The sequence below is a fragment of the Rhinolophus ferrumequinum genome, chromosome 15, assembly GCF_004115265.2.
Source record: "Rhinolophus ferrumequinum isolate MPI-CBG mRhiFer1 chromosome 15, mRhiFer1_v1.p, whole genome shotgun sequence".
In the NCBI taxonomy this organism is placed as follows: Eukaryota; Metazoa; Chordata; class Mammalia; order Chiroptera; family Rhinolophidae; genus Rhinolophus; species Rhinolophus ferrumequinum.
Window position 1 is genome coordinate 22,642,727 of NC_046298.1, and position 102,437 is coordinate 22,745,163.

Genomic DNA, 102,437 nt, shown 5'->3' on the forward strand with positions numbered 1-102,437 from the left:
AAATTAAGGACATTGGGTGATGTGTCAGTATACATTTGATGATAGCAAACGTTCCACTCTGGTAGGGGATGGTGATAGTGGAGGAGGCTATACCTGTGTGGGGGCCGATGATATACGGGAACTTTCTATACTTTCTCCTCAAATTTTGCTATGAACCTACAACTGCTCTAAAAATAAATAAATAAATAAAAATAAAGCTAGTTGCAGTACGTGATATCTTTAAGGCCAATTTTATTTGTTTAAAAATAAGAAAGGTGTGAACTTAACAGTTATTTTTGAAAAGTGAGATCATGGGTACTTGCTTTCTTTTATACATATATTCTATTACAAATACAAGTATCATAGATTACCTGTGCAATCTTTAAAAGGCAGTTTTTTGTATTGGGGGAGATAGTGGTTGTAACTCACAACCGGATCCCTCATAACCAAAGGATTATCTTGGTCAGAGCTCATCCAACCGTCTCAACAAGACGAAGACTTTCCCGAGAGTCCCTACGGCTCGGTGGCCCGGCCCCGTAAGCTTATGGGAAATGTAGTCCCGAAAACTAATGGACCACTCCTCGGAGGACCCTGGGACGGCGAGCAGTCCTTTTATCTGCGCATGTGCACGGCTGCCAGCGCGCTGGAGGCCGCCCTTCCCCCACCTCTAGCCGCGAGTGGGTGACCGGGCCCCGGTTTCCGCGCGTCTTCGCCTCCCCGCGTGCTGACCCAGCCTGGCACTGAGCCACGAGTGGCGACTGTGTCCTTCCAGGTATGAGGGGGGGCAGCCTGGCAGCTCTGGGGGGTTTGGGGGCCAAGGGGAAGTAGATGAGGGGTGGCTCGTGCCTGCGCGGGGTGGGAGCCCAAACTTCGGTGACTCGCTGACGGCGGTGACCCTCGGGATGGCGTCGGGGGACCGCCTGTCGCTCTCCTCAGCGTGGGGTTGACGGGGCTTGTCTGACCGGACGTGCGGGGGCGGGAACAGCGGAGGGGTAGGGCTGCTACGAGTATCGCCTTCCTCCCTTTGTCCGGAGAAGCGCCTCGGACCCGCGGCGAGGGTCGGGCCGGCCCGGAGAGAGTCCGGAAGTGCGGAGGAGCGCGCGCGTGACTAGGCCCCGCGAGTACTGGGCGAGGCCGGGGGCGGGGCCGGACACACCTTGCAGCGTCCGGATGCCGCGTGCTGTGCCCCCCGGCCTCACGGGGTGGAGGGAGACTTGAAAGCTCCAACAAGTTTCCTGATGCACACGATGACGTGCCGAATAAGATCTCTGACCTCTTTGCAAGAATCGTTTCAGTTAAGTATTCACCTAATCCACACACCCACCCTGGGACTTCACTAGTACCTATCTCAGTTTCAGCAGAAAAATGGAGGTTCAGAAAGGTGGAGTGCTTTGCCCAGGGTCACACAGCCAGCTGGTACTTGATGTTATATGAATGGTAAATCGTTTTTTATTTACCTTTTGACTTTGCATAGTGGTAGTTTTTGGCATGCAGGCGTTTTGAATTTTTCTAGTTTAATTTACTGCTCTTCCCTATTATGGCACCCAAAAGCCTTCACCACTTTGAGATTATACAAGTTTTCTTATGATTCCCACTTTAGAATCACATTTTTTAAAAACTTTCTTATACTTTTATTTTGATTCCATTAATGGTTACATTAAGTTAGGAGGAATATTAGGTCTTACTGTAGGTCTTCCCATTTGTTAAAGTCCTCTTGTTTTGCCCCCCCACAGTAGTATTTTATAATCTTTATAAAAGAATTGCATTTTCCTTATGTAACTTTATTCTTACGTAGTTTTTTATTGCTATTGAAGAAGGAATGTTTTTGCATTATATCATCTTTTTTCTCTTGTATTTGTTGATATTTCCCACTTTTAAAATTTTGTATATTTGAGATTTGACCTTTTTTCCTTAATGTAGCTAGTGGTTATCTATGTTTATTGTTAAAGAATAACTCTCTTTCATGTCTGTAGCATCTGTAGTAATGTCTCCTCGATCATTCTTGATATTTGTAATTTGTGTTCTCTTTTTTTCCCTTGGCCACTTTGGCTAGAGGTTTATCAATATTATTAATCTTTTCAAATAACTAGCTTTTGGTTTCATTGAATTTCTCTGTTTTTCTGTTTTCAGTTTCATTGATTTCTGCTCTTATCTTTATTATTTTCTTCCTTATGCTTGCTTTGGGTTTAATGTACTTTTTTTTTTTTAACAGCTGCTTAAGATGGAAGCTGAGGTCATTGAAACCTTTCTTCTTTTCTTATAGAAATTGTTTAATGCTGTAACTGTCCCTCTACTGTTGTAGCTAAATTCCTCAAATTTTTATATGTTCTGTTTTTATTCCCATTAAATCCTATGTTTTTTTTAAACTTCCCTCGTGACTTCCTTTTTTACCCATTGGTTATGTAGAAGTCTGTTTAATTTCCTTATATTTGGGGATTTTCTAGATCTCTTTCTGTTACTGATTTTTAGTTGAATTCTGTTTAATTTTGTTTTTTAAAGAATTTACTCTCAAATTTCAATTCTTTAAAACTTGTTGAGGTTTGTTTAATGGTCAATAATATGATTTATTATATGTACCTTAATAACTATTGTGCTGTTGGTGGTGGAGTCTTGTATAAATCGTAAATGGGTCATGGTAGTTGATAACTGTGGTTCACTTCTGTATCCTTGATGGTTTTCTATGTGTTTTGTCACTTGCTGAGAAAAAGGGTATTGAAGTCTCCGACTATAATTGTGGATTTATCTATTTTTTTCTTTTTCTATCAATCGTTGCTTCTTGTATTTTGAATTTCTTTTGTTAGGTGCCTGTACATCTAGGATTTTTAATGTCTTCTTGCTGATTTGACACATGCATTATTATGTACTACCACTATCCCCGGTAATCTTCCTTCTGAAGTCTACTTTTTCTGATATTAATATAATCACTCCAGCTTTCTTTTGATTAGTGTTTGCAAGGTATATCTTTTTCATCCTTTTACTTTTGACCTAGCTATGTTTTTATACGTAAAACAGATTGCTAATATAGAGCACATAGTTTGGTATTGCTTTTTTATTCAATTTGACAACCTCTATCATTTAATTGGTGTGTTTATACCAAGTGTTGATATGGCTGGATTAAAATCTATCATCTTGCTAGTTTTTTTTCTGCTTGTCCTATCTGGTCTTTGTTCCTATTTTCCTCTTTGGCTGACTACTTTTGGATTTTGTGGGTACGTTTTATGATTCCATTTTTTCCTTATTATTGGCTTGTCATTTATATTTCTTTTATTATCTTTTTAAATTTTTTAAGATAAATTTTATTGGGGACTATTGGAGGACAGTGTTTTTCTCCAGGGCCCATCAGCCCCAAGTAGTTGTTCTTCAACCTAGTTGTGGAGGGCGCAGCTCACTGGCCCATGTGGAAATCAAACCAGCAACCCTGTTGTTCAGAGCTGTGCTCTAACCAACTGAGCCATCTAGCCGCCCTATTTGTACTTCTTTTAAAAACATTTTTTTTCTGTGGTTTCTCTAGAGTTTATGATTAACATATTGAATTAATCACAGTGCACCTTTAAATAACATTATACTGTGTAAAGTAAGATCCTTAAAATAGTGTACTCCCAATTTCATCATCTCACTTTTTGTGCTATTGTTTATCTTCATTTTAATCATCCCAGAGATCTTTATTTCTTTGTGTATATCTAGGTTTCTATCTGGTATCATATGCCTTCTATCTGAAGAACTTCCATAAATATTTTTTACAGGTCTAAAGTAGTGAATTCTATTTTTGTTTAAATATTTGTAAAGGTTTTTATTTCACTTTCATTTTGAGAGATATATTTGCTGGGTATAGAATTCTGGGTTGATAGTTTCTTTTGCTTTTTTAAAGCACTTTAAACATGTCAGTACATTGTTTTCTGTCTTGCATATTTTCTGTTGAGAAATTGGCTGTGTTGTTTATCTTGGTTCCTCTGTATATAATGTGTCTGTTTTTACCTGGCTGCTTTCAAGACTTGAACTTTGATTTTCAGTGGTTTGAATATGATATATCCACGTGTGTCTTTGTTTTCTTTCATTTTGTTTTTTTGGTGTTTAGCCTGTTTGGATAAATTACCTGACCTTCTTGGATCTGTGGTTTGATGTCATTCATTATTTCTGGAAAATTCTTGGCCATTACGTCTTCAAATACTTCTGTCCCATCCTTTTTTTCTCCTTTTGGGATTCCATTGGCCTGTTTATTAGGTCATTTGATATTGTGCCACAGCCCCTGGATAGTTTGTCCTTTTTTTTTCTTTCTTTCACTTTCTCTTTGTATTACAATTTGGGTAATTTCTTTTATCTTCAGATTTCCTAAAACTTTCCTCAGCTCTGTTGAGTCTAATAATGAACCAGTTGAAAGTATTCTTTCAACTCAGTTACTGTGCTTTTCTTTCTTAGCATTTCTGGTTGATTTTTTCTTGCAATTTCGCTTTCTTTTGAAATTTCCTATTCATTCATGTTGTCCACTTTTTCCATTAAAACCTTTAAAATATAAATCATCGTTATTTTAAATTCTGTTAATTTGATCACTTGATTATTTTTTCTTTTGATAGTGGGTGGTCTTACTCCTGCCTTTTCAAATGTTTCATAATGTTTGATTAAAGGTGAGTGCTGCCAGGATGAACCTTTCTGCCCCTTGTGAAGAGGCAAAGTGACTACCCCAGGAGTTGGTGTTTTCCCAGGTGATGTAGAGGAATTTCTAAACAGGTCACTCCAGGAGTTCTGAGACAGGTCAGATCTTTAATAACAATATATTCCTTTTTGCTTTATTTCAGGTCTGCCTTCATAGTTCTGTGCCTTTACCCAAAAGCTGCAGAAAATGAACAACTCCCAGGTGAGTTGTTTGTTTATTCCCAATTTTGTTTTTCAGTACATATGAAGAAGTTTATAATGATCCAGAAAATGAAACAGAAAAGCACAGATGACTGAAACTCAAGGAAAACATAGTAAGAATAACTGGTCAATACTAGCAGCTGACAAGCAAATCAAGTTAATTAAGTGTCTTCATTGATTATGAGTACTATTTTCTTGATTCTCTAGCATTAGGTCTGAATTAATTTTATGGACCTTCATTTAGATGGTGGCTTTGACAGCATCTCCAGAAACAACCCAAATTTAAAGGGTTATCAATTTGTCTGTGGTTATTTCATATGGCATTCTTCAGTGCGGTTGCAGGATTTTATTATGTGTAGTTTGTTTTTCTAATCAGATTAGCATGATACCAGGGAACTCAGTAAATATCTGGGTGTGTATTTAAATTCTACCCTAACCTCCTCATTGTTACTACTTTCTTAAGTACCTTCCCAGAGTTTATTTGCACGTATTTACAAAGTACAAATATAAGATAGTATATTAATCATACTGTTCAGTTTAAATGTGTTTTGTTTTTACTTAATAGACTTTGTTCTTTAGAGCAGTTTGAGTTACAGAAAATTTGAGTGGAAATTACTGACAGTTCCCATATACTCCCTCTACACACACACTTTCTCCTATTATTAACATCTTACATTAATGTGATATACCTGTTACAATTGACGAGCCAATATTGACACTTTAATTAAAGTCCATAGATTACATTACAATTCACTCTTGGTTTTATACATCCTATGGGTTTTGACAAACATATAATGAATGTATTCACTATTATAATACCACACAGAATAGTTTCACTGCCCTAAAAGTTCCCTGTGCTCTATTCATTCATCATCCCTTCCTCTCCCTGAGCCCCTGGCATCCCCAGATCTTTTTACTGTCTCCATAGTTATGCTTTCCCAGAATGTCAGTCATATAGTTGGAATCATACAATATGTAATCTTTTCAGATTGATTTTTTTCACTGACAAATATGCATTTAAGGTTTCTCCGTGTCTTTTCATGCTTGATAACTCATTTCTTTAGTACTGAGTGATATTCCGTTATATGGATGTACCACCATTTATGCATTCACCTATTGAAGGGCATCTTGGTTGCTTCCAAGTTTTGGCAATTATGAATAAACTTTCATATAAACATCGTATGCAAGGTTTTATATGGCATAAAATTAGTTACTCATTTGGGTAAATACTAAGGCGTGTAATTGCTAGATCATCTGTCAAGAGTATGTTTAGTTCTATAAGAAACTGAAAAACTGTCTTCCAGAGTGGCTGTACCATTTTGCATTCCCATCATCAACGAGAGTTCCTGTTGCTCCACATCCTTGCCAGCATTTGATGTTGTCAGTGTTATGGATTTTGGCCATTCTAATAGGTGTGTAGCAGTATCTCGTTGTTGTAATTTACAATTCCCTGATGACATGATGTGGAGCATATTTTCATGTTTATTTGCTACCCGTATATTTTATTTGGTGAGGTGTCTTAAGATTTCTGGCCCATTTTTAAATCAGGGTCATTGTTTTTCTTATTCTTGAGTTTTAAGAGTTCTTTATATATGTGTGTGTGTGTGTGTGTATTTGTGTGTGTGTGTGTATAATAGTTCTTTATAAGCTATATGTTTTGCAAAGATTTTTTCCATCTGTGGTTTGTCTTTTTATTTTCTTGATTATGTATATTTTTATCACTCAATAACATATCTTTAAAGTCTTTCTATACCAGAGCATAGAGTTTCCTAATTTTTTGCTAATTTTTTATCGTGTAATGTAACACAAACAGTATTATAAAACTCATTATATATGTTACAACAGTGTATATAACACGTATACATTAAAGAATAATAATAAAATGTGCACCCATGTACTTAACCCAGGCTAAGAAATAGAACATTATTTGTTCTTTTACTTATTTATTTGGGTGTCTTTTTAAACATTTTTCAATTACAGTTGATACACAATATTAGTTTCAGTGTACAACAGAATGATTAGACATTTATATACCTCACAGAATGATACCCTGATAAGTCTAGTACCCATCTGAAACCATATGTAGTTACTATAGTATCATTGACTATAGTCCTTATGTTGTACTTTACATCTCTGTGACTATTTTTATAACTGGGAATTTGTACTTCTTAATCCCTTTCTCCTTTTCCACCCATTACCCCATCAATTTGTTCTCTGTATCTCTGAGTTTGTTTCTCTTTTGTTTGTTCGTTTCTTTTGTTTTATTTTGTTTTTTAGATTCCACATACAAGTGAGATCATATGGTATTTGTCTTTCTCTGTCTGACTTATTTCACGTAGGTCCGTCCATGTCGCAAATGATGCTATATCATTGTTTTTTATATCTGAGTAATATTTCATTGTGTATACATACCATGTCTTCTTTATCCATTCATCTGTGGATGGATACTTAGGTGGCTTCTATACCATGGCTATGGTAAATAATGCTGCAAAGAACATAGGCGTACATATATCTTTTTGAATTAATGTTTTGGATTTCTTTGGATAAATACCCAGAAGTGGAATTACTGGGTTATATGTTAGTTTTATTTTTACTTTTTTTGAGGAACCTCCATACTATTTACATACTGGTTGCACCAATTTACTGTCCCACCGTCACTGCGTGAGGGTTCCCTTTTCCCCACATCCTCACCAACACTTGTTGTTTGTTGTTTTTTTGGTAATAGTCATTCTGACAGGTTTGAAATGATATCTCACTGTGGTTTTAATTTGCATTTCTGTGATGATTAGTGATGTTGAGCACCTTTTCATATGTCTATTGGCCATCTGTATGTCCTCTTTGGAAAAATGTCTATTCAGGTCCTCTGCCCATTTTTCAATTGGATTGTTTGGGGTTTTTTGGTGTTAACTTGTATGAGTTCCTTATATATTTTGGATACTGACCCCTCATCAGATATATCATTGGCGATTATCTTCCCCCTTCCACTAGGTTTTTTCATTTTGTTGATGGTTTCCTTCGTTGTGCAAAACTTTTTAGTTTGATATTGTCCCATTTGTTTATTTTTTCTTTTGTTTCCCTTGCCCAGGGAGATATATCCAAATAATTATTGCTAAGAGTGTTATCAGAGTTTACTGCCGATGTTTTCTTCTAGTATTTTTGTGGTTTCAAGTCTTACGTTTATTTAAGTCTTTAATCCATTTTGAGTTTACTTTTGTATATGGTGTAAGAAAGTGGTCTAGTTTCTTTCTTTCTTTCTTTCTTTTCTTTTCTTTTCTTTTTTTTCTTTTTTCTTTTCTTTTTTTTGTATCCAGTTTTCCCACACCATTTATCGGCGAGACTTTAATTACCCCATTGTATATTCTTGATTCCTTTGTCATAGGTTAGTTGACCATATAGGCATTGGTTTATTTCTAGGCTCTCTGTTCTGTTGATGTATGTGTCTGTTTTTATGCTAGTACCATGCTGTTTTGATTACTATAGCCTTGAAGTATATTTTGATACCATGTAACGTGATAACCTCCAACTTTGTTCTTTCTCAGTGTTGCTTGAGTTATTTGGGGTCTTTTGTGGTTCCATATAAATTTTAGGATTATTTGTTCCAGTTCTGTGAAAAATGCCTTTGGTATTTTGATTAGGTATTGCATTAAATCTATAAATTGCTTTGGGAAGTATGAACATTTTAATGGTATTAATTGTTCCTATTCATGAACAAGGTATATAGCCTTTCATTTATTTGTATCTTCTTCAGTTTCTTTCTTCAATGTCTTAACAGTTTTCCAAGTACAAGTCTTTTACCTCCTGGGTTAAATTTATTCCTAGGTATTTTATTCTTTTTTATGCAGTTATAAATGGGATTGTTTTTTAAATTTGTCTTTCTTGTAGTTCATTATTGGTGTATAAAAATGCAACCTATTTCTGAATATTAATTTTGTATCCTGCTACTTTACTGAATTCATTTATTCTAGTAGTTGTTTGGTGGAATCTTTATATAAGATTTTCTAAATGTAGTATCATGTCATCTGCAAATAATAACAATTTTACTTGTCCTTTTCCAATTTGGATTCCTTTTTATTTCTTTTTATTTCTCTGATTGCTTGGCCAGGACCTCCAATACTATGTTGACTAAAAGTGGTGAAAGTGGACATTCTTGTCTTATTCCTCATCATAAAGGAAAAACTTTCAGCTTTTCACCATTGAATGTGATGTTAGCTGGGGGTTTGTCATGTGTGGCCTTTATTACATTGAGGAATGTCTCCCACTTTACTGAGAATTTTTATAAGTGGATGCTGGATTTTGTCAAATGCTTTTTCTGTATGTATTGATATGATTGTAGGATTTTTATCCTTCATTTTGTTTATGTGGTGTATCACGTTAATTCATTTGCGGATATTGGATCAACCTTTCATCACAGGAATAAATCTCACTTGATAATGGTGTATCATCTTTTTAATGTATTACTGAATTTAGTTTGCTAATATTTTGTTGAGGATTTTTGCATCTGTCTTCATCAGAGGATATTAGCCTATAATTCTCTTTTTGTAGTGTCTTTGTCTGGTTTTGGTCTCAGAATAATGCTGGCCTCATAAAATGAGTTTGGGAGCCTTCCATCTTCTTCAATTTTTGAATTACTGATTCAATTTTGTTAGTAAGAATTGATTTGTTCAGATTTTTTGTTTCTTCCTGATTCATTCTTGGATGTTTGTGTTTCTAGGAATTTATCCATTTCTTCCAGATTTTCCAGTTTGTTGGCATATAACTGTAGTATTTTCTTATAATCCTATATATTTCTCTGGTGTTGGTTGTCACTTCTCATTTCTGATTCTGTTTATTTGGGCCCTCTTTTTTCTCGATGAGTCTGGTTAAAGGGTTATCAATTTTGTTTACCTTTTCAAAGAACCAGCTCTTGGTTTCTGCTATCTTTTCTTTTTCTTTTTTTTTTTTTCAGACTCTGTTTCACTAATTTCTGCTCTAATATTTATTATTTCCTTCCTTTTACCCACTTTGGGCTTTGTTTTGTCATCTTTTTCTAGTTCTTTTAGGTGTAAAGTTAGATTATTTGAGGTTTTTCTTGTTTTTTGAAGTAGTCCCCTGTTACTGTGAATTTCCCTCTTTGAATTACTTTGGCTGTGTCCCCGATTTTGGATCATTGTGTTTTATTTATTTATTTATTTTTTTAGGGGGGGTGCAGCTCACAGTCACCCATGCGGGGATCGAACCGGCAACCTTAGTGCCACCAGCACCATGCTCACCGGCCACCCCAAGGGTCATTGTGTTTTCATTTTCATTTATGTCAAGATATCTTGATTTCTTCCTTGATCTCATTGTTAACCCATTTGTTGTTTAGTAGCATGATATTTAACCTCCACCTGTTTGTGTTTTTTAGTTTTCTTCTTGAACTTTATTTCTAATTTATACCAGTGTGATCAGAGAAGATGCCTGATATACTTCAGTCTTCTTAAATTTATTGAGATTTGTTTTGTCGCCTATCATGTGGTTCATCCTGGAAAATGTCCCAGGTGCATTTGAAAAGAATGTATATTCTACTGCTTTTGGGTGAAATGTCCTAAAAATATCAGTTAAGTCCATCTGTTCTGATGAGTCATTTAAGACCACTGTTTTCTTGTTGATTTTCTGTCTGGATGATTTATCCATTGTTGTCAATGGAGTGTTAAAGCACTCTACTACTATTACTGTTTTATCATCAGTATTTCGCTTCATGTCTGTCAATATTTGCTTTATATACTTAGTTGCTCCTATGTTGGATGTGGAAATTTTTCAAGAGTTATAATCTTTTGTTAGATTGATCCCTGTATCATTGTGAAATGTCATTCTTTGTGTTTTGTTACAGATTTTTTTTTAAGTCTATTTTGTCTGATACAAGTATTGCTACCCCAACTTTTTTTTTGCATGAAATATCTTTTTCCATTCTTCTTCAATCTGTGTGTGTCTTTGTATCTAAAGTGGGTCTCTTATAGGCAGCATATGTACAGCTCTTGCATTTTTGTTGTTTTTTTTAATCCATTCAGGTACTCTGTGTCTTTTGATTGGAACATTTGGTCCATTTACATTTAAAGTAATTATTAATAAGTATGTAGTTATTTATTTATGTATTTATTGTTTGTTTTCTGATTGTATTTGTAGTTCTTTGTTCATTTCTTATTCTCTTGCTCTGTCGTATGTTGATTTTCTGTAGTGTTATGTTTGGGTTTCTTTTTATTTCTTGTATATCTCTTCTAGATTTTTGGTTTGTGGTTATCGTGTACTTCATATATACCAAGTTATGTTTTTATCAGTTTATTTTAAGTTGATGGTCGTGCAAATTCAAACACATTCTAAAATCACTACAATTTTTACTCACCTTTTGTTTTGTCATTATTTTTCTCCTCTTTTTTTTTTGTGTGTGTATGATTGTGTGTATTCCTTAATTTATTATTGTAATTACAGATGATTTTCCTAAGTTGCTTTTTAAAAGTTGTACCGGCTTTATAGTTGGTTGATCCACTGCTTTTACTAAGTATTTGCCTTTGATAGTGAGAACTTTTTTCTTTCCTACGTTTTATTCATACTTTTTATCTTCTTAAAGAAGTCCCTCTAACATTTCTTGTAATACCACTTTGATCATGATGAATTCCTTTAGCTTTTTCTTGTCTGGGAAGCTCTTTATCTCTCCTTCGATTCTAAATGATAGTTTTGCTGCATCCAGTAATATTGGTTATGGGTCCTTGCTTTTTATCACTCTGAATATTTCTTGCCAATCCCTTTCTGGCCTGCAAAGTTTCTGTTGAGAAATCAGCTAACATTCTTATGGGAGCTCCCTTGTAGGTAAACTAATTGCTTTTCTCTTGCTGCTTTTAAGATTCTCTCTTTGTCTTTAACCTGTGGCATTTTAATTATGGTGTGCCTTGGTGTGTGTCTCTGTGGATTCATCTTGTTTGGGACTCTCTGCATCTCCTGGACTTGCATGTCTATTTCCTTCTTCAGGTTAGGGAAGTTTTCTGTCATTATTTCTTCAAATAGGTTTTCTATTCCCTGCTCTCTCTTTTCTCCTGATGGTACCCCTGTGATGCAAATGTTAGTACGCTTGATGTTGTCCCAGAGGTCCCTTAAATTATCCTCTTTTTTTAAAAATCGTTTTTCTTTATGCTGTTATGATTGTGTGTTTTCCCTACCATGTCTTCCAAGAGCTTCTGCTGCTTCTAATTTGCTGTTGATTCCATGTTGAATACATCTAATGTATTCTTCATTTCAGTTATTGTATCCTTTATTTCTGACTGATTTTTTTTCTGCTGTCTTCTTTTTTATGTTCTTTCTTTCTCTTTTGAAGTTCTCACTGAGTTAATCTATTTTATCTCCTAAGTTCTTTATAACTAGCGTTTTGAATTCTGTATCTGTTAGATTGCTTGTTTCCATTTTGTTTACTTGGAGTTTTGTTCCATTCTTTCATTTGGGACATGTGTCTTTGTCTCCTCATTTTTGCTGATGCCCTGTGTTTGTTTCAATATATTAGGTAGATCTGCAACGTGTCCTTGTCTTGATAGAGTGGTCTTGTGTAGAAGGTGTCCTTTGGGGCTCACTGGCGCAGTTTTTTTGGTCACCTGAGTCAGGTGCTCCAGGATTGTACCCTGTTTGAGTCGTGTGTGCCCTCCTGCTGTAGTTGAGCCTCAATGGTTATTGGTACATCAGTAGGTGGCGTTGATCCCCAGGCTCACTGGCTGTGAGGGCTGGCCGTGACTACAACAGATAAGCTGTTGTGTGCGTGCTGACCCCACAGAGCAGAAGTCACCCAGCCAAACCCACCCTTCAGATGTGTCTTTTATAGAACTGGTTGGGTGGTGCTGTGGTGCTCAGATGAAGCTAGCCACCAGGTGTAATGGTTCTGGAACCTCTTGTGAGGGTCTCCAGTGCAGGCCACGTTAGCTGCTACTTGTGCCAAGCGTGGGACTTCTTGGTAGGAGCTACAAAGTGATCTACAGTTGATTGCTGCTTGTTCTGGGCTTAGAGGCACTTGGGAGAGACTACAGTGTGAACCGAGGCTGGCTGCCACTTATGCTGGGCTTGGGACTCTTTGGTGGGCACCATGATGTGAGCTGAAGCCAACCGCCACATGTGCTAGGCTTATAGTTGCTTAATTGAAGCTATATTCCAGGCCAAGACTGGCTGCCACTTATGCCAGGCTTGTGATCAGCTGATGGGAGTTACAATGCAAGTTAGAACCAATCACCACTTGTGCTGGACATGGGGCCACTTATCAAGAGCTACAAGGCATGCTGAGGCCAGCCACTGCTTATTTGGTGTTTTTGGACCTTTGAGAGATTTTGGGAAAGTTCATAGTGTAAGCCCAAACAAGCTGCTTGTGTGGAGGAGCTGCTGGAAGAGGCTAGGGCTGCTGGGGCCTGTTGGGTGGGGCAGGGTCTCAAGGAATCATCACGGTGGGGTGTATGGTGTTAGACAGATTAATGGAGAGTACAGATTTGGCACCTGCCTGCTTTGATCTGGCTGGGTGGGAGGGAGTTCAACAGAGGAACAGTGGTGCCTACCAGCATCTCTGTCCCCAAAGAAGTTGCCCCGATCCCAGCCCTTCCAGTCCTTGTCCTGAATTTTGTCCATTTAATACCTTCCTGTATGTCATTTTCTGAGCTATTACCCCCACACTGGAGCTTAGATTGAGTGAGTTTGTGAGCAGTTGAGTCTGTGCACAGGTCCTTTAAGACCCACAGTGCTTTGGTCTCTAGCAGCCTTTTGTCTTTCTCAGATGCAATCCCTGCCAGTTTTCACAGCCAGATGTTATGGGGACTCCTCTTCCTGCCACTGATACCCTGGGTTGAGGAGCCGAGTCTGGGACTGGGACCCCTCAGTCCTCAGGGGAGACCTCAGTGGCCAAGATATCCCACCTGATTCTTATTCACCACACCATGGATGTGGGATCTGTCTGTTCCACATCTCCGCCCATCCTACCAGTCTGCACATGGCTTCTTTTTTATGTCCTTATTTATAGGAATTCTATTCAGCTAGTCTTCAGGTGGTTCTCAATGATGGTTCTATAATTTAGTTGTAATCTTGGTGTGGTTGTGAGAGGAGGCAAGTGCAGAGTTTACCTGCTCCACTTGACCATAAGTCCCATTGTCCATTATCTGTTCTTTATGATACATTCTCTGATTGAATACTCCTAGTAGGTAGCCACAATTTTTGTATTTTTGTTAATCATTCCCTTAATATTTCTTAAAGATTTTAACACTTCTGTATGTATCTCTAATATAAAACTCAATTTGTATTTGGCTTTTTTTTCTTCCAGACATGACAAATCTGAAAGATGTCCTTTCTTGCACCCATGTTCCCTTTATCAAGACTCAGGGTTTTTGTCATTGTTTTTTTCAAGTTACATTAGCCGCTGTTTGCTAAAGAGAGGCGAAACTATGCATGCATTCCTGGTGCTGATACAGTCTTAACTGGGGAGCAAGAAACATAGCAAAAATTATCAAGCAAACACAAATCCAGTGTCTAGAAATTTTGTCAGTGTTAGACAACAGCTTCTAGGAGATGAGCTGAATAGAGTCTCTGGGTCATAATGTGGCTTCAGCTTTTCTGAGGGTTTAAAAAAATCCTATTTGGAGAAGTCATTGTCTGATAGAAGTCATTGGCAAAGTTGTAAGAAACACAGGAAAACATAAGTTTGGGCCATCTGGCAGGGTCAAAGTGTGGATCGGGTACTGAATGTCTGGCAGGAATATAGAGTGAGTGGGCTGCTCTCCAGTCTCTGCTTCTTAGCTCACTAGTCAACTGCCAACTCTCAGGAGTAGATCAAAGTGGAACACTTCTGTGAGTTGAAATGAGTGTCCTCATCTGATCCAGGGCAGCCTGATGTGGAGGGGACAGAGAGAGACCATCAGCACATGCTTAAGATAAACCAAACCAAGTACAGAGAAGAATCTGGGTCAGGCTTACCCAAGCATTATGCCCTCAAGTTTAAAAGGTGACACAATAGTTGTAGTCATCTTATTGAGAACAGCTCTCAAAATGCCTACTTTTGAATCATGCAATTCCAGCCTGTACATCAAGCAGTTTGGTATCAGTAGAGAATCACTGCCATCCTGCATCTCCTTCAAACCCTTCCTAAGATTTTCTTCAGCTCTCAGATTGATCTTTTGTTTACCCCTTCCCATGTCTTTGTCATTTTGGATTACTATCGTTTTATTGGAGCACGTTGTTCAGTAACTTCTTGAGAAAAGGTATGTGAGAAATACATCCTCCTCCCCTCACTCCTGTTCAAGCCATTGTTTTTCTCAGTCTAGTTGTGTAGGACACAGCTCCCTGGCCCATGCTGGTATTAGGAGCCTTGCGCTTCCCCCCCCCCCCTCCGCTGAGGCAGTCGGTTGCCAGTCGTCAGTCGGCCACTCACAATGGCTGCCGGCCACTCACACCGGCCGCCCATGGCAGCTCACGGTAGCCCCCGGCAGCTCATGGCAGCCCACGGCAGCTTATGCCAACCTCTGACTGCTTATGGCAGCCCCGTTGTTCACAGTCTTAGCTGTAGAGGGCACAGCTCACTGGCTCATGTGAACTGGTGACCTCAGTGTTAGGATCACGGAGCTCTAACCACCTGAGCCACCGGGCCAGCCCTACATTTTTTTTTTTTTTGAGACTTGGAATTTCTGAAAATGCCTTCATTCTGTTTTGATATCTGATTGATAGATAGTATGAATGGATTTGTCCAGTCCTCACTTTAGCTTAGTTTCTGTCCGTTTTTGCTCATGTCATTTGAAGCTATGTGATTGAGTGCATACATTTGTTGAGTGTATGCACATTTATGCTTGTTCTATCTTCCTAATGGATTTACCCTTCTATCATTTTGGAATGTCATTCTTTATCTCTGGTTATAATCCCTATCTGATATAAATACAACCATACTTGCCTTTTTATGATCAGCGTTTTTATGGAATATTTTTTTCCATTCTTTTTGTTTCAACCTTTTTATGTTCTTATATTTATAGGGTATTTCCTCTAAGCAGCATCTAGTTGAATCATGTTTTTTTTTAATCAAGCCTGACAGTTTCTTTTGATTTTTATTTTCCTTTGTAAGTAATTTAATTATAGACACAGTTGGATTTAAGTATGTCATCTTGCTATTTTTTTTTTAAACTTTTATTTTAGTGTGTTTTTCCAGGACCCATCAGCTCCAAGTCAAGTAGCTGTTTCAATCTAGTTGTGGAGGGCGCAGCTCACAGTGGCCCATGTGGGGATAGAACCGGCAACCTTTTTAAAGAGCATTGCGCTCTAACCAACTCAGCTAACTGGCTGCCTCTCTTTTATTTTTTTAAGTGGTTGCTCTAGGAATTATAGTTTATATTCTTTACTGATCATCTTGAAGTAATATTATACCACCTCAGTACAATCCAAGAATACTATGTAGATAGTATAGCAGTGAATTCTTGCAGCTTTTGTTTATCTGTATGTGCTTTTAATTTTGCCTTCATTTTGAAAAATATTTTCCCTGGGTATAGAATTCTAGCATGTTTTCGTTTTGGTTTCTTTTTTTCTTTCAATATTTTAAAGATGGCATTCTGCTTTTCTCTCACTTCACTGGTTTCTATTAAGAAATAAGCCTTCATTTTTATAGTTGTACACTAAAGGTAATGTATCTATTTCTTCTGGCCACTTTTTTTTCTGTATGCTGAAGTTTTTTTTTAGTTTTGACCATATATGTGTGTTCCTACAATATGCATTTGTGTTTTTCTTTTTTTTTCTGTTTTTGTTTTGTTTTGTTTTTAGTTCCAGTTATACAAAACAATGTAATAGACATTTCACCCCTCACAGTGATAACCCCCTTCCCCAATCTATTACCCCTCTGACATCGTATCTAGCTGTTACAGTTCCATTGACTCTATTCCCTATGCTGTACTCCGTGACTATATATGTATTAAATTATAGTTGACATTCAATATTATTTAGCTTCAGCTTCAGGTGTACAGCGCAGTGGTCAGGAATCTACACTATCCATGAAGTGGTGGCCACTTTTTAAGATATCTTTTTCTCTGGCATTTAGCAATTTGAATATGATGTATCTTTCTATTTATTCTGTGTGGTGAACTTTTTTTGAGTTTTTTAGGTTTATGGTCAGTGCCTTTTATCAGATTTGGAAAATTCTCAGGTGTTCTTCAAATATTATTTTTATCCTATTCTTTGTTTATTCTCTTCTGGGACTATACATTATCATTTTTTGTTTTTTCTTTCATCATTATAGGTAATGATGCATTTGACTTTTTATTCATGTCTCATATCTCTTATGTTTTATTTCTTCCCCCAGTGCTTCAGTTTGGGTATCTTCTATCTAACTGTCTTCAAATTCATGATTTTTGTCTTCTGTCCAGTTGCTATTAAATCTATACAATGAGATTTTTATTTCAGGTACTACATTTTGCAATTCTGGATTATCCATTTTCTTCCTTTTTGTAGATTCTGGTCTTTTGTTGAACTATTCTTATATTTTCATTCACATTGTCCATTTTTTTCTCTGGATTCCTTTACCTACTACTTTACAGTTAATCTGAAGGTTTTGTGTGCCAACCCTAATACTTGGATTATCTCTACATCTGTTTCTGAGCTGTCTACCTCTTGATAGTGTCTTTGTTTTTTTGCTTTTTCAACAAGTCTAGTAATTTTTGTTTGTATTATGCTGGATATGTTGTATGACACATAACTCCCTCTAAAGAATGCTAAGTTTTGTTCTGCCAATAATTGAACTACCTGGAAGAACAAAACTGTTGCTCTCTGCTAGTCCTTCTGGAGCCTTGCCCTCCAACTGCACATATTAGAAACCAACCAGAGATCTGAGGTGAATTTTTATGCAGAATTTTAGAACTCCCTCTCTATGGCTTCCTTATCTCCCATTACCCTGTTCCCAAATCCCAGTTGCTTTGCAGACCCAAATGCCAGTTTTTATTTTTTAAATTGATTCCATGTAGCAATACTGTCACTTTCTGCTTGGGCTTTGTGCCATGGTTTAAAATACTTTTATGGACATTTTTGCTGGATATAGAATTCAAAGTTGATTTTTTCTTCTTTCAGCACTTTCATCAGTGTGAATGTGGAGCACACCCTTCTTTCACTAATTTTAGCTCTACAATGGTTGCTCTCCAATGCCTGCAAATTGTTTCATTTATTTTGTCCAGCTTTTATTGTTTTTCCTTAGAATTTTGAAGTCATTGCTTTGTAGTGTTGTAGCGAAGGAGTCCAAAGTCCTATCTACTTATCAGGATGTAACCTGTTCCATTCCCTCCTGCAACTTGTAGGCTTTTTTCTTTGTACCCCGTGTTCTAAAATCTTCTGGTAATTTTCTTTTTCCTTACATTTTGCCTGATAGTCCATAAGATAGTTTTTGTTCTTTACGTACATTTTTTTATTTGATTTTGTGAAGTGTGAAAATGCACAGAAACACAAATAAGAGAATATTAGGTTGAGCTATATAGAATTGCCACATTTATATGTCAAAACAGTTGAACGTCATCAATTTCAGTATGGTTCAACTTAATGACTATCAACCTGTTACACCATCCAGTAATCAATACTTACCATCTTATATAGTTCTACACATTATGTACATTGAAGTTTTTTTTCTTTGTGTTACACAGTTCATACATGAATTTTTTCTATTTCTGTTGTGGATCTGCCTTTCCCAGTGTGTTGTCACTCTTGGTATTAGGTCACTTAACTCTGCTAAAATCTTCTTGATTATTAAAACCAGTCTCCTAAATTAGAGGTTGCTAATGTTAAAATATTGTGTGGGTGTATCCAATCCTTTTTTTTAATGCTTTTGTATGTACTAAGTAGAATTTATCATATATATTAAATATATGTATTTGGAATTCTGTTTTAACTAATTATTAACATTATTCTGCAAACTTTTCAGTGCCTTTTGAGACTAAGTTTGCTTGTTATAAAGAGTATGTTGTTTTTTGTTTTTTGTTTTTAACTTCTCTGAGGGTCTTTATCTTTTATTAAACATTTACTCCGTTCTATTTTGATTACTGATTTTCTTGACCTACTTTTCTTCTTCTACTGGTCTGTCAGACTATATTCTGTGATTTTTGTGGCTTTCATTGTTTCTGTTTAAATGTCAGTTGTCTGTTTTACTGTTTTGTCTCTGAAGGCGATGCATATTTTTTCCTCTGGGATTTTTAGCAGTTTTATTATGATGTGCCAAAGTGTGGTTTTCTCTGTATTTTTCTTGGGATTAGTGGTGTTTCTGTAGTCTGATATGAGATGTCTTGGAAAATTTTAAGGTATTATCTCTTCAAGCATTGTTTCTGTTGTATTTGGCCTCCCCTATTTGTATTCCAGTTGCAATTATGTTAGACCTTTTTAGTTTGTCCCATAAGCAGAGTGAAATAAGTGCAACAAGAGAGATACAAAAAAAGTACTCCAGGGTTTAAAAGAGAGCAGGACTCAAAATCGAATATATGATCTAAGTGGGAAGATCTTTGCATAGTGAGGGGAGCCATGGGAAAAAGGGATGAAAATGAAATTTGGATGATGTTGAAAACGGGGCTAGTCATTAGTTTATTGCAATAGATAATAGATAACCATTTCTAATTATGTAGAGCTTTACTTTAGGAAAATTGTTAGTTTTAGGATGTGTAGTAATAGAATAAGAGGAAAAAGAAATAAGAGTTAGGAAGCCTTTGTAATAGCTGGGGTGGCTGTGGAAATAGGAAGCAAAGGAAAGACTTGAGGGGTGCCTATCTCTGTGAAGACTGATCTTGGTCTTTGTGTCCCTAGTACTTAATTTATTCCCTAGGAAATTTCCTAGTGATCCTGTTTTTTGAACTATAATTTCAGAAGTGATCTGAAAATGGAGAATAAATATTTACTATTGGGAAAATCATGACTCTATAATTGTTGACCCCCATGGTATTGATCTCAGGCACAGATGACCCATCACCTGCATTTTCTGCTCCCGGGCCAAGTGGCTAAAGATTCTGATAAGATGTATGAAATAATGCTGATTAGGTTACCTGCGATTTTGTACCCTATAACTAGGTCATTTGTAGTACTCAGACCTTTATTTTATCTTTTTTTCCTCTCACTTCCGGTAACTTTTCCTGAGGCTTGGAGTTATGAGTGGGAAATGGTGGAAAGTTATTGAGGCAAGGTTTTGAAGATGGCGACAAGTGTAATCTAGATTTTGGAGGTATGTAATCTTAGAGGGGCAATGACAATTTGGAAGAAGTAGGAGGGGTTAAGAAATTGGAAGTCATAACTGAAGATGAAGGATGCAGAGGGTGCCAAAAAAGTGTATACACATTTTAAGAAAGGAAAACTGTATTAAAGTTGTAATACTCGATATATACTGATAACAAAAGATGGATACAAGTCATGTTTGACTTCTGCAATTACAAGAGGTGCTCAAAGTGGTTACCATCAGCATCCAAGACACTTCTGATTATAGCGAACTACTGCTTGAGCAACGTTGACCAAAGTGTCCACTTGTATACGTTTTTTTGGCACCCCTGGTATATAGATTCAAAAGAGAGAGAATGTGAATAGGTAAAAAAGAATTCATATACTCAGAAGTAAATTTAGAGGTGAACGTTTCAAATGTATAACAGTTGGAAGAGTTGAGGAGGGGGTGTTAAAAATGGTCTGCTCTGGGTGTCAGATATGCTAGATACACCTCTCTAGTCATGGCCATAGAATTTCTGCCCAGAACACCAAATTCATTCCAGATTGAAACTGCATCTGTCATGACAGAAGCAAGTGTTTGAAGTCATTCATGTTTGATATCTCTTTTAATGCTGTGCTATCAGAATTGTGTTTTATCTACAATTTTTGGAGCAGTGTTTTTGTTTGTATAAAGTATAGAAAACAGCATTATGAGAAGAAGTAGAGTATTTTCGTATTTGATGGTAGAGTCATTTCTAAATAAATGTAAATTGAGCTACAGGTTTACACCCTTGTTGGTCTGACAGCGATGCGAAAGTTCTTAGTGTACTTACCATGTGGCCATGTGGTGTGGATGGTTTTGAAAGTTATCAAATGGGCTTCGTTTTTTTTCTCATAACGTCTTTCTGGTTTTGATTGAATACTTGGTTTTCTAGTTCCTTTTGTGACTGTTTTTTCATATTTATATGTTTCAGCATTTTTGTTTCATGGGGATTGTTTATTATAGTGAAAAGTGTCATATATTGCCATTGAGTTGTATGAGTTTTTTTTTTACTATATTTTGGATATATATAAACACATCCCTTAACATATACAGGCTTTGCAAACATTTTCGCCCATTTGGTCAGTTGCCTTTTCATTCTCTTGGTTTCCTTTGCTGTGCAGGGGAAGCTTTTTTTTTTGTGGGGGAGGGGGGAGTTTTTTGGTTTTTTTCCCCCTTCTATAAATCAGAGGTTCCCAGACCCCCCTCGTTGGGTTCAGTTAATTTGCAAGAGCAGCTCACAGAACTCAGAAACATTTTGTTTACTAGATCACTAGTTTATTGTAAAAGGAAGTAACTCAGGAGCATCCAGATTGGAGAGATGCCCAGGGCAAAGTACGGGGAAAGGGTGGGGAGCTTCCATGCCCTCTGCAAGGCACCACTCTCCCTGCACCTCCATGTGTTCACCAACCCCGAAGCTCTCCGAACCCTTTCCTTTTAGGTTTTTATGGAGGCTTCATTACCTAATTGTTGTGATTAAATCATTGATCACTGGCACGTCTATCAACCTCCAGCTCCTCTCCCCTCCTCATGTCAGGCGGTAGGCTGGAAAGTTCCAAACTTCCAATTTCACGGTCTCCTCCTGTGACCAGCTCCATCCTTAAAGAAAGTGCTTTCCAAAAGTCACCTCATTAACATAACAAAATTTTTTATCACTCTCAACACTTAGGAAATTTCAGGGGTTTTGGGAGCTATCAGCCAGGAACTGTGGACCAAAATCAAATATAGAGGGTGCCCAGAAAATGTCTACACATTTTAAGAAAGGAAACAACTATATTAAAATTGTAATAATATATACCAATAACAAATGATGAATACAAGTCACTTTTGACTTCTGCAATTACATGAGGTGCTCAAAGTGGTTGCCATCAGCATAATTTTAAGTGTTATCTTTCTGAAAATGTGTACACATTTTTTTGGCACCCTCTGTATATGAGAAAAATATTTTGGTCATCTGAATGACCAAATACATATTTTCTATAAATCACAATATCACAGTCTTCCCCCTGACCTTCAGTCACATTCTCTTATAGCATAACATCATAGAGGTCAAAAGATACTGGAACATTATTTGAATCCCATTCAGTAATAACTGCCCAGTCCATCAGATTGTATGAAAGTGTCTCCTAGGGCAAGTCCACTCAGGCTTGCAAGCTTGCTTTCGATTTTGTCTGGTTCCAACACCAGGCCTGGTCTCAACAGTAAATGGCTTCACCCTTTCAGGTGTCAGGGACGGAAATTTTTCGTCAGCACTTGTGGGTTCTTCTGACTGGTCTAATCAAATTGACATGAGAGATTAGCAGGACAAAAGTTAAAGTTTAATAACATGTATACATGGGAGAGACCCGAGAAAACTGACTAACTTGCAAAAATGGAAGCCATCGCTTTCAGCTAAAGACAAAAGATGTTGGGAGTAGGGAGTGAAGTTTGGGGGGTCACCAGGAAAAGCACAGCAAACACAGGTGAGGTTGTTATGCAGATTTAAGTGCAGGCTTTCTGCATTGAAAACAGCTTTAGAGATTTAGGTATCCTCTTCTTCCTGGAACAGTAAGGAAAAAGACTCTTACAAGTGTAAAAATATCCTTTTACAAATGGTAATTTCTACTTGGTTTTCAGAGCTTTTCCCTTGTCTGCTATTAAAATTAACCAGCCTAAAATAACCAGTATCTCTAACGGGGCATATTTTGTGGTGGCAAACTCGACTCCCCTTTGCAGGTATCTCATATGCTTATGCTAAGAGATAGTATCATTCTCCTGCTCTGAATCTCTCTTGAAGTATTAATAAAATGCTGGATTTCCCTTGTTGCATAACCCACTTGTTCATCCCTTTTACCCTCAGCTATTATTTCTCCTTATCTCCGTTTGTCATTATCTTTACCCAAACTTTTCCCCCCTAGGAAGGGACATCAGGGTCACCATGGTGTTGGTCTAGATTGCTGGCAGCAGTACTCGTCTAAGAAGTGCTTCCCCCGCAGTCCATTCCCACTCATGTAGTGCAGGACTAGTAGGCATTGACCACTAGACAACACCACGGCATTCACTGTCAGCTCCAACTTCGCCAAATGCGGTAGAGGCACAGTCCATCCCATCAGGCTCTTAGCAATTCTGACAGATTTAAAGGAATAGTTAGTTTCTTGCTTAGGAATCATTCCTGCTTCCGGCACCCACTGTTGCAGCCCTGGTGCTGGCACTAGTGGGTCAGGTAGGAAAAAAGACAGTTGAGGTGCTGTGGGGAAGAATTGTATAGTTACCAGCATCTATCCCCACCCCCTCTTTCCCAAATCCCCAGAAAAGCAGAGGAATCCAGTAGGGACCCTCCCTTAACCCCCTCATGCCTTTATATTCCTCCATTTTAAACAGCAAATGTTTCAAATGCCCATTCCGGTTTTCTATTAAACATTACTCTGAGGATGATATGCAACGTGGTATGTCCATCTGATGTGATGGCTTTTGGACCACTGTTTAACATGAGGAGCTGTAAAGTTTGTTCCTTGGTCCAAAGAAATGTAACTTGGTGGTGCAAACTGGTACAGCATTTTGTGTTCCAATCCTTTAATAATACTGGGCATGCCAAAAAAAGTGTATACACATGACTTGTGTTCATCTTTTGTTAAATCGGTGTGTATTACAATTTTAATAGTTTTTTCCTTTCTTAAAGTGTGTATACATTGTTTTGGCAGCCTCTGTGTTTTGGAGCATTTGCATCTACTCCCAGGTACGCCAGGCCCAGTCTGAAGCCTGTGTATTCCCGGCAGGAGGCATTTGTGTCTCCCAGGGCTCCCAGCGTCAGTCTGACTTGCTGGCTGTGCTCAAGGCCTTTGCACCAGGGACTCTGCCGCATGCCCAGCTGCAGTCTCCGTCTCTGCAATTCTGCTTGGCATCTTGTGCCTCAGAGTGTGCAAAAGGAGCAGGTCTAGATTCAGCCCCTCTGTGCACTACTGCAGCACCCCCATGTCTGCTTATTTTATGGACCCAGGTATGCACCTCAAGCAAGCGCACGAGGCTGTCTGCTTGTTGATGCCAATCACCTTCCAAGACTGGAAGGGAGTTCTTCTGACGGGCAGTGATGTGTCCTGCTTTACTCACACCACTCCAGTGTCCGCAGTGATTCCCACAGGGCCATGCCCTGTAATAGGCCAGGTTTCCATTGCTCTCCAGCCTGACCATATGGCCAGGGCATTGGCCACTGCCCGTGAGTCAGTAAAAAGGCAAACCTAGGGGCTTTACCACTGTTCAATTCTTTCATCACTGCTGGGCACACAGCATGCAGTTCAGCCCACTGAGCTGATTTGTTTGTACCTTCTTCCATTAGGTTGGTGGCTTTCCAAACAGGATGTTGTCCACTCACCATGGAACTGCTGTCCGCAAACCAAGCAGCGGTTGGTCAGTCGAGGGCTCTTTCTAGGGCACTGTCCACGAGGCAGCTCCTGCTGCCCTCCAGCGTCAGTCCTAGGGCAAAAGAGGCCCCCTGCTTGTGAGGTTCTCCTTGTGTTCCCCAGGCAGCGTGGTCCTATGTAGACCATTTCCATTTGATTACGGAACTCTTCTGGGCACTGCCATCCCCAGTAGTGTTCCTCTGACCTCACCCAAGGCACTGTAGTTCTGATTTCAAGATCATTTTATGTCTTTCAGTCTTAGAGGCAGCTTCAATTAATAGCAAGGTAGTAAACATTCCTCTAAAATGGAAATTCTCAAGTCCAAGAGACCAGTAGTTTCCACTAGGAAGCACTCACTAAAGCCCCAGTATACGCCGCACATAGGACTACGGCACAGAGAATCTGTCCCTGCCGGCATTCCGGCCTCCATGACACACTGTGGGCTCAGGGCAGTAGTACTGGTTCCCACTTAGCGTGTCCAATTAACATTACTTGAAGAGCAGATTTCCATGCCTTGTGCTTTACAATATTAGGTGGGGGAAATGTTTCCCAGTCAGAGGCAATGTCCATCCCCTGAGTACAATCAGGTAAGAAATGCACCACTTCATCTGAAGCCTGATCACACTTACCAGTTGTTCTACAGAACTTTCCCCTGAACTCCCGTGGTGCTTACATTCCTAACGGGAGCCTCCATTAGGACTTTCTCAGCGGTTTCTGTGTTACAGTAGTGGGGAGGGGAAGTGTTCCTGGCCATATGTAATTCCCGTGAAACACTCAGGTAAAGGAGACACAGCTTCTTTACAGAATACCTTCTTAAACACTCCGACTTTCATAATCCTGTCAGCCATTAGATTTTCACCTTCTCTGTCTAATTGTAGTGCAAATCAGGGCTTCACCAGTGGGTTTTGTACCACAGTTCTTGGGACTCCCATTTCAAGGAGTCCTAGAAACTTCTCCATCCCCCAACTATTTTACTCACACTTGTGCAAAAGGCTTTGGGTCTCCAGCAAAGAGTCAAGCCAGGGGACCCAGGCCCTTTTGTTCAGCATTACTAGATTAATCGGTCTAACCACTGCCCCCAGAGTTTGCTGGTCAGGGTTTTCATTGTAATTTCTGTCTTCCAGCTTCAAAAATTGCTCCAAACGGATAAATACAGCAGGCTTGTTTGGGGCCATTTAATGTTGGAGGACCAATAGGAGGTAACTTTGGCACACCTAAACTTAAGTTCTAACCCATCAGTGTCTTTTTAATTCATCCCATTTCTTAATAAGCAACTAAAGATTTACACCTTTTTCTTATTAGCCTGCATTTGTTTATGTATCAAGTGTACCAAGTCCCTAGGAGTTGGATCCATCTCTAAATTCCATGACTAACTTTTACCTTTAGTAACTGATCACAGCACAGCTGCTGTGATCCATACCACCCGTGACCATGTGGCCACCCAGGAAGCAGAGGTTCTCATCCCTCACCCTTCTTTCCCTTTTCCCAAACCACAAGTTTTGTGACCCAGGGGACACCAGCTTAAGATTCCTGGAGAGACAGGAGTGAGAGAGGGAAGAATGAGAAGGAGCGGGAGGAGAGAGGGAGGAGAGAATCAAGTGGGGGACAGAGGAAAAGGGGAGACGAAGAAGGGGGAGAGAGAGGAGAGAAAGTGAGAAAGAAAAGAGAGTGAAATGAGAGGGAGCGAGAGAAGGGGGGAGAGAGAAAGAGAGAGAGACAGAGACAGACAAAGGTAGGGGGAGAGAGAGTGAGATGGGGAAGAGGAGTGAGACAGAAGAGGGAGAGGAGAGTGAGAGAGGAGTGTGAGAAAGGTGAGGAGTGAGGGGATTGAAAGAAGTGTGAGTGAAAGTGAGGCAGAGGGAGAGAAAGACAGAAGAGTAAGAACAGTGAGAGGGGAGAGAGAGAGAACATGAAAGTGAGAAAGGAGTGAGAGGAAAGAGAAGAGTGAGAGTGAAAGTGAGGCAGAGAGAGGAGTGAGAAGAATGAGAGAATGACAGGAGAGAGGGAGAAGTGAGAGGAAGGAGTGTGAAAGTGAAAGAAGTGAGGCAATGAGAGAAAGGAGAAATAGAGCAGAGAGAGAGGAGTGGCTGAACAAGAGAGTGAAAGAAGTGAGAGAAAGAAAGGAGAGAGGGGAAGTGGGGGGGAGAGGAGTGTGACAATAATGAGAAACGGAGTGAGTGAAACGAGAATGAGTGAGAAAGATGAGTGAGAGCAGAGGAGTGAGACAACAGAGAGTACGAGGCGGGAGAGAGTGAGAGGAATTAGGGGTAAGAAAGGTGAGAGAGCTTGAAAGAGAGGCTGGAGGGGGGAGAGAGGAGTGAGAAAGACAGCACAGGGGGAGAGAACAAGAGGATTGAGAGAGACAGCAGAGAGAGAGAGAGTGAGAGAAGAGAGAGTGAGAGAACTACAGGAGAGAGGAAAAGAAAAAGGAATGAGAGAAACAGGAGAGAGGAAGGAAGGAGGGAGGGAGGGAGAAGTGAGACAGAAAAGAGAGAAATACCAGAGAGGGAGAGAGGGTGGAACGGGTGGGGGGAGGAGATGAGAGAGAGAGAGAGAGAGGGAGGGAGGAGTAAGAGAAAGTAGAGGGAGAGAGAAGTGAAAAATAGAAAGGAGAAAGATAGGAGTGAGAGAGTAGTGTGAAAGACGAGAGTGAAAAAGTGACAGAGTAGAGAGAGAGAGAGAAAGAAATGAGAAAGAAACATGAGTGAGAGACGAGAAAAATGAGTGAGAGAGAGAGAGGAGTGAGTGAGAGAGGAGTGAGACAGAAGAGTGAGAGTGACAGGAGAGGGAGTGAGAAAGACCAGAAGGCAAGAGAGGGGAGAGAGAGAGAGAGAGAGAGAAGAAAAAAGGAGTGAGAGAGAAAAAGACAGGATTGAGAGAGTAAGAGAGAGAAAATGAGATACAGAACAGAGAGAGACAGAAGAGTCAGATAGACGGGCAGGGAATGAGACAGAAAAATGAGAGAAAGACAGGAGAGGAAGGGAGAGAGGAGTGAGAGAAAGTAATTAGACAGATTGGAGTGAAAGAAATGAGAGAAAAAGGAATAAGGAGAGGAGAGAGAAAGACTGAGTGAGGAGAGAGAGAAGGGAGAGAAAAGAGAGGAGTAAGACAGGATTGAGGAAGAGAGAAAGAAAGGAGAGAGAGGAATGAGAAAGAGAGAGACAGTAGCGAGAGACTGGAGCGTGAGCATGAAAGTGAGAGAGAGCTAGAGAGAGGAGAGGCAGTGTGAGAGGGAGGGGAGAGAGAAGAGTGAGGGAGAGGGACTGAGTGAGTGTTTTACTTACCTCTGGAACTTCCATGCCCTCTCCAGGGCACCGCTCTCCCAGCAGCTGTGTTCCCCAACCCAGAAGCTCTTCGAACCCTATCATTTTAGGTTTTATGGAGTCTTCGTTACAGAGCTGGGATAATTCAGCCATGACCACTGGCACAGGAATCCTCCAGCCCCACTCCCCAGAGGGCAGGGAGTGGGCCTGTAACTGCCAACCCTCTAATCACGGGTTGGGGCTACTCCTGACCAGCTCCCATCCTTAGGTAATTTCCAAGTCACCTCATTAACATAACAAAGATCTTTCTCACTTTCAACACCTGATTCCAGGGGTTTGGAGAGCTTAGAGCCAGGGACTGTGGAGAAAAACCAAATACTGGGGGTGCCAAAAAAATGTATACAAATGGACACTTTGGTCAGTGTTGCTCAAGCAGTAGTTCACTGTAATCAGAAGTGTTTGGACGCTGATGGTAACCAATTGGAGCACCTCTCGTAATTGCAGACGTCAAATGTGACTTGTATCCATCTTTTGTTATTGGTATATATTGAATATTACAATTTTAATAGTTTTCTTAAAATGTATATACATTTTTTGGCACCCTCTGTATAGATGAGAAAAATATTTTGGGCATCTGAATTACCAAATACATGTTTATCACAGTATCACAAAAGGTTTCATGTACTCTGTAATTTTCTCTAGTTTGATGCGGCATAACAACACCTATGTGAGCACTCACTGCACTGGTAACATTAAATACTGTACATTTATGTTTATGCATTTAACTCCCTTATACATCTTCAGAGGAGAAACAGTGTGTTATTCATCTTAGCTACCTGTCAGGTGTCACAGTGCCAGAGGTACAGGGGAATCTGAACCCATGCTTTAACCACTGTAAATACGTTTTGGAGACGTGACAACCACAGTGAAGGTGTATGTACAGTTGGTGTCATATGTAATTCCACAGTGCATGACTCTTTTACAACAATGTGGTAAGTTTCCATGTGTCCTTTCTATGTCACCCAGTGCTCGTCATTTCAGAATGAACAGCAATGTGCCGTTTCAGGGGTCGGTTTCATTCACGGATGTGACTGTGGACTTCAGCCAGGAGGAGTGGGAGCAACTGGACCCGTCTCAGAGGATCCTGTACATGGACGTGATGCTGGAGAATTACAGCAACTTACTCTCCGTGGGTAAGGACAGCTTGCAGAAGTTTACACTGTTTACTGAGTAGCGTTTATGTCATTTCTCCGTTACCAGAAATTGAGCTTCTAAATTACTAAATGGTTTTGGCCTCAGGCTTCAGGTGTTAAAGGTGAGGGTGCAGACTCTAAAGTGCTGCCTACTTTATTTTCAGGATCTCTGAAGCCCGAGCAGTTAGGAGCTACGTTCCATTAGCAAGTTCTCTGATATTATCAAACCAGAGATGATTTTCAAGTTGGAGCCACAAAGATTGTAGCTAGCAAAGTTAGAATTGCCAGTTGAGAACTTTCTAGAAAGCCTTGGAAGGAGAGAAGGAGAATCAGAAGCCACTTGAAGTACTATCCCAAGGATTATGAATGGGTTGGTACCTTTGGAATTTTTTAGGAATCTATGTTTCCAGTCTCTAAAGCTTTAGAGATGGCTGAGAACAGATGGCCTGTGTCCCTCAGCGCTCTGAATTGCACCTCCCTGCTCACCTTCTTCCCGTTTACAGATATTTGCCACTCGCACTGGAGCCCTGGTACTTGCCTAACTTGTCTTAGCCTTTGTTTTGTGATTAGTTGCTCTTTAATTAGTACTCTGTTTGCCAGAACAGTGACCTTTATAGTTTAGCTCATGGAAATTGATGTGGTGCCCTCAAGGGGAATGCAGATTTTTCAGTACAGAAGTGACATTGGCCTGGACACAAATGGCAGCAGGATCACAAGAGTCATGGATGGCCAGTAATGCATAGATGAAAGTAAAGGTTACCAAAGGCCTAGGTCAAGGCTGGGTAATTTGATCCTCACAATTCTTTCAAATAAAAGCAGGGACAAGACTGGTTTGGGGAAGAACTTAAATATTAAAAGGAGAAAAATAAGATTGAATGATGAAAATGCATTCTCTCTCCAACAACTTCAACAGAAAAAAAGCAGTGAAACCAGCAGTAGCAGTGAATCTGTCAAAAGGATCTTGGATCCTTGGATCTATTTTATATTTCCTACAGAGTGTATGAGTTTCTGGGTCTTGCCATTCACTTGCAAAAGTCTTATTACTTTAGAGATGTGGAGCACTGCAATAGGGTCATCTCTGCAAACCTGTGAGAAATCCCGCCCTAGGAAGCTAGTTGGCACAGATGAGAGAGAGGTTCAAGGGGAAAGAGCCTAGAAGCACACAGAGGCGGCCGGTCCGACCACAGTCATTCAGAGTCAGTCTGGGTTGCTAACCTCACATCTGCCTAGGTGCTTTTCCGTCATCTTCTTTTCTTGGTCTCTGTGCTAACTTGCTCAGTGTCCTTGAGGACACTGAGTCTCCTTCATCTGTGGACTTGTCAGCCCTCCCACATCATGTATTTCCTGTTTGCTGCCCTTTGTTTTTATTTTCCTTTACCCGCTTTTTAAGGTCATTTTGTAATCTGGCAATGCTACTTGTGTTCATTGTCAGTTTCTACTTTTTTTTTTGCTACAGGCATGTGTTTTTCCTTTCAAAGTTTAAGAGCTAGGAAAGTGGAGACCTTTTAATACTAGAAGACTGAGTCCCAAATTAAAAAGCAGACCTACAATGGAAATTTGTGGAGATGTCACATTCTATAACGTTATAGTGAAAGGGTTGACGAAATGTATTTCGTGTGCTCTTTCCTAGAGGTGTGGAAGGCTGATGACCAGGTGGAGAGGGAGCCCAGAAACCCAGATGAGCAAGCGAGGCCATTTGTAATCTTTAAGAACCAAACCCCAATTGAGGAAAGGGGTGATCTCTTTGGAAAATCATTCAATCTGAGCACAGACTTTGTTTCGTTAAGACAAGTACCTTATAAATATGACTTATATGAAAAAACTTTGAAATATAATTCAGACTTACTTAATAGTAATAGAAGCTATATAAGAAAACAAACTGATGAATATAATGGATTTGGAAAAGCACTTCTCTATCTAAAGCAAGAGAAAACCCATACTGAAGTGGAATACTCTGACTATAACAAAAGTGGAAAAGCCTTCAGCCATAAAGAAGCCATTTTTAAACATCAGAAAATTCGAAATCTGGTACAACCTTTCATTTGTAATTACTGTGACAAGGCTTTCCCCTTTAAGTCACTCCTCATTAGTCATAAGAGAATACACACCGGAGAAAAACCTTATGAATGTAATGTATGTAAGAAAACCTTCTCCCATAAGGCAAACCTCATTAAACACCAGAGAATTCATACCGGGGAGAAACCCTTTGAATGTCTTGAATGTGGAAAAGCTTTCACCCACCAGTCAAACCTCATTGTACACCAGAGAGCACATATGGAAAAGAAGCCCTACGAATGCAGTGAATGTGGCAAGACATTTGCCCAGAAGTTTGAACTTACGACACACCAGAGAATTCATACAGGGGAGCGCCCTTATGAGTGTAATGAATGTGCAAAAACCTTCTTCAAGAAATCAAACCTCATTATACATCAGAAAATTCACACGGGGGAGAAACGTTACGAGTGCAGCGAATGTGGAAAGTCCTTCATTCAGAACTCGCAACTCATTATACACATGAGAACTCACACAGGAGAGAAACCCTATGAGTGTACTGAATGCGGCAAAACATTCAGCCAGCGGTCCACTCTGAGGTTACACTTGCGAATCCACACGGGAGAGAAACCATATGAGTGTTCTCAGTGTGGGAAGGCCTTCAGCAGGAAGTCCCGCCTCAGTGTCCATCAAAGAGTTCACATAGGGGACAAACCCTGAGACCGCAGCCAGGTCGGACTGCAGAACCCTACCCCCAGAACCCTTCCAATGGGCGAAGGTACTGATGGAACATGGGAATTCCTACTGAGGTACAATCTGTCAACTCAGAAATGTGTAAAAATGCATCCCATAAAAACCATTAACATACTGAAAGTTAGCTGTGATTCCCAGCTAAAGAATACAGAGCGGAATATATCCGATTGTAAATAGACATACTTAACTGTATTACAGTGAGCTGTTTGAAATCTCAAAAGAATTATTCAAGCGTGAAATATTCTGGGAGGCAGAAGAACTACAGACAGTATCTAGGAATACAGTGGCTGTGTGTGAGACTGTGCCACACAACACAAATTGTATATTTTAGATCTGTATATGTGAATTTAACACAGTCACTGAAAATTTGAAATTTTTGTCCGCTAAAGGACACATCAATCAAGATTTTCCACATTAAACATAACATGTGTTTACAGTAACTTTACAACTCAGTATGCATTCCAGATGAAGTGTGGGACAGATGTGAAAGTAGCATGTAACGTTTGTTCCTACTGCTTGCTGCCATATATAAGTTGGTATGATCGTTGTTATTGAGCTGCCTCAATAAACAAGACACTGTTGAAGTTTTACCTGCATCTGGGTTTGCTGAAGATTTTCTAGAAGTGTTATTTACATAAATATGCAAGTGTGATATAATTAAGAGGAAGTTTAGAGAGTGAAGAGAGGCAGGTTTGGGCTGTAGTACTCAGTATGCACCACGGAATAAAAATGGGCTAGATAAAGAGAATATCCACTCCATCATGCTCTTGTTACTGATTTTCAGTGGGGTATTTACATACAAATGCATGTCAGTTACCAAAATATTGTATAACCCAGAAATGAGTTATATTTTTGTGTTTCCCTGTTTCTCTTAATATTATATGAATTGTCTTGTTAAAAAAAAAAGGTAGGATATGTCTGTAGTGCACAAATGTTACTTAACATTTCAGAAATTTTAAAGGCAAAATTATTTTAAGAAACTGTCAGATATATTATTGCTCTAAAAATTTTCCATGTCCATAGTCCACTTTAGAAATAAATTTTTTCAGTATTCTGTTTAGGAGAGGTATTTTTACTTCCTTGAGTTTCATCATCATCAACCTAAAATTTCCCTTTAGAACCTGACTTAGTATAAGTTATACCTTTCCTTTAAAGATTCACGAACAGTTTTATTAGACTGTTCAGTGATCTCCCCATACATATTGTTTGATGACTAACCTACAAAAATTCATCTTTTTTGCATAACTCAAAGATATATGATTTTAGGCTTGATTTCAGATTCACAAGTTACACCTGTTCATTTTTGAAGATCATTAACGTGCTGTGATTACATATGAATGTGAGTGACTTTCTGAACAAATTTACTAAAACATCCATAGTCCAATAAGTCTTTGTCTAAAGTTGTCATCTTATCGACTAACAGCAGGAAGCAGGGGGAAAAGTTAATTTCATACTGTGCTATTAGAAATGTAAATTGTGATAGCCACTTTGGAAATCATTGTGACTCTGTCTTTTAACATAAAAAATATACATACTCTTCAACCCAGCGGTATCACTCCTGGGAACCTATCCCTAAGAGAAAAATAAAGTGCCAGTACTTAAGATTATGTTTATCAATGTATATTGTATTTTTTGGTAAGGACAAAATAGGAAACAATGTAAATGACCATCAGATTGGTGGTATTCCACAGAAAGCGATGTGTAGGAGCAAACGCCTCCAGGCCAGATGAGGAAAGCAAGAGGAGAGAGAGAGTATATGTCCAATTTTGTAAAATAAAGATCTAAGAATCTTATGTGTGTGTATTTGTATTTGATTTTATGAGCCTGGAGAATAAATAGAATTATCCTAAGTCAAAAATATAATTGCTCCTAATTTCAGTGGAAAATTCTTCATGCATTCATTAGTTCCTAAATTAACACTCATTTATACTAAAACAACGACATAACCCATTAAAATGGACAGAGTTTGTTCAATAACATTAGTTAACAAAGCTTGACAAGGCAGGCTCTAGCTTTCATGGCTGTATTGTATGTTTGAGCCTGTTCTCAACGAAAGCACATAGGTATTTGACATTAATTGTTCATGTAATGGAAACTTGAATACAAAAAAGGAAAAATAGCAAAGACAGAAAAATGAATGAAGAAAAATCAAGGAATGCCAAGGTTATTACTGCTGTAAATTATAAATTACAAATGCTTTGAGAAAACTTAACATGTCCACCTTTACAGCTGCACAGGTGACCCTAGGGATGACTGTCTTTGATGAGCTGTTTGCTCCCAAGGCCCTAGAAATCCAGATAAGGACTCCTTTTTTTTTTTTTTTTTTTAATGCTTTGTAATCCTCATAAACCAAAGTGGTTTTAGATGAAACTCCTTCTAAAGATAAGTTCTTGTAGCCTGAGCATATGACTATTTCATTTATCCTCCCAGGAAGCTAGGAAGCGGGTTATTTCACTGGTGAGCCAGCAGGCCAAGAGGCGGTTGTTTGCACCCCCAGCTAGTCGGGGGTGTTGCCAGGTTCAGATCTCTGTCTGACCCCAAAGCCCACTGTACTTGGCCCTGTGACCTGTTCTTATTCCACTGATGTTTTCATTTTGGAGATTTTCTTACTATTTCCATAGATATTTGTCATAACAAATGCTTAAATATTTTAACTTTTTCACAATGTTTTATGCTTTATAAATCTAAAGTTGGTGATTATCTACTTGGTATAAATCTTATGTGGATAAATCTAATTGGTGACACTCTACTGTTGGTCAATCTAAGGACTAGTCATATGGGGGATACTCTGATAGCATCCCCATCAGGCAGTTGGCCTGGGAAGTCCGGAGCTTGTGCTGTCCCCAGGCTTTATGAGGCTTAATTGATTATCTGAGTGTCCCATCAAGTCCTGGCCAAAATACAGTGGACTCTTGGGACCTGGTCTCCATTTGACAGTCTTCTGACTACACCCAGTCTGCGCTCTGGTGTTTTTGAAAAGGACAACCCCCATAGCTCATCCTGCTGAGCAGCAGTTAGTGGGACACGTCTGGGACCCCTCTACTCCATTTTTGAGCTCTTAGCTCATTTGTTGGTGACCTTATCCTCAGGTCTTAGCTCTCTCCTCCTGCCCCAGAGAGGCTGCCCTTCTCCCTCAGGCGCACACTTTAAATCGTTCCTTGTATAACACATGTTTGAAAAAAGGAGAACCGACCTCTCTTTCTTGGTTTTAGAGGGACTGCCAGAATGTTAAACAAAATACAACAACAAACAAACCAGAACACACCTATCGAGGTTAGTGGGACTCCTGCAAAAGAACCAAGAGATGGGACTGAAGAACTCAAGTTATTGGAAGAGTCCAGGGATCACAAAACCCCATGAGAAGTTAGTGTGACCATTGAAGTCACACTAACCATGGCGGTGGATGTGGGGACATGCGTTACATTTGTTTGTTCATTTATTCATTCCATGTAACCGATAAACAAGCTTGGAGTGGCACTATTAATATCATAAAGTGGGCTTCAAGATAGTATTACTAGAGATAAAGAGTAATCATGCTGAGAAAGGGGTCAGTTCAAAAAGACAATCACGTATGTGCCCAATAACAGTTTTAAAATAAAGTGAAAATGGACAGATTTAAAGGAAGACACCCATAAGCTTAGTTGGACACCTTAGCACCTTCTCTCAGCTACTGGTAGAACTAGACAAAAATTCAATATAGATAGAAACTATGAACACTGTTAACCACCTTGATCTAATTGATGGAACATTTCACCAGCAGCTGCAGAATGCACTTTTCCATTGCATATGGTACATTCACCAAGATAGACATGCTGGGCTGTACAATATGCCTTAACGTATTTATAATAAAAGGACTGAAATCACACAGATGTGTTCTCTGATCACTACAGAATTAAATTAAAAATCAATAACAAGATAACTATCGTGTAAGCACCACAGTTTTTCTATTGTTGTTTTGTAATACAACTGACTGACTGAAGCTTTTGACTGCTGAGGCATCCACTTCCAAGACTGTCTTGGACAAACCGCCAGCCACAGGACTAGATAAAGAGCCAGGCCTGGTGGGCTCCGTGTCCCTCACAAGTCGCCTTTGTTTTAGAGATCTCCGGTTAACAGATAACCGACCATTCGACTGCTTGCTTTAATTCCTGCTCTTTTTAAAATTCACCAAAAAAGAACGAGCCCTCAAAACCCTAGGCCTCCGCTCTCAACCCCAATCAAAGCAGAATCCCAGGTCCACACTCTACCCACAACCTTGCTCTGTGGTCCCAATAACATTTTTTTTAAAGTTTCCTGATGCTTATTGCTGAGGGTGTCTTGCAATCATAATAAGAACCACAAGGGCCAGTCCAGCCACAATACTGGTTCTGAAATGTTGGGGGGGAGGGGCTCCCTGCATGAGTGCCCCCAAGCATTTCTAGCTGATTGCATCACTAGATAGGCTGCAACAACAACAAAACAATTGGCGAAGCTGCAACTGGCTTACCCTGCAACTGACCAACCCTGGTGGGTAGCACCATCTGGGAAGTAAACACTGCTTGTTAGAAGACTGTCACGCTCTGTGCTTTCTCCTGTTGCCACTGTTGTGTGTTGCCTGTGGTATCCATCCCCAAATGTCACTGCTGCCATAATCAACAACCTTCCCAGAGCAGCGTGGTCAAGGCCATGTGGTCTAACAAGATGATTAGACTACTAACTATAAAGGCCTTAATTGACATGTACGAGAGGCTCCTCCATGCCTCCAGGCCAAGGAGAGCTAAGGAGGGTCAACTGGATCACAAGGCTATTGTCACCACTCAAAGAGGCATAAGGAAAAGATACTCGTGCAGGTAAGGGGAACAGGAGACCTCCACCTGCAACCACCTAGTCATTGGGTTACACCTGGACCACGTGTCCTAACCCAGACTAGTGAAGTAGCCTTGCGACAGGAAACCAGTGGCCCTACAAAAGGGGAAATGCAGAGGCCTGTGGTCTCTGTCACTGTTTCACTCGCCTCTGGCACTTCCTCTCCTGATAGTATATTGTGGGTCCAATACCTACCATGATAATACTAAAACATTAATGGACAAATACAAATGTCCTGAACATCTGGTGCCAGCGCCTCCTAAGAACCCCAAGGATGTGCCCAGGTCTTGGACGGATGCAGAACCCCTCTGAAATCCTCCTGGGCGCTGCTCAGTGGCATAGCACACCAACATGCCAAGGCCCAGCTGCGACACGCCGGAGGCCTCGGGGCTCTCCTCAAGACCCTGTTGAGTATTGCACCAGTGGAGGCAGACCCTCCCCGTCCCAGAGAGGTCAAGTGGGAAACCCTGCAAATGAAAGCGGCAGCCTACAAAGAGCTCACAGGGACATCCACCATAGTTTTCCAGTAATCTTAAACATGTAAGATTAAGGTAATGTGAGAAAAATCACAAAGTATAGAAACTGAGCTCAGAAACTAGACCTTAACTGAAATTCAAATATTTTGTAAGATTTTGTGCAGCAGGAAAGATAGAGGCTAGCTGATTGGCTATTGCAGATTTTTGGACCAGGTTCTACATTGTTAGAACTGCCAAAATGCGCCACCTGGCTGGTACTGCTAAAACCCCTAAAATCCATAACCTTAAAGATCCGTCTAGGCTATTGCTCATTTTCTGAGACACCACAGATCCTGGACCCCCTCGGCTTTCCTCTGAACTCAGAACCAGGAAATTCTCCTCATGGGGCATCCCTGCCACCACAGGTCTCTGTGGCCTGTAGTGAGGAGGGAGAGGGAAGGCAAAGGCCCCTAGAGCCACCGGTATTTTCACCAGGGCCCTCCCTCTCCTCACCTGGATATTTATCACCTGGTGCCATGCCCATCCTTCCATCACAGTGGTCACTGCTCAGGCTGCTAGTGAATGGAAAACATTAACGAGGCCCAATCTGCCACACAAGATTGGCAATGTCTAATGGTACGAGTGATCTGCACCCAATTCCACCATAGATGGGGGTGGGAGGTGTCCCCACACCAACAAGCAATTCTTGGACACCTGGGTGTCCAAGGTGGGTGTCCAAAAATTCAACTCAATTCTGACACCATCCATCTGGAGGTAACATCAGATTTCACATTTTCAGAGTTCAGTCCTACAAGACCACACCCCCGTTACAGAGGCCAGTCGCAAGCCCAGCTTGCTCCTTGTGCTTCTGATTGACTATAAATCAGAGGTTCCCAGGACCCCCTCCTTGCGTTCAATTCATTTGCTAGAGCAGCTCACAGAACTCAGGAAAACCAATTACTCACTAGCTTACTAGTTTATTATAAAAGGACATAACTCAGGAAGGGCCAGACAGAAGAGATGCACAAGACAAGGTGTGGGAAAGGGGCGCAGAGCTTCCACGCGCTCTCCATGGGCACTACTCTCCCCGAATCTCCACATGTTCACCAACCTGGAAGGTCTCTCAACCCTGTACTTTTGGGATTTTATAGAGGCTTCATTACATGGACATGATTGATTAAATCATTGGCAACTGGTGATTGCACTCCCATCTCCAGCCCATCCAGGTTGGGGATGGGACTGAAAAAGTTTCAACCCTCTAGTCACATGGTTTGACTCCACGGGTAACCAGCCCCCAATCTTAGGTGAGTTCCAAAAGCCACCTCATTAACAACAAAAGACACCTTTATGGCTCATATCACTTAGGAAACTCCAAGGGTTTTAGGAGCTTTGTGCCAGAAACAGGACCTAAATGACCTCTTCATTTCCTACCCTGAAGAGGCCCCATTTGACCCTGAGTTCAGAGAATTCTTTATACAGGGCCGGCTCCCTAATGGCTGGGCATCATCGTACTACGTTTTATTGAGACTGTCACAACCATCCAAAAAGCAGTGGAGGGTGTTGACGTGGTGGCTAGGCATGAAGATTCCCACCCAGACGCCGAGATAATTCAGACTTCTGCCCTCCATTCCTGCTGCCCTAGAACTGTCTCCCTGGAACAAATTTCCCTCAATGGAAAAGGTTCCTATATCAGGAACCTATACAGGAAAACCTCTACCAGGAGTTAACAACTTGAGGTTCCTGGCCACTTGACAGCTAGTCTCAAAACTCTTGACCCTGAAACCAGCATTTTCCCAGCTACAGCCCCTTCTGCTGTCCACCCTCATGCCACACAGCTGCCCTCTGACCCCGAGCCTGTCCCTGCTACTCCCTCTGCCTCCTTACCTAACTTCCAGGACTGGCAGCCACCTAAGGCCCTACCCTAGGAAACTGAGGCTTTTGGGGATTTGTCCCACCTTCTTGGGACAATCACCCCTATACTACTCTCATGGTCCACTGAGACAATAAAAATGCACAGTCCTTTTTGGCGCTCTTAGAAATGGGTCCAAGTCACTGTCGTGTCAGGCAATCCCTCTAAATTCTACCTACAGGGCATTCATTGCTGGTAAAACCATCAAAGTTGCAAATTGTATAGAGCATTAATTATGAGCACAAAATGGACTAATAATGCTGATATTATTATATGATATATGATATATTATTATATCAGCTTTGTGCTGATATTACAGTCACAAAGCGACAGTAATGCCAGAGTATCATGTGAAAGGCATACCCAGTGAACTCCCTAACCAGATAACTCCAGATGCAGGATGGAGTGACTGTCTGGATGGCTTTATTGGATTGGAGATGAGCTTTACCAGACTGCAGATGGTACACTGCACCCAGTTTCAAGTATAAAATCAGAGCTCTCTGACGGCTCATCACTCAGGCCGCAACTGAGGAGCTGACAGCCGTACCTGTACGCATCCAGACGAAGCGCTTGAAGCCTCACCTCCTGACCATCTCACCAGCCCAGCCTGACACCTAATAATATGCATCCCCGTGCCAAAGGGACTCTCGGGACTCTCACTGAACGCTGGACTCTCTCATCCTTCTTTCATAAGACTCTGTTCGCCTTGCCTAACACTACTGCCTGCAACCCTGCGTGACCCTCTTGAGTAAAACCACTCTACCTCAACTATTGGAGGCTGTCCTCTGACCAGAGCCTTGGTTAACACCCATGGTAAACCAAGTCAGTAGGACTACATCCGTGGCTTTATTCTAACAAAGTCTGACATTGTGGAAAGACACAAACGTGTGTGAGACTGCTGCTTTGATAGTCATATTCCACTCACAACACAAACCCATTTGGTTATAACTATGGTAACCATTCACCTCAAACAGCTCCCTCCCACCAAAAAAAAAGTCCAAGCTTTTGGCCTTTCTGGTGGGATTTGCAAATGGAAACTGGTGACTCTTCCTACCCGTTCAAGATGGTAAACACTCCCCAATACTGACCTAAACAGGGCACTGAAAGTCCAGCCCTGTCATTAAAGATACCATATTTCCCCGAAAATAAGACCTAGCTGGACAATCAGCTCTAATGCGTCTTTTGGAGCAAAAATTAATATATAAGACCCGGCCTTACTTTACTATAAGACCAAGTCTATAATATAATATAATATAATATAATATAATATAATATAATACCAGGTCTTATATTAATTTTTGCTCCAAAAGACGCATTAGAGCTGATTGTCCAGCTAGGTCTTATATTCAGGGAAACACAGGCGTCATTAAGGCTACACTCTCCCCTTTCAATAGTCCCATTTGGCTGTACTTAAGCCAGCCACTAATGAATGGTGGCTCACCATTGACTATGGAAACCTCAATTCTCAGGATCCCCCATCAAGGCTCCAATTCCTAATATTATAGAACTGACTGAGTACATAAAACAAGCCCAAAGGATATCCTTCACAGTCACTGACCTAGCTAATATTTTCTTTTCTGTTCCAATCGTGGAGGAATCCAGGCCCAATTTGCTTTCACTTTTGAAGGGGGTCAATACACATTTCCCTAGCTGCCAATAGAATATTTAAACAGTCCTGCTCCAAATTCAATGACCTAGAAGAAATGGACAAGTTATTAGAAACATATAGCTTTCCTGGGCTGAACCATGAAGAACTGGAAAATCTAAACAAACCGATCACCAGTAACGAAATTGAATCAGTCATCTAAAACCTTCCCAAAAGCAAATGTCTGGGACCAGATGGCATCACTAGTGAATTCTACCAAACCTTCAAAGAGGATCTAATGCCAATCCTGCTCAAACTCTTCCAAAAAGTTGAAGAAGAGACAGTAAGTACTCCCTAACTCATTTTATGAGGCCAACATTACCCTGATACCAAAACCTGGTAAGGACAACACAAAAAAAGAAAACTACAGACCAATATCTCTGATGAATACAGATGCAAAAATCCTAAACAAAATTCTAGCAAATCAAATACAACAATGCATTCAAAAAATCATTCATTACGACCAAGTGTGGTTCATCCCAGGGGCACAAGGATGGTTCAAGATCCACAAATCCATCAATGTGATACATCACATAAACAAAATAAAGGACAAAAATCCTATGATTTTATCAATTGATGCAGAAAAAGCATTTAACAAGATACAACATCCATTTATGATTAAAACACTTAATAAAATAGGTATAGAAGGAAAATATCTTAACATAATAAAGGCCATATATGACAAACCCTCAGCTAATCTCATAATTAATGGTGAAAAACTGAAGCCCTTTGCTCAACGTTCAGGAACACGACAGGGCTGTCCTCTATCACCTCTGCTTTTCAACATAGTGTTGGAAGTCCTCGCCAGAGCAATCAGGCAAGAAAAAGAAATAAAAGACATCCAAATTGGGAATGAAGAAGTTAAATTGTCACTCTTTGCAGATGATATGATGCTATATATAGAAAACCTAAAGACTCCACCAAAAAGCTGTTAGAAACAATCAACAAATACAGTAAAGTTGCCGGCTACAAAATCAACACACAAAAGTCCATTGCATTCCTATCTACTAACAATGAAATCTCAGAAAAAGGAAAAAAAAATTCATTTTGCAATTGCAACAAAAAGAATAAAATACCTAGGAATAAACTTAACCAAGGATGTGAAAGACCTATATGCTGAAAACTATAAGACATTTTTAAAAGAAATTGAAGAAGACACAAAGAAATGGACAGACATTCCGTGCTCATGGATTGGAAGAATCAACATAGTTAAAATGGCCATATTACCCAAAGCTATATACAGATTTAATGCAATCCCCATCACAATCCCAATGGCATTTTTTAAAGAAATAGAACAAAAAATCATCAGATTTGTTTGGAACCACAAAAGACCCCGAATAGCCAAAGCAATCTTAAGAAAAAAGAACAATGCTGGAGGTATCACACTCCCTGACTTTAGCTTGTACTACAGGACAACAATAATCAAAACAGCACGGTATTGGCAGAAAAACAGACACATAGACCAATGGAATAGAATTGAGAACCCAGAAATAAAACCACATAAATATGGACAGATAATTTTTGACAAAGAAGCAAAAAACATACAATGGAGAAAAGACAGCCTCTTCAATAAATGGGTTTTGCAGAATTGGAAAGCCATGTGCAAAAGAATGAAACTGGACTGCTATCTGTCACCATGTACCAAAATTAATTCAAAATGGGTCAAAGACTTAAGCATAAGACCTGAAACAATAAACTGCATAGAAGAAAACATAGGTACTAAACTTATAGACCTTGGGTTCAAAGAACATTTTATGAATTTGACTCCAAAGGCAAGGCAAGTAAAAGCTAAAATAAATGAATGGGACTATATCAAACTTAAAAGCTTCTGCACAGCAAAAGAAACCATCGACAAAATAAAGAGGCAACCAACTGAATGGGAAAAGAGTTTTGCAAACAGTGTCTCCGATAAAGGGCTAATATCCTAAATATACAAGAAACTCATGCACCTCAACAACAAAAAAGCAAACAACCCAATTGAAAAATGGGCAGAGGACCTGAAGAGACATTTCTCCAAAGAGGACATACCAATGGCAAATAGACATATGAAAAAATGCTGAACATCACTAATCATCAGAGAAATGCAAATAAAAACCACAATGAGATATCACCTCACCCCAGTCAGAATGGCAACAAGACAAATAGTAACAAGTGTTGGAGAGGCTGTGGAGGAAAAGGAACCCTGATACACTGTTGGTGGGAATGCAGACTGGTGCAGCCGTTATGGAAGGCAGTGTAGAGGTTCCTCAAAAAATTACAAATAGAAATACCATATGACCCAGCAATCCCTCTCCTGGGTATCTACCAAAAAAATCTGAAAACATTTCTACATAAAGACACGTGTGCTCCAATGTTCATTGCAGCTTTGTTTATGGTGGCCAAGACATAGAAACAACCAAAATGTCCTTCAATAGATGAATGGATAAAGAAGTTGTGGTATCTATACACAATGGAATACTATTCGGCGGTAAGAAAAGATGAAATAGGACCATTTGTGACAACATAGATGGATCTTGAGATTATAATGCTAAGCGAAATAAGTCAGACAGAAAAAGCAGAGAACCGTATGATTTCTCTGATATGTGGTATATAAACCAAAAACAACAACAAGACAAACAAATGAGAAACAAAAACTCATAGACACAGACAATAGTTTAGTGGTTACCAGAGGGTAAGGGGAATGGGGGGTGGTAGATGAGGGTAAAGGGGATCAAATATATGGTGATGGAAGGAGAACTGACTCTGGGTGGTGAACACACAATGGGATTTATAGATGATGTAATACAGAATTGTACACCTGAAATCTATATAACTTTACTAACAATTGTCACCCAAATAAACTTCAATTAAAAAAAAGAATATTTAAACAGTCCTGCTAATATAGGAAAGGGGCATAAGGGCTATTTCTTCAGAAGAGGGAACTAAGAGGTTGGATTCCAAGCCTGCTGCCTCCGTGCTCAGGCACAGAACTCAGGCAGATGTTAAGCAGTGACACAAAGCCATCTCTCCCTGGAAGACTAGAGATGCCATTAGGACCATCCCTATAGTGACGCCCATGGCAAATTAAACACAGGTTGTGCGTTACAAGAGTTAAAAACCAACCTGCCCCTCTTTTTCCTGTAAATTACTGAAGTTAAAGGTAAACTTACCATTTTTCTTCTGCCCTCCTTTCCCCCCCATACCAATGACTTTTCCATGGATGCAGAAAACACATGTAAAACCCAGCCCAGGAGATGGAGGGGTCTCTCTTCCACTAGCAATTAGAGACCGCTACTCTGTCTATGGGTGGCCTTTGTTTTCTTACTTTCTGCTAAATAAACTTACTTTTACTTTAAACTCTATATGTCAGTTCATGTTTGAATTCTTTCCTACGTGAAGCCAAGAACACACCCCCCCCCATTTTTTTTCCCTGTCACACTGCAATTGCTCATAACCTCTGCCGCCAAGATTTAAATACCTTACGATTGGAAAGGTGCCATTTTGGGCATTATATTGACTAGCAGACCACTTATACCAACATGACTGGTCAATCGCCCCTCACAATATTCAAGACTCAGCCTCGTGTCAAGTTTTGTGCATCATCTGGTCCTTTAAGGGCCAAGAAATTCCCCCAACAGTTACCATTAAACCAGCCACTACACTCAGGCACAACACGGAGTAGGTCTTTTCATGTTCTGGAGGCAACACTTCCCTCATCTATCACTAATCATTTGTCCTGTATACACAACTATACCAAGTCTGCCACCTTCCATCGGGATAAAGCTCAGCAGTACGCTTTGGAAACTGCCCACCAGGCAGCCCAGCAACCATACCTTTGAACCCCCCGACCCCACATTCCAAGCCGAGTGCTTGGCCACATCTGACTATGCTTTCTGGAGTCTCTGGATCCAACATGTCTACCTGGCTTCTTCTGGGGTTTTGGACTAAGTACCTACTGCCAGTGGCAGCCAGTATACTACCCTTGAGAGCTAGCTTTTGGTATCCTACTGAGCTTGTCAAGACCCAGGGCAGTCCAGCCGCAAATACCCCACAATAGCTTATTTATTACAGTGGTACCTCAGTTTTCGAACGTAATCAGTTCTGGAAGGCCATTCGAGTTCTGAAACGATCAAAAACCGAGGCACGGTTTCCCCATAGAAAGCAATGGAAAATGGATTAATCCATTCCAGACCTTTAAAATCAACCCCTAAAACTGCAAATTTAGCATGAATTTTACTATCTAATGATACCATAGATCCATAAAATTTATGGCGTTCGTAAACTGAAATGTTCGTCAATGGAGATGTTCGAAAACCAAAGTATCACTGTACTTTGATTGAAAGCTATTTGACAAGCAGTTGGTGCCAGAAGGGCACCTTGACCCTCCCTTGTCTCCTTGAATTCTGGAAATAAACCTGCTGCAGGAGGAGTGAGAGAAAACCTTATCACTAGAGCTAAGGGATCCAGGGCCCAAGAGCCTATATAATCAAACCTTGTTGCCTCTTTATTAATTTACTACCCGAACCCAAACATTCTTTAGAGTCCTCACTAATATATACCCAAACCTTGCTTAGATTCCTTTCTAAGCACTAATTTTGTCCTGTCAGTTCTTCAAATGTGTTGTTTGCCTAAAAAAGTATATAAAACACCGGCTGGTTCATCATTTCCTTGAGTATCCTCTATGATCTCCCGTGCACACATATTAAATTGTTTTTTTTTCTCCTTTTAATCTGGTTTTGTGTCAATTTTATTATTAGTCCAGCCGTAAGAATTTAAGAAGGGAGGAAGGGGACTCTCCCCTTCCCAACAGGCTCTTTTACAAACCAAAACCCTAACTGGCCCTCACCTGTTACACTCCTTCCCCAAGTTCCCATAATGCTCTGAGCTAGAGACAGCTCTCAGCAGCAGCTGCCTCCTTGGGAAAATGGAAAGGGTACTTGCAGGAGAGGGTTAACCCTGCCGTCAGAAGCCTTTCCAGATCACTGGAGGATGTGACTTGCCCGTGCTCAGCGACTTGCCAAAGAGTCTTGAGGAAGTGATAGAGGTGCCCTCACTTCCTCCTCCTCTGACTACCTGGGGAGCCCCTTGGGGTCAGCTGTCTGAGATGAGCAGGCAGTCGATATTCTTTACTAATGACCACGCCACCCTTACAGGCAATGCAGCTCCCTGGGGGAAGAGGGGCAAAGCATTGCCCCTGCCTCAGACACCCCTCTAGTCAAGGAGGGCTGGCTCAGGCCAATTGGACAATTTGCATGACCTTTGAGGGGGTCATAAACAGGGCCTTTTGCAGCTCCACATTCCCAGATTCCTGGGCTGTTGCTAACGGCCTTGCAGTTTGGCCTGGTCTGTGACTAAGGGACAATTTTCTCATGCGAGGCAAACCCCTGTGAGGTGCCCAGATACGGAAGGAATTAGAGGCCCCCGTTGACATCATTGTTCCTCATGTTTCCACACACACTAACCATTCTAGACTAGAAGCCATTTTCAGTAATATCACAGGATCCCTCACTGAGCCCTCCACACATTTCCTAGGACAGCTCGTGCAATGGACCCACACAACCTTGGGTCAGCAGGAATTTCACCCCTTAACAACTTGGGCAGCAGCCAACGTTGTGATAGACAAGTACATTCTCTGCTCTCAAGCCAAACAACGGAGACTATCTAGACGGAGACACAGTCCCTGGGGAGACCGCCCATACTCCCGCTGGCAGATTGATTTCCTTGGCCCTGCCCCCTTCTGCTGGGGCTTCCAGAATTGCTGTCATAATCATTGATACCCACACAGGACTCCTTTTGGCAACTCCTACCCGGAATTCCTCACAATTTCCTCACTACATTGATTCTTGTTCCCTTTGGGTCACCAGACATTGCTGACTCTAACCAAGGTGCCCACTCTCAGAACACTCCACAGTAGGCTCCCCGACAGCATTCTTTGGAACTTCCATTAGGTTGCCCCCCACCCCAGCCGCTGGCCTCATCGAATGTCAGAACAGCCTTAAGTTGCTTTCACACAAGTGGTCCCCCAAGTGGATGGAACTCATGCCCCAGGCCCTCATCGTGCTTCATTCTCATCCCCTGGACTTTCATAACCCACAAACCCATTATTATACAACCCCCTCCCCCCAGTTCCACTTTGGGTATCTCTGGCAAGTCTCAAGTTTTCCCTTCCAAGATGATGTCCTTTTTATTTTGTCTTCTGACTCTACTTCCCTCTTCTGCTATTTCTGCATCGTCTCACCATCTGCTCACACTGAAGACCTGATGGGGGGCATAGTCCAATATGACTCCCTCATTGAACACCCCCGACAAAAAGCCCACCAAGTTAGCCTGAGATCATTTCCTTGGAAACCCTGACACCACTGAGGACTCTCCAAAGGGAGCCACCTCCAGGCTGGCCTCTCTCCCTGAATATAGTGGCTACAAGGCCTGGCTAATGACACTAAACTCCCCTACTAATTTACAGGAATTAGAAATCACCACCCTTGGACGATCCAGTGGCACAGTTTGGGTGTCTGAAGAGAAAAGGGAACTTTCACTTGGTAGATGTGAGCCACATGCAGAGATGAGAGTGTGGTGAGAAAGCTACAAGTTACGGCCTTACATTTAACTAAGAAAAATTGTATAAGTGGAGGCAATTCAAACTGGAGCAGAGCCAGTATCCCCGATAAAAGGTTTTGCACATCTTGTTCCTTGAAACTTGGAACATTTGACTTGGGCAGAATAACCTTTGGACTGGGCCAGAGTAGCACTGTCTTCCAAACAACTGCAGCACTATCAGGAAAGCAGACCGCCTGACTGTAAGGACTGATAATTATGGACATTCTTTAGAATCAATAAACAGCTACGTGTAGCTTAGCTTACCAGCACCAGTAGAAATTCCTTCCTTCTGTTCATGTAATTACTTCCCTTCCCTTTCTCATAAAAACCCCTTGCTTTCATCCCATAATCGGAACACTATCTGGGGTGCTGCCTGAATCAGTGCTACCCCGATAACTTTTCTGTGATCTCAGATAAACGCTTGTGGCCTCCCACTTTGGCTTTTTCTTTTTAGGTTAACATAACCCACAACTTTCTCACCGAGAGCAACCGTACTCAGCAGTTAGTCAATCAACAAATAGCTCAGCCAGAAGGAACCCAACCCAAGCTCATCAAATGTCCACGCTCTATGGGGTTTTGGCTGTTCTTATGGCTTTGTATGGCCTGGATGACAGGGTTACTGGTAGAGCTCTCGGGCCTCACCCTCACACAGATCCAGTGCTGGGACAATGCCGCTCCAGCCTGCAATTGCACCATAGGATGGAAAAGTGGGGATGGTTGGAGATCCCTATTGGAAGGGGTCAGGCCAGCATGCCACCGAGTCTGGGCAGCAAGGGCCTCTGGGAGTGACGTGTAAATGACACTTGACCCCCAATTCCTATACATCAAATATTGCTACAAGCTAACTGGCTCTATACTTGTCTGCACACAAACCCATCTGGTGACAGGGACTCTGCTCCCATGATTTGTCTATTGTCCGTCCTCATGGTCAGTCCCAGGAAGGCATAAATAGCATCCGTAAGATTTCCCTTAGCCTGGAATATAGCGTGTCCAGAATCTTTGTGTTTTGGATGAGCTCCTCTGGGAATAAAAGGGAAGCTGCCCCATTTATTGCAAAGTTCACTCAGGCTGGCCTCCCCCCAGCCCATAACCAACGCCCTGAGAACCATGTGGGAGTACTCACCCGCAGGTGACGTGGGAGTGTCACCCGTCCCCTGTATGGCCACCAACTCCAGAGGACATTATCACCCTGTTGGAACCTGACAGCTTGCCCAGATGGCCCAAGATGTTAAAATATTCTACAATATGACCCAAATCTTTGAAGAGATTCCCAGGCCCCCAAGGTGACTGACCTATTTCATGGCTGGAACCTTTAAGCTTGGGAGCATGGCTATGGGCTAGGTTTCTGACTATTGCCTCTAAAATTATTACAGGATTTGCTACTACAATCTAGATTAGATATGTACTTTCTTGGTTACAATGTGCCCTACCCCTGACTTTTAACATATCTGCTACCCAGGCTGTTAAAGTCCTATAGCCACCGCCTTGCATCACAGGGTGGATGTAGTGTACACGGTTTTATTGTATTTCGAGTGTCTGACTCTGGCTTTTGAATGCCGAGGCATCCCTTCAAAGACGGCCACCACATAAGACAAAGAGCCAGGCCGCCCTCCCCTCCAAAGTCTCCTTTGTTTTAGACATTTCTGGTGGACTCAGGTAACTGACCGCTGGTTTTTGCTTCCCGCGCTTTAATTCCCACTCTTATGTTTTAAATTCATCAATAAAGAGGGAACCTGCAAACCCTTAGTCCCCCACCCTTGACCCCAATAAAAGCAGAACTCCAGGCCCACGCATTGCTAACAGGTTTTCCGTGACGCTGCTGCTGGCCGGAGCACCCCACTTTGAAAATCCCTGCTAGGAGAGGAACAGCTCCTTTTCCCATGAAGCCCACAATCTAGTTGGGGATGTTCAAAGAAACAGGTGAATCCAATGGAGTGCAGTCAGTTTCTAACGGGATACTAGGTGCCCCGTGGGAGCATGGAGGGAGCATTTAACTCAGGTTGAGAAAAAAAAAAAAAAAAAAAGCCCAATAGACATTCGAGGTGCTGCAGAATGCCAGGTTGTTTACTGAGACAACCTGCTGGTCACCAGGCCTTGATTTCTTCTCATTGTACAGATAGAGCCGTGCCCCTGCCAGCGGCCCTTCTGTCCTGCCCCCGGGTTGCCAGGCCCTGCTCTCCATCAGCATAATTCTGCAGGGCAGGACCCCAGCCGCCACTCACGATGGTAATGGCCGCCACCTGGCCCCCATTACCTCAGGCCCCCAGCATATTGCCATCTGCCTCTCAGTTCTGTAGTGTCTCCTACCACCCGCCCCGGCCTAGAGACGGGGAGCCTCTGGTGAACCCCTTAGCCACGCTGGGGCCCCTCTATCAGCACATTCCTTCCTGCTTTGGTAGATGAGTGCATCTTCCAGGTCCTTCCTGTGAAACAGCCACCCACAGGGCGTTCTGCCTTAGGTAGCACATCCACTGAGCTTTATAATCCCTTCTTCCTCCACCCAGCACAGTAATTCTGGCATTTCCATGTCACTCAGCGTGCTCCAGGGCCACGACCATGCCTCTAGGACACATCCTCACAGCATGTTGGCACCACCTGGGGGCCTGGCCGCGGTGCTAAAACCTCCTTCCTGGGTGAGGGGGCCCAAATCAATCAACTCTCCCTTATCCATTTCAGGTTCTGCCCCCTCCCTGCTTCGATGGAGCACTCCCTGTCCATCATACTGTCCTGGACACGGCTAGCACCTGCGGCCTAGGTCCTGCAGCTCTGTCAGACAGGGTGTCATGTGGGGTCTCTGGTCCTGCTCCCCACATAAGAACGCAGGATATGGTGAGGCCAAAAAGGAACTCCCACGGAGCCATAGATAGGGGAGTACACCACTATAGTCTCGCTGGCGGCTGGGTTAGAGACACAGGAAGCAGGAGCCACATGATCCACAACCCGCTGTCCGCTTTTCTGCCAACCTGACTTGCTAACTGCAATCCGCGCTTGCTAGCTTAGCCACGGCAGTTACATCAGTGGCTAATGGCTAGCCGGTAACAGCAGATGGCCAATTAGTCACAGGTCATGGCCATCTACTACCTGAGCCAGCACCTTTCCACATGAGGCCGAGAGCCTGGAAACTACTCTCTGGGACTCTGTCCCCACAAGCTCCCATGGGAAAGAGCCTCTGTCCTCTCTTCCCAGGCCCTGCACAGCACCATGGCCAGGAGCGGCAGTGGGGGCCGATGCTGGGGTGTCTGTCGTCCTGCAGGGCCCTGACCTTGGCATAGAGGACCAGTCTAGGTTGAGGGTTTAACCATTGGAACTTGGCTGCTCTGTGTCTAGATCCTGGATCCAGTTCTCAGCTTTCTCCACCATGTAGGCGACTACAGGAGGAGAGAGACTTTCTGTGCTCCCATGGAGGTTTACCGGCTTCCATAGCTAGCTTTTAATTGCCTACAAATCACTCTCAGCTTTTTCTTTTTTCCAAAGACTTAATTGTGCTTAGCAATAGCCTCACCATTTCACCATCCTTATAGATTTTCCCTTCATATTTCTCAAACTCCTGCTAACTGGAACCCATTCATGAATTCTCTTCCACCAAAAAGCCACCCCAATTCATCAGTGAGAGACATTTGAACAATTTCATTGTTACCTTGTGCCAGGGGCCGTGCTCCCTGTCCCATCGGTGAAAGGGTCCTCATTGCCAACCGGCAGCCAGTGCTACATCTCCAGAATCCCATTCTAGCATCCGCTTTCTGGGGCCCACTCCTGGTCCCCATAGCCGCAGCTCAAGCTCCCCAGTGAGCAGACTATAGATGAAGATTAACATTCAGGAAGTTTATCCAAGAATACTCCCGGGAATCAACACCTTGGAAGGGAAAGAACGGACGCAGGATGGGACTGAGGGAGTAATTAGATTGACTTCACTACCCAAACTGGGCTAAGGGACTAGGCCTTTAAAAACCCCATTGCCCAATCAGGGATGTGGGAGGCCCAGAAAGGAGGTATGGTGTTGGTCAAGATGATTCTCTTCAGCTGAGGAAATTTGCAGAAGACAGACAGCTGAAGGCTGTCGGCTGGCAGCGCTCCCAGCTGCTGGGGTGCAAGCCATTCCTGGAGGGGCTCATCACAGCTCGTCACAGTGTCCACTAGACTGGGTACGCATGCTGGCTGATAAGTGGCTGGTGAACAGTGTGACATTCTGTGGATGTGAACGGTGCACATCTCTTCTGATCAATTCAGATGTTTCGGTAAAGTAGGAAGCAAGTTCATCTGAAGACAGAGAAAAGGTGGGAAGCCCGCATTGTGTCAAACAGGTCTAACTCAGAACAAGAATATGGGCCAGCCTTGGCAAGGCCTGTTAAGCAGACCCTGCCCTGGGGCCGGGGTGGGGGATCTGTTTGCAAACTGACACAGACTCCCAATTAAACATGGAACTTTCTGCTTAACTGTAATTTTCAGTATAACACCTAATTCAAAAAGTATATTTGGAACAACTTGAGTAAGTCTAATTTTTCAACTGTAATTTTTATGAAACTTAAATGCAGATGAACTATTACTGATGAAAATTGAGCTGTTAATTGAGATGTTCTGTAAGTGCAAATTACACTCTGGATTTCAAAGACTTATGAGAAAAAGAATGTATAATATATCATTAATAATTTAAAAACATTGATTGTATGTTGAAATGATACTATGTGGATATAGTGAATTAAATAATATACATTAATAAAATCACCTACTTCTTTTGATGGTATAAGTCAGACTACTAGATAATTTAAAATCACTTATTTGGCTTACATTATTTCTTTCGTACAGATCTGGGTCAGAAGCCAGAGGCAAGGCACAGCCATGCGGTTTTCACATTGACCACTAGGTGGCGACTTTATCCAGAGACTGAGGTGTTCTGACTCCAGGAGGCTGCCTCCCCCAAGATCAGTCTTCAAGGAACTCTAAAGAGAAGTATCAAGATCTGAAGAAAACTGGGAGAAAGACCTGGGAGAGGAGAGAATGATTTGAACCAGGGTTGTGTGTGGTCATCTGTGGGCTTGGCTGCAGGAGCATAAAACAGGAAATCAACTGTCAGAATTCTGTCTGCTTCTCTCCCCAACTCCAGTGTTTTGGGGCAATGGGTGCCTACCCCAGGCCCATCTATGACAGCTAGTACAGGTGTCATCAGAATAAATGGGTGGTGCAGAAGTTCTGTGCAGGTGAGGAGCCGAGGAGGACAGAAAGACCACCTCCACAGCCATCCCACCCTCCCAAACCCGTCTGGGTGCTGCTGAGCTGGAAATGGAGCTCAGAGCAGTTTCTTGGTGGGATGGGCAGTGAATCGCTATGGTTTTCAGGCACCTAGAGCTCATCCACTGCCTCCCACTCCTGAGCTCAAGGGACTGACACCCACTAGGCACTCTCACCTCTCTCCATGTGTGTTGTAGGACCTGGTATTCAGTGGCCCTGTGGGAATATGCACTCATAGCCCAAAATAATGAGAATTCTGAGGGCCTCAGTTAATTCAACAGAAATTCACTAATTGGAGCTTCAATAAGAAAAACAATTGCAATGGATTGAAATCCTCAAATATGTTTAAATCCACAAATACATAATGATTCTAAAAAACAAAATTAATTGGGCCACCTTTGGGGGATGATAGAGAATATATTCATTATCTTAAAAATTAGTAAAGGGGAAAAAAGGTAAAAAAAAAATCTGTAAAGGAAAAAGAAGTAAGCATATACCCTGCAAAAACAGTACCACTGGATAATTGAATGATAAATGGAGAGGTATCTCTGTACAAGTATTCCAGATCATGATAAGGCAATGTTAATATTAAGTTATCACCATTTTGCAAGCCCCTAAAGAATTACTGGATCCAGGGCGGCCGGATGGCTCAGTTGGTTAGAGCACGAGCTCTTAACAATAGGGTTGCCATTCGATTCCCACGTGGACGAGTGAGCTGCGCCCTCCACAACTAGATTGAAGACAACAAGCTGCCGCTGAGCTGCTGGAGGGGCGGCCGGATGGCTCAGTTGGTTAGAGTGCGAGCTCCCAACAACAAGGTTGCTGGTTCAATTCCCACATGGGATGGTGGGCTGTACCCCCTGCAACTAAAGATTGAAAACGGTGACTGGATTTGGAGCTGAGCTGTGCCCTCCACATCTAGATTGAAGGACAACTTGACTTGGAGCTGATGGGCCCTGGAAAAACACTCAGTTTCCCAATATTCTCCAATAAAAAAATTTAAAACAGAGAGAGAGAGAGAAAATCTTTCTAAACCACTAGCAACCGGGCAATTACTCTTTAAAAATAAATAAATAAATAATTGGTGGACCCAAGCATTGGAGACAAAAAGAGACAGTCAGTCCTGACACCTCCTGAACAAGGAACCCAGCTCCACCCACAGTCTGGTCAAAGGGACTGAACCAGAAGCTGATCAAGCCTCTAGATTTATAACTGCCAAATCTCAGAAAACACAGGGGACAAAGAGGGAGCTGAAAGGACAGTGGTGCCAATCTCCTGGACTGTATTGATACTTCCCGAGCTACGTAGCTTTGCATGTGTATCTCATGTGCGGAAGCCTAGGCTTCGAAGCAGAGAAGGGTGGAGATTGAATGCTCGTTCCAAGGCACTGGGTATGGAAGGGGCTAAAGGCAGAGAAAGGTGCCTGGAGCATGTGCAGGAGGGAGAAGACTTCGTGGGTAGGCTATCTTGGTCCTAATGTCCACGCTTCAGGGCTATGAACTGCATAGCCTGGCCAAGAACTCCTGCCTTCCAGAAAGCTCTATGAGCCACGCTGGCTCCAGCAAATAGGACTTGAATTATACCCCAGGGTGAAGTCCTGAACAGGGAGGATGTGATACAAAGCTTCCTGAGGAGGCTGGGGTTGTGGGGGTACCTGCACACTGGACAGGGAGCAGTGACACCACTCCCTGGTGGGTAACAGAGGAAATGCAGCCCCACATCCCCTAGACCAGACAGAGAAACATGCAGTCAGTGTTTCTGTACAGATGCTTTTATTAGGGACACTCAGGGTAAGGATGGTAGGGGCTGCAGGTTCAGTTGGCGGCCAGAATCTCCTGAACCCAGGGCATGAGCTCCGTCACGCGGGCGTACACGGCAGGCGTGGAGGTGGAGCAAAAGCCACTGCCCCAGGACACGATGCCCACCAGAGTCCAGGCTCCATCCTTCTGACAGACCAGGGGGCCGCCAGAATCGCCCTGCAGGAGGAAAAAGGACTGTGTCCAAGCCTGAATGGGGTTTTCAGGGCCCTAGTGTGCCTGACCTGGCCAAGTCCATGGGGCATGCAGAGAAATGACAAGTGTGTGCACAGTAGCCGTGCATGAGATACTTAGAGCTGGGCCATATGGCAACCCCAGCTCTGCCACCTACTCCTGGAGAGCCTGGGGCAGGTAGCTTACCCTCTCGGCTCACCATTGTATGTAAAATGGGCTGAAAACATCCAGCTCACAGGGTTGGTGTGAGATTAAATACCCCTGGGAAGCCTGGCACCACAACTGGCTAGAGCAAGCCCTCATCAGGGCATCTGTTCGTGCTAGACCTGGCTTTTGCTTGTGCACTGGGCAAAGAGTGAGGTTAAGTAGATTGTGGCAGAAAGGAGTGGCCCTCCTGGCCTGATCCGGGGTGGGGCAAGGTTGGTGAGGGTGGGCAGGGTGACCCAAGTGAGACCATACCATGCAGGAGGAGACACCACTGGCTCCGGCGCAGACCATCACGTCGGTGATCTTGTTGCCCCAGAACTTCTTGCATTCATCGTTGGACAGGAGGGGTAGGGCCGCCTGCTGCAGCTTGTCAGGGGTCTTGTTGGCTGAGGGGACAGAGTGGGTAGGATCAGGGCTCTTCAGCCCACCGGTCTACCCTGGGTGGAAGAGACCAGAGGCTTCCTGGAGATCCTGCCTCCCCCTGCGTGGTCCTTGTCCTTCACCATCACGATGATCATGACTATAGAGCTCCTCACCTTCCCTTAGAGTCTAGCAGCATCTGTGGGACAGTTTCTTTCTGATTCCACACCAGGCAATGGTGACATTGGTTCAAGCACAGTTGTTCAAACAAACCCTGCCCTGCGAAGCCCTGGGGTGGTCTGGGCCCTGCCAGGCACTGTGTGGTGGGCAGAGGGGCTGTGTCCTCCTTTCCAGGGAAGGGAGCACCGTCCTTCTTCTGCCCTTTCCTGGCTGCTGCTATCCTGTTAAAGGACCAGCTGGGTGGCCTGGGCGGAAGACTTTAGGATGCTGGAGGAAGAAGATCAAGCAGAGCCAGCAGCCTGGGAAGGTGAGATGAGGCTGGACTCTCAGGGCTCCGACCCAGCCCTGGACACTGGACTCCCAGCCCAGACTTCAGGACGAGCTGGATGCACCCACCCTCCTCAAGTCTGGAGAGAAGACCAGGTTGGAGATAGGATACTGTCGAAGTTGGTGCAGGTTAGTGAGGGCGATACTTCTTGGTACCGAGGTGTTTCTTAAGCAACGTACTGTTCAAGTGTATATATTAAACTGTGTTTTTAGTCGTGTTTAGTGGGTTTTTAATTAAGAGGGTTTAAATAAATGGGAAGACTTAACGACTGTATTGGAATTTAGGAAAACAAAAAGAGCCCTATGAGTCCCACCTGGAGACTCCTGCTGCTCAGAAGCTCCAACCCCAGACACAGCTCATGGGTGGAAAGGCCATGTCATGCTCACCATTGAATTTGGTCTTGCCCCAGCCGGTGGTGGCGCACAGGCTCCCGGCGGGGAAGTCATCGTTAGCCTCAGGCAGGCACACTGCGGACACGGTCTGGGAGAAGCGGGCGGGCGTGGCCAGCTTCAGCAGGGTAATGTCGTTGCGGACGGTGAGCATGTTGAACTTGGGGTTCTTGAAAACCTGTGGGGCGAGACCAGAACGACGAAGTGAGGCTCTGGCACAAATCAGCCATGTGCAACTTTCAAGGAGACAAACTCCTTTCCTGGTGGCCCATTTCCGGAAAGGAGACCCACAGCCCAGGCTGAGAATTCTGAGGCCCCATTTCTGGTTCCTGTCTCTCAAGCAGCTGAAGGCTCTTTTTCTTCTTGCCCCTGTCCCAGCCCCTTGGTTGAGCCTCCCCAGCCAGTGCAGCAGGGCCTGGGCATACCTGGGCAATCTCCAGAACCTGGATGTTTTCCTCATCGGAGCCCTGGTCAAACTCCCCGGCCACAACCACGTGGGAGGTCCTAGTGGAAGCACATGGGGGTTAGCGACCTGCGCCATGCTCTGCTCACCTCCCCCAACCCAACTTGCGCTGGGAACAGAGCCCTGAGCAGGCCCCGGCCCTCACTTGACTCCGCAGTGGGCAGCGGTCACCACCCAGTCCTCGCTGATGAGGGAGCCCCCGCAGAAGTGGAAGCCGGTTTTGTCCTGGAGGAAGATGGGGAGGTGAGTGCTGGCTGGACACCAGCAGCCCCCAACGGGCCCACCACCCCAGTGTGCCCCCCACTCAGGTGCAGAATCCCCCTCACCTGCAGGGACACCTGCCAGGGCCAGGAGCCAGGGATAGCATCTTCCCCGTTGACGATCCTGGACAGGCCACTAAGCACGGGGTGGATGGCGGGGACCCCGCAGCCTGGGGGACATGCGCGGGATGAAAGATAAAGAAGGGCTGAGGCCTGGAGCTAGTCTTCAGAAGACTTGGTTTCTACTTCAGCCCACCCAGGCTGGCACAGGACCCCACTGCCACACTCCCTCCTCCTCCAGGAACCTTCTCCTGGCACCCTCCAACCTGTAGCCTCAAGGATCCCCCCCACACAGCCTGCTGGCTCTAGTCATCCTTCCAAGGATGCTGTGGGAAGGGTCTGCTCCCACCCAGGGCCGTTCTGCCGGAAGGAGCAGAACACAGGCTGAGAAATCAGACTGCCAGGCCTCAGACCAGTCCCCGAAGCTCCAGTGCTCATTTTTCTTAGTAAACTGGGAAGCAAAGGATGCTAACCTCACGGGTCAAGGCCCACCCATTAGACTGGTGGGATGAGGGAGGTGGGGAACTGAAATCTGATAACCCAAGTGCATGGGGAATCGGGAGCTCTGACACTGCTGAGGCGAGTGTGAAAGCTGGGCCCAGGTTGGATTCTGTGTGCTGGAGATTTCAGGAACTACTCATTGTACAGAGTTTTAGTTTCTTAACTAGTTCATAAAACGGGACTTTGATTCCACACCATAAAAGGACACACTGGGGAAACAGAACACAAAGGACTTGAATTGTCATAGAAGAATGAGAAAAGACAGGTGTACGTATATATGTCCATGACACATTTGCTGGGTCAGGACCAGGTGAATTCTCAGCACCTGTGCAGGGGTGTTACAATTTGACAACAGTAAGGAAAGTTGGGCTAGGACAGCCCCTCCGACCAGCCAGGCCGCCTCGAGGGTCATACAGGCCTTGCTCCCTGCCCCTCGTGCCTGTGGGCATAAGTAGATGAACTGGCCACTCACTGAAGATTGTCACCACCAAGACATATGTCGTTGTAATAATCTATTTTCTTGTAATAGCAAAAAGATTATAAATAAACTGTGATATATTTACACAGCTGAGTAAGTGAATGGGCTGGATCATCAACGGGGATAAATCTAAAACATTATGTGGGTGGCAAAAAGCAAGTAGAGTGTCATTCTGTTTCTGTACGTTTTTACAAAGGTTCTACATTGTTTATGGAGTTATAAATATGTAGTAAATTGGTAAAAAAAAAAAAAAAAGAAAAACCACACAGAAATGACACACAGCAAATACAGAAGAGGGTTCACCTTCACCTTCCAAGGAGAGGAGGGGAAGGGGAACTTTAGCTGAATCTATTTTATATTTTAAAAGAAATACCTTGAACAAATCTGCAAAAAGGTAACATTTTGCTAACCCCTGATGGTAGGTACGTGGATGTCATATAATTTTATGTATTTTTTTACTATTCCTTCTTCTTTTTTCTAAATAGAAAATAAAACTTTGACAAGTGCCCGGCATATAAATAAAAAGCCCAGGTGGAGCCCTTGGGAGGTATCTGTGACCACACTCTGCCTACAGCATCCCACTTCTGGGCCTCAGAACTCGGCGAGGCCCGGACAGTCTTTTTCACCTGCCTAGTGCAGCGTGTGAGGCTCAGAAAGCCCCAAAGGACCCCTCTCCTCCCTGTAGCCTGTCTGGACATGAGGCCACAGGTGCAGGGGAGGTGACTTAGAGTTCCCTGTTGAGCAGACACCAGGGCTCCTTCCAATAGAGCCTCCATAATGGGGCCTCACCGTGGGGCCACTGAGGGCTCAGGGACCTCCACCTCACCTCCTCCCAGGCTGGCGGCCCCCACCCCTGCCCCGACACTCACCGAAGGCAGCTCCCACGAGGGCGAAGCAGGAAAGGAGCCAGAGGAAGGCCATGTTGCTGCAGTCAGGGCAGTGTGGGATGCCTGCTGAGCAGGCCCTTTTTTTATATCTCCTGGGGGCCCAAAAACCCCACCCAGTCCCCCAGCCCTGCCCAGTCAGAGAAGCCTGAGAGCCTCCCTCCCTGTTATCCAGGGACCTTGGGCGATAAGTAGGGGCCAAGCCCCTCACGCCGCCTACCCTGGCTCTTAGCCTGGGACACCTCAGCCCCTGAGAAAAGAGCAGCTGCCTTAGCCAACGTCACCTCTAAGCTTTGGCAATGCCAGCCATTCCCATGGCACTATGGGCAAGCCCAGCACCCAGGCTGTTAGCCCAGGCCCTGTAGAGACCAGCTCTGTGCAGTCTTTGCCAGGACACAGGTACAGGTGCCTCTGCCACTCCCAGTGCAAAAGGGGGGATCCCACCACAGGGTCAAAGAATTAATTCAAAGAATCCCAGCTGGTCGTTACTGGGAGGCCTCCAGTCCCATAAACGCAGGCTGCAGGTTCTCAGCAAAGAGTGTGTTCACGCATTGCTCCTCAGGAAGTCAAGTATTATAAGGATATTCTGGGTTATCCAGAGGGTCACCTCGAAACCAGCCCAGCTAAGCAGCTTCAGAGCAGGCATGACGCGTTTTGTGGGCCTAAAAAAGTCGCCCCACAATGGCCCCCAGCAGGTTACAGGTTGGCAAACATGCTGTCAGGCTGTCCCATGTTTACTGCTGGGCTCAACTTTATTCTCTTTTTCTGTGATAATTCACAATTTAAGAAACTAGTCATTGCATAAAGCTTTTGTTTCTTATAAAATGCGGCTTTGATTCCACACCATTAAAGTACGCACTGAGGAAACAGAAAAGAAACGATGTAATACACCAGTAACACTTTTGTCATCAGTGGAGGCCAGATGACTTCTCAGCATCTGTGCACAGGTCCCTTCTCTCCTCTGGGCCAGGCCGGGGCACTCACAGGAACAGAGCACACAGTGCCCCTGCCCTGAGGAGCCGAGACCCTAATGAGAGAGACAGACGCTAAAATAAGAATATAATGCTTTAGGTCCAACAATGGGGAGATAGAACGGGGAACGCTGCTGCTCTAGATTGTCCAGTGTGGGGCCTCACGGATGAGACTGTTTGGAAAGAAAAATGCAGCAGGCAAACTGAGTCTTACCTCCAACACCTCTGTGGTCAACAGGCCATGGTCACCTAGGGAGAAGGTCGTCAGAATGAGCAGGGCAGGGTGGCCGGATGGCTCAGGTGGTTAGAGTGTGAGCTCTTAAAAAACAGGGTTGCCGGTTTGATTCCCACATGGGCCAGTGAGCTGTGCCCTCCACAACTAGATTGAAGACAACAAGCTGCTTCTGAGCTTCCAGAGGGGAGGCCGGATGGCTTAGTTGGTTAGAGGCTGAGCTCTTAACAACAAGGTTGCCGGTTCAATTCCCACATGGGATGGAGGCTGTGACCCCTGCAGCTAAAGATCGAAAACGACTGGACTTGGAGCTGAGCGGCGCCCTCTACAACTAGATTGAAGGACAACGACTTGGAGCTGATGGGCCCTGGAGAAATACACTGTACCCCAATATTCCTCAATAAAAATAAAATTAAATTTAAAAAATGAATGAGCAGGACAGTGTCACTGATCTTCGTTTGAACTTGATTGGATTTGAAGTTTTGTCTTTGATTTGTAAATTTAGTTTTGTTTTACAATTGTGTGTTCTTATCAGGGGGGATATTCAAAATGTTTAATTAACCACAGGTTGAGCAGGAGTGCTGGCCAGTGGGAGCAGTGGCTGGGACAGGCTGTGGGGAAGCGCTGAGGCAGCCAAATTTTGAGGACATAGAGGGTGGGGGCAGCGGCTGCTCACTAAGTGGGTCTGAAGCTTTTTGATATTTTAACAGGCTATGTGGTCACCCAGGGGTGTCCTGGCTGAGTGTCAACCCTGGCTTTGAGCATAAGGAATTACACATTTAAATTCCAGGCCAGGGTAATTTATTGAAATATTAACATTTGCTGGTTTTTTTCCCCTTTCACTCATTCCAGGCAGGTAGTCAAGCCATTTGTATTTTCCTTGACTCAGGGATTTTTCCAGAGTGGACAACAGAAGCAGCCTGAAGTCCCTGGCTCTTCAGGTCTGTTGTGCAAGTAAACTCTAGGCCGACTTGCTTATGGGGAGAATATGGCCTCCGAAGTCTATACCTGGTCTGCAAAGAGGTCTGTGTGTATTTGCTGATATGTATTTTACTTCAAGCGGTTCCTTTTGGCCCCAACCCATGCCCCTATTCCAAACAGACCATGGGATGAGCACTGCCGGAGCAGGGTTGTCATTTTGTGACGGAGTAATAGCCGCTGCTGCTTGCCCAAAGCCATTGGCTCCTTTTGTCCACACCGAGGGTTCCCATGGAGGGCCACCCCACCCAGCTCTCAGTGGAGAGAATGCTGATTAATACAGTCCAGTGGAAACACATATAGGGGTGAGGAGAAGTCCAGCCCCGCCCCACTGTGGCAGTCTTGTGGGGATGCGGCACTTAGCACTTCAGCTGCCATCGTGAGACCCGGAGAAGAAATACAAGAGATTCTGATCCAAAGCTGTACCACCACTGAACTGCTGAGCAGGGCCCAGCAAACACACACCTCCAAATCTCTGCTCGTGTGCACTCATGTGAGAAAAGCAAATCCCTCTTTTTAGCCACTGCTAGCCATGCATCTTATTACAGAAAAGCACCTCAAGTAATACAAAATAATCTTAAGAATGGTGCTAGATGTCTTCCGTCTTCCCCTTCAGATTCACTCTCCTCCCCTCTCCACCTTGTGGGCCTCAAGCAGACTGATTCTCAGGGACGAGACTGCACGGCAGCTTCCCAGGCTCTCTGGCTTCCTGTTGGGGTCAGCCTCGGGGAGGCCCCAGAAGGAGCAGGGCCCAGGGAGAGAGAAGTCGGGCATTTATTCCCGGGTTCCCTCCGAGAGGCTGCTGTGGGGTGGCTGCCTCCCATTCCAGAGGCCACAGATCCTGTCAGGCGCCTCCCTGTCCAGCTGCCCTTCCTGGATACCCGAACTGCTTCCTCCTGTCCCTTCAGCTCCAGGTGTGTCTCCATTGTTGCTAGAACCCTGTGCAGTTCACTATCCTTTGTTGGTTTCCCTAAACCCTGCCAACACCTCTGTAACAATTCCCTTTATTAAAACTCCTTAAGTAACCCAGTTTCAGTGTCGCATCTGTTTTCAACAGGACCAGGACTGATATAGTAATTGTGGCCGCAGGAACACTGAACATAGAATTCTGGGGATGGGCTGCTCAGTCCGGAGGAGTCAAGGATGACCTCTTAGCCAGAGCAGAGGAGACCCTGGTGGCCCATGGCACCCAGTGGCATCACAATTACTCTGCCACTGGAGGTGGCAGAGGCTGAAGTGCAGGTGGGAACAGGCACTGGAGGTCGAGTGTTTGTGGCACTAAGTTCCTACAGCATCAATGGTGATCACAAATGGCCAATGAGCACATGAAAAGATGATCAAAACCACCAGGCATCAGGGAAACGCAAATCAAAACCACAGTGAGGTATCACTTCCCACCCATTAGGATAGCTAACATAAACAAAAAACAAAAAAATAAGAAGAATTGGCAAGGACGTGGAGAAACCAGAACCCTTGTGTATTGTTGGTGGGAATGTAAAGTAGTGCAGCCACCGTGGAAAACAGTATGGTGGTTCCTCAAAAAATTAAAACTAGATTTACCGTATGATTCGACAATTCCACTTCTGGGTAAATACCCAAAAGAATTAAAAGCAGGGCCTCAAAGAGGTATTTGTACACCAATGTTCATAGCCCTGGGGAAGCTTTGGGAGGGGGAAGAAATGGGCAACCGCAGCGATGGGATGCAGGCACTTCAGCAAGCGGCAGCGTGGACACCGCTTCCCTCTCCATGTCTGGGCACAGGGCCAGCCGAGGATGGCGGAGGTTACCCTCCATGGGCTGAGATTTGGTTTCAGGCTTCTGGCAGAATAAATGATGAAAACACAATTATGTTCTCTAATAGAAAAATAAAGAAAACTACATTTGTTGCACGACGGTGTTTAGGGTTGAGAGTCACTTCAGTAAAAGGAGCAAAAAGAAGGTGGGAGTAGGAGAGGGGCAACAGCCCCAATGTCCCAGGGAGAGAATTGGGTACACAATTGGGGTGTATTTACGAAACACCACTCCGCGATAAAAAGGAACACACCACTGATACCCGCAAGAACTCAAGTGAATCGTAAAATCATTTGGCTGAGCGAAAGAACCCAGACGCAAAGACAACATACCGTACGGTTCCATTTATATAAATTTCCAGAACAGGCAAAACTAATCTACAATGAAAGAAATCAGAACAGTGGTTTCTGGTTGCCTCAGAGGAGGCGGAGCTGGAAGGAGGCATGAGGGACCTTTGTGGGTAACAGCATTATTTTACACCTTGCTTGTGGTGGTTGTTATACTATATATATATACATATATATACACACACACACACTATAATTATATATATAATATATATTATATGTCAAAATTCATTCCTCTGTTCACTTAAGATCTATACATTTCACCATCTATAATATATTCTTCAACATATCTTATTTATTTTTTTTAAAAGATTTTATTGGGGAAGGGGAACAGGACTTTATTGGGGAACAGTGTCAGACAACCCGCAAACAAGGCTATACCTGTTCCCTAGGAGTTTGCATGAACACAGATGGGTAGGCTCCAGGAGTCTAAGAGAAGAGGCAGAGCTCCAAACCCGAGGATGGGAGAGAAATATCAGCGAAAAAGTAGAGCCCAAGAAAATACTCTTTCCTATAAACTTGTTTGGCTAAACTAATTCTGGGTCCAGAGATCCACTCATCCATAGCCTCTGATTGAAGTCTGCTTTGCCGCTGGCCAGCCACCGCGAGGCAGCACTGCGAAAAGCTCACTGCCAGGGTTTAACGGCACTCACTGCAAAGTCCCAGAGACAGGAAGTTCAGGGACTGTAGATTAGGAGAAAGCGGGTATCTAACGCTCAGCCCTTAGGGTTCCTTCCTTTGGGCGGGGGTTGGAGGGGCGCTCTGGGTTGCGTTTGCCCCGCGGGAGGGTGGTGCGGGGCAGAGAGCCGCGGGTCCTGCCCCCGCCAGCTTCTGGCCCCTCTTCCTGCTGGAGTGGGGCACGTACGAGGCCCACCCTCCCCGCCCCCACTAACAGCTGTGCTGATTCCCAGGCCTCAGCAACCTGTGAGCGAGGCCTGGCAGGGCTCCAGCCAGCTGTCAGCTCCCAAGGCTTAGGCCACGGCCACAGGTTGGCTCCCGCAGCTGCGTCCCCTCCCCCACCTGCCCTGCCCCTCCCCAATTCAGGCCCCACCATCCAGGGGTGGCCCGAGGATCACGATCGGATCCTGGTAGTGTCTTCATCAGGACCCTCCTCGGTGGGCCCCTTGACTTCTCCGCCCTGGCCTCCTGCCCTCTAGGCTTTTTGCAACCCTCAGGAGCTCCGCCAGCCCTTTGCTCTGGTATTCCCCCTGCCGGGACCTCAGGTCCTCTAACCTGCGCTTGGAGCACACCTGTAAACAATTAGCCTGCGACTTAAATGTTCTCAGTGAGGCCCTCGGGTAGTAGTAGTAGTAATAATCAATAATCAATAATAATAATAATAATAATAATAATAATAATAATAATAATAATGTAACTCCTTAAGGGGATAGTAAGGTATATCTTACTTTTTTTTTTGGCTCCCTTCCCTGAACTCTCCCACCCCTTTCCCCCATGTAAGCTTGCTAAAGGCAGGAATTTGTGTTTCTTCTGTTTGTTCTAGTCCAGCAGGGGCCTGGTCAGCATTGGTGGCTAGGATGAAGGGACTTGCACAGAGAGTACAATTTCATTCAGATGGGACCACAGTCTGCATCCTGTTTTGTGTCCTGCTTTCCCTCCTAATAACATTGTGGTCATCCCACCCTGTCATTAGACAGGCTTCTAGAATGTGCAAAGGGCACCAACACGCACTTCAAAGAAGAAAAGAATGAACCAACATGAATCAACCAACATGAATTGTGGGTTAGGTCTGGTCCTCGCACGCTCGAGATGGGCCATGTGCTTTCATATTGTGGAACCCATACTCAGCACCCCCATTTTACATATGTAGGAATGGGATCAGAGAGGGTAAGGAACTTGCTAAGGCCCCACAGCTGTCTGACGCCGGCATCTGCATTGGGAACTAGCACACTACAATCATCGATGCCATTGAAATTAGACCCCGCCGTGAGGTATTTTCCTCGTGTGTTTTAGGGGGCTTGTCCTATACCTGGCAGCCTCAACCCAAATTTCTCCCTCCCCAGTTTCGCAGTTGCTGGGAAAGGACCCCACTGTCCATGCTATTGCCCAAGCCAGAAACAGACCTCCCTGCTCGAACTACTGTGTTTCCCCCAAAATAAGACCTAAGCAGAAAATAAGCCCTAGCATGATTTTTCAGGAGGACATCTCCTGAACATAAGCTCTAATGCGTCTTTTGGAACAAAAATTAATATAAGACCCGGTCTTATTTTCGGGGAAACATGGTATCCTGCCTGGTCCAGCCTCCATCAGCTCTTGTTGGGGTCACAGCAAGGGCCCTCTGGCTGGCCCCTGGACCCAGTCTTGTCCTGGATGCCTCATGCTTAACTCCAGGGACTCATGGCACCTGGGTGAAAGGCCCAGGTCCCTGTGAATTGGCAGTGGGCTGCATGCCCCTCCAAGCCACACTGCAAACAGCCTGAGTGACCACCACAGATACTAAAGTAAGCCTTCACTGAACCTTCTTGGCCAACCCAAGAGCGGGGGGCAGGAGAGAAACACCCTCCGCCCTGACCACCTGTGCCACCACCCACCCCTCGGTTGCCACACATCCCCACTACTTGACCACACTGCCCAGGGAGTTTTGAACAACTGACAGACGAGCTAAATTACTTGTCCAAGGTCCTCCAGACCATGAGAGACTTGGTTGGGGCTCAAATCTTGACCAGGTCTGGCTGCTGCCACAGGGCCCCTCCCGAGGCAGGGCCAGGAGGAGGAAGCCAAGTGCAATGGGAATGAAAATCAGCCATGAGATCTCATCTCTTCTTGGCTGTGGGTTGGGGGCCACTTTTGTCGGCCTCAACTTTGCCCTTGGCCATGACCCCAAGCTCAGCCATGGCCGCAGCTGCTGCTGTCCCTGGCCTGCTCTGGCACGTCCTGCCTTCTCTGGCACACACCCAGGAAAGAGACTGTCACTTCAAGGTCGCCAGATAACAGCCTCGTGCGCAGGGATATAACGAGGAACCCCCCCCCAGGCAGGGACTCTACACCTCCCTGAACACAGCACCATGACCTTCCTCTGGCTCCTGTCCTGCGCCCTCCTGGGCACAGCTTTCGGTGAGTGCCGGGGCAGGTGGAGGCTGGGAAGGCTGTCTCCCCAACCCTGAGGCCAGTAAGGGGCCCCAGGGTCCCTACTCCCAGTTCAACCATGCCTGGTGTTGTGAGCCTGAGCGAGTGTCCCCCCACTCTGAGCCTCACCAGCCCCATCTCTACAATGGGCATACTGGGAGGATTGGATCAGACCAGCCAGAGTGAGGCCTCCGGGGAGTAGGGAGACGTTCCTGGGGCTGTCCCAAGGCCTCACACCCTGTGCAGGGGACAGGGAAGACAGGTCCAGAGGGACAGAAAGTTCTCTGAATGGTTGGGGGCTCCCAAACAGGCTCAGAGAGTGAGCAGTTGGACAGGTGTGGCTCAGCACCCACCAGCCCTAACTTGTGTTTGCTGAGAGCTTACGATGTGCCAGGAACAGAACAAGTTCCTGCTGTGCCTGCTAACTCCTCTTATGTCCTTATACCGACTCTGTGAGGTTAGCAACTGTATGGCCCCCATTTTGCTGATGGGAAAACTGAGACTTAGAGTAGTTAAGCGAGGCAGTGATGGGGCCGGGGTTCAAACCCACAGAGCCCGGCCCCCTGTCCCGGCTTTGGTCCTGCACCACCTCACACTTAACCCACTGGACTTGTCTGGGCTGATGCATAGGGCAGACTGAGCTGTCCGTGGGGAATTCCTGGGGCCGTGGGACCTGGCTGGGGGGCACAGAGTTGACCGTGGCCTCTACTCCTCACCATATACTCCCACCCCCAGGCTGCGGGGTCCCCGCCATCCACCCCGTGCTGAGTGGCCTGTCCAGGATCGTCAATGGGGAAGAGGCTATCCCTGGCTCCTGGCCCTGGCAGGTGTCCCTGCAGGTGAGGGGGATTCTGCACATGAGTCGGGGGCACACTGGGGTGGTGGGCCCGCTGGGGGCTGCTGGTGTCCAGCCAGCACTCACCTCCTCATCTTCCTCCAGGACAAAACCGGCTTCCACTTCTGCGGGGGCTCCCTCATCAGCGAGGACTGGGTGGTGACCGCTGCCCACTGCAGTGTCAGGTGAGGGCCTCGGGTCCCCAGGAAACCCCTTAAATTGGGGGAAGACCCTCAGCACTGAGGACTAGTCCTTTGACTCCTTTGTCAGTTTCCTAATTTGGAAATGTGAAGAAAATGCAATCCTGCTGTTCTCCCAGGGGTCTCTGGGAAGGAAACATGGGGTAGATGTTGGCATAGTTGTTCCAGGGGGCCGTTGTTGATATTCTGAGCTCCTGAATCTCTGTGATCGGCACTGCACACACCAGCACCCGGGCCCGGTAGGGCCACCCACCTCATGTCAGGAACCCCTCCTTTCTCTGGCCCTTCTCAGAACCTCTCACCTGGTCGTGGCCGGGGAGTTTGACCAGGGCTCAGACGCTGAGGACATCCAGGTGCTGAAGATTGCCAAGGTATGGTGGCCCTCGCAGTCCAGGGGGCCCCAGGCAGGGTGGGCTCTTGGCAGTTGCCGCCCAGGCTAACTGGGCTGGATCAAAAGGCCTGAAAACCCCTTGAGTTGGGCGTAGTGGGAAGGGATGCCCCAGCTCCCGATCACTCCAATACCCCATCATGATATGGCACGGCAGAAAGCAGGGTGTGTGAGGTTTCACGTAGGGACTGTCTGTGCCTACATCCTGGGCCCACAGGAGGCGCTGCTGAGCTAAACAGACCGTTGTCCAGAGAGGACACCAAGGCGATGAGGGGTAGCCCAGCGCCCTGGTTCTGCCCTGCGCTGGCTTCTTCCCAGACCCCAACTATGGTTGTCGGCCCCACCCCACAGGTTTTCAAGAACCCCAAGTTCAACATGTTCACCATCAACAATGACATCACCCTGCTGAAGCTGGCCACGCCCGCCCGCTTCTCCCAGACCGTGTCCCCTGTGTGCCTGCCTGACGACGCTGACGACTTCCCTGCAGGGTCGCTGTGCGCCACCACGGGCTGGGGCTTGACCAAACACAACAGTGAGTGGCCACAGGGTGGGTGGACAAGAAGTGGAGGCTGCGGGCAGGACAGGGCTACTGTTACTGACCACTCACTCTGCCCTTCCAGATGCCAAGACCCCCGACAAGCTGCAGCAGGCAGCCCTGCCCCTCCTGTCTAACACCAACTGCAAGAAGTTCTGGGGCAACAAGATCACCAACCTCATGGTCTGCGCGGGCGCCAGCGGCGTCTCCTCCTGCATGGTATGGCTTCCTAGGCTACCCTTCCCTCCCAGCCTGGGATGGATTCGAGCAAAAGGCTAGGCCAGGGCTTGGTAGAGAGAAAATGGAAGTCGCAGGGCATTTTGCTGGGCATTCCTACCTAAGTAGTTGGGAAGACAGGGCTCTTGGCAGGTCACCCACCAATGACCTCAGCAGAAGTGCCAGAGCAAGGGGCTTTGGCCTTGGAGCCACCACAACCCAAAATTCCATTGATATTGGCGTCTGAGCAAATGGTACTTCCTGGAGTTGTGCAGTGCACAGCCTGGGAGGTGGAACATGGCGGCCTAGAATGGCTCCAGAAGGGGCTGGGCAGCCCTTTCTCACAGTGGCCCCAAGACCAGCACCACTCATACTTTCCCCCTACTAATCAAACCAGCTTTACTGAGCCTCTATCACAAAACCCCACCCCAGAGGGTGGTCCAGACTTCCAGGGGCACAAACCACAGAAGGAGCTGCTCAAGTTTCTTTCATCATCTTTCCAGTATGCTTGTGCTGAGTCTTCTGGCAATCAGGCCCTGGACTGGGCTCTGGGAAGATCTGGGAACCCCACCTGGGCTGCCAGATCCAAGCCCGCTTCTCCTTGTCCCGTAGGGTGACTCTGGCGGCCCCCTGGTCTGCCAGAAGGATGGAGCCTGGACCCTGGTGGGCATCGTGTCCTGGGGCAGCGGTACCTGCTCCACCTCCACCCCCGGCGTGTACGCCCGCGTGACGGAACTCATGCCCTGGGTGCGGCAGATCCTGGCCGCCAACTGAGCCCCTGCCCCACCCTGGCCTCCCTGCTGACTTTGCTCCCACAAAGTCTCAATAAACCAGTGAAACTCACTCGATGGTGTCCATCTCCTGTGTTGGGGCCTCCAAGGCCTGAACTTGGGCCTTCGCCGGGCCAGGTATGGGGGGGGGTCTCTCCTTAGAGCCCCTCTCCAGAAGAGCTGGGAAGGGCACAGGCAGATGAAATGGGACTTTGACCCCCACTCTCCCACCTGGGTTACAAGGTCCTCACCATCTGCCCCCTGCTCAGCATGCTCAGGCCCCCTGCCGGGACTGGCATCCAGGGGGTGAGTCTGCTGTTGGCCACACACAGCTATGTTTCCAGGAATCCTCCCGGGCCCCCACTGGGGACACTAGAAGGGACCCAACACTCTCAGTGGTTGATGAGGGAGCACCCTCCTTCCTGTTACCCTTTCCTGGCTGCTTCTGTCCTGTTAAAGGACCAGCTGGGTGAGCCATGGCCTGGGCAGAAGACCTCAGGATGCTGGAGGAAGAAAATCAGCCAGATGGCTCAGTTGGTTAAAGCACGTTTTTTAAATTTATTATTATCATTATTTTTAGTTGGGGAACAGTGTTTCTCCAGGGCCCATCAGTCCCATCAGCTCCAAATCGATGTCCTTTCAATCCAGTTGTGGAGGGCGCAGCTCAGCTCCAACGCCGTTTTCAATCTTAGTTGCAGGGGGCACAGCCCACCATCCCATGCGGAAATTGAACCAGCAACCTTGTTGTTAAGAGCTCGTACTCTAACCAGCTGAGCCATCCGGCCGCTTCTCCGGAATCTCAGCGGCAGCTCGCTGCCTTCAATCTAGTTATGGAGGGCGCAGCTCACTGGCCCGTGTGAGAATCGAATCGGCAACGCTGTTGTTCAGAGCTCGCACTCTAACCAACTGAGCCATCCGGCCTTCCCTAGAGCGCGTGTTCTTAACAAGGTTGCCAGTTCAATTCCCACATGGGATGGTGGGCTGCACACCCCCTGCAACTAGATTGAAAATGGAGACTGGACTTGGAGCTGAGCTGCGTGCGCCCTCCACAACTAGATTGAAGGACACGACTTGACTTGGAGCTGATGGGTCCTGGAAAAAAACAGTTGCCAAATAAAATTTAAAAAAAAAAGAAAAGAAAGACGATCAGGCAGAGCCAGCAGCTTGGGAAGGTGAGACGAGGCTGGACTCTCAGGGCTCCGACCCAGTCCTGGACACTGGACTCCCAGCCCAGACTTCATGGCAAGCTGGGTGCACCCCCAGCTTCCAAGGTCTTGCAGCCATTAGCAGAGCTCACCCCTGCCTGCAGGAGATAATCCTTGTAGGATGCTTGGGCTGAGCCTACCAGCCGTCAGGCCCTGCCCTGTTCCCTGCGGCCTTGGTTTTCTTCTGCGGGGCCCATTGCTTCTTCACCCTCCCAAGAGGCTGCCCACAGCCTCACCATGGACCCCCTCAACCAACCGCCTTTCCACCCAAGGACCCTCTCACCTCTCACACGTCAGGAGGCAGCTTTTCATTTTTAGAATTTTATTTAAATGTAGCCTATTAGTCAAATGATTGGAAAATCAATAATGAAAAATAGTTTTTTAGGGTTTTCTCCTAGTGTTCAGAAGGATCACGCAACAGCTGCATTGGCCCGGGGGGGGGGGTACACAGCACCCTTGTGGAGCTGGGGTCACCCCAGGCCCTATGGGTCAGGGGGCCTGCATGCTCCTGGCCGGGCCCCCTTGACCCTCCCCCGGCCCGCAGCACACTCGGGGAAGACCACGCGCCTGCAACTTGGCCTAGGCTCACGGGCCCAGCTCTGCACCATCCCATATCCTGCCCCGTCATAAATATGTACAAATCCCTGGACAGTTTGGGACCCCAGGCCTGGGTGGAGCTAGGGTTGCGCGTCCCGATGCCAGCGGCGCCATGACTCTCTTGGGGTGTGTGCCTGGGGCAGCGTGACCTCCGCGCCCCTCCATCGCTCTGGACATCGGCTCTCAGGCGGCTGCCAGCTGGCCCAGCACCCGGCGGAACTGCTGGGTGCTGTGGCCCAGCTCCTTGACTCTGTCCACCATGTCCCGGGCGGCGGTGGCCGATGGGTACTGCAGGGCTGCCGCCTTGGTGGTAGCCACAATGCCACGCAGGAGGTCGCACAGCAAGTTGCTGTAGTGAGTCACCTGGCTGCGAACGTCAGCAGCCTTGGCCTGCCGAGACAGCGTGTCCCCAATGAACACCAGCTTGTGGGCGCTGAGGATGACGAACTTGCTGTGTGCCACGAAGATCTTGGGCGGCTGGTTGGTTTCCACAGCGGTGAAGAAGGCGTCCACCGCGTTGGTCAGCGTGGTCAGGTTGGCCTCGCACTGCTCCAGGTAGAAAAGCAGCAGCTGTCGGTCCGAGGGCCCCAGGCCGCCTGTCCGCCCCGGGGCCAGGGGCTGGGCTGTGGTCCAGTTGGTCAGATCATGGTCTATGGGTCGTGACACCTCCTGCTCCAGCCGCTCGAACTGCTTCAGCTGGAAAGAGGGAAAGCAGAGTGAAAACCGCAGCCACAGAGCAAGAAGGGATAAAAATGGACCCCTTCTAAAAAGGGACAATACTCTGAGTCAGTGGCCGTGGGGAAGAGGCCACCTCTATCCTACTGGCGGAACATGTATCCTTACCAAATAACTTTTTTGTTCTAGAGATTCTCCAAATAACTTTTTCGCCAATATTATTTATGATTCCATTTATGTAACATTTTTAAAACGACAGAAATGGAGAAGAAAGGAGCGGCTGCAGGGGCTAGAGACGTCAATCTCTTGGTCTGGGTGTTCTCTAGTTACTCAGGATGCAATCTTGGGGGAAAACTGGGTGAAGGGTACACAGGACTACTCTGTAATCTCTTTGCAACTTCCCGTGAATCTATAAATATTTCAAAATGAAAAGCTAAACCAAACATTTTCTTAACATATATAATGTAAGATTCAAATACACTAAGCAGAAAAAGGTAGCCGTCACCTGGAATCCCACGGACCCAGAAATGTTAAAATTCTGACAAATTAGCTTTTAGAACTACACACTAAAGTTTTCACAGATGAAATAATATAAAATATCTTTGAAATGTTTTGGGGGATTAGCTGTTGTGCTGAGAATGACTGGGGCTGAGTTAATGGTACCTGGGGGACTATTTTCTTCAATTTTATAAATGTATTAATTTTTCATAATAAAAATTTTAAACAAAAGAAAGGTCCTGGTATTTGTCAAGTTTCAGAAAACAAAAATCCATACAAAAATTGGATATTCTTCCAAGATACTTTCCTTTAAACATGAATTTCCTTTTTAATTAGAACACTGAAAACACACATAGTATTTTATCGCCTACTTCTAGCACCCGACAACAGGTCATTCATTTCATACCAGTATGTATAAAAGCATGTGGGAGGAGGAAATTTCCACCAGCCACAGCCCTTGCCTGGGAGTCACCGGTGTGACCAATGTGTCCTCACCAGAGCTGGTTCTGACCAGGGGACTGAGTGGCTGTGACCAGCTGTGCACAGACTTAAGGACAGACAAGATCCATTCTACCCAAGATGTCAAGCCTTAATTGGCAAAACCAACATGAAACCTAACACTTGAAACCCTCAACTTTCCTCGCCGTAGGCAAGCTACCTGCTGAAACTCACTCAGTTTTGCCTAGTGAGAGAATACACTAATTTTTGTTTTAAACTCTGGTGAGTCTTTTTCATTCTTTGACAATTCTTAATAGCTACATAATATTCGACTGTACGAATGTTCATATTTTATTCAACCAATACTCTATTATTAGATATTTGGGGCGAGTCCAGATTTTTCACTGATACGGAAATGGAGCAATAAACATCTTTGCCAATACATTTTATGTACTTGTATTTTACTTGTACATTATGTTCCTAGCCTAGGAACTTTAGATGTTTAGAGTTTTTCATACATGTTCCTATCTTCCAGCTTCTAGTAATTTCTCTAAGTGATCAATCAGATATGTGAAGAGATTTATATTCTGCACAGCACTGTTTAAAAAAGTAAACACCAACAGAGGACTGATTAAATGCTGGAAGAGTTCAGAGGAAGACAAAGATAATAAAGTACATGTGACATTTTGAATCAGTGGAAATTCCATATATTATACATATATATATATATATATATATATATATATATATACATAAAATAACATTTCTTTATTTAGTGTGCTCTATGTGCCAGGAACTTCCTAAGCATTGTGCTTTCTTTTGTTTTTTTAAGGATGGTGAAGCTCATAGTGTCCCATGTGGGGATCGAACCAGCAACCTTGGTGTTATTAGCACCACGCTCTAACTAATTGAGCTCTCCTGTGCTTTCTTTAAAAACTTATTTAATTGTCACATCGACCCTGAGATAGAAACGTTTATAACCCCCCACTTTACAGCTGAGGAAACCGGCTTTGAAAGATGTATGCCTTCTCGGGTCTCAGGGTAATCAGGCTCTCTATACCATCCTTCCCTATGCCCGGGGGAAGGCAGGGTGAGGGAAACCTTACAGGTGAGAGTTCTGTATTTATTTTGTGCTTGTCTATATTTTAAGTTTCTATTATCTTCATAATCAGAATCTTAGTTTTTTTTTTTTTTTACTATCCCTTTCAAATGATCCAAAATATGAAGGAAAATCTGTCTGCAGATAAACACAGCAGTACTATTTATATTAAGGAAAATTGTGTACAATGTAAATGTTCAACAGTAACAGATATTATGTGGCCTTTAAAAATAACTTATGAGGAATGTTTAATACCATAGAAAAATGCTTGAGGTAAAAGCAGATGTAACTGTACACAAAGTATCATCTCAAACACACCTCTGGGTGTGAAGGGCTTTTTTCTTTTTTATAAGTTTCTGTATGTGCACTCTAAAATGTCTACCATGATTATTCTAATAACAACAACACACGGAGACAGTCATGTGGTTGAAAGGGGTACTGGCTGAGCTGGGAGGGCCCGGAGGCTCAGCTCTGGAGACGGGCTCTGAGGGGTAGCTTCTCTGAGAGATGAGAAGCCTGTGCTGGGAGAAGCTGGTGAATCTGAGCTTCCTCACCTGCTGCAGCTCCAGCTGGCCCTTCCCCTGCCGCATGATGTTGCCCTTTTCCAATAGCTCCTTCTGGGTCTTCTCAAACTCTTCCTTCCCCTAGAGGGGAGACACAAGACTGGGCTGAGCCAGAAGCCCCACAGGTCCGATGGGGCCGAGTGTGGGATGGGCAGCCACCAGGTGGCGCTGCACACCACACCAGGCTCCTACTGCAACCACCAAGCGTAGGGTGGGTGGGGGCAGCTTCCAGGGGAAGCATTTTTCCTGAGCCTCCTCCAACTCCAGCCAGCCCAGGAAGGGGTTGGGCACATGCTATGTGCCCATGGCCATCCTCCCTGCCCAGGGTTCCCATGCCAGGAATCACATCCAAGCCCATCCCCTAGGCGTACAGGGCCTGTTCCCTGCTTTCCAGACCAATGGGCCTTGGCACCTGCCGACTCAGCCCAGCCCGGAATGCTGCGACTACTCAGCTGGCATCCAGGTCTCTGCTCAGAGGCCCACTCCTACCCCACCCTCCATCACCTTATTTCTCCCACACCTGTAACTATCTTTGTCTTACACTTCAGAATCCACCTCCCCAAACAGAACAGAGCCACCTCTGCCCCGGTCATCAAGCAGCTCAACCCCTGCAGGTGCTCAGGAGCCACTCCTGGCTGGCACTGCAGGACCCTGATGACATGGACTCGTTGGTCCAAAGGACTGAGGTGGGGGCCATCTAGCCTGGACGGTCAAAGTGAGAGGAGGGTCCAGGGCCTCACTGAGGCATTGCTGGGGCCAAACCCTCCTCCTTTGGCCACAAGAGCCCTCTTGTGTGGGGGTGATGAGGGTCCCACAACACAGGTGGAAAAATCAGCTCAGAGAGAGCCTGGGGCCTTCCCAAGGGGCCTGGGCAGGGCAGATACCCACCTGCAGGTGGACGTAGTCATAATCCTCCATCCAGCCCCCCTCACTGTTCTCATATTGCCCATCTGGCGAGTCCTGAGAGGTGAACTTGGGGGGTGAGGGCAGGGGCCGGGACTGGATGCTGCTGGCCTTGTCAGTGGGGTTTGGGTGCAGGGGGCTGCCCCCCTCGGGCCCTGGCACAGGAGCCTTGGTCCGTCTGAAGAGCAGCGAGGCGTTGCCATGTAAGAAGGAGGCCAGCTGCTTGGCGTCCTCGGGCACAGCCCGTGAGCAGGCCACCAGGCGGTCTAGGTCTTCAGGAGTGGCCCCGGGGCCTCCCCGGGCACTGTCGAAAGTCTGACTGTGGGCCACTAACGTCTGGTACACGTCCTCCATCTTCTGCAGTTGCCGGCTAAGCTTGGCATGCAGCGTGCGGTCGGAAGTGTGGGCAGCATTGCCCACGGCGCTACGGGCGAACTCCAGCAGCTCATGGACCGCCCCCTGGACAGCGGCCATGGCCGCCCGCAGGTCCTGCACGGGGGGCTCCTGAGGCTCGGTGGTGCTGCGCCAGCCCCCACACCCGCCAGCACTGCCCGCCACGTCCAGGAGGTGGGCTACAGTGGTGCTCACACTCTGCTGCAGCCGCGCCAGGGCCTCCACAGCCACCTCCAGCTCCAGGGGCTCGCGACCCGGGACCACGACCTCCAGGGACGAGGCTGACTGGCTGCTGCGTGTGCTGCCTGTGCTGGAGGCCGACAGGCGCTTGGCATCAGCGGGGGCCTCCCGCTCGGCTGGCGGGGGCACCGCGTACACACCATCGTCAGCTACACCGCTGTCAGCTGCCTCGGGAGGAAGAAGCCGCTCGCGGGGCACGTCGTAGAGGGTGCTGGGGCCAGGCCGCCGCAGGCCAGGGGGCACGTCGTAGAGGTCGGGAGCCGGGGGTGGCACGTCGTACACATCCTCAGCTGGCGGCGAGTCCGGAGCGGGTGCAGCAAGGACCATTGGGTGGCGGGTCGGGTCAAAGGGCTTGGCCTTGGCGAACGCAGGGGGCACATCATAGGTTTCCTCACGCAGCAGTGGGCCATCGGGCACATCCTTGCTCACCGATGGAGGAACATCGTACACCTGGAGGGGCCAAAGGGTGGTCAAGGCTACTGCCCATCTGCCCACCCCGGAGCTTAGGGGCAAGACCCAGTCACATACACAGACACAGCCCCGGTGTACACATTCGCCAGGATTCTTATCCACGCAGGTTATGGTTAAGAGCCCAACTCTGGAGCCAGACTTGAGTTCAAAATCCTGGCTCCAAGGTTTACTAGCTGTGTGACTTAAGGAAGGTGACTCAACCTCTCTGTGCCTGTCTGCTCACCTATAAGATGGGAAAACTTTCTCATAGGTTTGTTGTGAGGATTACATGAGTTAATTCACTTCACAACTTCACACACTTGGTGGAAAATCAACTATGACACCACTAGTACCACTACCACTACCATCACCACCACAACCACCATCACCGCTGGTGTATTCTCTGCTCTGTAGCAGGTACTTGGCTGAGCTATTTGTGTGTTTTATTCAGTGTGACATATATTACTGGTCATCTCCCTTGCGCTCTCAGAAGTGTCCTGGTTTGGATGATGAATTCTGGGTCACCTTGCTGATATCCTGTGCGATCCTCTCAAGAACCTGTGAAGAAAGCCCTGCAAGCGGCCCTTTTACAGATGAGGATGCTGAGGTTCTGAGAAGCACTCCTCACAGAGGGAGTGAGGGGTAGAGCTGGGGTCTGGGGTCAGGTCTCTCGATGCCCTCAAGCCTGTAGACATGGGTCCCCATCCCAGCACACACGCTCAGTCATACCCAGAACCCCACGCACAGTCCGGTCTCAGCCCGAGGCCCCAGCATGCCCTGACTGCTCACCGCATGGTGGCTGGATGGCGGCAGGCCCTTCTCCACACTGGGGGGCACGTCATAGACGTCCAGAGATGGGTCCCGGCCATTGGGACCCTTGACAGCCATGGGGGGGGTGTCATATACCTGGGGGCAGAAAAGGTACAGTGATGCAGGTGCCAGGGTCACCTGAGGGGATGGAAAGAGCAGAAACCACACAGCACCCACCTTAGGACCACCCTACCCTGGCCAGGGCCAGGCCGACTTACCCCTACCCCGGTCCCGACACTTACCTCCTGGCCATACTGGCTGGGAAGTAGCCCCCGAATAGGGGGCACGTCATAGATGTCCTGGGGTCCCGGGCCCAGCAGGTGACGTGGGATGTCATACTCATCCTGCTCTGGCTGGGAGGTCTCAAACACATAGCCCTGTCCCACACGGGTGGGCACCACCACCTAAGGGCAGACAGCTGACTGTTACCACCGGCCCTAGAAGCCAGCCCCCGAGGTCCCCCCTCAGGTCCTCAGGGAGACTCCACTCCCCCATGACACACACAAAGGCTGGGGCTCCTCAAGGGTGGGCTCAGAGGCTACTCGGAGGCAAGGGAGCTCTCATCCCCATGCATTCTCTGCCCTTTCTTCAATGAACATTGAAGAATATTCAGTATTCTGGGGAATACTAAGACCCCCTAGGGTTTGCTTAGAGAGTTTGGCTTTAGTCAGGATACCGAAGTGGTCTTCACAGTTGGATGACCTGAAAGGTTCCCAAAGAGGGTACATATAGGCTGATGGAGGATGGGCCACCCTTGAGTGGGGTGCCCCTGCCTGGGGACGCCTCCCAGCTGCACCCTCCTCAGAAAGATCTGCCAGCAAGGGTCTATCCCAAGTATAGGACTCAGCAACCACCTTCTGGCTCCAGGACAAATGGAGTTGGTGGTGGCAGGCTGTGCCTTCCTCACGCTAGGCCCAGAGGAGGTGGCCTGCAGGAGATCCTGACAGGCAAGGCCTGGAGCCTCCAAGGAGGTGGTGGCACGGCAGAGCAGCAGGCAGCATCTCTGCCCTCCTCATCGCCCCCAGCCCATCTTGGGGCCAGTAAGGAATCTCAGACCGCATGGCCAATTCTCAGGCAGATGGAGGGATGGGTGCGGGTGTGAGGGAGTAAACAAGACTAGAACAAGGCGGCTACTCCGCACTGCACCACACCCACAGGACCAAGACCAGAGAGCAGGCCAGCGCTTCCCTTCCCTTCCCCAGTGCCCTTCCCCTGGCCCAGGGTCCAGAGCTCTGAGCTGCCCAGTCCTTCGCGTCAGTACCAGAGCTGGCAGGCAGTGCTGGGCTGGCAGCTTTCTTCCCTGCATACTCCTCGGGTCCTAGGGGAGGGGCGGGTGGGAGGGGTCAGCCCTGGGTGTGGGTCAGGCCCGTGGGGGGGGCCCGCGGGATCTCCTAAGTCAGCTCAGGGCAGGCCTCCCCCACAAGGTTCCCTGCTCTGCTCTTCTCCACAGAAAGGCCTTTTGTTCTATAATCAAAGGGGATGCCTGGGACACGGTTGACTCAGGCCCTCCCCACACACACCCCTGGGGGCAACAGGGCTGAGGCAGGGCCCACCCTGGGGCTCAGCGCCTACAGAACTGTGTGTCCATGCTTGTACCCAGCTCCCGTGACAGTGACAGCCAGCTCTGCACCCCTTGTGCCCTGGAGGGTGCAGGCTGCATGTGCACACACTGGGTAACCCAGGAGCAGCAGAGTGCCCCCCCTGGAAGTGTAGCCACCAGCACTTTTCTGATCAGCCCAGGCCTTGGCAGAGCCTCCTGCTGATCTGACACGTCCCCTGCCTGTCTCCTGGGCAGCAAAGCTGTAGCAACTTGGGGGCTCTTGGGCAGGCTCTCCCCGAGTTGCTGGGGCGGACCTCCATGGGGTATTCCCGGCCTACTGCACCCCATCCACAGCGTGTCTGGGAGTGGAGTTGGCAGCCCTCCTCAGACTCATCTCCCTCCTCGAGCCCCAGACTTGAGTCTCCTCCAGAGCTATTTTTAGACACTGGAACCTGCCAACAGCAGGGCAGGCAGGCGGGAGCTGGCGGGACGTGGCAGGTTGGCGGAGCCTTGAGGCAAGGCCTGAGGCATCTCTAGGCCCTGCCGACCTCTGAGGGAGGTAAGGACCCGGCTCCACGAAAAGGGGTGTGTACCCAAGCCCCTCTCAACCTCCCACAGATGAGAAAGAGCAGGGAGCACAGGCAGAAGGGCTCTGGGGGCCGGACTCCAGGCCCTGGGCTCTGGGCAGCTTGCCACTCCTGCGGCTCAGCCGGTGACAGTAAGCAGCCATATTGGCCAGCAAATGTTTTTCTGGGAGAAAAAAACAGTAAGGCAGCCGCCAGTGGGGAAAAGCTTGTTAGGGAAACCAACTCTCCAGAGAGCTGCTGAGCCCACTAATCACAGGCCGCCATACTCCGCACCTGGGGCTCCGTTAGCAGGACCTGGAGGCCCCTGGGGGCGGGGACACAGCCAGAGTCTGGGAAGAGACACAGACCTCATCCCAAGACCCACATGCTCTCTCTCACACACATCTCAACAGTGCAGAAGACAGACACAGAGAAGCAGAGAAAACAAATTCCCACAGCCAGACACACATCCAAAGACAGACAGACCCAGGCAGGGCAGAGCCCCAGCAGGGTGTCTGTAGAGAGCAGAAGTGAGGCGTGAAGATAACGGCTACCAAGAGCCACTGGGATGGGACAGGCCGCCAGCCCCATTCTGCCCAGGCACCTCCAGGCTGTGTCCCCCACTCCCAAGCTGCCAGTCTCCCCCTTCTGCAAAAGGGGGAGACTCACACATGACCCAGGCCAGTTGGCCCTGGCACACCCCTACCCCACCCCCATCTAGGAGCTCAGTTTCTTCCTCTGGGCAGTGGAGCACCACTGATTGCTGTGGAACGGAGTAGGTGACCACCTGACTTCTCACTGAGAGTGAGGGACACACCTGACATGGGTCCCCTTGCTCCTGGCCCCACCATGGCCCAGCACCAGGAGCCTGGGGAGGAGACAAAACTCCCAGAAGGAACAGGACTGAGCACAGCTGTGTCTCCCCGCAGCCGGACCCAGCCCAACAGCTGTCCTCTCAGGCACAGCTGCGGCCCCTGACCCAGAGGCACACCCCGGAGAGTGACCACACAAAAACACCCCTCCCACTGGGGACCCTACCGACTTCTGCTCTCAGCTTCCTAACGCTAGGCCCAGCCCAATGGGTGCTGACACCCCGTGTGGCCCTGACCCCTCCCCCCCAATCCCGCAGGCCACTCTGCTCTAGGCTCCAGGCATCTCCTCACTCATCGTCTGGTGTCCTGAGTGCCAGGGCCCCGGCCCCCCAACCAAGTCCTGGCAGGATTCCTCAGCCACACCGACCACCCCCCAGAACTAGGAGCCTCAGTTTCCCAGACTTCTGAGGGGGAAGACAAGGCTTATGAAAGCACAACCTTGAAATGTGGGCACAGATGGACACACACCAAGACATGTGCCATCAGAAACGGCCTAAAGCCCACCCTCACAGTGGGGGAAGGGGGAACACAGCAAAATCCAGGGCAGCAGTCACAACCATTTACAGGGACCCACCCAACAACATGCTTTTGATATCTGATATTGAATCTATAACCTCAAAATGCAGAAGTATGTGTACAAATCTGTGAAAGATGAATAGAGAATATGCTAGACAAAATATGCCAGAATTTCCCAGCAATTACCTCTTGATTAGGGCAGCTCATATCTAGGCTTTTTCATACATTACGTATATTCTATGACAAACAAGCACAACTTTCATGATCATGAAATAAAAGCAACTGAGGCTGGCCAGGTCAGGAGCAATGAGACTTCTCAGGAGAGGGCATCCAGGCGCCAGCAGGTGACCCCAGAAGCAGTCTGAGAGCAAGCCTCTTGAGTGGGAGGAAAACAGAACCAGTGACCAAAATGTGGGCTCGAGTCCACAGCCCGGCACAAGGGGCTCAGTGGTTTCCTGGCCCACAGGGCTTCCGCTGCCTGCCTGGCCTCACAGAACCAGGACAGGCCAGGCTTAACTGCAAAGACTCGGAGTGAGAAGTGGGTAGGGAAAAGCGTGTGCCTCCCTGGGGTGTGTGCAGAACATGGAGGAAGGAGGAGGTGGGGGCGAGAGAGAGAGAGAGAGAGGGAGGGAGGGAGGGAGGGAGGGAGGGAGGGAGGGAGGGAGAGAGAGAGAGAGAACACGCGCGCGCACGCACGCGATGACCTGTCCCAAGACTCACTAGCCAGCGACTGCTCCCTGCCACCACCCACAGGACAGGTACTCCCCTGGCAGGGCTCTGCTCCTTCCACAAAAGCTCTCTGGGGAGCAGCCTCCGTCGGGCTCCCCCAGTCCAGCATGGCACACTTCTGTCACCAGCCTGTCTCTGGCCAGGCAGTTGAAGGAGCAGGTAGGGCAGAAAGGAGAAGCCAGTGACCCAGGGATCCCTGGTGGCCAGAGGCCATGGAGCCCCAACTTCAGCCAGCCAACGACCTATAGCCAGGTTTCCTGGCTGCCAAGCTCTGCCCCGTAGACAGGGGCAGGGCGACACTGCCTGCTGACTCTCTGCCCAGCTATCATGGGCAAGTCCCCCACCTCAGCCCTGGGACGGCTCTGAGGACAGAGGCTCAGTACCGTGGAGTGAGTGTCCACTTGGCCACTGTTTCTCCAGACACAGGTGGCCCTGGATTAGACAGGGTACAAAGACGAGGCTGGGCCTGGGCCCCTGGAAGCTGATCCCGGCAGAGCCCAGCTGCTGTGCCCGCCACCTGGCCTCTCCCACCGGGGCCTCTAGGACACACCACCAGCTGTGGTCTCCCTTGGAGGAGGGATGAGCTGGAAAGCTACGGCTGGCTGGCTATGAGGGCCCTCCTGCTGCCATGGGCCGGGTTTCTTAGGGTCCAGCCAGGTGAGCTGTAATTGAACAACAGACATGGAGACAGGGAGGGAGAGCTCAGCGTGGCCAATGTCCCCCAAGTCAGCTGGACTTCTGCTTCCAGCCCTCAGGAAACTCTACTCCCCAACTCTTGACGGGAAGACACAGGCCAAAGGTGAGAAAAAGTTGTTCCTGATTCAGCTCAAAGTAAGCCAGTGGGGCCTGGCCTCCCTCTTCAGTCCTGCCTCCTTCCTACAGGCAGAAGGACTGGGGAGTGGAGGGGGCGCACAGGCCTGTGTGGGGCAGAGTGTGGGGCGCAGAGCTACGTCTCATAGCCCAACATCAGACTGGAAACAGCTCAAAGGGGCTTGAACCAGTGTCTCTCTCAGAGCAACTCTATCCTGGCGATCCTATGGGCAGTGTCCTTCCCAAGGTGCAGGAGTCACAAACAGGTGACCCTGCAGGTGCCCACAGCCCCACTAACAGGTCCCAGAAGAGAGGATGGCAGAAGCTGTGCTCCACCCCCACCCAAGGGGCTGACACATCTCTCCAGAGACTCGTGGGAGCCCCCAAGCATGAGGCAGCTGGCCTCTGCCCTTTGTCCTTTCCTTCTTTTCTTGCTGACTGGGAGGCAGACGTGGCGTCTGCCCCATCCTAGTCCCACATTGAGGATGTCGGAGCAACGAGATGGAAGGAGCCGTGGCCCCTGACAGGCACGTCACTTCTGCATTGCTCACCTCCCAACTGAGGTGTGTGAGGAAAAAAAATCTCTTGTTCAATCCATTCTTTGGGGTTTTCAGCAATTCTTTACCTGCTGCACTGTGCTTCATACTTGATTTATCCTTCAAGTGCCGCCCAACACTCCCAACCTTCCCTCCCTTTCCTGGCTCCCTGCCCTAGTCGGGGCCCCTCAATGCTCCCCGTAGGCAGAATGACTTTACTAGGACATGGGTTGGTTGGGCAGGTTATTCCTACTCAAATCCCTCCACCGTTAGAAAGGCATCTGGGTCTTTGGTGGCCCAGGTCCCTGAGGGTCTATCCCCAGTCTGCTGCTTTGGCCTTACCAGCCAAGCCCCGCCTGCCCACCTGGAATGCAGAGACTTTTCCACACCTCCAGGCCTCTGACAGGCTGTGTCCTCTGCTGGTGACACCCTCCCACTGGGGTGTCTGCTGAAGGCCACACTGTGGTCCAAGTTCAGCTCAGACGTCGCCTCTCTGGGCCGGCACAGCCTGTTCACACCCATCTTCAGCAGCAGGATGAACATGTTCTCCAAACACTCACCTCCCACCTTGGCCCCAGACCAATATACAGCTGCTGCCGGAGCCCCAGAGAACCCAAAGGTGCTTAGCTGGGCCCTGCAGTGCCCAGAAACCAGGGCCTGGACAAAACCCACCAGGGGGCTGCCCAGCCATGCCAGGGTGGCCTTACCTTTGCCGGTGGCTTCGTCCCCTCCCAGCTGCGTGCGTCCATGGATGGGGGGACCTGGTAGATGTCATGCCCTATCCCAGCGGAAGGTGGTACCTGGTAAATGTCCTGCGCAGGGCTGCCAGGCCCTGGAGGCACCTGGTACAGGTCTGGGGCTGGGCTGGGAAATGGGTGATGGGGCATTTGCTTCGAGAATGTGGACGTCTGAGTGGCCGGGGGAGACTGGAACTGTGGGCTGGGGCCGGGGGCTTGGTAGAGACCTTGCTGAGTCTTGCTGGGGGTGGGTACCAGGTAGACGCTGTCAGGCTGGGGTGGGTACGCGGCAGGCAGCATGGATGTATACTGGGTAGCCGGGCTGTGGAGGCCAGGCTGGGGCGGGGCTGACGGGGCAGGAGGGCCAGGGCCAGCCCCTGCTGGCTTCTTGTCGTGCATGCCCACCAGGATCTTGAGGCGGTTCCCGGGCACGATGCCTTGGCGCCCGTGCAGCGAGCAGAGCCACCAGCCGTCCAGGCCCTGTGTGTCCCGCTCTAGCACCGTCATGATATCGCCCTTGCGGAAGGAGAGCTCATCCGGGGACTCAGCCACATTGTCATAGAGGGCTTTGGCCAGCACGTTCTGGGAAGAGAGGATACAGGCGGGTATGAGGGCAAGAGGATGTGCTAGGGGGCTCAGCAGCTGGGCCAGCTCCCACCCTCTCCAGGACACGGGGTGGGGGGGGCGACATCTGGCCTTGGCACTGAGGAAGGAACTAAGTAGGGTTGGCACAATCCCGGCACCTCTGTCCCCTGGCCCCTGGGAGAAAGGCCCAGCTGATCCTGGCGCTTTTTCCAATGGGCCTGGATAGTGCCTCAAAATCCTCTTGACCAAAGCCACCACCTACACTACAGAGACGGCACTCAAGATACTCTTAAAAGCCACTCCCAAAGTCACACCACAACCTGAACCAACACTGGGGAAAGTAACAATGATGCCAATAATGGCCACCGCGACTGGAAAAAAAACAGGATGCACCCCCTCCTTGCTCCAGTGCAATTGTCCTGCTGCCCGGCCAGCACAATCGGCCAAGAGGAAAAAACGAAAGACAAAGTAGGGAGGGGACACAGGGACAAAACAGTCATCATCTGCAGACCATATGATCATCAAATATTCCAACAAACTAGAAGACTCAATAACTGATGAGAAAGAAAGGCCATAGAATAGATGTCACACCATAATAACAAATGCTACAAGTTATTCAGGAATTCATCAAACAAAGACTGCAGGCGACCTCAAGGGGGAAATGTTTACATTCTGTCAATGGGCTGAAGGAAAACCTGAATAAGAGCAAAAATGTACCAAGTTATGGTGGGATGACTAAGTGCAGTAAAAAGCCAATCAGCCCAAGCTTACTTAATAAATTACGATTACAATCCAAGTGCCAGCAGGAATTTTTTGTTGTTGTTGAGGAATCTGACCAAAGAAAAAGAATTCTTCTAGAATTAAATGGAGGAATAGAGGTCCACGAATACGCAGGTTAATTCTGAAAATGAAACACCAAGGGGCACTCTTCCCAGCCATGAGGGTGTGCCACAACGCCAAGCCAGTGAGTGGCACAGAGACCAGTATGCTGGGCAGAGCTCAGAAAGGGCCCCAGCTCTACGGGAAGCCTGCAGGCCGTGCCCCACAGCAATGGGGAAGGATGAGACTGCATCATAGATGATAGTAGGAAAACTCAGTCCCTATAGGAAGAAAAATCCATTTGGACACTTGCCTCACGTTATAAACACAGGGCAATTAGAGACCTAAATGTGAAAGATAAAACTCTATAACTAATAAAAGAAAAAGTTGTGGGAGAATATCTTTGTGATGTTGAGATAGGGAAAAAATGATAAAACAAAACCTCAAAGACCCCAAAAGCACAAAGCATAAGGTGACATAAAGCTGACAGGGTGGTAGGTCAACAACTGACAAGAGAGTGATTAATCTAGAATCTGGAGGCTCTCCTACAAATCACCAAGAAAAAGTCAAGAACACCAACAGAAAACCAAAAAATATGAAAAGTGAGTTCTCCAGAGGGGAAAACCAAATGGCCAAAAGCATCACAAAGGATGCTCAGGGTTCCAGCCAGCAAATCTGGACACAATCTGAGACACTGCTCTGTGCGCCAGCAGGTGTCTGGTATTTGGTGAGACATGTCTGCCACACCCTCCTAAGTAGGGTAACACACGGGAGATCTAGGGCCCAGGTCACTTTCTTTACGTAAATGTTATTATAAACAGCTACAAAACAACTCTACGCATTTTTCATAGACACTTATCCAGGGACAGATTCCAGACACATTACGTTAGCGTGGATGCTTCTGGAACAGTGAAGGGAATGAGACAGACATCAGGAATAAGTGGGGAAAATAAAGCAAAACAAGGAAGAGCAGCACCACCCCAGCCCTGTTCTTTGCTCCGGCAATTCTCCTGTTAATTCTCACAGCCACCCAGAAGCAGGCACTGCTATGGGGCTCCCTTAGGCATCAAACCCTCCCAGAGCAGGGACATACAGAGGCCCCGCTGCCAAGCAGCCTGTGAGGACCCTGGGGGGGCTGTGGGCTCGAGGCAGGAGGACCAGAACCTCACTGTGGGTAGAGAACTTGGGGTGGGGAGGCCCTGTGATTTCTGCCCTTGGCCCCTGGTGCCACTGCTCCCCCTACACAGGTGCCAGGCTCAGGCTGAGTCGAGATACATCACAGAGAGTCTCCCAGGCTGGAGGGCCAGGGTCAGTCCCAAGGAAAGAAGGACATGCCTGGGGGAGAAAAGGCCAGGGTTACTTTGGCCACCCAGGGCAGCAGACAGCTTGACAACACGCAGCAAGGGCCCAGGCCTCCCACCCAGGGGAAGCCAGGTCGATGGAGAGGATGGCGCCAGGCCATCTGGGCTCCAGCCCCACCACCCAGGACTCAGCTCTGGTTGCCCTCCTCTGAGTTTCCCCGGGTCTGAGGACACAAAGCCTGGTCTAGACCCAACTTAGAAATGGTACCTGAGTTCTGGCAACCCACTAGTTATGAGACCTTCCCCATGTGAGCCCAGTCTCCTTCCATGGACTCCATCTGCAAGGATTAATGCAGGAGCTGGAATTCCAGGCAGAAGGAAGGGCCACGCCCCCTCGGGCACAAACAGGAAGCAGGAGCTGGGCCCTGGGGCAGAGAGGAGTGGAGGTGAGGCCTCATCCAAGCCCAGGAGGGCCCGTCCTCTTCCCACACCAGCATCTGGAGGCAGAAAGTGCCCCTCTGCACTCCGTCTCCCCCGCATGCCACACTGCAGATGAGGGTAGAGGACTGAGCATCACCAAGGCAGCCCACGAGGGAGGCCAGGGTAGGCAGCATGTGCTCCAGGCCCCAGGACTGAAGCTCAGAGCCCAGCGAGCATCAGCTGGGAGCCCATTTCGCCAGGGCAGCTCAGATGCCTGGCCCTAGAAAGGGCCAGAGGCAGGAAAGTTGGGAATCAAGAAGGGAGGAGCCAGCCCAGGCAGGCAGCTCAGAGCTCAAGGAGAGCGGAACCAGTGGGTTCACCCCAGCACCAAGGTGAGCACCAGGGCAGAGGCTCAGAACTGCTGGTTGCTGCAAGGTTGTCCACACCAAAATTAAGACAGTGTTACAAATGCACTGGAGTGTGAATTACCCTCAGTAAAACATCACCCCAACTTAAATAATGGGGGGAGGACGAGAATAACAGTGATTGGGGGATGATGCTTCTCTTCCTGTTCTTCAGAGTTTTCAATTTTTATTTAATAAGCATTTCTTGGCTTTGGGGTTAAAAAAATACACATCCTGAAAAAGAAAACTATGGACGACCTCCTAGGCTCCAAGACGATAGGCCAGAGGCTGCTGAAGCAGGTCCAGAGGCCAGAGCCCCAGGAGGAGCAGTCAGGGGCAGGGGCTGTCCTGCAGCCCACTGGGCTCACCGCGGGCCCCATCCCCTGGCTGCCAGCAAGAAAAGCAAGTTTCCCAAATATGGTCTGCAGCCAGCCTCAGGGAATCACATCCAGTCAGGGGGTGGGACACCCGGTCCCCCTCCCCCAGTGACCCCAGAACACAGAGCCACCCCACTGGGTCTCCCCAGCCCCTGCTCTGGTGACCACAGGAAGTGCCAGCAGGGTGAGTCACAGGAAAATTCCCCTCTGGCCCAGTCAAAGGGGGTGGGGTGCCGACGGAGGGGGCTGCCCCTGGGAGGCCCCTCACCTCTTAGGAGGAGGGCAGCCCAGGGAAGGCTGGCAGATGGGCCTCGGACAGGCCCCACAGGCAGCACTGGGTACTCAGGGAGGCTGGAAGGCTCTGCCCAGGGCAAGGTCCATCAGGGGAAGGGAAGGCAGGAAGAGTCCAACCGACCCAGGGAGCTACTGGGGCCGCCTGACTGCAGGGTAGCCAGCCCCTACCCCTCGAGTGAGCTCGCTGAGCAGTCAAGGCCAACTGTAGCTGCAACTGTACAGTTTGGGATGGCTGGAGCCAGGCTGAGATGCCCCTCTCAGGCTGAGCACGTGGCACTGGGTGCCTGGCACTAGAAGCTCCTTATTGGTGCCCCCACCCAGAGCCCCAGAGGAGCCTCTCTCCACAGCCCAGCGACAGGCACTGCTGGCGCCAGAGTACCCCAGCTGGCTGAGTACCCGCCCCCTTGGGCCTCTAAGCCTCCCCAGCTGCTCCTGAGACAAGCTCCTCCTTCCTTCTCTCAGTCACTCAGCGCAGCAGCTAAGGCCAGAACTCAGCATGCCTCTCCCTCCCACTGCTGGGTAACCCCGAGCAAATCCCTTACCCTCTCTGAGCACCCAGATCCCCAGAGCTAAGCTCTGTTGTTTAACAAAAGATTCACCTGGCTCTACTATCTGCCTGGCTCTGGCAGAAGGAGTAGGCCTAGCTCAACCAGGCCCCTGTCCACACAGGGGCTTACATTCCAGGAGGGGCAGACAGACACCAAACAACTTGCTAGGAGGCAAAAGTGGGGTGCCAAAAATAATGTGGGGCAGGGCCACTATGTATAAGGTGGTGAAAGATGGCCTCCCCAAGGAAGTGACATTTTAGGTGACTCGTGAAGAATGAAAACTAGACAACCATAAAACCAGCTAGGGAAGAGCGTGCGGGCAGAGGACGGGCATGAGCCAAGGCGCTGGAGCAGAGAGGCCAGAGGGGAGACCATCGGTGGCCCTGGAGCAGCAGGCAGGCCAGGGCCAGTCACACTGCAGGATGCTTTGGGATGGTCCATGGAACGTCAGTAAATGTCACCCAAATGACGACATCCCATGACAGGATGAGCCCAGCCTGAGCATTCCTGCTCTGGATGTGCTCCCCAGGACCCAATGTCTTGCCCCAACTTGGAAGAGGGGCCAGCTCCCCCAGAGCCTGGCTTTCCAGCCTTCCTCCAGCCAATTAGGTGCTTTGCCCCAAAGCTCAAAAGGGGGGGACAGCTGTGATCTCTTGAGGGGCGCACCACCAGAGCACCGTCACAGACCAGGGAAACACTGTGTCCAAGGCAACAGAGACTAATGCCTGACTGGCCCTGAGTCTCTAGCCACCTCACTCCTGCCCCTAGGAAACCTCTCCGGTATCTCCGGTATCCTGCTATTCCAGGACATGACTCGGGGATCACCCCTCCAGGAAGGATCCCGTGCCCCTCCCTAGGCACCCGCTCCCCTTTGCCCCCACCTGGAAGTACTGACCAATATGCCTTGTTACTTCACGCCCCCCAACCCGGATGCCCAGGATGGCAGGGGCTGTCCCCCTCAGCATGGAACACCCTTGCACAAGGGCTTCAGGCGCGGCCCAGAATGGGCGGGCTCAGGCAGAAGCCCACCTTGCAGAAGTGGTATCCTGCCCTCCCTGGGAGCAGCGTGGCCATGCCTGAGGAAGCCAGGAAGGCCCTTTGGAGCCTGCTCACCCCAGACAGAGGAGGCAGAGAGCCCCCAGCCCAATGCCAACACTCCTCAGGCAGTGGCCTGCCTGCCAGGCCCGCTCAGAACAACACCCTGGTTGTTGCACATGGGAGCGGACAAGGCTGCCCCAACAGGCCCTGCCTGGCTCTGAGAATGGCCCTCATTGTGTCCTGGGGCCCTCTGGGCGCCAGACCCACCCAGGTCGGGAGGGTCCTCAGACCCAGAGCAGCTGGGCCTTGGATGCTGGTGGGCAGGCGTCTGGAAGAACCACAGCCATCTGATGGGTACTCAGGTCTCCCCCTCAGCTCCGCCGGCTGCCTCAGGAAGCCGTGGATGTGCTCTGGGTATCTCCGAACCCTGACTCTGGCGGTTGAGGGGGTGGGATGCTACTGGTGGAGTAATGGGGGGGAGACACAACTGGTGGGTTCACAATAACGACGACGGCCAGAGCTGACTCGCTGTCAGAGGCAGGGCTCTTTCGCATACTTCAATCATCTCTTTTAACTCTGAGACACTATGATTACTCCCATCTTATAGGTGGGGAAACTGAGGCACAGAAGGTACTTGACTTACCAGAGTCACAGTAGGAAGCAGCAGAAGCAGATCTGGGCTGTGTGGTGGGATAATGTGGTGGGATAACTGGGTGGCTCCTGGGGTAATGCTTAGGTTCATAAAAGCCAGGAGTGGAAATTTCACAGACTTTTTCCTCCCTCCGTGTGCCCCACCTCACACACACACACACACACACACACACACACACACACTCCATCCCCAAGCACAGAGCCTCACACACAGCAGTCACTCGGGAAACACTAGTTCCCTTCATACCCAGAACCATCTCAAATGTGGGCCAAGTTTATTTCTGGGGTATTCTGTTTGCTTGTACCAAGGAGCCCCAGTGGCCGACGGATACAGGCCCAACGGGTGTATGCCCAATTGCAGTCTATGCCCATAAGCCCTGCTCACTCATGTCCCAGGATCCCCTGGAGGGGCAGCAACACAGGCTCACTGGCCAGGGTCCTGACCACCCCTTTGCCCCCGTTCCCCGGGCTGCGATGGAACTCTGAAGGCAGTGCCGCTTCCCTTCCCAAATGTCCCCACACTCACATACTGGGCGGAACTCTGGGACCAGCAGCCTTAGCATCACTCTCCCCAAATATTCCCAGGGACAACTGAGTGGCCAGGATCTGGGCTCAAGTCCTTAGTGCTCGGCTGGCAGGAAGCAAGTGTGGGCGAGCCTCTTCAAGAGCCATCCCAAGGGAAGCATGGCTCTGGCCCTGCCTACCTCAGGAGCCTGAGGCTCAGGGGACAGAGCAGGGGTCATGTGTGGATCCTCAGCCCGTGCCTGACACTCAGCAGCCAGAAGACATGTCTGTAGACTGAACAGACACCAAAAACCTACCCATGGTGTCCACCGCCAGTGGCTCCTTGTGGCAATCATCAGCCACACTTGGCCTTGGCTCCAGCGACAATAGCAGACGCCTTTGTGTCCAGGGCCAGGCCTCTGCTCCCACCCCTGCCACGCCGTCGTAGGCACTATCCCTGGGAGGCTGGACCGAGGAGAGGTGAAATGCAGAGGGCCCTCCTGCTGCAGGACACGGCACCTGTATCCCCAACATACCACGGATGGTGGGGACACGCGGGCCTGTGGCCAGAGCACCAAGAGCCCATGTGGGTGGTGTGAGGACAGAGCCCTCCATCCTCCAGCCCATTCCAATTGCTGGCAGCTTGGGAATGGCCCCCAGGCTGGCAGACCCCAGACCTATGCATTTAATGATGACCCACTCCCTCCTTCCCTGTCCCTGGGGCCCTGCTGGGAAGATTCAGGGATCTCTGGAAGAGGGCTCAGCATGAGGCTGACCTTTACCTCAGGGACAGCACCAGGCCCAGAATAGGGGCAACGCCACCCCCTCAGCCCCAGATTTGCCATCAGAGAGGGCAGAGGCTAAGGGGACAGCCCAGGTGGGACAGCAGGTACTTCACTCTTTACAAGGCCTTGGCTTTTCTACCATATCTAAAAGTGCCCAAGAGCTCTGCCCACTGCAGTCCTAAATGAGAATTTTCAGCAGCCCTTAAAGCAGCACCATCTGCCTGAGCCATAATGGAAGGGGACACGATGGCACAAAAAGTGTGGATCTCCAGCTCAAAAAAACAACAACAAAAAACCCCACCAAATCCCTGCTATCTGGGATGTGCACTGAAGATGGAGGAGATGGAGCCCTGCCCCCCACCCTCTGCACTCCATCCACTCCAGGCCAGCACTTCGCCCCACTCCTCACTGAGAGTCAAGGAAATTAGGGCAGCAAGACAGAGACAGCGCCCTCCCCAGTGCTGGAGGGCCAGCCCCACCCCCTTTAAGGGAGACGGCCCTGCAGCCCCTTATTTGAGGTCCCTAAGGACCCAGAGGAGAAAAGCCACCCAGGGTCTTGATTAGAGAAAGATCCCTATCACCCCCACCCTCTACCCCACCCCCACAAGTTTCACACCAACACTACCCCTCACCCCTCTGAGGCTTCTGGATGCACACCTGGCTGGTTCTGGCTATGGGTTCCTGGGCAGGGGGGAAGGAAAGGGAAAGTTCTCCACACCCAGAAGAAAAGGGTGGTGGGATCTCCTGAAGAACAATGGGTCTCAAGGGAGGGGCCACAAAAGTACAGCCCTGGGGTCAGAGAGACCCCACCAAGTTGCCAGATCCAGTAGAGCATGGCAGCACCCCAAGGACCAGAGCACCCCCAAAGGGGTGGCACATGTGGGGTGGAGCAGAAGACTAAGTTCTGGATCCAGACCTGTGCCTGGTTTCCCCATCTGTACCGTCTGTATGACTGGTGGGGAGAGCGGCTGTCTCCAGGGTCTTTCCAGCTCAGACAGGATGCCCTAGTGGCTCTGCCCTCATTTCAATCCCTTGCCCAGGCCGGGGAGCTGGTGCCAGCCCACAGCGCTCACCGCTGTGCTCAGCACAAACAACCATGGCATCAGGTCTGCCCCCGGGAGTGAGTGATTATCCTGCGCTGCCTCCACCCAGCTCCCATTGGGCTCCTTCCTTGCCCAGGGCAAGCGGGTGGTGGCTGCCAGTGCCAGGAGGGCATGTCAGCAGCTCCTCCCAGACCTCTCTTCCCTGCAGGCTCCACCTGTGCCCAACCCCACTCCTGGTCTTCCCGCACCCAGGACACACCTGCTCTTCTAGGCCAGTCGGTCCTGCCATTCCTCAACCTCCACCATCAGTTCTCCGCACAGGAAAAGAAATGGGCGCGGGGGGCGGCGGGGAGGATGGACCCGGGAGACGAGAAACATCTCCCGACCTGGCTGAAGTCCGCGCGGGAGACACAGCAAGACTGGAGGGTGCCTCCCAGCCTAGACCTTCCCTCATGGTAGGGGTAAGGGAAAGGAAACTCCGTGTTCTCAAAACGGATAAGGGAGCCGCTGCCTCCAGTCTGGGACCTGAGACCCCCAAAATCTCCCCAGGCTCTAACCACCCACCCCCAGCTTTCAGCAAATCCCAGCTTCTCCGACTACCTCAACACAGCCCTGGGAGCCCGGGCTACCGACACCCGAACAGCAACTCGCCCCTGCCCTGGCCATGCGCACTCGACCGGCAGAGGCTGGAACCCGGGGATCGCGCGGTGAGGCCCCGGACTTCCAACACCAGGATCCGGCTTCTAACGCCGCTTTTGCAACAAGGGGTGGGTGCAGGTCGAGAAGTGCCTGCCCCTGATCTGGGGATCCAACGCCGACGGACCAGGGGTGAATCATTAACCGGCCCCACACTGGCGCTCTGGCCGCGCAGACAACTAGGCGGACACCACGCACTTGCTCGCCCAGCCCTTCAACCCCCAGCCTGGGGACCGAGGGCAGCTGCCACTCCAAACCACACAGACGGACCGACGGACGCACCCTGCTTCCTGGAAAGTCACGCCTCCTGGAAGTTCACGGTCTAGGGGACCTCGGACCCCTCCTCGTAGCCGAGGAAACCGAGGCCAGGGCTCGCAGGCTCAAGGTCACCCAGGAGGCGGCAGCCTGCAGGGGGAGAGCGGGCCTCCCGCCAGCAACTTTCCCGGATCCAGGAACTTTCCTGCCGGCCAGCGGCCCCTGAGTTCGGGCCAGGGCCCCTTCCAACCACCCCCGGGGCGCGCAGGCGCTGGGATCCTCCGCAGTCCTCGCCTCCGGGTCCCGGGCCATGGCGGGAGGCGGGTCCGGGATCTCGGACCCCAGCCTTGTCGCGCCCCCGCGGAGGCTCCGGCGGCCGACAGTTCCCAGGACCCGCAGGTCCGACAGGAAATGCCACTCGCTTAACTCTTTCCCGCCTGGGCCCGCCCTGGCGCGGGCAGGGCGGTCGCCTCGAAGCCGGTACGCGGACCCCGGCCAGACGCTCCCGGGCGCGCGGACCCCACCCCGGCCGCCGCACTCACCAGGTAGTTCATCGTGGCTGGCTGGCCTGGGGACCCGGCTCCCCGCAGGGGCGTACACCGCGCTGCCCGCGCTGCGCGCTCTCGGGGCTCCGAGCGCGCCGCAGCCCCCCGGGTCCCGGTCCCGCCGTCTCAGCCACCACGTCCGCCACTGCCGCCGCAGCCACCCAGAGCCGGTCCCGCCTCGCTCCGCCAGCTGCTGCTGCCGCCGCCGCCGCCGCCGCCGCCGCAGCCGGGCCGGCCCAGTCCCGCTCCCGGCATGCCCGGCCGAGCGCGCCCATTGGTCGCTGTGGCTACACATGCAAATGAACCGCCGGCCCTGGGGCGCGGGCTCGCGAGCGGCTGCGGGAGTACGCGGGCACGCGCCGCCCGGTGGGGCCGCCCCGCATCCCTTACCAGCACCAAGCTCTAGGCGCCTGCCCAACGCCAGACTTCAAGCCTGGTACGCGGGGTATCTCCTTTTCTCCAAATGCACGTCCCCAACCTCTACTATGGGGGAGAACACGCCCCTCCTCAAAGGACTAAGCAAATGCCTCGTCTTCTAGGCAGACTGCCGGGATTGCCCTTCTCTTGCTCCTGGAGCTGCTGCAGCCCCCGAGGCACTAGTCTAAAGTGGACTGCTGCCTCCCCCGCCCACCAACACCCGGGCATTCCGCGCGCGTCATTCGGGTCCTCCGACTCACACCTGAATCTGGAGGTAAAGGGGAAGGGGCGTGCACCAGGTGGCAGAAACTAATAATAAGGATCCCCGTATTGACTCAGGTGAGGCCTGCCATGTAAGATCCCGAAAAATTAAGTCAAGACGGAGAGATTGGGGACTCCAGCGAGTACCCGGCGGGTCCCTGTAACCCAAAGGGCGCAGAGATGGAGCTCATCCTGTTCTACCGGGCATGTGGACGTGTGACCGAGGCTCCAGTCCACTCACGGACAAGGGGCTCAGCTTCTCTTACCTTCTCCCCTTAGTTGAATCCTGCCTCCCTGAAGTGTCCCCCCATGGTCTGGTTTCTGCCCCAAGAGCTCTGCTCCCACCCCAATTCCCCAGTCAGCCTTGTGGGCACCTAACACCTGTAACCCAACAGCTCTGTTTCATCAACATGGGGGCGGGGGTGGGAGTTGTAGGGAATGAGGCCGAACTGAGTGGAGAGCGCCTTGGTTCTCCTGAGTCCCCACTCCCTAGACTGTAGGTGGGTGACTGTCCCCCGCAGCAGAATCAGGGTGAGAGCACAGTCCAGGCTTGTGCAATGGTCTGCAGGGAGAGTGAGGATGGAACCTACTCCAGAACAGGTCAGTCAAGTGCCTCATCTCCCGACCCTTGGACAGTCAACATCCTGGGCCACTTGCTGAGTGTGGACACATCAGGCAGCTCACGGTGCCAGGGCAGCAGTGGTGCAGACTCAGCTTTGCCCTCCAGAGAACCCTCTGGTCTGGCGTATAAAATACATATAAGCCCAAGGTGGAGCCACAGCTGTCCCTCCACCTGACACACATACCTGACATCCTGGCCAGGTGTGCCACCTTGGACAGGCCTTCTCCCATCTGTAAAATAAAGGGGCTGGGCTAGGGCAGTCCAAGTCTGGCTGCTTATAGGTCCCCTGGAGAGCTTATTAAAAACAGATTCCTAGGTATGTCTCCAAAACAAAAAGTGGGGGGGAACCTGGACATCTGCATTTCCTCAAAGCTTCTTGGGGAACCACTGGACAGAACTCACAGCATAGGGGGTGGGTAAGGAGCAGTGGGATTTGGACACAGTGTGACCCAGAGTCCTAAAGAAGGAGCAGGACAACTAGCTGCCAACCTATGCCCTCCCCAAGACTGGCCCCCTCAAAAGAGCCCACTTCCCCACAGAAGAGCCAGCTCTCAGAGAACCACTACCTAGGACATCCTTTCCTGCTTGTTCCCAACAGCTGTGCCCCAAAGTCAGGCAGGAAACTACGGGCCCCCCTAAACCCTGACCCTGTCCTCAGGCTGGTGGTCACCCCACGTTCCAAGGATGCAGATCTGGACCAGCTGGGCCATGCATGAGCATCTGTCTGTGCTGGGGGCTGGAGGGAGTCCTTAAGTGTTCCCCCGACCCCCCCAGCACACCACTCCAGTAGGGAGAGGGGCAGGGAGCAGGCCTCACCGCCAGGTAGTGCCCTGTATGCAAGGCTCCAGGCAGGAGGTCTCTGCAGGGATGGGTGGGGACACAAAAATACCTGGCCCTCAACTCTGTCCTAGTTGGCCCTGGGAGCGGGGTGGCTGGCTGGGAACAAGGGAATGGGAGAAAGAGACCCTCCAGTCTCTGGGGCTGGATTAAAGTAGCACTGGGGGTGGGGTTGCTGGTGTGGGCGGGCAGACGGGGGAAGGGAACCCAGCTCAGGCGCAGGCATTTCAAAAATTTGCTCCTTTTCCACTTCAACTCCACCCCCCCAACTCCCCAGCCTGTGCCTCCCAGAATGGCATTTCCGCTTTGGAATCAAGGCCCTAGGATCTGTGTCCCACTGTGCTGGAAGGGGGTAGTTAGAGGGGGAGAGGAATGCCCCCTCCCAGGCTTGGGGCGATAGGACAGGACACGCTGGGCAGGCAATGATTGGGGTGTATGGTGTATGAGGGAAGCAGACCCTCCTGGGCTGACTGCCAAGGAGCTCTGACAGTGACAGCCCTCAAGACAGCCTTCGTGAGGCCCTGGACCAGGCTCTATGATCACGTGCTCATTTCATGCCCACAGCAATTCTGCAAAACAGGCTTCATAATTAGCCCCATTTTCCAGATTAGTAGGTTAAGATCCAGTTTACCACCCTTTGTCCCATTCCACAGACTCCCAGATGCAGCGGGGACAGAGCTGGTGGCCAGGGAAGGGACAGCGGGACTGCTAGACTGCAGTCTAGCCTGACTGTCCTGCAGCACCTTCAGGATAGGGCAGGAAGGGAATCACGGGGCGGGGGCACTTGTGCTCAGAAGGCCAAGGACCCTTTGGCACTCGGAGACCCCAAAGGTCAGGCAGCTGAGAACTGGGGCCCAGCACCACCCCCCACACACTGAGGTTCAACCCCATAAGGGGTGCAGGGGAATGTGCAGGCAGGAAGGCGAGCAGCCACTGGGAGAGAACGAGCGGGGAGAAGGTGTTGCTGGTGGAGATACAAGAGTGCTGCCCAGGCACAGGACTCTCCTAGACCGTTGTCAGCCTCCCCAGGGGCAGCCTGGCACCTCCAACCAGGCTGAGGATGAGCTCACAAGCTGCAGGGAGATGTCACCAACCCCTCCCCTTGGGGCCTGGAGTAGCTATCTGTACAGGGAACATGGAGGGCCCAGCCCACAGGGACAATGGTTCTCATCTGTCCATTAAAGTGTCCACTGGGGCGAGGGCTGCTGCTGATCCCAGACCCTAAGTGGGAAGAAGAGCTTGGGACTGGTTCCCACGCTGGGCTTTCTGGGTCTTATTCTTCAGGTCAGACCCATTGCACAATGAACAATTCTTGCTTTAGACCCAGCAATGTCTGTTGCAGCATTTCTAACTGCAAACAAAGCAGAGGCATCATCTAAATGCCCAAGTATGGGGGACTGGTGAGGCAACCACAGCCTCTCGATGGAATATTGTGCAGCTATTATTAGGATGGCCACTTTCAAAGACAGACATCATGCAAGGCAATGCTTATGACAATGGGAAGTGAAAAGAGTGGGCTCAGATGGCTTGCACAGTGTGAGGAGGGCAGGCCTTTCGCCTCCTAAAGCCTTGGTTTTCCCAGCAGCACAGGAGGTTGGCTGGATAGGTCAGCGGATGGCCGGCTCTGGGAGCAACAGCAGGAAAGGATTTCCTGAGGCCGGAGGTGAGTGCTGCCAGCCCCAAGGACAGGAAGAAGTGATGTATCTGGAGGGTCACACGGTGTTGAAGCCTTCCCCCTGGGCTGGCCATTCACGTTGGCAAGCTCAAAGCTGGCGTGTGAGCTGGAGCCACACGCCTGGGAGAGGATGCAGGGAGCATTGTGGATGGCCTGGAGAAAAGGTGAGGCTGGCTGCATCAAGAACCACTGTCACAGACAGGCTGGACTCGGTCCTCACTGCCACTCTGGGGACCAGGACAGAACTACCACTACCCAAAGGCTCAGAGATGGGCAGTGCCTTGCCCAGGTCACACTGCCAAGAAGTGGCAAAACAGTAATCCTAACCCAGCTACCCAGGCGTGTCCCCAAGGAAAAGCACCCAGGTAACCCCAGACAGAGCAGAGCAGGCACTCTCAGGGCGGATGTTAGAGCCATCAGCCATAAAACACTTTGCTATCCTCCCCTCCTCTTGGAGGGTGGAATGACGAGTGGGGCAGTTCATTTGTCATTACAGTGGTGACTGTGTGTGTGCGTGTGGGGGGGTGAGGGCTGCCCCTCCCCCCCAGCCCGGAGCTAAATCCCTCCCCAGTTACCTACTCCTGGGGCTGGGGGCTCCAGTCCTCAGCTTGCCATTCCCTTTAGCATCCTCCTGGGCCAGTGCCCAGAGACTTGGGTGCAGGGGCAGGGCCAGGATCAAAGGTGTGGGGGTGGAGCCGCCAGGTATAGGGACATAGTCAGGGGAGGAGGAGGGGGGCTGGGGGAGGACAGAGGGCAGACTGGCCTCCCAGGTCCCGGGAAATCCAGTGCCCCTCACCTTCCTGTACCTCCCTCCCTCCCCACTAGCTCTTTCAAGGAACCAGAACTGGAAGGAGCAGCATACTCCCTGAATTCTTTTAATTGCTTTTCTAATTTGAAAATTAAAGAGCGGCACACCGCACCTGCAGGGAGACGCCTGCTTCAAAAAGGGGCTCTGCTCACAGCAGCTCACGGTTACAGTGGGGTGGGCAGGCTGGGCCCTGGAGCACTTCCAAGGGGCCCTTGGCCCCACTCGGTGCTCACCCTGGTGCCAAGTCCCCCTTTCTCTTCTGCAGCTCCCTCTTCTGCTCTCCAGGTGGGGGACCTCCCTGAGTGCTGGCAGGTGGGCAGGGGCTGGGCCAACAACCAGGACCCCAAGTGTGTCATAAGAAGGTTGGGTCCTCGGTGCCCTTGCCCTCTCTGCTGGCACTGGCGAAACCACTGCTGGTATCCTCACCCCGCAGCAGCCCGTCAGCACTGCCTGGGGGAAGAAATGGGCTGGCAGAAGAAATGGTGGTACAGGAAGGAGGGGCTTGGGCTCGGTCCTGGCCTGAGGAGAGTGGCCTGTGAGAAGGACAAGCAGGCAAGTCCCTGTCTTCAGAGAAGGCTTAGCTGCTGGTGGCCGCCCAGCGTGGGCTGGCAGCCTGGCAGGCAGGGACAAGGGTATGGTCAAGAAGCCACCCCAGCCCCCCATCTGCTCTTGCCTCTTCCCATGGCGACCAGTCCCAGCACATCAGGACAGTTGCGGGGGTGACACTTCACATGCCATCTGCTGCCCCCTTCCCAGCCTGCTTTTCCACAGGAGCACAGGTACCCATACCCACAGAGACTCACAGAGATGCCCAGAGATGTACAGAGGGGTAGAAGAGTGCTGCCCAGCCATTCAGCTGGGATGGGTGGGTCAGGGAGTGAGTGGCATCACAGGAGGGGACCCTTAGGGCTCTGGGAGCAGTGGGGGAAGCGTACAAAAAGGAGTGGATACAGAGCTACGGCAGCCACTGTAAAGGCACTGCTGTTTCTTCCTCCGCGGGCCACACTGTGGAGCAGCCCACCTGAGCCTGCTCCAGCCTCCAGAGAAAGGCTCCATTTGCCCAGGAGAGAACATTAAAGATTCCACCTGGCGCAGGACCCTCAGCCCATCATCGCTGCAGCTTTCAGAGCCCCTGTCTGTGCATGTAAGTGCCCTGCTCATCACCAGCCACCGGACTGAAGGCACATGCAGCTTGCACCGTGCACAGCAGCGCCCTGGTATCAGCACCACACCCCGACCCAGCCCATCACACCCCAGCCCCCCTCCACCAGGCACCAGGGGCATGAGTGCTCTCCACTAAGGCCTCCTTGCTCTCCCAGTCCCTGCTCAGGTGCCCTGAGCTTCCCCAGCCCTGAACCGCACGAGGATCAAAACCTCAACTGAGACTCGGGGGTAAAATCTTTCTGTGGAGCCCTACTGCCCTCAGGTCCACCAGCCAACGCACGGGTATGGGGTTGTGGGGGTGGGGAGTGGCTGGTTGTGGGGTCTATCACTATACAATTATAGTGTTCCCATCATTCCTTTGGCACCTACTTGCTACCAGGATACTGCTGCCTGGAAACCATCCATGTCCCAGGGAACTGACACTGGGGGGGAGGGGGGGACACAAGCAGATAAACACACGTGCACATCTTTGGTGATCAGGGCTCTGAAGGAGAACAGAAAAGACAGCAGAGTGATGGCAGCGAGCGGCTATTTTATAGAAGGTGTGGTGGGGGGTGGGTCCTCTCTTTGGAGATGACATTTGAGCAGATGTGTGAATCTTTTGCTAAGGCTCACTATGCAGAAAAAGTAACAGTAAAGATTTGTAAAAATAGCACAGGCGTGCCAACTCCCTTGGTGTCCACGTTGGTGTTAGGGGGGCGGGGAGTGTTTCCCAAGCGACCGCATCCCCTGTCTTGGCTTCTTGAGTGGTGGGGTCTCCACTGGGCTGGGGGCTCCCAGACTTGAAGCAGGAGCAGCCAGGAGTATCTGCCCTGTGGCTATCTTGGCAGGCAGCCAGGGACAAAGAGGAGGGAGCCCAGGAATCTGGGGAGGATAGAGAGCAGGGTGGAAAGATGTTGTCAGCTCCCAGAGCAGCCTCCATCCTCCCCTACTTCCCGCTCTCTCAGGAGCCTGTCCCAGCCAAGACCTCTGCAGTGGAAAGGGGCCCAGGAGAACACACAGGTGACGCAAAAACCTACGAGGTTTCATCCCACAGGCAACCTGGGAAGAGGGAATTCACACCCTAGATCCTTGGGCAGGGCTGTGAACTGGGAGGAGACATGTGGTCACACCACCTTCTGAACAAGCACGTAACTTGGGGGATCCAGGATTTGAGGGCACACACGACTCTCTGGGCATGCCTCAAGACACACATCATGGGATATCAGGTTTTATAAAACACTGACAACACTTCCAGTGTTCCAGGATTTTAAAACACACAGCATACAAAAACTAGAGACAGGTATCCATCAGCAAGGGCAGGGATAAGTACATCAATTCTTATTCATAAATGGAAGACTACTCAGCACAGCAGTAAGAAAGGAACTATTAATATCGCATGGATGAAAATCTCAAAACTGTCATGCTGAATAAAAGAAGCAAAACCTCAAAGAGTGCATACTATATGCTTCCTTTTCTATAAAGTTCAAGAACAGGCAAATTTAAGCATGAGGAGAGAAATCAGAATGTTGGCCACCATAGGGAGGGTGGGGCACCTGACTGTAAAGGGGTACCTGCAAATTTTCTGAGATGATGGAGACGTTCATTATTTTCATTTGATTGATGATTATACGGGGTCTACGTTAGTCAAAACTCATCCAACTGTGCACCAAACATCTGTCCATTTCACTATATGGAAAATCTACCTTGATAAGGGTCTCAACTGGTAAAAATAAAACAAAGCACAGAGGGGAAAAATAAATGGCACTAGAAGTACCAAAAATAGGTATTACAATCCTGAACCCACCAAGTCACCCTTTTTGCCCTGGCTGTCAGGGAGCTGACAGTTAAATTTGTACGGCTATCTTCCCCATTACACAGTTCTGGATCTTTTGATGACCCAAGACTATTTATATCTTTCACTATAATCTGCTTCAAATCCTCCTTGGAACTTGGTGGGGTTTAAATAATAAATTAAAATGACTGAAACCCCCCCCCACCCCCAGCCTCTAATCCCCTGTAGAGAAGGGATTAACTTTAGAGCTGAAACTTGTGACCATCTCTCCGGCCAGCATGGGCATCCATCACCACCACTCCTGAGGTCCCCAACGTGCCCTCAGCTCTTTCTCCTTTTCTTGAAGTGAGGGAGACACTGGCCCAGCAAACAGAGATTAAGAGTAAGCCAAAGACACGATAGGTTTGGTGAGGATACAGTCAAAGCAAGCAGCTGTGATGAAGCCAGGTCGAGGCTCAGGAAGATAAGGCGCAGAGAGCGGGAAGGGGACAGGAGGGCAGACCTGGGGGCCAGCTGCAGGGAGCACAACTCATGACGGGCAGCAGGAAGTGGGGGTCAGAAGGTGCCGCCTGCACAGCTTTACAGCCCACCTGACTCATCTGCAGGCTTGAGGCCCTCCCTTAAGGTTTTGGGACCCACCTCGGGGGTGCCCTGCCCGCCCCTTGGTGACCAGGCTCCAGCAGACCACACCTGAGGACAGGCCTGCACGGCCCCAGTGGCTTCACGACCTGCGACTCTGCACCCACTCCTGGGGCGCTCAGGGCAGGACACCTACCTGGCCTAGCATAAAGTAGGCCCGCTGGTGGCCCCACGGAGGCCGCTCTGTCGGTGGGATAAGGACACGGACCTGCGCATCCAAGGCTTATCCAAGGTTCGAGAGGCAGGTCCTACAATCAAGCTGGGGAAGGGGGAGAGCCCAGGGCCATGCCACCATGAAGGCTTTGGCAGGAACCAAACCGACCGTAAAGAAAGGGACACCAGAGGCAGACTGTGCAGGCCATGGAGCATCACAGGGGCAAGAAGCTGATCACCCTCCCCCCGCTGCTTGTGCAGGAGCCAAGAGTGGTGTTGGCCACTGCACCATCCAACAGTGTCAGGATAAAGACGATAACGTCCACAACAGTAGCTGCTATGACTGATTGGTCTCTTACGAAAAGCTTTCTGCAAGCCCTGCCAAGTTCTCACAAAACCCCAAGAGCTCAGTGCTGTTTATATCCCCATAATACAGATGAGGAAACAGGCTCGAGGGGTTGAGACTCACTCAAGGCACAGATGAGCCAGCACCATTCATTCTAGAGCCCTTGCCCTTGAGCCAACAAACATCCTCCCCACCCAGGAGCAGCCCCCAGCAAGGCTTCTGGGACAGTGGCTGAAACGCCAGGCTCTCTGCACAAGGGCACAGCTACCTGCCTATGCGGGCGCCTTGGTGCTCCCAGGGCCATATCCACTGCAGGTGGCCAGAGCAAGCTGGGGCGATGAGGCAGAAAGAGGAGCCAAGCTACCCCGAGGAAGCCTGCAATCTGGAGGGAACCTGACAGCAACCAAATAACCCCAACAATAAACACAATCGCAGATGGGGGCCTGGAGGGCTGCTCGGGCTGAGGCCCTCTGCCTGAGCACTGCAGAGTGAGCAGAGGCAGTAGCTGGAGATCACTTCCTGCAGAGGGAGGGCCAGGTAGAGGCAAGGTTCCGTGGGAGGAGGGGAGGTGGCAGGAGGAGTGTGCTGTGTG

The 102,437-nt window shown here is 48.2% G+C and overlaps 4 protein-coding genes and 1 long non-coding RNA gene across 9 annotated transcripts; 3 read left to right on the plus strand and 2 right to left on the minus strand.

The window, feature by feature from the left end:
• The first annotated feature begins 282 nt into the window (after nt 1-282).
• Nucleotides 283-35,452, plus strand: ZFP1 (ZFP1 zinc finger protein). 5 transcript variants are annotated; one of them, XM_033128898.1, is made up of 6 exons: nt 283-751; nt 1,017-1,273; nt 4,551-4,679; nt 4,773-4,831; nt 28,732-28,858; nt 30,489-35,452. In XM_033128898.1, the coding sequence occupies exons 4-6, from the start codon at nt 4,817-4,819 to the stop codon at nt 31,568-31,570; spliced, it is 1,224 nt and encodes a 407-aa protein (XP_032984789.1). In that variant the 5' UTR covers nt 283-751; nt 1,017-1,273; nt 4,551-4,679; nt 4,773-4,816; the 3' UTR covers nt 31,571-35,452. The 5 variants fall into 5 exon arrangements, with proteins under 5 accessions (XP_032984789.1, XP_032984791.1, XP_032984788.1 ...); XM_033128900.1 differs by lacking the exon at nt 4,551-4,679; XM_033128897.1 differs by lacking the exons at nt 1,017-1,273; nt 4,551-4,679 and having other exon boundaries at nt 28,692-28,858.
• Nucleotides 35,453-54,008: 18,556 nt separating this feature from the next.
• Nucleotides 54,009-58,423, minus strand: LOC117034905 (chymotrypsinogen B). Its single transcript, XM_033128353.1, has 7 exons — nt 58,346-58,423; nt 56,504-56,607; nt 56,323-56,402; nt 56,140-56,218; nt 55,712-55,892; nt 54,710-54,843; nt 54,009-54,235 (listed from the first exon to the last, which is right to left on the minus strand). Exons 1-7 carry the CDS (start codon nt 58,395-58,397, stop codon nt 54,074-54,076), a joined length of 792 nt encoding a protein of 263 aa, XP_032984244.1. The 5' UTR covers nt 58,398-58,423; the 3' UTR covers nt 54,009-54,073.
• Nucleotides 58,424-65,621: 7,198 nt separating this feature from the next.
• Nucleotides 65,622-68,780, plus strand: LOC117035023 (chymotrypsinogen 2). The gene is made up of 7 exons (XM_033128618.1): nt 65,622-65,751; nt 66,499-66,602; nt 66,704-66,783; nt 67,091-67,169; nt 67,538-67,718; nt 67,807-67,940; nt 68,550-68,780. The coding sequence occupies exons 1-7, from the start codon at nt 65,703-65,705 to the stop codon at nt 68,709-68,711; spliced, it is 789 nt and encodes a 262-aa protein (XP_032984509.1). The 5' UTR covers nt 65,622-65,702; the 3' UTR covers nt 68,712-68,780.
• A 1,600-nt stretch (nt 68,781-70,380) lies between these two features.
• BCAR1 (BCAR1 scaffold protein, Cas family member) lies at nt 70,381-93,459 on the minus strand. The gene is given in 8 exon segments (XM_033127830.1): nt 70,381-71,205; nt 73,774-73,863; nt 74,671-75,768; nt 76,558-76,674; nt 76,821-76,982; nt 82,855-83,466; nt 93,147-93,185; nt 93,187-93,459. Coding segments are annotated over 8 exon segments (2,889 nt in total). The 5' UTR covers nt 93,445-93,459; the 3' UTR covers nt 70,381-70,692.
• Nucleotides 93,460-93,534: 75 nt separating this feature from the next.
• Nucleotides 93,535-97,243, plus strand: LOC117034640 (uncharacterized). Its single transcript, XR_004425122.1, has 3 exons — nt 93,535-93,585; nt 93,689-93,840; nt 96,872-97,243. It is a non-coding gene; the product is annotated as an uncharacterized LOC117034640 (long non-coding RNA).
• Nucleotides 97,244-102,437: the final 5,194 nt, after the last annotated feature.

Coding starts and splice junctions, on each gene's coding strand:
- LOC117034905 (XM_033128353.1), bottom strand. CDS start 58,397: ATGGCCTTCCTCTGGCTCCTTTCCTGCTTCGCCCTCGTGGGAGCTGCC. Junction 55,893..56,139: donor AGGTTCTGGAGATTGCCCAG/GTATGCCCAGGC, acceptor CTCGCCCCACAG/GTTTTCAAGAACCCCAAGTT. Junction 54,236..54,709: donor GTGGTGTCTCCTCCTGCATG/GTATGGTCTCAC, acceptor TTCCTCCTGCAG/GGCGATTCTGGCGGCCCCCT.
- ZFP1 (XM_033128897.1), top strand. CDS start 28,708: ATGAACAGCAATGTGCCGTTTCAGGGGTCGGTTTCATTCACGGATGTG. Junction 28,859..30,488: donor CAGCAACTTACTCTCCGTGG/GTAAGGACAGCT, acceptor GCTCTTTCCTAG/AGGTGTGGAAGGCTGATGAC.
- LOC117035023 (XM_033128618.1), top strand. CDS start 65,703: ATGACCTTCCTCTGGCTCCTGTCCTGCGCCCTCCTGGGCACAGCTTTC. Junction 65,752..66,498: donor CCTCCTGGGCACAGCTTTCG/GTGAGTGCCGGG, acceptor TCCCACCCCCAG/GCTGCGGGGTCCCCGCCATC. Junction 67,719..67,806: donor GGGCTTGACCAAACACAACA/GTGAGTGGCCAC, acceptor CTGCCCTTCCAG/ATGCCAAGACCCCCGACAAG.